General features: G+C 41.3%; 2 protein-coding genes across 5 annotated transcripts in view; both read left to right on the forward strand.

The window, feature by feature from the left end:
- Positions 1-10,235, forward strand: part of ATXN3 (ataxin 3) — a 20,150-nt gene extending 9,915 nt beyond the window's left edge. For 2 of the 4 annotated variants that reach the window (XM_065403635.1, XM_065403636.1), the window contains exons 6-11: positions 2,043-2,130; positions 2,420-2,552; positions 3,271-3,446; positions 4,057-4,180; positions 6,056-6,141; positions 7,019-10,235. In XM_065403635.1, the coding sequence (XP_065259707.1) occupies positions 2,043-2,130; positions 2,420-2,552; positions 3,271-3,446; positions 4,057-4,180; positions 6,056-6,141; positions 7,019-7,113 (702 nt within the window). In that variant the 3' untranslated portion in view covers positions 7,114-10,235. Of the gene's footprint in view, positions 1-2,042; positions 2,131-2,419; positions 2,553-3,270; positions 3,447-4,056; positions 4,181-6,055; positions 6,142-6,813; positions 6,836-7,018 lie in introns of all 4 variants that reach the window. The other 2 variants (XM_065403637.1, XM_065403638.1) reach the window with 2 other exon arrangements.
- A 5,003-nt stretch (positions 10,236-15,238) lies between these two features.
- Positions 15,239-89,924, forward strand: TRIP11 (thyroid hormone receptor interactor 11). Its single transcript, XM_065403090.1, has 20 exons — positions 15,239-15,377; positions 23,682-23,746; positions 24,695-24,805; positions 26,284-26,562; positions 29,616-29,684; positions 34,040-34,205; positions 36,575-36,940; positions 38,657-38,697; positions 49,803-50,009; positions 56,969-60,001; positions 61,709-61,849; positions 63,626-63,819; positions 72,027-72,190; positions 72,531-72,634; positions 72,943-73,042; positions 83,867-83,948; positions 84,773-84,887; positions 85,508-85,633; positions 87,082-87,226; positions 89,704-89,924. The coding sequence occupies exons 1-20, from the start codon at positions 15,239-15,241 to the stop codon at positions 89,922-89,924; spliced, it is 5,868 nt and encodes a 1,955-aa protein (XP_065259162.1).
- The last annotated feature ends 21,609 nt before the right edge of the window (positions 89,925-111,533 follow it).

Consider the following 111,533-nt stretch of genomic DNA (forward strand, 5'->3'; position numbering starts at 1 on the left):
TTTTCTACTGAAAAGGCTCATTGAATGCACCAAACATTCCCGATAAAGCCTCTTTGTTAAAAAATGAAAGCTCAAAGTGGTTTGGCTGCAAGTGATGCCTTATACTAGTAATGATTTTTCAGGCCAATACAAATTTCAAAAATGCACTTATATTGTGGTTTACTTCAAGTGGAAATGACATCTGGCGTAAATGGGGAAAATGGGGAATGCATTACAGACTTTACATTCGGGATTAGTTTAAAAATAATTATGTTCATTTTGTAAGCATTTTTTCATGTTTTATATTGAAGGGGCATTAGTGTTCACTTTAAAACTGTTATCTGATGGGGAGAGCATTCCAGGCTAAATGTGTATGTGTAGTTCAGATTTTTTTTGGTAAACTATTATTCTGTCACAGAGATTTTTATTTTTTTAAATTTGGGTTTAAAACTTTATTTTTTTAGATGTTACATAGTTTATAATCACAATAAAGCACTTACTGGTGTCTATTCAGAGAGTAATACAGAAGGCGGATTCATTTTATAAGTTAATAATCCATCCCTAGACAAAATAGATTAGCTCAATGAAGGAAACATTAATTTGACTCTTTCATCTCTATTATTTGTTATACTATAAAGTAAAACTATTCTTTCTAAAAGGTTTTTTCCTCACTCCTCATTTTAAAAGCCCAACACTCATGTACATATATCAATACCATACCTTTTTATCTCTACCCCACACCCTTGGCCCACACACCATTTGGGGTTGGATTTTTTTTTTTTTTTTTTAAGAGGAAATTTTGTGGCGTGAATGGGGTAGAATGTTGGCAGTATGATATGGAACTATTTGATGACTCCATTCCTGGTGAACAGTAATCAAGACCCCAATCCTGCAGACACATGCATGTTCTACTTCAAGGACACGAGGAGTCCACTGATTTCATTTAAATGTGTTTAAAATGTTGCAGGATTGGGCCCAAAAGTAATTGGTGGTTCAATAGCATCTGAAATAAGTTAATAGTCTCATTCTAGCTATCAATGGACATTAGCCTCTATCACAAAGAATATACTTATATATTAATTAGTATTCTTGTTGACAGTTTCAGTAGCTTGGCCAAGAATTGTATGGAATGGAAACTGAATTCTGTTGCCATCTGAAGTGGTTCTGGAAGGTCATGATTTTAGCACAATGGAAGGGTGTTGTGAAGAATTTTTCTTCAAGCACTTGCATTTATTCAAGATAGTGTCAAGAGATATGTCTGATAGTTTTAATGGCCCCTATAATATCCATCTCTCCCCAAATTGGATATATTTTCAGTTATTACCAGAATTACTATTAATGACTAATGGGCCTTTTGGAGTGTGTGTGCGGTGATTTATACGGACACATCTTTACATCCTGTCTCACCTCCTCCTAATATAGGCTGTCTTTGTGACATAGATAATAAAAGTGTTCCAAGTGAACTTGGTTGATATAATTATCTTTAAAATACATGTAGAGAAACCAGTTACCTATGATTAAAGCAACCTTTTTTATAGTATCCGCAATTAAAGGCAGCACTGTTATGCATATTCTTAACAGAAAATACTCAACTATTTCTTCAGCCATCTCTTTAAATAGGGATTCTGTCCACTCTCCACTAAAAATATGAATCTATGGTGAAGTGACAGAAGGAAAAAAAACCTCAGTGTATCGAATGACAATCTCCAAGAACAAATATTGCAAACCAGAATAAACAGTATCATAAAGTAACAGCAGAAACCATGACATAAAAATTGTTCAAATTTCTCCCCTTTAAACTCTCCTGATATTAGTAGGGAGGGAGCCTGAAGTTACATAAATTTCCCTGTAAAGTTTCAGAGTTTGTGTTAGCTGAGGACTGTTTGAAGGGTGGCAGGTAGCAATACTTATGTTGTTGTGCTCTTGTACTTGAAAGGAATTTGATATTTCACATGATTAGTTTACAAATCCGATATTTCATCATGGAAATTGACCAGATTGCCCAAAAATAAATTCCATGCTAATTTTTTTCTCTCAAATCTTTTTTTGTTTTCAAATTACAGTGGTTTAACTTGAACTCCCTCCTGATGGGTCCAGAACTAATATCAGATACATACCTTGCACTTTTCTTGGCTCAGTTACAACAGGAAGGTAATACTAGTTTGCAAATGTTAAACCTCATTGCTTGAAAGCACATGATTAAAATCAGATAATTAACCTTTATTTATAAGAGTGTTTGTATCCAGTCTATCAGTTTTGTGACTGAATCGGTGAAATAACTATACAATCCTTGTAATGAGAAGCAAAGCCTAATATTGAATGTCTGTATTATATTGCTGGTAATAAATTACATCTTTTTTTATTTCATGGCATATTTAGTTGAGGGTATTTAATAATCCACACACCTTATACTTAGTATTTCTGCTTTTATTATTCCCAGGTTATTCTATATTTGTTGTAAAGGGTGACCTGCCAGATTGTGAGGCTGACCAACTACTGCAAATGATTCAGGTACAGCAGATGCAGCGACCAAAACTGATTGGGGAAGAGACTGCACAATCAAGAGATGAAAGGTAAGGTAAATAAAGATTTATTTTTAATAGTGTTGAACATGATTTTTTTTAGCGACTGATGCCTACAACCAAGGCACTTATTTCTAAGTAAACTTACAAAGTAGTATTAGGTACCGCTAATTCATTATATATACTATTATAATTTCACTGAGTTGTAAAGCTGCTATTTTCTGATTTATCCTACAACTACAACATTAATCCTTAAATGTTTCCAAATCTTAAAACATTTTAAAATACTCTAGTCAGCCTGGTATAGTTTTGTTGCATTTTATCATGATTAAATTTTATTGCTTTTAAAGAGATTTAAGAGAGCTTTAAATTTTCAAAGGAATTACTTCATAAATGTTCCTTTCTCTTGGTATACAGGTTAACTTCCATGGCTCTGCAATAGGTAAAAACAGAGATCTTGTGTGGCAATATAGCCTAGTTGATAGAGCATGGGACTGGGAACCACAAACTTCTGAGTTCTGCCCTTCACTGTGACACTGACTAGCACTGTGATTATGGACAAATCACTTAATTTCTTTTTACTTCTGTTTTTCATTTGTAAAATGGGGAAAATATTTAACTACCTCAGATGATGTGTTGTGAAGATAAGAATGTTTTTACAGTACCCTGAAAATGCAGAGCTAAATCAATGCAAAGTATTATTCTTTATTATGAGATTCAAATAACAATGTTATCTATGGCTGATTGCAATGAGATATCTATTCTGCAGGGTGCAAAAAACTGACCTGGAACAAGCTTTAGACGTTAACCATCCCTTTGATGGAACAGGCATGTTAGATGAAGATGAGGAGAATTTCCAAAGAGCCCTTGCTCTAAGTAAACAGGAAATTGATATGGAAGATGAAGAAGCTGATCTTCGTAGAGCCATTCAACTTAGTATGCAAGGTAAAAGACTTACTTAAAAAGAAGCTACAATTTGTATCCAGTGATCACTTTGACTAGTTGAGTTCTTGTGAAAAGTGAAATCTGACAGCTGAAATCTGTTCATAGGGTCAAGTACAGTAGCTATTTTCCCTGCGAATGTGTCTCAGGCCCACTGGTCAGGCCCTCTGGAAAGTCTGCCTCCTAAGCATGAAGGGATACTTAAGTGTGAACTTTGGTCCTTTCCTTGTGACTCTTAAAAATGTTGTCAGTTATGATGTGAATAGTTGATCACTAGGAAGTATAGTGAAAGTTCATCTTATTCACATAGACAGCTAAATAGCCATTAGATAATATTGATTTTTAGGTTGGCTACTGCAGTGGGTAGATTTGAACCATTGATCTTCAGGTGAAGTTCTCTGTTCCCCAATTCCCTGAGCCATTCACTCCTTGCCAGATCTATTGTTTCAAGACCTTTGTCTGTAGTAATAGAGATTAGATAATTGTATATGATGATCATGTTATAAACAATTTTTTCTTCATCGAGATTTGGATAGGTAATTTTAGCTACGTTACATTTGTTAGTTTAAAATTTCCCATCTTGATGTAATGAAATGCCATGTTCTAACTTTAGGAGGCCATCAAAGTGAGTTTTCAGACTCTGTATCGCAGAATATACCACATTCGTCTGGTACAAGTCAGTTTGAATCACTTTCTTCAGAAGAGCTGCGAAGGAGAAGACAGACATATTTTGAAAAGTAAAGTATCTGGTGGAAAACTGAATTTGCTTGTTGAAGTAATTATATTTTAGGATAGTAGAATATTTTTTCACACATTGAGGTCAGATTTAGCTTTATTTATCTTTTTTTTTTTTAATGGCCTTTTTAGCACCGTATTCTGGAAATCCTGTAGCTTCTAATTAGTTACTTGAGATACTAGTTAGAAGGAGATTGTTTGTTTGCCAGTAAGGTAAATGTCCAGCTATGTGCACACATAGGTACTAAGATACTATTTTATATGAAGTCTTAGGAGTATTGTTGTAAATAACACTAATTATTTTATAGAGGGTATGTGTCCGTCATGATTTAATGAGTGCACTCTACGAAAAAAACAACACAATCAATATTTAGTGGGGGTATGTGCCTGAGAGTTGAGATATAAATGCAGGGAGTCACATAATATTCATCTATTGAGTCCTTCCCCCTCTGAACAAAAGGTTGGGCAGAGCTTGTTCTCTGCTAACCATAGAGATGAGCAAGTAGATTCTTAATACCAATTCAGCTTCTGTTTCAGAACTATAAACCAGTTGCATCTCTTCTGTTGTTACTATTGTTTTTCCTTCTCTCTATCTTGATCTTCTAGTGAGGAGGGAGAGGGGAACCAGAAGGAAAAGTGAAGTAGTAAGGGGATAAGATTGTGTATGAGTGGATGAGAATGCCAGACATTTGAATTGAAGGGATTTTGGGGTGCAAGGGCATATGATGGGCACCATCCAAATATTTCTCACTCATTGGCTTTCCATGGAATGAAAAATGACTTTTTTGCAGAGGGGAAGTGTCAGAACAGGACCTTAGAAAAAGAGACAATAAAGACAAGATGAGGAGCTTTTAAATGGAGATTGTGGATTTAAATTTGGACCTGTATGTAAATTTTGGGAGGAGGAGGGAACAGATGTAAAGCCTCAGATCCAGGGAAATGTTTCACAATTTAAAAAACAAAACAAAACAGTAAAAACAGTTGTTTTTAACAACTAAATATTTTCCTGCAATGTTTGGAACCCTAACAGTAAGGAACTGAAAGTGAATCTGATATAATTGAAAAATATCAAAGCTGATATAAATGTTAAAATTAAATGGTATAAATTGTGACATGTTCTCTGGTATTTTAAAGTTATTTGTCTTTTAATGTATGGTATAAGAGAGACAAAGTGGGTGGGTTAATATCTTTTATTGGACCAACTTCTGTTGGTGAGAGAGACAAGCTTTCGAGCTTACAGTCTGCTCGAAAGCATCTCTCTCTCACTATCAGAAGTTGGTCCAATAAAAGATATTACCCCACCTACCTTGTCTTTCTCATATCATGGGACTGACATAACTACAACAACCCTGCATATAGGGTTGCCAGCTTTGGTTGTATGAACTCCTGGAGGTTTCATCACATGGCATTATCTTTAATTCCTGGAGACTCCAGGACATCCTGGAGGGTTGGCAACGCTGCACAATGTATGGTGTTGAACATAGGTAAAGAAACTTTGTTTAGAACATAAGATTTTTAAGTTGACAGTACTACTTTAATACATTTTAAAAGTTCCCTTTTTCATAATTCTAACTACCCACCATGGGTTTCTTAAGGTTGATAGTAGGTAGCTATCTATTTTCTGCCCTTTTTTGTGTGTGTGTGGATCAAATTATTTGCAGGGATCAGAATATAGTGAAGTGAGTGCCTAATATAAAAGCCAGAGATTCTGGATTATCTCACGGTCAGTTTTGTATCTGGTAATATTTTCTTGAAGTGTAAATGTGGTAACTTGAACTCTACCAGATACTAGGAACTTAGGAGTTTGTCTAGTTTATACTATTTTTGTGCTCCTAGTTTTGTTTTTTCACTAATTTAAACTATTTTGGTAATTTCAGACAGCAGCAACAGTTGCAGCAAGGCCAGACCCCAGATATACACGATAAGCCAACTACAAGTTCAAATGCACTAGGAACAGACCCAGGTATTGTTTTATTCAACCTATGGTTTTCAACACAGATGTTAATCTAGATTTTTCCCTGGTGGGTTCTCTCTTTGCTGAAGAACAGTTCCCCAATTTTCCTTGCCTTTAACTCCCCTAACAACTGCCCTTGGGGCTGCATGACATAGCCACTATTTTTCTTGCTGGGGAGGATATAATAGGGCTCTTAGAGAGCCTGTTCTGCTGTGTTGGCCGAAAGGGTCACTCTTGAGTGATATAAGATCACCTGTCCCACAGGAGTGGACTGCATTACCTGCACACTGCTCTCAGCCCTTGTTGGCCTAAGAATCTAGAGATAGTGATTGAATGTCGATCTCTCCTTCTTGGGAGTGCACAGCACTGCTACTAGATCAAGCAGGTTCTGGTTTTACTTTCTTTCAGTTGAATATAGTATGGTAGCTCTTGGTGTAGGTGTATGCAGCACTTCTTATTACCAACAACAGGATGCATGTTGAAAAATAAATCTCTCTCTAAATGTCTATTCTCAAGTTTTATAAAAAATACATTAGGCTGGAACAGAGACATTTATTATTTTTAATTATGTGTGGAAACATGTTAACAATGTAATTCAGAGAGAAAATAAATATGTGAACATTACTAATGTTAAATATCAGACCTAAAATTAATTATACATTATTTCATATCTTTTTATAGAATGATTACAGTGCATTGAAAAGTAAGTCTGAAATGATCATTTGATAATAGAAAACAAAAAAGCAAAAGACATCTGAAAAAACATGGAATGATAAACAAATAGAAACAAGAGGCAAGAAGTGATATGAAAAATGTTTACTTCTTTATAGCTGCATTCCAGAAGTAATTAAACGTGAATATTTTGTGTATGTTTGTCTCCTGGCAGGAGGCGATATGAGTGAAGAAGACATGCTTCAAGCAGCCATGAATATGTCCTTGGAAACTGTTAGGAACTGCCTAAATACAGAAGAAAAGAAATGACAAAATAATGTTTTCTCTTTTGTTAGAACACTCAATCTCCATTATAATATTCTTGTGTGGATGCTGTACAAGCAGGGTTCATTTCAGAGACACAGGATATTGTCTTACCACAGATGAAAAGAAGGGGGTCAGAGTTAAAAGGAGATCTGAAAATAACAAAAATATTGCACCAATTTAGAAATTAGCCCTGATGCTGCAAAACACTTCAACACATGCATAACTTTGCTCAGGTGAGTAGTTTCATTGACTTCAGGAGGATTACTCAAGTGAGCAAAGTTAAGTGCCTTGTAGGCTCAGGGCCTGTGTGTTGGATACCCCAAATAAGGGGCAAGTATAATTTACCTTCCTTTCTTATTAAATGTCAGCTGCTTGGAGAATTCAGCACAAAATTACTAAATTTAGTGCAGTTTTCTTATCAGTGAATTCAGATGCCATTCAATAATAATTTAAAAATAAATACAAAAAAGTTAGGCTCTTAAATCATGAATAGAAAATATGGACAAATTTTAAAACCAGTAAGCACGTTTTAAAATGAAAAAAATTTAATTCAATCTTTTACCCTCTAGACCCTGAGTTCATGGTTCTGTGTTTCTCCTGCAAGAATTGATGGTGTTTCGCTTCCCAGAACCTAGAACAGAGCTTTCTGCTCTGCTGTTTTGTGCTTGTGATAGGATCATTTCTGCAGGAGAAACACAAAACCATGAGGTCTTGGCAGTTGAAAAGAAAAATCTTCAATATAATTGTAATTATAATGGTACCCAAGTTATCTTAATGATTTAAGATTTTACCTTTTTTGTACTTGCAGTACCTTTAGCATTATTTGAAAATCATCATTAAAGGAAGGTTCATGTCAAAGATTTCTCCAGTTCTCTTACTTTAGGTCAGATGATTTGGCTCCCTCTTCGTACTCTTTCCACTGAATGCTGAAGTTGGCTTTACTGGAGATGGTACTTTTTTCTGTGAGAGAGACATGACATGTTGGCAATTGGGCTAAACAGTTTATTCTTGTCTCTACCTCTCCTGTTTTGTCTTCTGTTTTTAATCTTTGAGTTCCTCCCCTTACCTTGGCCTCTCACCATTTCTTCCTTCACACTCCTAGTAAGAATATCTATCTCTTCCCTGGTTTGTTAGTTCACCAAGCTGTGTTGAGAGTGGGGAGAAAGGAGGGAGAAAGAGATTTAGATGCCATAACTTCAGTGCCACATTTCTAAGGTGCATTCCTGCAATCTGAAATGACCCCTGTGCAGGTAGCTTTGTTAAGACTGACTGTTTATGTTTGTATGTGTGCGCATGTTTTTTCTCAAATGCTTTTTACGAATATCTTCTATTTTGTCAGAATTTTACAGCTTTTTCAGGAATGGCCTGCATTCATGCACCTTACAGTTTGTTTATCATGTTGTTTCTGTTACTGAGAAAAATGGGGAGCAAAGTATGCAAGCTAGCTTGTTCAATCAGTTGTAAGACTTACCCTTTGATACTCAAGATGAATGTGTGACAGAGTGACCAAATTTGGCTTTCAATTTTACTGCAACAGTTTAAACACATTCCTTTTTCATAAATGGTGCTTTAACTATAAATTCTGTTTACATATAAATTATATGGAAATATGTTAGATGTATGGTGTTGAAGCTGTTTTTCACTTAGTATGTAAGCAGTTGCCACAGACATTCTAAGAATAATCTTTTGAAACTATACATTTGATTTCTTTACCAAAATATTTTAAAATTATACTATTGCACCATAGTAATGTATTTAATTATAATTAGTTAGAGTGAATCATAATTAGATGGAAATAAACATTCAGCACAGAATAGTACTGTATATAAAAGGGCCGTTAGGTTTTGGTAAAGATTTGTGTAGAATGATGGCTTCTTGATGGCTTAGAATATTACTGTAAGATAGATCCTTAGGCTAAATTCTGTTTCCTTTACTTGTATGCTTAATTTCCACTGATTTCAGTAGGACCACTTGCATGAGTAAGGCAATGTGGATTTGACCAGAAGACAAGTAATGCTTTTCAGAATTGCTTTTTACTTCCACCATTCTCATCCTTTGTAGGCAATACTGTTGTGCATTTCAGTCTACCTAATTGACTAACAGATTAACTCTTTTGCCATGCCTGCTGCACCAAGTTTTTAAAACAAAGTCACTGCTTTAAAAAACAAAACAAACAAACAAACAAATAAAAACACACACACACAACTTTGCAGTGATGAATGGCTGCACAAACCTATCAGTATAGATTTTGGCTTCAAGATTGATTGTTCCTTGTAAATGACAGTGGGAAAGGATGCATATAAAGCATGAAATACTGTTTTTGTGAGGCTGGAAATTCATCATGATTTTTCTTTTTCTCTGCCTACATTTTACCTGTCATAAACATTCTCCTTTTTGGCATGATGCAAACAACAGATGGATGATCTCATTTGACTTAATTTAAAATGCAGGGTTTTATCTTTATAAATGGATACAGATTTGTAAAGACTTCTTTTTTAAGACATGGTAATTGCTAACTTCCTCTTCAGTTATGTTATGTTATAAATTAATATTTCTTTGGCTATATACTGTAGCATTCCTATATAAAAATCTGAACTCCTATATTCTAGTGATGTTAATGATTTGATTTTATAATCACTAAAGCATGGAAGTTCATGATTAAAGCACCAAATCTATCCTCAAACCACCTCACTGCCTAAGTATTGTAGCATACAAGGAATGTAAGATCATATAATGCTTAAAAGGCACAACAGGGTGAATTAGATTTTATGGATAATCATATTCCTTTCAATAAACAGTATCATCTAAAAATTAAGTGAGCTAAATGTGCACTTGGCATTCTGAGGAATAGTAAGCTCACTCAGACTGGTTACCTGTTAGTGAATCAGTTAAGAGGTAGCCCTGGAGGCTACATACATTAATTGCACCAAAGGAAAAGGTGAATATGAACTAGTGACAATACACATATTACAGTGTAGATCCAAAGTACAGAATGTGTGGAGCTGCCAAGAAGCCATCAATAAAAACTGATCTCATTTTCTCACTGTGCATTCTTTAAGTGATAAGCACTTACTGACATGTATAAATTGTGAAACACTTTTGTAAATAAAGTTTAAACTATTTGAGTCTTTTGCTAGCAGTAGCCATCTTTCGAAGCTGAAGTTTCATCCTAATGTTGTAGCGTTAGTGGTAGAGAGCCCATTATACAGGAGAATAAATTATTTTTGTTCCAGTCTGACATTTGTAAGATCTTTAGATCCTGTCTATCCTACAAAAATTATCATCTTTATCATTATGGTCCATGTGATGTAGTATGTTCTTCTGTCCACAGAAGTCAGGGAAGAAAAAGTGATATCCATGTTGGGTAGCTACAGAATTAAAACACGGTTCTGTAAAATGATTGTAACTTTTTTTCTGTACTCCCAGGTAAGGAAATGATCATGCTATAACAGTTTCAGGCCAGGCCACAATCATGTTTAATTATGGTTAATTTTAGGCACTATAATATAAACTCTGCACTATAAATGCTGTTCCAAGCCTACCTTTCCAGTGAGCATGTTATACCCCGAAAGCCTTTTCTCTTAGCTTTCTCTCAGTAAAGCTTTCTTACCAGCCTTCTGTTACTGTCTTCTTGGCTTTCTCTCAGACAGACTCCCCTACCTCAAAACATTTCCACCAGTCAAACCCATAGGGCCAAATGATCAGCTTTTGCTCAGAATGTCCATGTGCCTATATTTTGGGTGCTAATGCTATTGTTTCAGCCACCTGGTTACAATGGCTTCTTTACATTTATCCTATATGTAAAGTGGGGCCATGCCCAACCCATAACTACAAAGTTTAACTCAACAAGTTCATTCACATTACTGAAAAGCTGGTTCCACTTTCATAGCTATTTCTGTTTCTAAGGAAAATGAATTTCCTCAGAGAGTGAAGTTCTTTAACCTCACCAAAACTATAGTACAGTCATTTTTTTTCACAGCCCTGACAGCATGCCTCAACCCAAATCAGCCACTCTGGAGTTCACTCTGTGCCTATTGAGTTATTGACCTCTCTATACAGTTAAGATTTCAGTTGTGATGTGTTTGGGAGGAGAGGGGGGGCGTTGTTTTGTTTGTCTCATTTTACAGCATCACTGAGTAATACCCTGATAACCACTAAAGTGGCTGAATTCAAACCAATCCCAATAAGCCATCCAAATCCCTGGCTAGTGTAGTAACAATATGAATATAAATCTTATACCTGCACCTTATATTGATGCATTGTCTGTAAGACTGTGACTGCTCCCCAATTATGTTGTTTCAGGAATGTCTTTTTATTGTTATGGAAAAGCTGAATGGATATACAGTTTCTTTGGGGAGAAGGGCTGTGATTAATTTGAAAAACAAGTCCAGGCTGTCTAGGAATGATTTTTTTTTAAAGCTTAATCTTAAACTTAAAAAACCCTAAATATTTCCTGAAAATACCTGTTAGAATTTGTAAATTATTTTTTCTTATACTACCTATATTTAAGGCCTAAATTTCATGACAATATACTATTAATAGGCAAGTATGAGTATCTGGGATAAGTTTCACATTAATCATAGGGTTTTATTGGCCCAGTTTATGCTTTTGGGTGACATGTCTGTCTGAATGTGGGGTAATAGCTTTGTTTGTCTGCATGCCTCTGATGCAGTGTCATTTGCTGACACATCAGTGAATGAACAAGGAGACCAATGAAGGTTGATGTCACAGTCTCATCTGTGAGCTATTCATAGAACAGTACCCAGAAGAACTCTCAGTAATTTTGCAATTACACAAAATATACTTTTTTTTGTTTGGGTACCAATTAATGGAAATGATAATGATCAGGCTAATGTATGCTTTCTGGTGAGAGAATGACTGTAATGGGACAAGGATGGCCCTTATAAACTCAGGGTATCTTGTATTAATGATCACTTAATATCCAGTAACATTTGAAAAGCTATTAAACATTTTCCTATATTAACTGTACAGAAACACCTGTTGTAATAATGACCAGAGACTGGATACAATAAAGTAAATTCAAATAGAGAAACCTTTTATAGGTATTCCCTTTAATGTGACCATTTTTAATCTGAGATTAAATTCTGACAAAGGCTGATGCATCAGCGATGAAAATAAGGACAAGTTCCATAGTTTATTGTGGTCAGATCTGCTCTACGTTCTGTATACAAAATTAACGTAGTCCATATTGAATGGATTAAAAACTGGCTAACAGATCTCAAAAAGTAATTGTGAATGGGGATTCATCAGCCAATGGAAGTGTTTCTAGAGGGGATCTGTAAGGATCTGTTCTCTGGTCCAATGCAGTTTAATATCTTTATGAATGATCTGGAAAAAACAATTAAATCAGTGCTGGTCAAATTTGCAGATGACACAAAAGTTGGTGGAACTGTAAATGATGTAGATGAGCCCAACCAAGATCACTTGATAACGAGCTGATATGAATAACACATGATTTAACACCATGAAATGAAAGGTCATCCATCTAAGAACAAAGAATGGAGGTCACATTTATAAGATGGGACTGTGTCCTGGAAAAGTGACTCTCAAAAGGACTTCTTTTAGGGGTCACAGCAGCTAACCAACTGAACGTGACCTCTCAGAGCTATGCTGTAGCTAAGAGTGTTAATTACAATCCTTGGGTGTATAAGCAGGGGAATATTAAGAGTAGAGAGGTGATATTACATAAGAACGGCCATACTAGGTCAAACCAAAGGTCCATCTAGCCCAGTATCCTGTCTACCGACAGTGGCCAATGCCAGGTGCCCCAGAGGGAGTAAACCTAACAGGTAATGATCAAGTGATATTACCTCTGTATACAGCATTATTGAGACCCTTACTGGAATATTGTGTCAGTTCTGCAGTCCAAAGGTCAAAAAGGATGTTGAAAACTGGAAAAGATTCAGAAAAGAGCTACAAGAAGTTGAGGTCTAGAAAACATGAGTTATAGTGAGAGATTTAAGAAGCCCAATCTATTTAGTTTGGGTAAGAGAAGGTTAATAGGTGACTATCATGATACGCCACACACTCTACATGGGGAAGAGATTTCTGAGAGGAGATGGCTCTTTAATCTAGCAGAAGACATGATGAGATCCAGTGGTTGGAAGCTGAAGCTCAGAAAATTCAGACTATTCAGGTGCACGTTTTTAATGGAGAGGGTAACTATTGGAACAACTAGCTAGAGAGTCTAGTTAAGAGTGGATATAATTTTAAAGGATATTCTATAGTTCAAACAGAAAATATGGGCTTGATGCAAAAATTATTGGGTGAGGTTCTTTGATTTGTGTTATGCTGTGTGTAGCTGGCGTGGTGTGAGAGGGCTCAGGAACTCCCCAGGGCCCAATGTGTGTGTGACTGGAGGGATGCCAGGTGACTCCCCAGGGGCCAGGTTTGTGTGTTGCTGGCAGGATGTGAGGGGCTTGGCTCGGGGACTCCCCGGGGGTCAGGTCTGTGTGTAGCTGGCAGGGTGCGAGGGGCTCGGGGACTCCCCGGGGGCCAGGTTTGTGTGTAGCTGGTGGGGGGGCTCAGAGACTCCCCAGGGGCCAGGTTTGTGTGTAGCTGGCGGGAGGCAGGGGGCTCGGGGACTCCCCGGGGATCAGGTGTGTGCATAGTTGCGGGGTGACTCCCCAGGGGCCAGGTTTGTGTGTAGCTGGCGGGGTGTGAGGGGACTCCCCAGGGGCCAGGTTTGTGTGTAGTTGGCAGGGTGTGAGGGGACCCCCCCTGGGGGCAGGTGTGTGCGTAGCTAGCAGGGGGCTCGGGGACTCCCCAGGGGCCCAGTGTGTGTGTAGCTAGCGGGGGCTGAGGGGGCCCCTGGGCGCAGGTTTGTGTGTAGCTGGTGGGGGGCAAGGGGACCCCCGGGGGGCAGGTTTGTGTGTAGCTGGTGGGGGGACCCCCGGGGGGCAGGTTTGTGTGTAGCTGGCAGGGTGTGAGGGGACCCCCCGGGGCCTGGTGTGTGCGTAGCTAGCGGGGGGCGAGGGGACCGTGGGGGGCAGGATTGGGTGTATCTGGCAGGGGCGAGGGGGCCCCCGGGCGCAGGTTTGTGTGCAGCTGGTGGGGTGTGAGGGGACCCCCCCGGGGCCTGGTGTGTGCGTAGCTAGCGGGGGGCTCAGGGATTCCCCAGGGGCCTGGTGTGTGCGTAGCTGGCGGGAGGCGAGGGGACCCCGGGGGGCAGGTTTGTGCGTAGCTGGCGGGGGGACTCCTGGGGGGCAGGTTTGTGCGTAGCTGGCAGGGGGCGAGGGGACCCCGGGGGGCAGGTTTGTGCGTAGCTAGCAGGGGACGAGGAGACCCCCGGGGGACAGGTTTGTGTGTAGCTGGCGGGGGGCGAGGGGACCCCCGGAGGGCAGGTTTGTGTGTAGCTGGCGGAGGGCGAGGGGACCCCCGGGGGGCAGGTTTGTGTGTAGCTGGCGGAGGGCGAGGGGACCCCCGGGGGGCAGGTTTGTGTGTAGCTGGCGGAGTCTTCGCACAAATGAGAGGAGACCAAGGGCGCCTGGTAGTGGAAGCAGCCAAGGTTGGAGACCCCGTGCGGCCAGTGCTATGCCTCGCGGTGAGAGTGGCGCTGGCGGACTGTCGATGAAGCAGACGCCCCAGCCAAGTGCCCCGGGAGCGAGCTCCGGCGGCAGCACATGCCGCTAACCTACGCCTGGACAGTATATGCTGTTCGACCGCCGCCACTATCCCGAGCGCCTTTGCTGCCGTGTACACGTCCCAGTAGTCGTGACGCCGCTCTAGCCTCAGGCAGCGATTCTCTATGGTTATGCAGGGAGTCTGTGTGGGCTCGGAGGTGTCATGGCGTCCGTCGAGGTGGCAGCGCCTGAAGCTGCCGGGAGGAGCCGCTGAAGCCGCGCTCCGAGCCGGGGAGGGAGTAATGGCCGGGGCGCTGGGACTCTTTGACTAGGCGCCAGCAGGAGCCCGGTTTTTCCTGCGCGTGCGAGCCGGCCGGGGTGGCAGGAGCCGGCTCTCCGAGCCCAGGCTGCCCAGCCCCCGGGGGAGATAGCGAGCCGGGGCTGAGCTGTTCTGGGGTCCGGCGCCAACCCTGGTGCGGGTGCTGCCTCGGGGAGGCCTCTGGCCAGCGCTGAGGACAGTTGGGATCCGTTGAGCAGCAGCGGAGATGGCCTCCTGGTTAGGGGGCCTGGGCTCGGGGCTGGGCCAGTCCCTGGGGCAGGTAGGGGGCAGCTTGTCCTCCCTTACCGGCCAGATCTCCAGCTTCACCAAAGACATCCTGCTGGATGGCACCGAGGAAGTGGGAGGTAAGAGAGGGCCTGGGGGGGAGGGGAAGAAAGTTGCTGCGGCGGCCATGGGGGTGCTAACCCTCTGCGATGAGTGTGGGGCCGGGGGGCACTGAGTGCTGGGGAAAGATTTTCATCTCTATGGGCTGTGATGCTTTATATGTGTGTTTAGTACCATGTACTCATCTGATAGCATATTAATGATAATTAATAACTAAGAGATGTAGCAATTGTTGTAAGTGGGTAACAGTTCATTTAGGACTGTGCCCAGCTAGACCACCTGAATTTAGAGAGAAACATGACTGAGATTTTAAGTGTCTTACTGGAGTATACCAGTTTAACGAGAGAATTGCTACCTTCATTTTCCTTTTTTTAACAATAATAAAGAGAAATAAAATGTTTAGTGGTAGTGGAGTTTGTTGTTACACCTGTTGGAGTTGGTGCGCGGTAGCATTAACACTGCTGATCAAAACAACCAAAATTTGCCGTGACAAATTACTTCTATGTGTTTTTTCTGGAAGGGCCATATGCTTGCGCTCTCTCTTTTCCTCCCCCCCCCCTTTTTTTTCTCTCTCAAGTTCTTATTCTGTGCACATCACACTATCAGGGCTCTGTGGAGAATGAACTTAGCAAAGCAAGCTATGTATAGTATAAACTTATTTAGAGGTATATATATTGCAAAAGTTATTGGCATGTGTCCTGTTCCTGTTCTGATTTTGTTGTCCTGAAGTGTTGGAATTGCATTAGGGTACTTTGTTGACCAGGTTTGAAAGCATATCAAACTTGTCTTTGGCTTATTATGTTTATTCAGCTTATCTACAGCTTGGCTTGATCGGTTCCATTTAGAATGGGGGAAGTTTTCTAAAACTGCAAACAAATTGCTAGTTCAGTATTTTCCACATATGTATGTGATTGTAAGTCTGACGTGTCTCCCAGGCAAGGCTTTAATATAATTGAATTTTTTCTTATTTATATTACAGTAGTGCCCAAAAAATCCAATCAAGATCGGAGCCCATTGCATTAAGTACAACAAAATAGGAAAACACAGTCCTGTCTGAAAGCACTTACAATCTAAAATGATAAAAAGAGGCAAAGGGGGAACAAAGGGATGTAATGTACAAGCAAAGTGATCAGTTCAGTGACAGTCATACACAGTGTTAATTCTGTGTCTGTTTTAGTATTGGTGTTTAATTTTTCCAAGGCATTTAAGCTTTTTAAATTAAACGTTTGACTTTGCCTGTTATAGCTACACCTCTACCTCGATATAACGCTACCGGATATAACACGAATTCGGATATAACACGGTAAAGCAGTGCTCCGGGAGGGCGGGGCTGCGCACTCCGGTGGATCAAAGCAAGTTCAATATAACCTGGTTTCACCTATAACGCGGTAAGATTTTTTGGCTCCTGAGGACAGCGTTATATTGAGGTAGAGGTGTATCTGCCTAACATGGTGAAAATATACATACATTAATATAGTTAACATAATATTACATCTGAAAATTATGGCTTTGTTAGAGAAATACTCTTGAATTGAAGCCTTTGTGATTTTAATGGTTGTGTTACTACCAATAGTAGGACCAGAATTTGGAATTAAATAACATAATTTCATAAATTTGATCTTATGAAGTAGGTAATCAGCAAAGTAGGAATTCTCTGCAGGCAGGCAGTTCCAATATTAAGTGTCTCCAATATTAAGTGGGATGAAGATATTTTGGTTACAGGACTGCCAATATAAAAATGCTCCAAAAGAGAGAGGAGTTTGCTCTGATGGCTGCAATATACTCTGAGAAAAGATTGTCTATTTCCCTCTACTCTGAAAGATCTACTTACAGTTTTAGATTTAATAATTGTTTTAACATTCCCAAGCTTATATTATAGTACAAGCTTTGTTATCTGGCATGTTGGGGGAATGGGGGGTGTCAGTAAGTCATTCAAGTTAACCAAGAGGGAGAGAGTTTGGGCGTAGGAGGGGGCTCAGAGCTAGGGGTTGGGTACGGGAGGGGGTGCCGGATCCGGGCGGCGCTCACCTCAGGTAGCTCCCCTGCTGCTCCTAGGTGGAGGTGCGGCTAGATGGCTCTGCGTGCTGCCTCTGCCTGCAGGCACCGATCCCGCAGCTCCCATTGGCCGTGGTTCCTGGACAATGGGAGCTGCGGAGCCAGCACGTGGAGCAGCGCGCAGAGCCGCCTAGCCATGCCTCTGCCTAGGAGCAGCAGGGACATGTTGTTTGCGGGGAGCTGCCCGAGGTGAGCGCCGTCCAGGTCCGGCACCCCACACTTCTTCCCGTGCCTCAACACCCTCCCCCGAGCCATCTCCCACACCCAAACTCCCTCCCCGAGCCCACGCCCTGCACCTCCTCCCACATTCCAACTCCCTCATGTCCGTTCCTCCACCTAGGAGCAGCAGGGACATGTTGTTTCCGGGAAGCCATGCAGAGCCAGGTAGGGAGCCTGCTGGCTCTGCGCCAACCGGACTATAAACTGGACTTTCAATGAGGATCAGAAATACCGGTTTATAGAGCTTTCCGGTTGGTAAAATGCCAGATAACAGCTATTACTGTAATTTGATTTGGAACCACATTTCACTTAAATGGATGCATCATCATGGACCGTTCTTCTGTTACCTGGAAGTAGTACTAAGAGATATGCAGGATTCAAACTTCTTTGAATAAAGAGTTGACAGTTCTTTTACTATGTTTGTATGCTGTCAGTGTGTGTTGCTCCTGTTCTTTTAATATGGAGATATACCTATCTCATAGAACTGGAAGGGACCTTGAAAGGTCATTGAGTCCAGTCCCCTGCCTTCACAGCAGGACCAAGTACCATCCCTGACAGATTTTTGCCTCAGATCCCCCCTAAATGGCCCCCTCAAGGATTGAATTTACAACCCTGGGTTTAGCAGGTCAATGCTCAAACCACTGAGCTATTCCTCGCACCCTTCTGCCCAATAATGCCTTTGGAAATATGATGTTTCAGCTCAGTGAGAATTCTTTCCATAAATATTTATGTAACCCTTCTGCCACGTAGAGCCGGCAGCAGCGAGGGCCAGGTTCAATATCTAGGGGTTCTTTTTCAACAATACAACACACAACTATCTCGAGCCCCCATCCAGTAACCTGGGAAAATTATACACCACCCCAGGGCACCTCTGAGAGGCAATACTTCCCCACTCGCAAGCACAGAGTCTGAGTGTAGAAAAGAAACTTTTAATGAAAAGAGGGAAGTCAACTGACAGTAATTAAGGAAAATGCCACAATCAGGATTCATAATCGTAAAATTGTGAGCAGGACACCTACCCCAGAGTGCGTGGGGCAGTGCCTTCTGCCTCGTGTTCTTGAGTTCTACAACCAGAAGTTCCTTTTCTGTGCCCCTCGCTGCTCCCTCACCATACCCCACTCACCGTGGTTGTCCTTGGTGAGTGAGGACCCCGGGTGCAGAGGTGCATCTGTCTGAGTTCTCCCACCCAGGGAAAAAGGCACCTTGCTTTCTCCGCCATCTAAGCACTTGCTCTGGCTAGCTGCCTGCCAGCTGCTCATTCCTCTCTGGTGGCCGCCTGCTTTTTCCGCTCCACTCACCAGCCACCATTCCACTTGCTGGTCACCTTCTACCGCCTGCCTCTCTTCTGTGACCTTGGCAGGTCAGTCTCTTGAGGTTTCACCCAGCTCTCGGTGATAGCTCTTAGGCCTTGGCTACGCTTGCAGCTGTACAGAGCTGTGAGTTAAACCAGTCTTCGTACAGCTGAGTAGGGAAAGCGCTGCAGTCTGTCCACATTGACAGCTGCCAGCGCACTGTCGTGGCCACATTTGCGGCAATTGCAGTGCCATTGGGAGCGGTGCATTATGGGCAGCTATCCCACAGAGCACCTCTTCCCATTCTGGCGCTGTGGGTTGTGGGAAGGGGGCGTGGGTGTGGGGGATTCTGGGTCCTGTCCCAATGCCCCGTGATGCATCGCTTCGCATCCCAGAAATCCCTTTGTTTCTGTCCACCTTTGGCGCCATCTTTCAACGGTTTCTGTGCAGCGCGATCTGTCTGCGGGAAATGGAGTCCGAACTGCTGAGGCGTGTGCTGGCGAGACTCGTCAGCATATCACGTTTGGCTGTCGAACTATTCCTTAAGATCCAAAGTGACAGTGAGAGTGAGGAGTCCGACGATGCTATCGAGCTGCGTAATGCATACGACACAAAATTGCTTGTGGCATTCACGGACATGCTCAGCACCGTAGAACGCCGCTTTTGGGCTCGGGAAACAAGCACTGAGTGGTGGGATCACATCGTCATGGAAGTCTGGGATGATGAGCAGTGGCTGAAGAACTTTCGGATGAGAAAAGCCACTTTCATGGGACTGTGTGAGGAGCTCGCCCCCACCCTGCGGCGCAAGCACACGAGATTGAGAGCTGCCCTGCCAGTGGAGAAGCAGGTGGCTATTGCAATCTGGAAGCTGGCAACTCCAGACAGCTACTGGTCGGTTGCAAACCAGTTTGGAATGGGAAAGTCGACCGTTGGAATCGTGTTGATGCAAGTTTGCAGGGCCATTAATCGCATCCTACTCAGAAGAACCGTGACTCTGGGTAACGTGCAGGACATTGTGGATGGCTTTGCACAAATGGGTTTCCCTAACTGTGGAGGGGCGATAGATGGGACGCACATTTCTATTCTGGCACCACCCCACCTAGCATCCGAGTACGTTAATCGGAAGGGGTATTTCTCTCTGATTCTCCAGGCGCTTGTGGATCACCATGGGCATTTCATTGACATTAACACAGGCTGGCCAGGAAAGGTGCATGACGCATGCATCTTTCCGAACACTTGGCTGTTCAGGAAGCTGCAGGCCGGGAGTTTTTTCCCAGAGCGGAAGATCACAGTAGGGGAAGTTGAAATGCCCATTGTGATCCTTGGAGACCCCGCTTACCCGTTCATGCCGTGGCTCATGAAATCCTACACAGGGAGCCTTGACAGCAACAAGGAACAGTTCAACTACAGGCTGAGCCGGTGCCGAATGACTGTGGAGTGTGCCTTTGGCTGTTTAAAGGGCCGCTGGCGATCTCTGTATGGGAAGCTGGACTTGGCCGAACACAGCATCCCCGCGGTTATATCCGCGTGCTGTACCCTCCATAATATTTGTGAAGGGAAGGGTGAAAGCTTCACTCAGGCATGGACCTCCGAGGTTGAACACCTGGAGGCTGAATTTGCATAGCCAGAGAGCAGGGCTATTACAGGGGCCCAGCGCAGGGCTGCAAGGATTAGGGATGCCTTGAGGGAGCAATTTGAGGCTGAAAACCAGCAGTGATATCTGGTGCCCTGCACGGGAGTGAAGTGCAGTAGTTCCAGTCTTTAGGAATCAGTGTTTGCTAAGCAGACTTGCAGTGCCTGTTTATTTCCTGGGCTAAGGAATCTTTTACTTTATGCATTAATAAAGAATGTTTTCAAAGCCAAAAAATCCATTTATTGAAAAGAAAATTTATTTATTGAAAAGAAACACAACTGCTTGGGAATCAGCAAGGGCAAGGGGGTGGAGTGGGGAACGGTACAATCACAGATTCGCGTATGTCCTGTCTGGTGTGCTGTGCAGTGAGTGCTGCACTTCAGGATACCTATACTGCATGGTGATGGGGGTTGAGTGCAGAGGGTAAGGGTCGTGGTTTTCAGGGCTGGGTGGTGAAGATACTGGTGTTGGAGGCAGCGGGTGGCGTGAAGAACCCGGAAGTTGGGGAAAGTGGGTTGGAGGTAACGGTGGGGCACAAGGGAAAGAGTTTTGGGACAAGGGGAGGGGGGGGGCACATTTGCGGTACTGCTCCTTCTGCATGGCTATGAGCTCCTGGATAGCGTCTGCTTGGCGCTCCAGGATGCTTATGAGCCGATGCGTGCTTTGCTGCCGGTGCTCCGTGCTTTGCCGCCGGTGCGCTGTGTTTTCCTGGCGGATCCTGCTTTCTCTCTCCCTCCAGTTCTGTGCTTTTTCATTCTCTTTAATAGATTGCCGCATCACTTCTTGCAGCATGGCTTCTTTGGTTTTTCGCGGTCTCTTCCTGAGTCTTTGCAGTCTCTGAGCAGGCGATAAGAGGGATGGCTGAGGTCTCAAGGTTGTTGCAGCTGTATAGGCAAAATGCAACATTTAACAGAGGCAGCATTGTTTATAGCAGACAGAGTAATGATTTTCCCCGCACTTAAGGAGGGCACACACAGGGTCTACACAATAGCATAATTTTCCCGTCCCAAACAGAGCGCACATAACCCACGGGAGCCTCAAAATGGTGAGTAAGGGGGACTGATTGTTTCAGGGCTGTACTGTCCTCTGGGTTTCAGTGACTTGGGGAGAGCCAACAGCTGCAGGGGGCACCTACACTGAACACTGTCCCAACATTTTCCACAGGAGTTCATCCTGGACGATATCTCGCTGCTGAGGGTGACCTGGGAAGCAAGGGAGGGTCTTCTACTGCAATGCGGCTTCCGCCCTGGCCTATATGTAGCTTGCCTGTGTGCAGCAATCGCCCCCCCCGCCCCTTGCGGCACAGTGGCGCGGACACGTTAGCCTGGCTGGGACAAGGACCACGGTGGCTCTCCCGATAAACCTGCGCAAGCGCATTGCACACGTTCTGGATGAGACATTCGAAGAGATTACCGAGGCCGATTACCGCGATGTGATAAACCACATCAATGCACTATTCCACATCTAGGCATGCATGCCTAACCCTCCTCTCCCAAAGAGCCCGCACTGAAAAAATTCCTTCCCGAAAAAAAAACAAAACGCTTACCGGGAACCTGCTCTTCTGTTTGTCCTCCACCAAGTATCAGCCGCTGCGACTGGCTACCTTCCTCCTGGCTCGAGAAGAGCTCCTGGCTGCATGCCTCCAGGGTCCCGGGGTGTCTCCATCCGCCCCACCACCCTCACTCCCGTTCTCCTCCTCCTCCTCCTCCCACCCCAGCTCTGAAGTGTCCATGGTGGTTCTCGGAGTGGAGGTGGGGTTAACCCCAAGTATCGCATCCAGCTCTTTGTAGAATCGGCAGGTCGTGGGGGAAGCACCTGAACAGCCGTTTGCGTCGCGGGCTTTGCGGTAGGCACTCCCCAGCTCCTTCACTTTAATCCTGCACTGCAGGGCGTCCCGGTCATGGCCCCTTTCCATCATGTCCTTTGATACCTTCCCGAAGGTATCGTAATTCCTATGGCTGGAGCGCAGCTGGGACTGGACAACTTCCTCCCCCCAAGCACTGATGAGGTCCAGCAACTCGCCATTGCTCCATGCTGGGGCTCGCTTGGCGCGTGGAGGCATGGTCACCTGGAAAGATTCGCTGATAGCACTCCACGCCACGCCTGGCTGAGCAAACAGGAAGGGGATTTTTAAAATCCCCGAGGAATTTTAAGGGAGGGTCACATGGTTTGTTACCTGAGGCCAGGGCAGTAGAGTTTGAACTGATGACCAGAGTGGCTAGAACAGGCATTGTGGGATACTGCCGAATACTTCTGGAGGCCAGTCACAACGCATTGGGCGGCCACACTGGCGCTGCAGCGGTGGCGCAATACATGCTATTCCTCTCGAGGAGGTGGAGTACATGCAGCATTACAGCCACGGAGATACAGCACTGCAAATGCCTTGCCAGTGTGGACGGGGAGTGAGTTACAGCGCTGGGGGCGGCTTTACAGCGCTGTAACTTGCAAGTGTAACCAAGGCCTTAGGCTGGGCAGAAATGCTGTTCCACCACAAGTGATTGTAAGCTCTTTTGAGCACTTAAAATAACAAAAGGTTCCTAACGTACCTTCATCTATAGTACTGTGCTTTTTCTAATTTTGGTTGTCTCCCTTCAGGAAAGGTATAGCAAATTGAAAAAAGCTCAAAGAAGTGGGACAAAAATTTAGAGGAAACTTGAGATTTATATGTTTTGTGTTGCAAAAATATGATAAGAGGAATTTCATTGAGGTGTTTAAAATTATAAAGGGTACAGTAAAATAGAACATTTAAATATTTTCAGATTAGAATAGTAGTTTTAGATGCAACAGGAATAAATTTACAGTTTGTTACAGTTTGCCATTGGTTCCAAGAAGTTTCTTTAAAAAAAGCCTAGATAACAGAAAATATTCCAAAATCCTGAATTGAAGAGGTTTTTTGCACTGTAGTCCATAAAATGTTTTTAAAAGATAGAAAGGAAAATAACTAATACATTTATGGAGTAATAATATGTAACTAAGCCAAATAAAGACTTTAAAATATTCTCTTTAGCTGAGAATGCTATTTTGTGTCTCTTCCTGGGGAATTGTCACAGCCAATTCAGATGAGCACAATGTGAGTGATTTTTTTTTTTTTTTTTTTTTTTTAAATCTTTCAGATGCACCAACAGAACTCCAAGTATCCAGTTCTAGGCTAAGAGAAATAGAAAGTACTCATGCATCACAGAGATTGGAGGTAAGCAATTCTGGAATGCAGGTAATTAGGAGAAATAAAGGGATGCTGATCAGGGCGATTTTGATTGTTTCTACACATATTAGAAATATGATTTAAAAAAAAAAGCTCACTCTAGAAATGAGGGTGACAATGATGTTTAAATCCCAATTTTTCAGCCTGGTGACCATCCGTCATCACATTCAGAGGGCCAGATTTGTTTAGTGGGCATGGACATATGTGTGTTGTAGATTTATCACCTCTTACATTGATTGCCTTCTCCACTCTGATATTGTTCATGTCAGACAGTGGGACCTTGAAATGTAACAGTAGCTCCTGGCTCTGAGATGGTCTCAAGTCCAGGTTTCTTTTAAGTTTCAGCATTTTTCTGGCTGATAAGGAGATGCTTTATGAATAGCTGGGTTTGCATTTCAGACTTGGCCGCGAATCATAGAATATCAGGGTTGGAAGGGACCTCAGGAGGTCATCTAGTCCAACCCCCTGTTCAAAGCAGGACCAATTCCCAACTAAATCATCCCAGCCAGGGCTCTGTCAAGCCTGACCTTAAAAACCTCTAAGGAAGGCGATTCCACCACCTCCCTAGGTAACCCATTCCAGTGCTTCACCCACCCTCCTAGTGAAAAAGTTTTTCCTAATATCTAACCTAAACCTCCCCCACTGCAACTTGAGACCACTACTCCTTGTTCTGTTATCTGGTACCACTGAGAACAGTCTAGATCCATCCTCAAAACTAATCTAGAAGGTGTAATTTCCAGCCTATAACCCTCAATCCAGATTTTTATATGCGGTATTTTAAATTTCAAAGAGGTGTTTAAGTTTGAAAGAGTAAAGTAGGACAACATGGGAAGTCTGCAACATAGCTATTTTAATTTTTTCTACCATTAGCAAATTCCTTAGGAACATAAGCTTTAGTTTTTTACATTTATTAATAGTCACTTTGCACTTTTCTAGAATGAGAGACTGAAGAAGGTTTGCAGTGATCTAGAAGAAAAGCATGAAGCAGCAGAGCTTCAAATAAAGCAGTTGTCCATAGAGTACCGAAATCAGCTGCAGCAAAGAGAGGTACAGTGCAGCATAAATAATTTCAGGCAATATATGTCTGTATTCGTTAACAAAAATGTACTACATTAAGTTTGTTTGTATACTTATTGAAGAGATAAAGATATCTATTATACAATCTCTAAAGGTCAGAGGCAAGCAGACCGTTCATCATGGTACAAAGTACCCTATTGCTCATCCTTTCATTTATGCTGTTGCTCATTTATAAATGTACAGATTGTCTCAATCACTCACAAAATGCTTCCAAATCATGTGACATCAGTTTACACTTACACCTGCCAGATGACTTAATATAATGTAGCTATTGATCTAAATAGCCTCAGAAATATCTTGTCTGATGTCACAGTTTCTCCCTATTTTATTACCATTAAGGAACAACAGAGTAGATTAACCACCACATATTATTATAAATTATTTTATAGTCCTAAATCACGCTTTTTGGAAGGATAGGTAAAAAAGAGAAAATTCTCTTGAAAAGTGTTTATTTCTATTGTTCTTTCAGATGTTCATTTGGTTTAAGTGTAGACTTAAAAATGGGACAGGATCAGCATTCGCAGCTCTGGAAAGTGGATTTTTGGGCATAAAGTAATCCTCTATGCATGCAACTGTATAATGTGAGATTTTAGAGTCTTCTAAACAAGGAAAACTATCAACGCATTTATAAAAATTGCTTTTACTGAATGGGTTTTTAGCAGAAAGAATATCTTTGAGACGTGTGTTGCACCCATTGAAGTCAATATCAGATCTCCCATTGACTTCAGTGAGAGCAGGATCAGACCCTTGATTTGTACATGCATAGGAAAGGACATATTGAAGTTGGAAAAGCAACATCTGGATATTTGTAGTATTTTGTCCATTCTGTATCTTAGTGTAAACAATTTTCTTTTGCTCTAAGAGTGACTTCTTTAATATAGTGTGATGTGAATGCAAAACCAGCAATACATTGAAAAGGTGGAGTATAAAATAACCTCAATTTTAATATCAAAATAAATAACCTGAGGAACCCTGTACTGCTTGCTTTTATTTTAATATTTAATTAAAAAATCTACCACTTTTATATTTAACTGTGTTGTGGGACTTGGCACTCAGAAGCCTTGCTGTAGAATTTAGGAACATTTGCCTGCTAAATACCCCCAAAACCTTTATTTACAAGGGAAGCATTCTTTTTAAGGGGCAGTGCGGATACTTTGCTTATATGGTGCCTTTAGCTGACTAGTGTTTAAATGGTAAAGGAATAATTTTTAGAAGCAGTTTTTACAAGAGTCCTTGCTTTATAAGAGGCCAGTCAAGAACATTCCTTTCCATTGAGTTGGAGAGAAAACTCTTTTTTTTTTCCTAGTGAAAGAACAAGGAGACCTTGTTTTATGTCAGATGAGAATACAAATAGCAGGTTTAAATTTCATCTATTTACAAGAGATAAAGTGAATATACTTTGAGATTTTCTTCTTACTAAAATCATGCACTGTATTCTATATATTTAGGTTGAAATCAGCCATCTAAAAGCTAGACAGAATGCACTACAGGAACAATTGCAGAAGTTGCAGACAGCTGCTCAGTCAGCACAGTTAGGAGCTGGTGTTTTGCCACCAACCACTACATCAGCTTCCTTTGTTCCAGTGGTTAGACATCATTCTTCAGGTTTTCAAGGGGATGACATGGACTTTGGAGATGTAATCTGGTCCCAGCAAGAAATAAACAGATTGTCCAATGAAGTTTCTAGACTTGAATCTGAGGTTGACCACTGGATGCTGATAGCACAGGTGGGTGATTTTTCCCTATATTTAGTACATTGAGTGAATTGGTCACTCTTGAAGCCAGTCATGTTCAAGTTCATGTTCAGCAATTATATGTAGAGAAGTAGCATTTAGGTTGACATAGCTGCTGTGCTCAAGGGTGTTACAAATCCACATCCCTGAATACCACATAGCTATGCTGACCTAATCCCCAATGTAGACACAGCTAGGATGATGGAAGAGTGCTTCCAGCGACCTAACTACTGTTGCTCAGGGAGGTGGTGTTCCTACAGCAATGGAAAAACCCCTTCTGTTGGTGCAGGCTATGTCTACACTGCAGGGTTATGCTGGCATAGCTGTGGCGCCATAGTTGCGCTGCATTAATCATCACAGGCACTAATACATTCTAATTCTGGTTTTGCTGGTTGGTGACCCTTGGTACCTTTCAGTCACTGTTGTCCATTTGTAAAAAATTGGTAATACATAAAGACCTGCCTTGCAGAAGTGATGTAAAGATTAACTAACCTGTAGATGGTGATCTGAAAAATATATAGCACTATATAAATTCTAAATATTATTTTTACTTTCTGAGAAAAGGAGCCATAGTAAGACTTAGTTACGGAGACTGAATTTCTTTTCTCTTCGCATTATATTAATAATACAGCCGCTCCCACCCCCTTAAAATCTGTAAAAATGTTTTATAAGTAGGGCTGTCAAGCCATTAAAAAAATTAATCACGATTAATCATGCCATTAAAAAAATTAATTGCATGATTAAACAATAATAGAATACTGTACCATTTATTTCAATATTATTGGATGTTTTCTACATTTTCAAATATATTGATTTCAATTATAACACAGAATACAAAGTGTACAGTGTTCACTTTATATTTATTTTTCTTGCAAATATTTGCACTGTAAAAAAGAAATAGTATTTTTCAGTTCACCTAATACAATACTATAGTGCAATCTCTTTATCATGAAAGTTGAACTTACAAATGTAGAATTATGTACAAAAAATAACTGCATTCAAAAGTAAAACAATGTAAAACTTTAGAGCCTACAAGTCCACTTGGTCCTACTTCAGCCAATCGCTCAGACAAACAAGTTTGTTTACATTTTCAGGAGATAATGCTGCCCGCTTCTTGTTCACAATACCACTGGAAACGGAGAACAGGTGTTTGTTCTGACGGCACTGTTGTAGCTGGCCTCGCAAGATATTTACATGCCAGACATGCTAAAGATTCATATGTCCCTTCATGCTTTAACCAACATTCCAGAGGACATGCGTCCATGCTGATGAAGGGTTCTGCTCGATAACCATCCAAAGCAGTGCGGGCCGATGCATGTTCATTTTCATTATCTGAGTCAGATGCCACCAGCAGAAGGTTGATTTTCTTTTTTGGTGGTTTGGGTTCTGTAGTTTCTGCATTGTAATGTTGCTCTTTTAAGACTTCTGAAAGCATGCTCCACACCTCATCCCTCTCAGATTTTGGAAGAGATTCTTAAATTTTGGGTTGAGTGCTGTAGCTATCTTTAGAAATCTCACATTGGTACCTTCTTTGCGTTTAGTCAAATCTGCAGCAAAAGTGTTCTTAAAATGAACATGTGCTGGGTCATCATCCGAGACTACTATAACATGAAATATATGGCGCAATGTGGGTAAAATAGAACCGGAGACATAAAATTTTCCCCCAAGGAGTTCAGTCACAAATTTAATTAACGCATTCTTTTTTTAACAAGCCTCATCAGCATGGAAGCATATCTTCTGGAATGGCAGCCGAATCATGAAAGGGCCTACAGATGTTTAGCAGATCTGGCACGTAAATACCTTGCAATGCCGGCTACAAAAGTCCCATGTTAACGCCTGTTCTCACTTTATGGTGACATTGTAAATAAGAAGTGGGCAGCATTATCTCCTGTAAATGTAAACAAACTTGTTTGTGTTAGCAATTGGCTGAATGAGAAGTAAGATGGAGTGGACTTGTAGGCTCTAAAGTGTTGCATTGTTTTGTTTTTGAGTGCAGTTATGTAACCAAAAAAAATCTACATATGCAGTTTCATGATAAAGAGATTGCACCACTACAGTACTTGTAAGAGGTGAATTGAAAAATACTATTTCTTTTGTTTATCATTTTTACAGTGAAAATATTTTTAATCAAAAATAATTCTATAAAGTGAGCAGTGTACACTTTGTATTCTGTGTTGTAATTGATATCAATATATTTGAAAATGTAGAAAAACATCCAAATATTTTAAATAAATTTCAATTGGTATTCTATTGTTTAACAATGTGATTAATCACAATTAATTTTTTTGAGTTAATCGCGTGAGTTAACTGCAATTAATCAAGAGCCCTATTTGGCAAAGAGTTTCTTAAGCATTTACAAGGGTTCAACCCAAAATATTATAACTTCTTTGGGGATTTTCATATGTAGGCTTCTAAAAAGTACTTTTTCTCTTGTCGTTTGTGCTATTGATTGTAAATTACTACTCTGCCAATGCACAAAGTGATACTGTAGTTGCAAATTTTTATTATAAATTTTACCATCTGTAATTTTCCCTTACCACTTACCTTCATTTTCTGTCAGTTATAAAAATTCTCATTGCTGTGATCAAGTAGAGCCCAATCCTGCAAACTCTTACTCATGTGACTGATCTTTACTCAAGCAACTAGTGCGTTCGATTTCAGTGATATTACTTGTGTCCATAGCATCTACAGTTATGTATACTGGAATTAAAATACAGTGAATATGTAGGTTTTCTTTAAATGCAAGAAACTGTTAAATATGCTAGCATGTCATAAATGCAATCAATATACTGTGAAATTTGTGCACAAAGAAATCCAATAGCTGTTCTTATGTTTCAATAGAGAAATGCTATTTTATATTTTTTTTCTTTACCTATATTTGAATGTTGTGATAGAGGCTTACTAAAAGTAAGTAAGTACTTTTAGTGTCCTTGCATTTTCTATTTTATTAAGAATTATTTGCTGTTGAAGTGCTCAAAGGAAAATAAACCATTGTTTATCTCAATTTATTTCCCAAACTAAAGTATTATTTTTCTTTTTTTATCTAGTCTTCCAGAGTACAAGGAACAAATAATGCTGATCAAAGTGAAATCTGCAAGCTGCAAAACATTATCAAAGTAAGGTGACAGTTTTCACAAATCAACCCACACACATACATTTTTTTATAATTTTCAGCTAAGCCCCCAGTCCTGCAAACATTTACATGTGTAGTCCCAATGCCTGCAGTCACGTTTCATATGAATCAAGTTAAGTGTATGCATAAGTGTTTGCACGATCAGGACCTAAGTCCTTTGTACTAAACAAAGTATATTGGCATATAATATACACATTTACCCCCATATAATGCGGTCCTCGGGAGCCAAAAATCCCTACCCTGTTATTGGTGAAACCCCATTATATCGGGGTAGCGGTGGCAGGGCTCCAGCGGTGATTTAAAGAACCCGGGGCTCCGGCTGCTGCGGGGAGCCCCGGACCCTTTAAATCACCACCCAGGCCCCGCTGCCAGAGCCCTGGGGTAGCGGCAGCAGGGCTCCAACGGTGATTTAAAGGGCCCGGGGCTCCCCACAGCGGCCAGAGCTACGAGCCCTTTAAATTGCCTGCCAAGCCCCGCTGCCGCAGCTCCGGGGTAGCGGTGACAGGGCTCCAGCGGTGATTTAAAGGGTCCTGGGCTACGGCCGCTGTGGGGAGCCCGGGTCCTTCAAATCGCCGGCTGAGCCCCGCTGCCGGAGCCCTGGGGTTACCACGCTATATGCAAACCCGTGTTATAGCGGGTTGTGTTATATCGGGGTAGAGGTGTAATTGTGTTTATAACCGAAATGTTGCCACACCGCCTATATTTAAAAAAAAATTCTGATTGATTAGATGAACGAGTGTCTCTCAGGTTGGTCATAGAACTGGCTTGTTACAATAGTATAGGCTTGAAAATATAAAGTTTGTCAGATTAAGGCCAACACTTCAAAAGTAGCCAGTGATTTGTAGTGCCTCAATTTTTGGATGCCCATCATGGGATACCTTGAGGTTGCTTTCCCTCCCCAACCCCTTTCCCCAGTCTCTCTAACTCCAAGTGAAGTCAGTGGGAACTATAGGTGTTAAGCACTTCTGAATTTCAGACCCTTGATGGCTAACTTAGACACCATAAAAATTTTGGTCTTAATTTGTAAGGTACATATTTTGTACAGGGGCATACCTGGATGTAATTTTGTTCTGAGTCCTGTTTTTTAAGTTAACTTATTAATGTACTATATAGGTGTGAAGGCATATACTGGTAATGTTACATGGTATACATATATAAATACATATGTAAATGGTGAAATAAGACAAATAATTTTTTATACTTACAATGAAGCTGGAAAATCAAATCAATTTTATTTTCAATACATGGTAAGGTGAGAGTAAGTGTATTATCTAGTATAACTTATATTTTTCTAGTTTGTTTTTCTCCCATATTTGTGTGTTTTAACGTAAGTCATAATGAATGATGGAGAGGAGACTTCCTGGTAATTAATACTTACCTGGAGAAGTTCAGGGAATGACAAGAAAACTCCTCCTGATCACGCATTTCTGCTATTAAATGTTAGTTATTACATCCTTATTATTTATCCTATGTAAGTAAATAGTGCTCACCTTTTTTCTGTATTGAAAAGTGAAAAACCTAATTGCACCTTGCCGGGGATGCAGAATTCTAGTTATACTACTAGAAACAGCTATTTTTTCTAGAGTTCCAATAAGCTTATAATATTGAATTTATAAATATGATTAGAAGGAAGGTATATTGTTGCAGTTGTCTCTTCCCCACAGTCTTGGATACTTAAGGCAACTTTCAAATTAGGAAAAGCTCTAAATCAGTAACTCTCAACCTTTCCAGACTACTGTATCTATCCCTTTCAGGAGTCTGATTTATCTTGTGTATCCCAAGTTTCACCAGACTTGCTTACAAAATCAGACATAAAAATACAAAAGTGCAACAGCACAATATTACTGAAAAATTGCTTATTTTCTCATTTTTACCATATTATAAAATAAATTAATTTGAATATAAATACTGCACTTACATTTCAGTGTACAGTATATAGAGTAGTATGAACAAGTAATTGTATGAAATTTTAGTTTCTGCTGACTTCGCTAGTGCTTTTTATGTAGCCTTGTAAAACTAGGCAAATATCTAGATGAATTGATGTACCCCCTGGCAGACCTCTGCGTATCCCAGGAGTACGCATACCCATGGTTGAGAACCAGTGCTCTAAATAAGTATAACAGAAGTCTGAGTGAGCTCTGCAGCCCTTTTTATGTACTTTTCATTGTGGACCAGTCTTTTCCACAAATGATGTGACACTTTGCTCTCTGGCTGGTTCAGAAAGTTAGTCTTTCTTTTGCCTTCTATGATGTACTGTAATGTTGCATTTGTCTACTAAGGTGTAAATAATCCACACACTGTAACTTTTCCCAAAACAAGTGCCAGCCTCTAGTCCTATGACCTGCTCCTGCTCCAAAAGAAGTCTGTTGCAGCGCTCTCATTGACTTCTTTGGGAGCAAGTTTAAGCCCTCTGTGAGAATCTCAAGGTTGTGGAATCTCTTCCAAAATGAGTCCAGGTTACAGAATTGAGCCCGCTTTCTGTCAAAGTAGAAGCAATCCAATATTTTAATTTTTTTAGCCATTTGTGGCAAAAGTTATTTTTTTCACCAGTACAAATGAATTGACCATGATTCTTCTTTCAAGAATAGTCCCAGCTACTCTCCCTAGTGAGGCTGAATTTTCTTGTTGCTTAAAGAGGAGTAAGTTGAGGCTAAGGTTGTGGGCTACATTCTGGCTGTTAGTAAATTCCTGTGTTTGCATAAGGTAAGGGCTTGTCTACGTGGAAAGTTAGTACCCAGCAAGCCAGGATGTGAATCTACAGGGCATCAGCTTGCCACACACTAACTCACTATGTGGACACTGCTACCACACAGTAAAAGTCCCGGAGTGTAGAATAGTACTTTGGCACTTTCACTGCACTGTAGTAATGTCCACGGGGCAAGTTAATGCATGGCAAGCTTGTGCCCTGTAGTTTCACATTCTGGCTTTCCAGGCACTAACTTGGCATGTGCACAAGCCCTAAGTTACTTTTTTGGTGAAAGAACACTGCCAACTATCCCTATAGTTGATAAATGTTTTTGTTTTCAGTTTTGCATTACAGTCAAGCTCCAAGACAACATTTTTTCCTTTCAGTATTTGTAAAGTTCTTAGAAGTTGTGACATGCTTTATAAGTGCTAAGTACTTTTGTTATTTAAGCGATAATGTTCAGAGTGGGCACTTCCAGGGACTTGAGGATCTGAAGAAAAGCTAAGGGGATTTAACATAGCTGGTTATTAACTGCTGCTATGGATTGCTTTACCTAGGAGTGTAGGGGGGTTGTGGTGTATGTGTCACTATTGCTATACTTTTCTCTGTGCTGAAAAGATCAGAGTAGAAATGCACATCCATGGGACACAGCGTCGTGTTATACAAAAGTGGTCAGACAACATGTACAGTTACAAATAGGAAAATAGCATTTTGTGCTCATGATTCCATTAAAAATGCGCACACACAGATTTTTGTTGTCATTACTTTCTTGTTCAAGAAACTTGTTCACCTGTTTACTTGGCAGCCCTGACGTATCAATGGTTGGAGTTTCCTAATTAACATGAGTTCTCCATCCAAACAAAAATATTATCTGAATTTTCATTCATAGAGGTCAGGGATTTTTTGTCTGTCATTGCAACAAGGTGGTAGATCTGGAAATACAAGTTATTTGACATTTGAGACAATATTAACCTGATTATAATTTAACTGTGTGAGTGGGAGTGTGTGTATGTAAGAGGTGAGGTGGTGGTGAAGGAGAAAAAATCCAGTCATCTACCATCTGGATGTCCTAATGCAGGGATCGGCAGCCTTTGGCACGCGGCCCGTCAGGGGAAATCCGCTGGCGGGCCGGGACGGTTTGTTTACCTGCAGCATCCACAGGTTTGGCCGATCGCAGCTCCCACAGTTCGCCGTTCCAGGCCAATGGGGGCTGCGGGAAGCGGCGGCCAGCACATCCCTCGGCCCACGCTGCTTCCCGCAGCCCCCATTGGCCTGGAATGGCGAACCGTGGCCAGTGGGAGCTGCGATCGGCTGAACCTGCGGACGCTGCAGGTAAACAAACCGTCTCGGCCCGCCAGTGGACTTCCTTGATGGGCCGCATGCCAAAGGTTGCCGATCCCTGTCCTAGTGTATACATTCTCCTATGTGTCTGAGATTACAAGTTCTTTGAGGTGGGGCTCTTTTTATTTTTGTAGTTTGTACCATGCCAACCACATTGATTGTATAAATAAATAATTTTTAAACAGGCATGTTTTATTTTTGGCGTAAAATATTTGGCAGTATCTTTGCAGGTGCAGAAAAATATTCTTTTAAAATGTATACATACTGTGTGTCTGCATTCTAAATATTTTTTTTTCAATTACACTTTTTAGGAGCTGAAACAGAATTTAAGTCAAGATATAGATGAACATCAGCATGAGCTTTCAGTATTACAGGATGCACATCGACAGAAACTAGCAGAGATAAGTCGTCGGCACCGGGAGGAATTAAGTGAATATGAGGAGCGAATTGAAGAACTTGAAAATCAGTTACAGCAAGGTATTTATTACCCTGCGATCATTCTATTTTATTGGCTGTTACCCTCAGCTTTTATATGGAATGAACTTTATTCAGAAATCAAATGCACATACAAATGAGCAGTATAATCTACGTCCAATACATTCATATGGATTTAGCAAATCTTTAGTTTGGTTATAATTGACTTGAGCACATTTAATTGCATTGTTAATGGCTGCTCTTCAGAAGAAAACGCACATGTGACTTTTAGCTGTCCACCAACAGATTCTGGTCTAGATACTGAGTGAGAAACTCTTCAAGTCTGTTAAATTAATTTTTCAGAGCTATGGGGTTACTACCTGTGGAAGGCTTCTCTCCTGCTATTACCAATCTACTAGAGTTGAAAACTATCTGAGAAACAGATATATCTGTTTCTTCACTTGTACTCACTGCGGGATATTTTTTTAAACTCCTGGACATTAATTTGTCCCCTAATAATCTACTTACATCCATATCCTCAGGCAGGTGGTATGCACTAAATCCATAAAGCCAACACATGTTTGATTCCAATCCAATATTGATTTGGAAAGAGACTGCAGAATAGAGTGAAAACTTTTCAACACAAAAAATAATTCTGGAGGCAAGTAGTAGATACTAAATGGGTCACTCACTGAATGATATGAAGTCAGAGTTGATGGTGATGAGGGCTGTATAAGTTCCTGGTTGGATGGGTTGGTAGATAAAACACTTTCTAGCAACAAGTGCCTTTATCTGTTTTTCTTGTACTGGGATAACTTTGGATGCATAGAAGTGAAAGTTTGTATGTCTTATTAATTGGGTCTCTTTTTGAAGGGGGCCTCATTTACAAGTTCATATCTAAACTTAGTAAGTTTCGTTTGTAATTGAGTCATCAAAACTATGCCACCCAAAGAGTGTGTGTTACCCTTTGGGAAAGAGACGTACTTCCAATGACAACTGTCCCTTCCCAGAATGAAAGAGAAACTCCATAACCGACAGTGTCTCCTTAGATATAGAGTTAGGCAGAAGCACCATGTAAGAACCTTTTGAGGTCTCAACCAGAGGTGGTAGGGAACTGACTCATGGTATCTTAATGCCTGTTAAAATTGTTCTCTGTCTTCTGACTTCTTTCAAAACAATCCTTTTAAAGAGTCTTGGGTGAAATCAAAGGCATGAGCCACGCATCTCTTGCCTAATGACTCAGCTGTAAGACAAAATACTTCTCACACTTCTTAGTATGATATTACTCACCTATTACCATATCCTTGCTAAATTGCGTTTTCACCCATCTGGTATCGTCTGGATGCAGATCCTAGAAATGCTTGTTTTCAGAATCTACGTAGTCATGAATGGACAAGCAACGTGTCTTCTTTTAGCAGCTTCTATCTAAATTTTGGTTTTCTGCCTTCTTGAACTCTGTAACTTGTATAAATGATTTGCATTATAAGTTACGCTGGCTATACAGAGGCTCCTAAAGTTTTAGGGACATTATATCTGGTACCTATAAAAACCCAACTTCTCTTGAACGTGACCTTTAGGTTGAAAGTCTGAGAGTTTTATTGCAGAATAATGTGTCTTTGCTTCTATGCTTGGCAATTTACATTTTTAATTTAAACCTTTAGAGGAAAAGTCAATACTGTTTACTGGATATTATAAATTTAAGGATTTATGTATAAAATGACCAAACCAAATGTAATGAGAATTTAAATGTTGTGTTTGTCTATAGAACATATGATTGTCATCAAAACATTCTTTAATTCTTGCGGGAACTTAAAATAAATCTAATATGTTTGTACTGATTACCAGTTTTCAGCCACAATCCTGAGAATTTAAAATTGACTAAAATGAATACATGTGAAATATACAAATTATTATAACCCGTGACAACCAGTCATTAACTCTGTTACATTAAAACAACAAACCACAAAACCTAGTGTCCTTTGATCTGGAATGAACCTGGTAGCTAACAGTATTCTGGTCAAATAGTTTTAGGAACGTATGAAGGACTGACTAGACAACTTTATTTTTTGATACTTGTTATGACTTTTGATTATTTTTCCCTTTAAGTCAGTTTTTTAACTATTGGTGATTAGAACCATATCTGCCTCACTTCACTTGTTTCAAAATTGCCATTTTATAGTTATCAATGTAAGCAGCTGTGAGGTATATCTCTTCTAAAGAAAACCACGTATCTTTATATACTTCAAACATTTGTTCTTCTAAATGTCTCTCTTTCTGTACATGAAGTGAGTGCCTCCATTTCACGAAAGTTATTGTTTAACATTGCCAACCTTTCAAGAATAAAAATTCTTAGTTGGTAGCTGTTCCAGGAGAAAATTCTATAATGCTGACTTTGGTTACTAGTCTAAACTCAATCTCTTGTGCTTTTTCAGGTGGTGCAGGCATTGAAATCACTGATCATTCTAAAATTAGCGACCTGCAAAAGAACATTCAAATCCTACAAACTGAAAAACTAGAGGACACACAGAATATGAAGGAACTGGAGGATAAAGTAAAAAATTTAAATGAGAAATTATCTTCAGTAGAAAATGAGAACAAAATCCTGCTGAACGAGAGAGAACTGGTAAAGGTGGAAAACAGCCAAATAACACAAGAATATGAAAGACTGAAATCTGAGTTTATTAAGCTTCAAAATTATGTTGCAGAACAGGAGACCCTTCTGAAAGAACAGGGGAAAAAACTCCCACTGATGACATCGTCAGAGGAAGAAGTGCTCAGACTACAACAAGCACTGTTGGGTAGGAAGCAATTGAGATTTTCAGATCCTATCCAAAATATTTTACACATTTAAAAATAGAGAGAGGCCATTTTAGGAAAAGAAGTATGAATAAATGAGATTGTGACAACTATGAATAGAGCCACTTTAGAAAAGGGTTTACCCCTGAAATGATCAAGGAAAACAAGATCTGAAAGGACTACCTTGGCACTACTCTGATAGTGAGGTAGAAGTCTCTGGATAGCTTAGTGAAGATGCCTGGTTAGAGCCTAGCAGGAATTTTTGTTCTCTGTTTTGCCGTAATATTAAAAAAAAAAAAAAAAAAAAAGCCAGTTTTATGATGATGGTTTCTAATATTGTTTGCATCAGCCTGTAAAGATACAGCTAAGATCAAAACATGTAGAGAGAGGCTGACAAATGTTAGAGATATGGCCGGTCTTAAAATGTTATTGAAAATACTAAGATTATTAACACTGGAAAGAAGAGAAGCTAAAGATGACAATTGAACAATTTAAAATTATGGCATGGCACATGAAAAATGACCTTTCCTGTTGGCTTGGGTTGCCTTCCCTTATCAACCTGGGCTTGTTTTCTTTTACTTCCGTCCTTCGGATTCATTTGCTGTCTTGCTCTGACACTTCGTCTTGTTTTACTTCTCTTGCCCCCAGCAAACCCTGGGCTAAGTATGGTATACTGTAGATATCTGAACACAGAGGCCCTCTGAATATGAATCTCCCTATCTGCAGCAGTATTTGCTTTTTCCCACAGAACCCATAGAGAGTTCTCTGCAGGTCCAGAGATCTTCTCTCAAAGTGTGAGGGGGAGGGCTGCAGCTCCGCAAAGTAGATCTGCTCAAGGGTTAATACTGTCTGAGCTCTATCCATTTTATAGAAGCTACCATTCGGGGGCTTCCAGGGCATTCAGTCTGGGAAGTCCTGGCAACATGATGGTCCAGCCAGGGAGCCTCTGCAGTAGTTTCCCAGAGAACAGCAAAGCACAGGGCCAGAAGTCCTTATTCTTTCACAGGGACAAACCCTATTCCTGACTGCAGAATCCAGAAGAGACTGAGGTGAACCTTGTAGTGTTTCTTGCCCCGTAAACTTTTTCTACATAGGGCTTTTTGGGGTTTCTTGTGAGGGAATTGCTTTCAAAACGAGACTGTTTAGCCATGAGTTTCCCACAGTAATGACCACTTTTAAGTAACAGAAGCATATGCTTTTGCTTGTAACCATTATAGAAACTCAGTAGTAGGAGTTACATTTAAATTAATATTTTCCCATTATAATTAATTGTTTTTTGATGTTCTAGAAATGTAATTCACAAAAATAAAATGCTGTCTTTGTGATTTATAGGCGGTGTCTGTGTTGTGGTAAAATATGTAATCCTTTCATTTTGAATATTTTTTTTGGTGTTTTATAAAAGTCTTAAGTACTTAGTCATTCAAAGCTAAATTTCAGTAGCTACTGATGGACTGTGTCTGTAACTTTGCTTGTGTTCTAACATTTTGGCTTGAATCTAGCTGCGAAGTGATGAAAACTGAATCATACTGTTGTGTTGTTACATTATGGGTTTTTTCCCACTGATAGGAGCATGCTGATGAAGTATACAGGTTTATTGCTTGGAGACATCAATTTGGTTTTAGTTCCCTAAGATTTTTCTACTTAATTTGTATAGCAATTTAAATGACCTAATCTTCTGGTTGTCAAAAAATAATTTGATTTTGTTGCTGTTTTTACAGATGCAGAAAAAGAAATAATGAGACTTAATACCTTAAATCAGGTAAACTGATTTCGAAATGATACCAACGCTGAAGTCATAATAGTAAGAACTAATGTGAATCATAGAATCATGCAAATGTAGGACTGGAAGGGACCTTGACAGGTCATCTAGTCCAGTCCCCTGCACTGCCATAGGTCTAAGCATTATCTAGAATATCTCTGACAGGCATTTGTCTGACCTGTTGTTAAAAACCTCCAATGATGGAGATTCCACACACTCTTTAGGTAATTTGTTCCAGTGATTAGCTACCCTTACAGTTAGACATTAGGAAAAACTTCCTAACCTAAATCTCCCTTGCTGCAACTTAAGCCCATTACTTCTTGTCCTTTCCTCAGTGGTTAAAGAGAACAAGTTATCACCCTCCTCTTCGTAACAACTTTTTATGTACTTCAAGACTGTTATGTTGCCCCTCAGTCTTCTCTTCAGACTAAACAAACCCATTTTTAAAATCTTTCCGTATAGGTCATGTTTCCTAGACCTTTAATCAATTTTGTTGCTCTCCTCTCGACTTTCTCCAATTTGTCCACCTCTTTCCCGAAGTATGGTGCCTAGAACTGGACACAGTACTCCAGTTCAGGCCTTCTCAGTGCTGAGCAGAGTGGAAGAATTACTTCTCATCTTGCTTACAACTATCATACTAATACAACCCAGAATGTTGTTCGCTTTTTTTGCAACAGTATTACATTGCTGACCCGTATTTCGTTTGTGGAACACTATAACCCCCAGATCCTTTTCTGCAGTTCTCCTTCCTAAGGTGGTCATTTCTTATTTTGTATTTGTGCTGTTGATTTGTATTTGTCCTCATTGAATTTCATCCTATTTAATTCAGATCATTTCTTCAGTGTGTCAAGAAGATTATTTTGAATTCTAATCCTGTCCTCCAAAGTGCTCACAACTCTCCCCAGCTTGTTGTCATCCGCAAACTTCAAGTGTATTCTCTGTACCCATTATCCAAATCATTTATGAAGATATTGAATAGAACCAGACCCAGAACAGATTCCTGTGGGACCCCACTCAATATGCCCTTCCAGCTTGATTGTGAATCATTGATAACTACTCTGAGTGCAGTTTTCCAGCCAATTGTGCACCCATCTTATAGTAGATTTGTGTAGGCTATAGCTCTCTGAGAATGTCATGTAAGACAGCATCAAAAGCCTTACTAAAGTTGAGATATATTACATAATCTGCTTTTCCCCCTATCCACAAGGCTTCTTACCCTGTCACAGAAGGATATTAGGTTGGTTTGACATAATTTGTTCTTGACAAATCCTTATTGACTGTTACTTATTCCTCATTTTCTTCTAGGTGCTTACAAATTGATTATTTACTCCATAATCTTTCTGGGTACCGAAGTTGAGCTGACAGATCTATAATTCCCTGGATTGTCCTGTTGACCGTCAATGATCTGACTAGAAGATAATCAGGTTCTTGTTCTGAAATCAAGCCACAGAATTAGAGAATGTAGAGAGTCCTGTACTTTGTAAGGACTCTCAGGGTCTGTGGCAAGAACATTCTTGCTGAGAACAAAGCCAAGCTTTGGAGATTTTTATTAAAATCAAGGAAAAGGTCATCAAAGCTCCAAACCATAGAATCAGAAAGAATAATATAGTTCTATGGGTACCTGTGGTAACATTCCTTACAAAAGCTACTCACACCCTTCCTTGGGGACCTGGTGATGGAAGACAAAGGACTAACCTTGTCTCTGGCATACCAAATGAGTCCGATGATCCAGATTCCTCAATGCTGAGATGGTGGAGAGAAGGGTCAAATGTAGAGTAGCTAAGCCAAGGGTGGGCAAACTACGGCCCGCGGGCTGGATCTGGCCCCTCAGGGCCTTGGATCTGGCCCGCGGCGCCACCGGCACCACATCCCTGCGGCCCCTGGGCAGGGGGGCAGAGGGTTCCATGCGTTGCTCTTGCCTCCAGGCACCGCCCCCTGCAGCTCCCATTGGCTATGAACGGGGAACCGCGGCCAATGGGAGCTTTGGGAGAGGTACCTGGAGGCGCGGCAAGGGCAGTGCACGCAGAGCCCTCCGCCCCACCTCACCCAGGGGCTGCAGCGCTTCCGGGAGCGGCGTGGGGCTGTGGACGGGGCAGATATGCAGGGAGCCAGCCTGCCCTGGCCCCGGTGCACGCCGCTGCCATCCCGGAGCCTGAATCTCTCCTGTACCCCACCCTCCCAACTCCCTGCCCTAAGCCCCCTGCCCTGAGCTCCCTGCTGCACCCTGCACCCCTATGCACCTCAACCCCGTGCCCTGAGCCCCCTGCCGCACCCCACATCCCTCCAGCACTCCAACCCCCTGCCCTGAGCCCCCTTCTGCACTCCGCATCCCTCCTGCACCCCAACCCCCTGCCCTGAGCCCCCTCATACATCCTGCGCCCCGATCCCTTGCCCTGAGCCTCTTCCTGCACCCCCTCCTACACCCCGCACTCCCTCCCACACCCCAACCCCTTGCCCTGGCCCTGCATACAATTTCCCCACCCAGATGTGTTCCTTGGCCCAAAAAGTTTGCCCACTCCTGAACTAAGCTATACTGCAAAAGCCAAGCTGGTAGCTAAACAAAAGAGGAACTAAAAGAACTAACTCCGCTTGGTGGTTTGCCCTCTTATAGGGTCCTGGCACTATCCTGAATATTCATGTCAGTGCCCAACCTTCCATGCCCAAATCTTATTCCCTCACCCACATAAATCTTTGGGTACACTTACTATATAGGCTAGCATATTTATGCATATTAATAGTACATCCATACAGACCATTTTGTATTTAAAGTCTGCCTTCTTCAAGTCCATTGTCTTTATTTTGCTGTTTTCCCTCCCACTGTTCCTTAGAATCATGAACTCTCTCATTTCATGATCATTTTCACTCAAGGTACCTTCTGTCTTCAGATTCTCAACTAGTTCCTCCCTTTTTGTCAGAACCAAATCCAGAATAGCTTCTTCCCTGGTTGTTTTCTCCACCTCCTGTAATAAAAAATTGTCTCCAGTGCATTCCAAGAACTTGTTGGATAATCTGTGTCCTGGTCTATTGTTTTCCCAACAGCTGTCTGGGTAGTTGAAGTCCCCCATTACCACCAATTCCTGTGTTTTGGATGATTTTGTTAGATGTTTAATAAAGCCTCATCCACCTCTTCTTCCTGGTTAGGTGGTCTATAGTAAATCCCTACCAGGACATCACCCTTGTTTTTTATCCCTTTTACTCCTGACCCAGAGGCTTTCAACAGGTCTTGCTCCCACTTCTATCTCAACCTCAGTGCAAGTGTAAGGAAAAGCACTCTTTTGAAATTGTATGTTTTGTATTGAACATCTTTAACGCTTTTTTATTTTCATGTAGATAGTCTTGTGGTAATCAAGGAAGTAACTTTAGGCTAATAATTTCATGACTAAATATGCTTTCCCTATCTCTTCTATAGCCAATCTGGTATGAGAAACTCCACACACTCTAGTAGTTAGAACTATTGCACTCCCTCTAACAGTTTATTGTTCAATGTAATACAGTGTGTAACTTGTTTTTAATTAAGTAAGTGGTGAAGGCATCCTAGAAATCACATGTAAACTTTTCGACAGTATTACAGTATTTGCATTGTCACTTTCTAAAAATTGTTTTTCATTCTTACATGCTCCTTTATAGAAAAATCTAAAATGTTATAGACTTCTCACAGATGCTATTGTATTGATACTTTGATACAGATTCAGAAGAAACAAAATTCTCAGATGAATTACCAACTGTGTTTTTTTTGTAGGCTGATAGTTTTATTGGTGCAGGAGAAGATGGTCTAAAGGTTAAAACAGATACACAAGTTCTAAAAGAACATCATAAACTAGGAAAAGAAAAAGTATGTTAGTTAATTGACCATCTTTGCTTTTAGTTTTGTATATACATTTACTGCAGTATAAGAAAGAGTATTAACAAGCACATTGTGTGTGCATTACTATTCTGTGTAAAGTTTTCAGACCAGCCTTAAATCTACTTAGAAAATTTGACTTTGTTTATTAAAGTATTTGTATGAAGTTGTTGAACTTGTAGTATATTTTTTTCTCAATTTTTTACAAAAAATCTCAAGAAAATAATTTAATTCCATTTCAAAATTAAAAGAAATTATTTCAGTTAAATTCCCATATTAAAATAGGTATTTGATTCTGAATTGTATTTGTTACTACTGCTTGAAAGTACACCCCATTGACATATTGTAAGGGAAAGAGACAGCCTTTTCACTTTTTGTTTACTTGATAAATATTACATCATAGAAGCTGATGTATTTTGAGTTGTAAATTAACCATTTTACAGAATTGCATTGATATGTTTCCTCAGATGTTGATTTAAAAAAAAGGAAAAGGACAAAAAGAATCTCTGAATTACTGGCTTTGTAGCTGTAGCTTTCCAGCAGCTTCTGTCAGTTTTGTTAAATATGAGTCCCCTTCATATTTGGCATTGCATTGTGGTCTCTAAATTCTGTTTGCCATTATTTTCACACTGCATCCCACCCCGCGAATGACAACGACATTTTGGTATTGCACCATAGATCCAAAGATTTCAATTTCTTTGGTAGAAAGTTGTTAACATAGAGAAATGACATAGTGCTTGAAGCATCAAGTTTAAATACCTGGTCTCCCTGGAAATTTAGGTTCTTCGAATAGTGTGCCTATTGGTGCTTCACTGTATGTGATGTGATCCCCTGTGCCTGGGATTGAAGATCTTTGGTAGCAGTGCCCATTGGGCCCCACATGCACTCCTCTCCATCTTGCGCCGAGGGTAACTTACAGCTGTGTGGTCCAGCCGCCCTCAGTTCCTTCTCGATCGCCTTTGGTATCGAATCTGGAGCAGAGCCCTTCTACCTCCTTAACCTTTAGAGAGACTCTATTTAGCTAACCTTACATTAGTAGGTGAATAGCCGTTTCTGTTAATTTTCTCCCCCTAAAAACATTTTTTTTATAGTTACTCTTCCCTCCCCATTACCTTGCGCTTCCCTGTTTTCTGCCCTCCCCAAATGGGATCTCTCCTCCTCAGGACTATGCCAGGATCTCCTGGGTTCAAGAGGTGCCTCTCTTGTTAGGAGGCCTTTCCCGTGAGTGATGGGCACTCACTGTGCATCCACTGCCTCGGTGAGGGCCACATCGCACAGAAGTGCACCCACTGCATCAACTTGACCACCGAGGCCCCAAAGGACTGTGAATTCAGATTCAAAATTCTCCTCATGGAGAGTTCTCTACGGCCAGCTTTGGATCCCAGCCTTGATACCTCTCCGGCCTGGCTCTCACCCTCATTTCGGTCAGCAGGCGATTCCCACTCGCCATGGCCATCCAAGAGGAAATCCTCTCTTTCCCACTCAGATGGGAAGAAATGGGCCACTTCTTCACCTTCCAACGAACAGCCTCAGATAAAGCCATCCCCTGCAAGGTCAGTAGCCTCAACATCATCAGGGGTGAGACTTAGCTCCCATGACCACCTGAGTACTCTGATACTGGAGCTAAACAGAAGTCCAAGGACCCTAAATGGGCAGGACCACAGGCGGACACACTGTCTCTCGGGACTGAGAGAAACGGTGCAAGAGCTTCCGAAATGGTAATGAGTGCCTCATCCAAGACAACCTTGGGTGCGTCAGCACTGACAACAGTGTCGGCATCGACCAAATCCTCGGCACTGAGCAAGCTCTCGGGATCAAGTAAGCCATCTATACCATTTACTGGCAGCTCGGGGAATGCACTCCACCCTCGGCATTGATAGTTCCTTCAATTTCTAAACAACCACTGGTGCCAATGATGCTCCTGCCTGCGCCACAGCAGTTCAGATATCCAAGGGACCTGGTCATCTGTGATACACCAGACGCTCCACTCCTCCATTGCAAGCTCCCAATAGTTCATCCTCTTTCCCCGGAATCAGAACCCTACTCCCCTTCGCCACTGAGAACTGCACCACCCTTTCCCAGCAATGACAAAGAGGAAGAGGACGAAGAGTACTCCATTCCACCCGCATATCTGGAACACAGATAATCCTGTGCTCATCTGCGTTATCCAGAACCAAACCGAGGGCCTGGTATGGACCCCCATGGATGCAACCCCACATGCCAATCTCTCCACATTGGCCCTACTGGGCCCCATGGGCTATCTGTGTGCACAGTTTCCCAAACCACCCATAGAACAGAGCCAGAAACACGAACGATCGTCATCCTCATCTGTTTCTTGACCATCTGATGTCGACCCAGTAACGATGGAGGAACAGCAGGAAGAAACAGAGGAAGAGGTTACACCACCACTCCACTTCTCCTCCTCTTCCCCGATGAGGCGATCATGCCACCACCTCCTACGTTGGCGGACTATTTCAGACATTTTCAAGAACTATTCTGCAGAATCGCTGAATCTCTCCAGATCTTGCTGGAGGAAGTCCGAAGAGCAACAACACAAGCTGCTTGGTATTCTACACGCCTCCACATGGGTGACGATAGCCCTCCCTATTCATGAGGCCCTATTAGACCCTGTCAGTATGCTCTGGCAGACCCCAACGTCCATCCTGCCAACCTACAAGCAAGAGGACAAAAAATATTATGTCCCCACTAAGGACTTGGAATTTCTTTTTTCCCATCCTACTCCAAATTCCCTGGTCGTCAATGCAGTACATGAGAAGGGATGCTAACACCACCCCAGGGCAACCTCCAACAAGAGGGACTGGATGCAACTAGACTTGTTTGGTCTCAAAGCATATTCTTCTGTGACACTCTAGTATCGTATCACCAATTACAAGGCTCTTATGGCCAAATACAATGATATGAACTATTCTAAAATACAGGAATTCTTCAACATCTGCCAGATGATAAGGAGCAAATCCAGACACTCATGTCTGAAGGACACCACCTCGCCCGCACAGCACTACAAGCTTCCCTGGATTCCGCAGACATGGCTGCTCACTCCATCGCAACAGCTGTGGTAACGAGACGAGTGACATGCCTTCACCTCTCTGGATTCCCTAAAGAGGTGCGCAATCTGTAGTCGAGGATCTACCTTTGAAGGTTCCAAACTATTTGCCGAGCACATGGATGAGTCCCTACATACTCTAAAGCACTCTCGAGCGATTCTCAGCTCTCTCGGCATATATAAACCAGCGCTGAAGAGACATCGGGGAAATACCAGCTGAGATCCTGAGTTCCACATTTCACTCATCGCTGTCAGTCTGACACACAACAAAGGCAACAGAGATCCCCTCCGAAATGCAGACAAAGGCCGTCTCATGGAGCTACCTCTTATGCACCTTCATCTAAAATATAATTTTGAAGGTTTGGTCGAGGCCCAAGAAAGCCGCCTCCCGTTAAAATTGCTGCAACCATCTTTAACAACCCCCCAGTTTGACGACCGTTTAGCCCCTTTTTATCCGTCATGCTGACAAATCACTTTGGATACATAGATCCTGGAAATAATCAACAAAGGGTACTCCATTCCATTCCTATCCGTCCCCTCCTTCCTGTCCCTCTTCAAATACCCTTCTCACAAACACCTTCTATGAGAAGAAGGAAATAACCTTCTGAGACTGGGGGCCATAGAATCGGTCTCATCCCAACACAAAGGGAAAGGTTTTTATTTCCACTATTTTCTGATCCAAAAGAAATCCGGTGTCTGGAGACAGATCCTAGACTTATGAAACCTCAACAAGTTCATTTAACTGCAACACTTCAGTCTGGTCACACTATCAACCATTATCCCAGCACTGTAGTATGGGTACTGGTTTTCAGCCCTCAACTTCCAAGAGACACATTTTCACATCACCATACACCCTGCTCACAGATGATTCCTCAGATAACATCCTGGGGACCAATCATTACCAATACAAGGTACTACCTTTTGGACTCTTTACAGCGCCTCACCCCCAAGTATTCTCCACAATCCTTGTGGTAGTGGTAGCATACCTGTGCAAATAAGGCATCGTCATAGTCCCATACTTAGACAACTTTCTCCTCAAAGCTCCATCTGAACCTGACGCAATTCACACCATATGAAAGATGATGGAGCTTTTCTTGAACCTTGGCCTTCAAATAAACATCCAAAAATCGACACTGTCACTTGTACAACATCTGGAGTTTATTGGGGCACACCTGGATGCAATATAGGCCAGAGCCTTCCTTCCAGCTCACAGATTTTCTATAATAGTCGACCTCGTATCCACTGTGAGAACCAGTCCGCAGCTCTCCACCAGGAAGTGTCTCCAGCTGCTCGGCCATATGGCAGCGGCCACATTCATGGTAAAACACGCCAGGTTGCACGTCTCCATGTGTGGCTACGCACAGTGTATGTACCTCACAGACACAAGTCTTCACAAACTCCTATCCATGTCTGGTGGACATAACACCAAAATGTCTGTATGGGGGTCCCTTTTCTCCAACCAACACTGTCCCTGATTCGAACAACCAACGCCTCCCTAATTGGTTGGGGAGCACACCTTCAGACCCACACGGTGCAGGGAAGGTGGTCTCCTGCAGAATTCTCCATGCACATCAACCTTCTAGAACTGCGAGCGGTTAACAATGCGTGCCAACATTTCCTACCACTGATCAGACATCAAACCATAAAAGTAATGACAGATAATATTGCCTGCATGTTCTACATCAAAAGACAAGGCAGAGTAAGGTCCCACTCCCTATTCTCGAAAGCACTGAAATTGTGGAACTGGTGTATCCAACAGGACATCAACATTTCAGCTGCATATCTTCCTGGACAGCAGAACACCATGGTAGACTCACTGAGCAGACAATTCTCACAAGACCATGAGTGGGAACTAGATACAAGAGTCCTTCGGCGCATATTCAGCCACTGGGGATTTCCCAACATAGACCTCTTTGCCACACCAAGAATGCCAAATTCCCTCGATTCTGCTCACAAGCAGCTCTAGGCCACTGGTCTCTGGGAAACACCTTCCTTATTACATGGGATGATCCACTACTCTCTGCCTTTCCACCTTTTCCCCTCTTGTTCAAGGTACTTCACAAAATACAGGTGTAACGAGCCTGAGTCATCCTCATATTCCCAACATGGCCATGACAAATTTGGTATCCTTACCTCCTATGCATGACCTTATGTGCTCCGATCACCCTGCAATTGATTCCACACCTCCTCTCGCAGGATGCGGGCCAAATCCTCCAACTCAGTCTGTCTCCTTCATGGTTTCGGGATTTGGAGATGTCCTGTTCAGAGGCAATAGAAGAGGTTCTCTTAAATAAGTGAGATGACTCACTGTACTTGCCTCCAGAAATGGGAAAAATTCCGATCCTGGTGCACAGCCAATCATGACTGTGATAAATGCCCCATTACCATTAATTGTAGATTATATATTAGATTTTAAAAGATCGGGCTTCTCTACAAGCTCTGTTTGGGTGCACTTGGCTGCCATCACAGCATTCCCCACCCCAAGATAGATGGCTATTCGATATTCACATACCCCGCTCATGAAGAGATTCCTTAAAGGCCTTTAGAACCTTTACCCTCACATACGACATCACAACCTCGTTTTGAACTGTCTCACCAGATCACCATTTAAGCTCATGACAACATGTTCTTACATTCATCTTTCCATGAAAACAGCAATTCTTGTAGCTATCACGTCTGCCTGACAGAGAAGAAATAAGGCTCTCATGGCATACCCCCCGTATACAGTTTTTCATAACGGCAAGGTCACATTATGCACGCATCCAAAATTCCTAGCCATGGTGCTGTTCTCCTTCCATTTGAACCAACTTATCCACCTTCCCTGCTTCTTCCCGAAATGCATACCAACCAACATGAAGCAATGCTACACACCTTGGACATTAGGTGAGCATTAGCCTTTACCTTGATAGAACTAAATCTTTCAGACAATTGTCGTGCTTATTCCTCTCAACTGCCAAATGATCAAAGGGAGTGGCTGCATCCAAACAGTGTCTTTCCAAATGGACCTCTCAGTGCATATATGCCTTTCTTATCAACTGCACAACCAGCTGCCTCCACCTGGAACTTGAGTGCATTCCACTCGCACTCTCTCCACATTGATTGCCTTTCTCAACAATGTGCCAATCACTGACATTTGCAAAGGGCCACCTGGGCATTCATGGACACTTTTGGCCAACACTATACACTATCCATGTTGCAGCATCAGATCCCCTACTAGGACACACAGTCCTCTCCTCCTTATTGGACACCACTCCAAAGCCCCAGCCTTACATCTATGGGCACTGCTCTACAGTCATCTACAGTGAAGCACCCAGAGGGACACTACTTGAAGAAGAGACGGTTACTCATCATGTGCAGTAACGGAGGTTCTTCAAGATGTGTCCCCCTATGGGTGCTCCACTACCTGCCCTCCTCCCTCCCCCCCCCCCCCCCCGCTTCAGAACTCAAAGATAAACTCTGCAGTAGAGAAGGAACTGAGGACGGTTGGATTGCACAGCACTATATATAGATGCCCCCCCCATGGCATGAGACAGGGAGAAGCGCCTGTGTGGCCCAGGTGCAAGGGGTGCTGCTACACCGCCTACAGTGGAGCATCCATAGGAACAAACATCTCAATGAATATGTTACTGCACATGGTGAGTAACCTCTAAATTTTGGCAGGGTTGACTCATTATTCTATGGTAATCAGAGTTCCATGTAGTTTACTATGTGTTTGGAAGGACTTTCAAACTGAGGTCACCTCTACTCTGCATGGACACTAAAAGTCCCATTGCATTTTTCATCAGAGGTTTACTTGGATACCCTTGGTCAAAACCCTCCCTTCCCTCTTCCATTTTGCATCATGCTGTGCTCCAAGAGCCACATCCATTATGCAGCTATGACAATTTACACCAGCTGAGGACAGATTTCACTTGTGGATGATGTGATTCTTCTTTGTGCGCAGTTATAAATTGCACTGGGATCTTTGTGATGAAAATATTTTTACATATGTATGTATATTAATGTTAGAGACACCTTCCTCACACTGAATAATGCTTAGTTGGGATAAAACTCAAGTAAACTTGTGTTTCTAGTGTCCAAAAGGCTTGCTTTTTTTGTTCAAACTTAAAATGCTCTGGTTGACAAAATATAAAGCCTGTTTTCAAACCAGTGTTTAAAAACTTGAATAATAGTATAAAATCCAATTTATGTCCAATAAAGGAAGAACTTCAGAAGAAACTGGCAAGTTTACAACATAAAAATGAGGATATTACATCTGCGTCTATTGAAGACACGAATTTGGAATTAAATCAATTACGGCAAGAGTTGGAAAGGAAGGAGAATGAACTCAAAGAAAGTATTACAGAAAGAGCAACACTAACAGCAGAATTAGAAGAATTGGACAAGCAGAATCAAGAAACTATGCAGGTAACAAATATTGCCGAGAATTAATGGACATCTTTACTTTTTAGACATTCAGTGTGTGATGTTAATCTTTGCTCACAGATATCGGGGCCTATTAGGTTCCCAATAGTCTATTCTTGCCATACTGGATAAGACCAGTGGTTTATTTATTCCAGCATCCGTCCTGACAGTGGCTGATACCAGAAGCTTCAAGGAAATGCAAAAAAATTCCTGTAATGGACAATTATAGAATAACATACCCGCTACCCACAATGGAAATTTCTTACTAATTTCTGTCAGGTAGTGGTTATCATGTGCCCTCTAGCATGAGGGTTTATTTCCCTTTTGAGGAATGTTGCAGTACCAAGGATATGTTTAGGTTTTTTTAATCCTAATAAAATCTTGACCTTCATAATAACTTGTGACAATGAGTTCATATGTTAACAGTGTGTTATGTAAAAAGCATTTCCTTTTATCAGTTTTAAATTTTATTAGTTTATAGTAGCATAACATCTTAAACTTTTTTTTAAAAAATCATCAGATTTTGACCAAAGTATGTGAAACTTAGTGGTCACAGATTATTTTTAATTAAATATTAATAGTTTTATATTTGTCACTATTTTAACTGATATTCAGGTTTTAAAAATGTATTTGAAATATATTTGTTTCACATTAACTACTTGACTTTTCAGAAAGAAAATGGTCAATACCACAACAATTAGGGCCTTACCAAATTCAAGGTCCATTTTGGTCAATTTCATGGTCATAGGATTTTTAAAATTGTAAATTTCAGCTATTTAAATCTTAAATTTCATAGTGTTGTAATTGTAGGGGTCCTGACCCAAAAAGAAGTGGTGGGGGGAGGTCACAAGGTTATTGTAGGGGGGGTTGCGGTACTGCAACCCTTACTTCTGCGCTGCTGCTGACGGCAGCACTGCCTTCAGAGCTGGGCAGCTGGAGAGCGGCAGCTGCTGGCTGCGAGCCCAGCTCTGAAGGCACAGCTGCCGCCAGCAGCAGCACAGAGGTGAGGATGGCATGGTATGGTATTGCCACCTTTACTTCTACACTGCTGCCTTCAGAGCAGGACCCTCAGTCAGCAGCCACCACTCTCTGGCCACCCAGCTTTGGATTCAGCAGTGCAGAAGTAAGGGTGGCATGGTATTATCACCCTTACTTCTGCGTGGCTGCTGCCATAGCGCTGCCTTCAGAGCTGGGTGCCCAGCCAACAGCCGCCAATCTCCGGCTGCCCAGCTCTGAAGGCAGCGAAGAAGTAGGGTGGCAATACTGTGATCCCCCTAAAATAACCTTGTGACCCCCTCTGCAACTCTCTTTTGAGTCAGGACCCCCAATTTGAGAAATGCTCAATTTATGCCTTATTTCCAGTCTGAATTTGTCTATCTTCAACTTCCAGCCCTTGGATCGTGGTATACCTTTCTCTGCTAGATTGAAGAGCCCATTATTTAATATTTGTTCCCCATGTACGTACTTATAGACTGTAATCAAGTCACCCCTTAACCTTTTCTTTGTTAAGCCAAATAGATTCAGCTCACAATAAGGCATGTTTTCTAATCCTTTACTCATTCTCTTGGCTCTTCTCTGAACCCTCTCCAGCTTATCCACATCCTTCTTGAAATGCGGGCACCAGAACTGGGCACAGTATTCCAGCAGCAGTTGTGCTAGAGCCAAATATACTGATAAAATGACTTCTCTACTAACTACTCGAGATTCCCCTGTTTATGCATCCCAGGATCGCATTAGCTCTTTTGACCACAGCATCTCACTTGGAGCTCATGTTTAGTTGAGTATCCACCACAACCTCCAAATCTTTGTAAGGGTCACTACTTCACAGGATAGAGTCCCCCATTCTGTAAATATGGCCTACATTCTTTATTCCTAGGTGTAGACAGTTACATTTAAGTTATTAAAACACACATTGTTTGCTTGCACCCAGTTTACCAAGTGATCCAGATCTTTCTGAATCAGAGACCTGTCATCTTCATTATTTACCACTTCTCCAATTTTTGTGTCATCTGCAAACTTTATCAGTGATGATTTTATGTTTTCTTCCAGGTCATTTGATAAACATGTTAAATAGCATAGGGCGAAGATAACAATCCCAGAGGGACCTCACTGGGAACAGACCTCTTTGATGACAATTCCCTGTTTGCAGTTACATTTTGAGCCCCATCAGTTAGTAGTTTTTAAATCATTTAATGGGTGCCATGTTAATTTTATATCATTCTAGTTTTTTAATCAGAATGTTGTGCGGTGCCAAATCAAATGCCTGACAGAAGTCTAAGTATATTACATCAGCACTATTATGTTTATCAAACAAATTTGTAATCTCTGTAACAGGGTGTGCTGAATCAGGAGCTGACTCAGCATCCTGTCTCTCAAATCCCCACCAATATAGATTAATTGAGAAGGGTCAATCAGCTGAGTGGATCTATAGCTGAAGGGATAATTAGAGGGGGAAGCAACCCCAGGATCTGGGAGCCTATAATTTGAGAGGAAGGAAACCGTGGAAGGGGGAGCTGAGAACCAGAAGGAAAGCAGAGATGGGCAGGGTTGACTGCTGCCAACTCTATTCCCTTCTCCAGAAGCAAGTGGGGGAGCTGGCTAGGGCTTGTAAATATAAGTAAATAGCACTACCGGTAGAGGCCTGCTGGCACAACAAAATAAAACGTGGTGGTAAAGGAGACATGAAGTGGTTTGGGCTTTACTTAAGACCTGAAAGGACTCTCAGGGGACCACCCCATAACAATTTCATCAACAACAGATATCAGGTTTGTTTGACAGGATCTGTTTTCTATAAACCCATCTTGATTTGCCTTAATTACATTACCCTTCTTTAGTTCTTTATTAATTGCATCCCAAATGAGCCGTTCCATTATCTTCCCAGAATCGATGTCAGGCTGACAGACCTATAATTAACTGGGTTATCTCATTTACCCTTTTTAAAAATTGGCAAATCAGCTTTCTTCCAGTCATCTGGAACTTCCCCAGTACTCCAAGACTAATTGAAAATCAACATTAATCGTCCAGCTAGCTCAGCAGCCAGTTCTTTTACATCTCTTGAGTACAAGGTGGCTGGACCTGCTTATTTTAAAATGTCTAACTTTAGTAGCTACTGTTTAACGTCCTCCAGAGATGTGAGTGGAGTGGAAAGTGTGTTATCACCATATGATGAGACTATATCATCTGTTTTTTCCCCAAGTACAGAACAGTAATATTTATTGAACACTTCTGCCTTTTCTGCATTATTATTGATAATTCTACCATTTCCATCTAGTAATGGGCCAATACCATTGTCAGGATTCTTTTTGTTCCTAATATATTTAAAAAACTCCATCTTATTATCCTTAATTCTCCCGGCGATAGATTTCTCCTTTTGTCCCTGGGCTTCCCTTATCAATTTTCTACAATTCCTAACTTCTGATTTATATTCACTAGTATCAACTTTCCCTTTCTTCCATTTGTCACATATTTTTTACAGCTGCCTTCACTGTCCTTCCCTCTAAACCAGGTTGGTTATTTAACCAGCCCAGTCTTCTTCCTTGATTGTGAGATTGTGCTTTTTGGGGCATCTAGTAAGGTGTTCTTAAAGGATTCCCAATTATCATTCACATTTTTTGGATTAAATTCTTCCTCCTATCTGTGATCATTGCACACACCAGCGACTCCTTGCATTCACTCCAACAAGCCTCTTGTGTGCCACCCTTCTATCCCCCTTTTACTTCAGTGACTCTCTGCACACACACAGCCCCATACCACAGAATCTTTGCTTTCTGCCCCCCATTCTCACCTCCACCAAGTGTGTGACTCCCCATTCCAGGGGCTCTGTGTGCTGTGTTTTTACCTCTTCCCCCATACCAGGGTCCCTCAATTTTCCTCCCATGCAAGAGGCTATATGCACCCCCGTACCTTCCTTCCAAACTGTATCAAGGTTCCCCATTTCCCCCCCTCATTAGGGTTTCTTTGTGACCCCTCCATTTCCCCTCATGCCAAGGGCTATGTGTGGCCCCAAATGAGGGTCTTCACTTTACCCCCTTGGTCAGGGATCTATGTGCCCCCCATTTCTCCCTCCTCCCCCTGCCACGGGTTCTGTGTGCCTCCATTTCCAGGTCACCCTTTTTCTTCTGCCAGAGATTGTGCCTGCCCCTATTCCTTCATGCCCCAATACCATGATCCCTCATTCTCCTTCTCCCTCTGTGTGCACCTCCATTCCCCACTACCACCGTTCTTACTCTCCTTTTTTTTTTTTTCCTCTCCCTTTCTTTCCCTTTCAGTGTGTCAGCAGCATTGGGAGGATTGGCAGAACTCAAATGAGGTGGTTTGTTCTGCTGGAATATGTTAATGAATGCGATAAATCAGTTCTTCAATTTATAGACAATTACAAGGGTGGTTGGAGGTGTTAGCTCTGCTAACCAGATGCCAGGGGCTTAATGTGTTCCCCATTTCCCCCTTAAGGTTTTCATATTTTTCACCAAATTGCATAGTGTTCTGCCCATTAATGCTTAGAATATTCCCTTAACTTTTGGAATTGATTGGATGTCGTGGTCAAAAGTTATTGCATTACACCCAAACAAAGAAATGCCGTCAAGCTCGACCAATAATACATCTGCACAAGGAGGTTGAATTAAGGTTGAATGGGCAACCTTATTCAGGCATTTTGTAGGCTTTTTACTTTGCAACCTCAGTGTTCTTAATTTTTAAATTAATTTAAATTTAAATTCTAGATATATTTTTTTTAATGTAATTTCTTATGTTTTTAAAAAGCTTGAGGAAAATTTTGTTTTTTCAGTTATATGGAACCATGTTGGCCCCCATGTGGGTCATCTGTAGGATTGGGATCTTTAGATCCATAGCATAGACCTCTGCCATGGATCTTTAGATTCATAACATAGACCTCTCCCACATGAGCTAACAGAGTAACTGGTAGCAATGGAAGGCTGTCACCTTCCATGTGGACCTGCCATTAGATGAGGAGTGAAGAGACACTGTCAGGTGGATTTCACAGCTGTTTGCTAAACTGCAAAAGAATATTGAGACTATAGAATAATGGTTTCAGTTCTCAGTCCTGTAGGGGAGTGTTTCCCAGCGGTTAGACCCTTCTGCCCCTGTCTTTCCGCTCCTATTCTTACCTTACTCTCACCCTTATTCTTCATTTGAGTCAGGTAGCTTCTTTCTCCTCTATTTTGCCTGCATGCCAGTAGAGAGAGCATTGAGAGTTGCTCTCAGTTCCTGTCCTTGTCACTACAGTAGCTCCTGGCAGCCAGGAGGAGCAATTGCAGTGGAAGTCTTGTTCAGTCCCTGAAGCCACAGGATGGTGCATGCTCCATCTCACTGTGGGAATGGCTCATGCGCAGTCTAGTCAGCACATAAGAGCTGTGAGAAGTGGAGCATGCTCAGTGCAAATGGAATCTTCAGAGAATTTAGCTGCAAAACTGTAGTGTGTCTCTACTGAGTATGTGCAAACACTTCCCCCCCCCCCCCCCCCCAAAGGATTAGAACTTTGCCAAATTTGGATGAATTTTCTCAGGGACAGCAAAAGCACATCACTAGCGTTAGTGGGAGAGACTCTTCCCCCCCCCCCCCCCATCCCATTCCCCCATTACAAAATTTCAAGTCCCTGCCCCAAAGTATGGAGGTGCTAGAGATGCTCACTGAAACTATTGTAAAGAGTTTTTTAATGTGGGCAAAAAGGTGTGTTTTTCACTAATCTCATTCTCAAAAATGGCTGAAGCATTTTAATTGAAACTGTCCCCAAAACATCAGCCTTGGGCACCTGGCATGGGAAATTTCAGGCCAAATGGTTTGTTCGGCAAAATTAACTGAAAACAAAGTCTTATAATGGAAAGTGTCGGGCAACTTAACTGTAAGCATCACTGTCTGTGCTGCCTATAATAAATGAGCTGTCTGTCAAATTTTCAATTGTATTTTGTTACTGCTGTGTTAAGAATTTTAAAGTTCCAAATGTTCATTTGACCTAGTTGAAAAAAGTTTTCCTTTGTCTTAACCAAATCTTATATACGCCTGGGATTTCTTTGATGTTAAGGCTTCATGGCTTAAGCTATCTTGTAGACCAAAATAGGTTCTCTTTTAAATGTAATATGCTATTTCCTTCCAGTACATCACTTGAACGCCAGTGGTTTGATAGAATTATTACGGTATATCTGAAAATCTTAGGCTGTCCGCTCTTGGGAAGCACTGACTTCTCTTAGGGGTGCTCAAGCAAGTCCATGAAAGGACAGTACGTTTTGTTAATTATTGGGTTTTTTTTTAACATAAAAATGTACTGAAACAGAGTTGTCTATTGAAAAGTGAATATTCAATAAATTTGTCTTTGCTGTTGTGTGCTAATATCATTGTGTTTTGACCATGTGTTTAAAATAGTCTGAAAATGTTCCATATTTTCTATAGGCTTTTTAATAAAGACTGGAATGGAAGAAATATTCCTATAATTTCTAACATGATTAACCTCTGTTTGAGTCCCAAATATTCTGATATGGTCTATATTAGGCAGGCATGCTATACCAATTTATCAAGTTTTTTGTGGAAGTCAAATATAAACACTACTTGCAGGTGGTACAGACTGTATGTTAATTCATATTTATGTATTCATGTGAATGAACATTAATCACATTTACTTATTTGTGACTTGCTTTAGTGCCTCACTAGCTCTAAATAATAGCTCAAAATATTTGGAAGTACACAGCTAAATGGATGTTTACTGTATGCCAATTTAATTATCCTGAGAAATCCTGGAAATTTTTGACTTTTACATTTGACTTATTCTTTTGGAGAGTGATTCTATAGGTTTGATGGAATATATTTTTAATAATTTGAAAACAACTGCTTAGTCAACTCCTTTTAAAAAATCCTTTACATTCTTTTGTTATCCAGATGATTACATGAATGAAAGCTCTGTTTTTACTGGCTCTGTTTTTATCCTGATGAATGATTGTTTCTGTTTATTTTAGCATATGATTACCCTGAAAGAGCAGCTATCAAAACAGCATACAGAAGCTGATAGTACCGTCAACCAGCTGAAACTTGACATAGATTTTGAAAGAAGGAAAGTGTCTGAAGTAGAAGCTGAGAAGATGGAGATGAGTAAGGAACTAGAAACCCAGAAATCAAAAATGAACCACTGTACATTTGCACTTAATGATTTGCATATGAGTAATCAGCAGCTTCAGCATAACATTAAGGATTTACAAGAACAACTAAAGAAATCCCAAGATTGTAACTTGAATAATAAAAAGGAAATTGCAGAATTGAAGCAAAATCTGAAACAAAAAGAGGAGGAACTTTCTGTTTCCCAGAATGAGTTAACAAAGATAATTAATCAAGAACCTAACAGTAACTCTCAAGATCTTTCACTTAAAGAAAGAGAAGCAGAAATTGCAAAACTAAATAAAGACATTTCAGAAAATAAACAACTAAATCAAAATTTGGAGAAATCAGTTTGTGATCTTAAAATGGAAAATGGAAAGCTTCTGGCAGTCTGTGAAGAACTAAAACAGCAGTTGCATGAAGCCTTTGCTGAGAAAAATAAGGTTTCCCTGGAAAAAGATACTATGTTGGAGGCTTTGAAAATGGAAAAAGGACAGTTGGAAACTGAATTAAGCCAGACCGAAAAGCGGCTGTTGGAACAAGCACAAAAATATGAACAAACCATTGAGGACCTGTCAAATGCACGTAACATGAACACCAATGCATTACAGCTTGAACATGAGCGTCTAGTGAAATGCAATCAAGAGAGGGACTTTGAGATAGCAGAACTCAAAAGAAACATTGAGCAGATGGAAGCCGACCATGAAGAAACTAAAGAGATGTTGACAACTAGCTTAGGAGGACAAAAGCAGTTGACAGAACTCATAAAAGAGAAAGAGGTGTTTGTTGAAAAATTTAAAAATAGAGCTCTAGAGTTGCAACAGGAACTTGAGGAATATGTTAAGGATTCCAAAAATCATGAGATTTTAAGACAACATTTAGAGGAAAAGGACAAAAGTCTTGCAGCCATGAAAGAAGAAAACAATCATCTGAAAGAAGAGATTGAAAGACTAAAGGACCAGCAAAGCAGATCTCCACCTGTGGCTGAGCCTAAAACACTTGATATTATTACTGAACTTGAAGCTGAGATAACACAGTTACATGTAATAAAGAATAATCTTGAAGAGGAAATAAAACTTCACAAAAAAACAATTGAAGATCAGAGTCAAAATACTGTGCAACTTCAACAGTCTTTGCAGGAGCATAAAAGGGAAATAGATGAGTCCAAATTTCAGTATGAGCAAATGAATGTCACACATGAAAAGCTTTTCTTGGAGAAAGATGAGGAAATTAAAAGTTTGCAGAAAACAATTGAACAAATTAAAACTCAGTTGCACAATGAGAGGCACGTCTTTCAGACAGACTCCTCTGATCTCTTTCAAGAAACCAAAGCCCAGACACTTAATGGAGAAAATGGTAACGAAAAACATGACTTGTCTAAGTCTGAAATTGAAAGACTAGTAAAAGGCATCAAAGAGAGAGAAAAGGAGATTAAGCTTCTGAATGAAAAGAATGTCTTCTTAACTCAACAAATTGATCACTTGTCTAAAGATCAAGTTGGTAAACTCACTCAGATCATCCAAGAGAAAGACTTTGAGTTACAAGCTCTCCATGCAAGTATTTCCTCTTCATCATATAGACAGGATGTTCTGTACCTTCGACAGCAACTGCAAGCCTATGCCATGGAAAGAGAACAGGTGCTGGCAGTTTTGAGTGAAAAAACTAGAGAAAACAGTCAGTTAAAAACAGAGTATCATAAAATCATGGATATGGTAGCAGCTAAGGAAACTGCTCTGATGAAGTTGCAAGAAGAGAACCAAAAATTATCTAATAGGTTTGAAAGTAGCAGCCAAGATATGTTTAGAGAGACTATTCAGAATTTGTCCCGTATCATTCGAGAGAAAGATATTGAAATAGATGCCTTGAGTCAAAAATGCCAAACCTTATTGACTGTCCTACAGACATCCAACATAGGTACTGACAGTGGGTCAGGAGGTGTTAACAGTAATCAGTTTGAGGAGCTTTTACAAGAGCGTGACAAATTAAAGCAACAAGTAAAGAAGATGGAAGAGTGGAAGCAACAAGTAATGACTACAGTCCAGAACATGCAGCATGAGTCAGCTCATCTCCAAGAGGAGCTACACAAGCTTCAGGCACAAATTTCAGTTGACAGTGATAGCAGTTCTAAATTACAGATGGATTATAATGGCTTGATCCAGAGTTATGAGCAGAATGAGAAAAAAATGAAAAGTTTTAGTCAGGAGTTAGCACAAGTTCAGCATCGTATAGGACAGCTTCATAATACCAAGGATCTTCTTCTGGGAAAACTTGATATGGTAACACCGCCTCTGCTGATGGCTTCTTCTGTTTCACAAGCATCAGATATTCCAAGCAGTACTCCTCCTGAAATAGTCAGTGATGCGTCGAAACTCCTTCAACAGGAATTGGAGCAGCTTAAAAAAATGTTACAAGAAAAAGATGTGACTATCAGAATTCTTAAGGAAAATAATCAAAGACTGTCTGATTCCATGGCTGCAACATCAGAGTTAGAAAGAAAGGGACAAAAGGACACTGATCCAGAGATGAAGCAGATAAAGGGAAAATGTGATGTTTTCCAGAAGTCACTTAGGGAAAAAGACCTTTTGATTAAGTCTAAAAGTGATCAGTTACTTTCTGTAAGTGAAAATCTTAGTAACAAAGAAAATGAAAATGAGCTTTTAAAACAAGCCGTCACTAATCTTAAAGAAAGAAACCTAATTTTAGAAATGGACATCTGTAAGCTGAAAGAAGAAAATGAAAAAATAGTAGCAAGATGCAGGGAGAAAGAAACCGAATTCCGGGCATTACAAGAGACTAACATGCAATTTTCAATGATGCTGAAAGAGAGAGAATTTGAATCCCACTCAATAAAAGAAAAAGCTCTTGCCTTTGAAAAACTATTGAAAGAAAAAGAACAGGTATGTGAGGAATTTTTATTTTTTCTATTTGTTATAAATATTTTAAGGGAGAAAATACAAACTTTAAATCATACATGTGACTGAATTCTCACAAATATAGTCGGGAGGTATTTGCCTAAAAGCAGCTTCTCGTCTACTATATGAAACCTTGCAGAAGTGAATGAATTTCAAAGTTTTGAGTGATCTATTGCAAGATTAGTTCAGGATCTCTTAGAAACCTATATTTGTCTTCAAAGATTATAAGTATTACTGTTAATGTTTAAATAAACCACTGCAAAGTGACCTGACATAGTTTAATTATGATGATATATTTGGCATCACTTAGAGCATTTTGTATCTACCAAGTGGAATCTAGAGCACCATTTCTCTGAAAAAAGAATATCTTCATAGATTTTAAAAATGTATTTGAATTACATAAAAAGTAACTTAATCTTTATGGCATAGTGTTAATGGCAGTTAGAATTGTGTGTGTGATATCTTCAGACACATGTGAAGTACTCTGCCAGTCCAAGTTTCTTACTCTCTACTATTCTAACTAAATACTATGAAATTGCAGTGATAAGGCACTTCAGTGATTTAAAATATAGTTTGGTTATGTAAAAACTATAAAATGTCATTGTGGGGTTTAATGTTTACTCTTGATCTTGTATCAAATACAGTTACAAATAAAAAGATGTTTTTTTTAATGGCTGGCCCTGCAAACTCAGCCTGGGCTCTTGAGAGTCAAACTTGTTTCTCTCCCATCTCTTGCATAATCCTCAGTAATAAAAGTCCTGCAGACTAAATTAGGCCTCTTGGTGTCACCAGTGCAGCCCAAATGCTTTCAGTGGGGTTTCACAAATATAACTGACTGGAACTTAGTAAACAACTCATTTGATGTTGCACGAGATAGTATAGCGTTCTCTCAGCTATGTTGGCTGTGCAGAGCTAATAAGAGTAGTAACTAAATAAAAAGAAGTTTCTAGTGTTTTTGTTAAAGTCCACTCATATGATTTTGAATACATGCAGAGAGCAGATCTCTGTAGATGGAAGATGCCATTTTTTACGTAATCATTTTATTTTTATTACTGATAGTTCATAGTGAGCCTAAAAACATTAGTAGCCACTGTTTGTTTGTGTATTATTTCATTTCTACTCATCTTGACTTTATACCTTCTGGAATGTATTTATTTTTATATAGCTATCATAAACAACTAACATAAATAATAACATAAACCACATGCCCAAAGAAGATTCAAATCAAGTTACTTAGAAATAGCTATCTTAACAGGAAGTATAGCTTCAGAAATTGTGTTTAGGGGAATTGCAATTTTGAAGTATGCATGTCTGAAATGGAAGGGTGCTAGATATCTATTTTACTGCAGTTAGTGAATACATTATATTTGTGTATGACTTTAGAAACAGTTTTTAATCTATCAGACAATATGCCAATAAAATCATTACAAAATAGACAACTGTTTCTTCAAAGGATCTTCTGTCCAGTAAGCACTCTCTTCTTCTATCCATGTCTGTCTATTTCATCTTTTTTTGGAGTTCAAGTTCTTTGGGACAGAAACTGGGCCTCCTTTTATACAGTGTCTTGCATGTTTGTGCAGAAATGCCTAATAAATAGTTATAATAGATTCGTTTAGTGTTTTAAGCATATATTCCTCAAAGTTGTTTTATACATTTCCAACCTTTCTTTAATTGTATGTCCTCCTTCCAAAGGGCAAGATGGGGGAGTTGAATCATCTGTTAAATGAAGTTAAGTCAATGCAAGAAAAGGCTGTTTCTTTTCAGCAAGAAAGAGACCAAGTCATGTTAGCACTCAAACAGAAACAAATGGACAGCAGTGCCCTACAGAATGAGGTATGACATTAAACAAGACTAAAGCACAAAAAGGGTGAGTGAATAAGAAAAATTAGAGAATTTACCTTGCCTTAAGAATTATCTTAGATAAGTACCAAAAAAGGCATCTAAAATGTATATCTATGCAATATAATTAGGGCTGTCCATTAATTGCAGTTAACTCAAATGATTAACACAAAACAAATTAATTAGATTAAAAAAATAGTCGTGATTAATAGCAGTTTTAATCATACTGTTAAACAATAATAGAATACCAATTTAAATTTATTATAAATATTTTGGAAGTATTTCAGCATTTTCAAATATATTGATTTCAATTACAACACAACACAAAGTGTACAGTGCTCACTTTATATTATTTTTATTACAAATATTTGCACTGTAAAAAAAACCCAAAAGATAGTATTTTTCAGTTTACCTCATTCGAATACTGTAGGACAATCTCTTTATCATGAAAGTGCAATATACAAATGTAGAATTTTTTTTTACATAATTGCACTCAAAAACAAAACAATGTAAAACTTTAGAGCCTATAAATCCACTCAGTCCTACTTCTTGTTCAGCTAATTGCTAAGACAGACAAGTTTGTTTACATTTACGGGAGATAATTCTGCCCGCTTCTTATTTACAGTGTCACCTGAAAATGAGAACGCATTCGCATGGCACTGTTTTAGCCGACTTGCAAGGTATTTATGCGCCAGATATGCTAAACATTCGTGTGCTCCTTTGTGCTTCAACCACCATCCGAGAGGCCATGCTTCCATGCTGATGGCGCTTATTAAAAAAATAATGCGTTAGTTAAATTTATGACTGAACTCCTTGGGGGAGAATTTTATGTCTCCTGCTCCGTGGTATCGCATTCTGCCATATATTTCACGTTCTGGCAGTTTTGGATGACAACCCAGCATAGGTTGTTCGATTTAAGAACACTTTCACTGCAGATTTGACAAAACGCAAAGAAGGTACCAATATGAGATTTCTAAAGATAGCTCCAGCACTCGACCCAAGGTTTAAGAATCTGAAGTGCCTTCCAAATCTGAAAGGGACGAGGTGGGGAACATACTGTCAGAAGTCTTAAAAGAGTAACGCTCCAATGCGGAAACTACAGTACCTGAATCACCAAAAATGAAAATCAACCTTCTGTTGGTGGCATCTGACTGATGATGAAAATGAAGGTGCATTGGTCTGCATGCTTTGGCTCATTATGAAGCAGAACCTGCCTATTCTCACTTTCAGGTGACATTATAAATAAGAAGCAGGCAGCACTATTTAAATGTAAACAAACTTGTTTGTCGTAGCTATTGGCTAAGGGGACTTGTGGGCTCTAAAGTTTTACATTGTTTTGTTTTTGAGTGCAGTTATGTTAAAAAAAAAATCTACATTTGTACATTGCTCTTTCACAATAGAGATTGCACTACAGGTGAATTGAATTCTATTTCTTTTGTTTTTTACAGTGCAAATATTTGTAATAAAAAATAATATAAAGTGAGCACTGTACACTTTGTATTCTATATTGTAATTCAAAACAATATATTTGAAAATATAGAAAAATATCCAAACATATTTATAAAAAATTTAAATTGTTATTCTCTTGTTTAACAGTGTGATCAAAACTGCGATTAATCATGACTATTTTTTTAATCTCACCATTAATTACGATTATTTTTTTTAATAATTTGACAGCCCTAAATATAAATCAAAGGAAATAATTAGATTTGCTTATAGTATCATGCACAAAGAAGTATGTGTCATCGAACGTACAATATATTTACCCAGGTGCAGCATTTACGTGATAAGGAGCAGCGTCTAAACCAGGAACTGGAGAGGTTGCGCAATCACCTCTTAGAAATGGAGGACTCCTATACACAGGAAGCTTTAGCTGCAGAGGACCGAGAGACCAAGCTAAGAAAGAAGGTCATGGTTTTGGAGGAAAAACTAGTATCCTCTTCTACTGCAGTGGAAAATGCCAGGTAATATTTGCCTCCATCCAGCATTAGCATTTCTTTGAATAGTTCAAGTATTCTAGAGTGATGGTGATGTGATTTTTTATTAGCTTTAAAGAGCGTAGATGTGTAAGCACTGAGTAAAATGAAGGCATGGAATATCGATATTCTTCTTTGAGTGCTTGTTCATGTCAGTTCCAATCAGGTGTGTGTGCGCCGCGTGCACAACAGCCAGAAGATTTTTCCCCTACTAGCATCCGTAGGGTTGGTCTGGGCGCCTCCTGGAGTCGTGCCCTCATGGCGCCCAATATAGGGCCCTGCTGACCCGCCACCCCCTCATTTCCTTCTTACCACCTGCGATGGCTAGCTGGAATTTCCCTCGCTCTTGCTTCTGTAAGCGCCTTTAACAGTGTCCCATTGTACTTTGTATGTAGTTAATAGTTTTTGTCTTAAGTTAATAGCCAACTAATGCTACTCCCGCATTTCTCCTCTTCCGCCGCCGGGGCATGCCTTGGTCGCTGGGGTTCAAACCATGTGGTGAAGTCTGCAGAAGATTGATGCGAAAAAGTGACCCACACACTTCTTGTTTGAAGTGCCTTGGCGAGAGTCACCAAAAGGACAAGTGCTTCATTTGTAAAGGGTTTGATCCTTAAGGATCGCGAGCAGAGACTCAGACTTATCCTCATGGAGGCAGCCCTCCACCTGCAATCCAACCCTGGGTTGGTGGAGCCCATGCCGAGCGCCGCCACCATGTGCAGCGCAACAGCGCCGATGGTGCATGAGTCGGCTCCTAGAAAGGAGACTAAGGACTCCTGAATCATAGACTATCAGGGTTGGAAGGGACCTCAGGAGGTCATCTATTCCAACCCCCTGCTCAAAGCAGGACCAATTCCCAACTAAATCATCCCAGCCAGGGCTTTGTCAAGCCTGACCTTAAAAACCTCTAAGGAAGGAGATTCCACCACCTCCCTAGGTAACCCATTCCAGTGCTTCATCACCCTCCTAGTGAAAAAGTTTTTCCTAATATCCAACCTAAACCTTCCCCACTGCAACTTGAGACCCATTACTCCTTGTTCTGTCATCTGCTACCACTGAGAACAGTCTAGATCCATCCTCTTTGGCACCCCCTTTCAGGTAGTTGAAAGCAGCTATCAAATCCCCCCTCATTCTTCTCTTCTGCAGACTAAACAATCCCAGTTCCCTCAGCCTCTCCTCATAAGTCATGTGCTCCAGCCTACTAATCATTTTTGTTGCCCTCCGCTGGACTCTTTCCAACTTTTCCACATCCTTCTTGTAGTGTGGGGCCCAAAACTAGACACAGTACTCCAAATGAGGCCTCACCAATGTTGAATGGAGGGGAACAATCACATCCCTCGATCTGCTGGCAATGCTCCTACTTATACAGCCCAAAATGCCGTTAGCCTTCTTGGCAACAAGGGCACACTGTTGGCTCATATCCAGCTTCTCGTCCACGGTAACCCCTAGGTCCTTTTCTGCAGAACTGCTGCCTAGCCATTCGGTCCCTAGTCTGTAGCAGTGCATGGGATTCTTCCGTCCTAAGTGCAGGACTCTGCACTTGTCCTTGTTGAACCTCATCAGGTTTCTTTTGGCCCAATCCTCTAATTTGTCTAGGTCCCTCTGTATCCTATCCCTACCCTCCAGCATATCTACCACTCTTCCCAGTTTAGTGTCATCTGCAAACTTGCTGAGAGGGCAGTCCACACCATCCTCCAGATGATTAATTAAGATACTGAACAAAACCGGCCCCAGGACCGACCCTTGGGGCACTCCGCTTGATACCGGCTGCCATCTAGACATGGAACCATTGATCACTACCTGTTGAACCCGACGATCTAGCCAGCTTTCTATCCACCTTATAGTCCATTCATCCAGCCCATACTACTTTAACTTGCCAGCAAGAATACTGTGGGAGACCGTATCAAAAGCTTTGCTAAAGTCAAGGAATAACACATCCACTGCTTTCCCCTCATCCACAGACCCACAGTGGTACCCACAGATTCCTGGCACCAACACGTCGCCGAACATAAGACTTCTGGTAGGCGCCGATCTGTGTCCCCGGTGTCCCAGAAGAAAAAGGCAGGAGAGTGGTCACTGTCCCCCTCCTAAGCCTAAGGAGACACCAGCAGGGAGACCTCAGTCCACCCAGCCTACTTCGGGCCTGGCAGCTCCCAGGGGCTGATCGACTCCTGCCCTGCAAGGGGTCCAGTTGAGTCCGGCCCACTCCCATTCTCTGGACCGTCCTAGCCGGGACATTCAACTCTCCTCCACTCCAGAGACTTTTGAGGTGGCGCAGGACCTTATTCGCCTGATGGGTCCGCCTCCTCCAAGGAGGGACGAGGCACTGGCGATAGCCAGTCCGCCTATTCCATCTAGGGGAAAGTCAGCAATGATGTCACGCCACTCCCCATCTCCGGCATGCCACTTCCTGGTGCCAGCCGCCCATGGGGGGGAACCGCATCCGTCCCCAGAGGGTCGGCACCGCTCTTCAGCATCCACCACCACCAAATGTCTCTTACATTTGAGTTCTTTCAGAACTCTTGGGTGAATGCCATCTGGTCCCGGTGACTTGTTAATGTTAAGTTTATCAATTAATTCCAAAACCTCCTCTAGTGACACTTCAGTCTGTGACAGTTCCTCAGATTTGTCACCTACAAAAGCCGGCTCAGGTTTGGGAATCTCCCTAACATCCTCAGCCGTGAAGACTGAAGCAAAGAATCCATTTAGTTTCTCTGCAATGACTGTATCGTCTTTAAGCGCTCCTTTTGTATCTTGATCATGAAGGGGCCCCACTGGTTGTTTAGCAGGCTTCTTGCTTCTGATATACTTAAACAACATTTTGTTATTACCTTTGGAGTTTTTGGCTAGCCGTTCTTCAAACTCCTCTTTGGCTTTTCTTATTACATTCTTTTACTTAATCTGGCAGCGTTTATGCTCCTTTCTATTTGCCTCACTAGGATTTGACTTCCACTTTTTAAAGGAAGTCTTTTTATCTCTCACTGCTTCTTTTACATGGTTGTTAAGCCACGGTGGCTCTTTTTTAGTTCTTTTTCTGTGTTTCTTAATTTGGGGTATACATTAAAGTTGGGCCTCTATTATGGTGTCTTAAAAAGCGCCCACGCAGCTTGCAGGGATTTCACTTTAGTCACTGTACTTTTTAACTTCTGTTTAACTAACCCCCTCATTTTTGCATAGTTCCCCCTTTTCAAATTAAATGCCACAGTGTTGGGCTGTTGAGATGTTCTTCCCACCACAGGGATGTTGAATGCTATTGTATTATGGTCACTATTTCCAAGCGGTCCTGTTATAGTTACCTCTTGGACCAGCTCCTGCACTCCACTCAGGACTAAATCTAGAGTTGCCTCTCCCCTTGTGGGTTCCCGTACCAGCTGCTCCATGAAGCAGTCATTTAAAGTATCGAGAAATTTTATCTCTGCATTTCGTCCTGAAGTGAAATGTTACCAGTCAATATGGGGATAATTGAAATCCCCCACTATTATTGGGTTCTTAATTTTGATAGCCTCTCTAATTTCCCTTAGCATTTCATCATCACTATCACTGTCCTGGTCAGGTGGTCTATAATAGATCCCTAATGTTATATTCTTATTAGAGCATGAAATTTCTATCCATAGAGATTCTATGGAACATGTGGATTCACTTAAGATTTTTACTTCATTTGATTCTACATTTTCTTTCACATATAGTGCCACTCCCCCCCCCCCGCACGACCTGTTCTGTCCTTCCGATATATTTTGTACCCCGGAATAATTGTGTCCCATTGATTGCTCTCAGTTCACCAGGTTTCTGTGATGCCTATTATATCAATATCCTCCTTTATCACGAGGCACTTTAGTTCACTCATCTTATTATTTAGACTTCTAGCATTTGTGTACAAGCACTTTAAAAACTTGTCACTGTTTATTTGTCTGCCCTTTTCTGATGTGTCAGATTCTTTTTTATGTGAATGTTTATCATCTGATCTGGCCCCTACTTTATCCTCTTCCATCCTCTGCTCCTGACTATAACCTGGAGATTCTCTATCATTAGACTCTCCCCTAAGAGAAGTCTCTGTCCGATCCACATGCTCCTCTGCAGCAGTCGGCTTTCCCCCATCTCCTAGTTTAAAAACTGCTCTACAACCTTTTTAATGTTTAGTGCCAGCAGTCTGCTTCCACTTTGGTTTAGGTGGAGCCCATCTCTCCTGTATAGGCTCCCCCCATCCCAAAAGTTTCCCCAGTTCCTAATGAATGTAAACCCCTCCTCTCTACACCATCGTCTCATCCACGCATTGAGACTCTGAAGCTCTGCCTGCCTACCTGGCCCTGCGCGTGGAACTGGGAGCATTTCTGAGAACGCCACCATAGAGGTCCTGGATTTCAGTCTCTTCCCTAGCAGCCTAAATTTGGCCTCCAGGACATCTCTCCTACCCTTCCCTATGTCATTGGTACCTACATGTACCACGACCACCGGCTCCTCCCCAGCACTACACATAAGTCTGTCTAGATGCCTCGAGAGATCCGCAACCTTCGCACCAGGCAGGCAAGTCACCATGCGGTTCTCCCGGCCATCACAAACCCAGCTATCTACGTTTCTAATGATCGAATCTCCCATTACTAACACCTGCCTTTTCCTAGCAACTGTAGTTCCCTCCCCCGATGCAACAGGAAGTGTCAGCAGTTTTCTACCCTAAGCCGCACTTGAGCGGCAGGGAGCAAAGGCTTCACTCACTGGATGTCTGCAGAGCACTAGCCTTCTACATTGAGAGAACGAAAGTCCGTCCAGGTATTCATTGCAGTGGCAGACAGAATGAAAGGTCTTCCTGTCTCTTCTCAATGGATTTCGTCGTGGATCGCGTCCTGCATCTCTGAGTGCTACAGCCTGGCAGGGGTGCCTGCTCCTTCGATCACTGAGCACTCCACCAGGGCTCAGGCCTCTTCAACGGCATTCCTGGTGCAGGTTCCCACCCAGGAAATCTGCAGAGCGGTGACGTGGTCCTCCATACACACTTTCACCACGCATGACACAATCACCCAGCATGCCAAGAGACGATGCGGCCTTTGGAAGAGCAGTGCTCCAATCAGTGGACGACTCCGACCCCACCTCTTGAACTTGGGCTTGTGAGTCACCTGATTGGAATTGACATGAAAAGCACTCGAAGAAGAGAGAACGGTTACTCACCTTCTCGTAACTGTTGTTCTTCAAGATGTGGTGGTCTTGTTCATGTCCATTGCATTACTCACCCTCCTACCCCTCTGTCGGAGTAGCCGGCAAGAAGGAACTGAGGGGATGGCGGATCGGCAGGGCCCTATATTGGGCACCATGAAGACAACAGGACTCCAGGGTGCTCCCAGGCGGATCCTACAGATGCTGCTATGGGGAAAATCTTCCAGCTGTCGTGCATGCATAAAGGGGGGGAGGGATAGCTCAGTGGTTTGAGCACTGGCCTGCTAAACCCAGGGTTGTGAGTTCAATCCTTGAGGGGGCCACTTAGGGATCTGGGGCAAAAATCAGTACTTGGTCCTGCTAGTGAAGGCAGGGGGCTGGACTCGATGACCTTTCAAGGTCCCTTCCAGTTCTAGGAGATAGGATATCTCCATTAATTTAAAAAAATTTATTTAAAATTTAAAAATGTATTTAAATTTTAATTTAAAGGTGACCTGGAATTGTTATGGCTTAAAATAAAAACAAAACAAAAAACCCCGCCATCAGTTTACAAGGTATGGAATGCACTGAATAGTGAGAGTAAAAGGCACTCAAGACTTAAATTAATTTTAAAGGTACTTTCTTTTCTAGATCCTGATGTGCAGATTTGCCTGTTTCTGCTCTGTATGAGGGTTTCAAATCCATTAAATAGCTGTACATTATATCCCATAATGTATAAATATTTTTTTAAGCTATAGAAACACTTATATCTGTAGGTTGGTTTTCCATAGGTATCTCTGGCAGGTGTGGCATCAGCAGGATGCATGAGAATCATCACGGGGAGCTGATGTGGTTAGGTCCTATGATGGTGTCCCTTGAATAGATATGTGGACAGAGTTGGCACCAGGGTTTGTAGCAGGGTTTGGTTCCTGGGTTGGTGTTTTTGTTGTGTGGTGTGTAGTTGCTGGTGAGTATTTCTTTCAGGTTGGGGGGCTGTTTGTAGGCGAGGACTAGCCTGTCCCCAAGGTCTGTGAGAGTGAGGGATCATCCTTCAGGATAGGTTGTAGATCCTTGATGATGCACTGGAGAGGTTTTAGTTGGGGGCTGTAGGTGATGGCTAGTGGCGTTCTGTTACTTTCTTTGTTGGGCCTGTCTTGTAGTAGGTGACATTTCGGAACCCTTCTGGCTCTCAATTTGTTTCTTCACTTCACCAGGTGAGTATTTCAGTTTTAAGAACACTTGATAGAGATTCTGTAGGTGTTTGTCTGAGGGATCAGAGCAAATGCGGTTGTATCTTAGAGCTTGGCTGTAGACAATGGATCATGTGATGTGGTCTGGATGAAAGCTGGAGGCATGTAGATAAGTATAGCGGTCAGTAGGTTTCCGGTATAGGGTGGTGTTTGTGACCATCGCTTATTAGCACTGTAGTGTCTAGGAAGTGGACCTCTTGAGTGGACTGGTCCAGGCTGAGGTTGATGGTAGGGTGGAAATAGTTGAAATCTTGGTGGAATTCCTCAAGGGCCTCCTTCCCATGGGTTCAGATGATGAAGATGTCATCAGTGTAGTGCAAGTAGAGTAGGGGCGTAAGGGGACAAGAGCTGAGGAAGCATTGTTCTAAGTCAGCCATTAAAATGTTGGCATACTGAGGGGCCATGCGGGTACCCATAGCAGTGCCGCTGACTTGAAGGTATAAATTGTCCCCAAATCTGAAATAGTTGTAGGTGAGGACAAAGTCACAAAGTTCAGCCACCAGGTTTGCCGTGATAGTATCAGGGATGCTATTCCTGATGGCTTGTAGTCCATCTTTGTGTGGAATGTTGGTGTAAAGGGCTTCTACATCCATAGTGGCAAGGATGGTGTTTTCTGGAAGATCGCCAAAGGATTGTAGTTTCCTTGGGAAGTCACTGGTGTCTCGAAGATAGCTGAGAGTGCTGATAGCGTAGGGCCTGAGGAGAGAGTCTACATAGCCAGATAATCCTGCTGTCAGGGTGCCAATGCCTGAGATGATGGGGTGTCCAGGATTCCCAGGTTTATGGATTTTGGGTAGCAGCTAGAATACCCCTGGTTGGGCTCTAGGGGTGGGGCTCTAGGAGTGTGTCAGTGTAGATTTGTTCCTGTGCTTCTTTAGGGAGTTTCTTGAGCCACACCATCTAGGACTCGTTCACCTGCACATCTACCAATGTGATATATGCCATCATGTGCCAGCAATGCCCCTCTGCCATGTACATTGGCCAAATCGGACAGTCTCTACGCAAAAGAATAAATGGACATCAGGAATCATAACAATCAAAAATCAGTAGGAGAACACTTCAGTCTCTCTGGTCACTCAATAACAGACCTAAAAGTGGCAATTCTTCAACAAAAAACCTTCAAAAACAGACTCCAACGTGAAGCTGCAGAACTGGAATTAATTTGCAAACTGGATACCATCAGATTAGGCCTGAATAAAGACTGGGAGTAGTTGGGTCATTACAAAACCTAAACTTAATTTCCCCAATACTAATTTCTCCCTACTGTTACTCATACCTTCTTGTCAACTGTCTGTAATGGGCCACTCTCTTACCACTTCAAAAGTTATTTTTCTGCTGTTAATTGATTTATCTCGTTAGACTGACCTCACACTTGGTAAAGCAACCCCCATCCTTCCATGTACTTATACCTGCTCTTGTATTTTTTTCAATTCATGCTTATGATGAAATGGGCTCTAGCCCACAAAAGCTTATGCCCAAATAAATTTATTAGTCTCTAAGGTGCCACAAGGACTCCTCGTTGTTTTTATTTTGTTCAGAGTTATGAACAACCTGGTGTTCCCGAGGTGTTTGTAACTCTGAGGTTCTACTGTATTCAACAAGCAGTTTACACACTATACTACACTACATTCCCGTTTAGCCGAATGACCTGGGGGACATTCCCAACTTTTGGATAAATGGAAGTGCTATTAATTAACATGGGGAATGCACTCTGGATTCAGATAACTATCGGCTTATCAGATAGAGGGAATTCAGAGAACTGGAATTATATGGGTGTGTGTGTATGTATGTATGTATATAAAAAAATATTTTCTTTTGATGAAGCCATCAGGCTAGTCTGCAGGTGGAATCCTTGCAAGAGCAGCTGAACCTAGTGTCCAGGCAGAGAGATGAAACTTTGCTACAGCTTACCATGTCACAGGATCAGGTGAAACAGTATGCACTGTCACTGGCCAACCTGCAGATGGTACTAGAGCAATTCCAGCAGGGTAAGTTGCATCAAAAATCTTAAAGAAAAGATGAAAATTTTCAGTCAGTATAATAGTTGTGATTTGGTGCATTGTTTTTAATTTTGGCAATCACCAATTGCATTCAAGTAGATTTTAATTTCAAAATCTCAATTTTACCTTTAATACACTTAGGGTGAAATTCTGGCCACATTGAAGTCAATGGTGAAAATTCCATTGACTTCAGTGGGTCCAGAATTTCACTGTTAGCAGTGCTGTATTTGGATTTCCATACCTAAGGTTGTACTGCTATACATCACAAAACCTAGAGGATTAGAAAGTGTGAACTAATTGTGTGATTTTTATTTTTTTTTCCTTTTAGAGGAGAAAGCCATGTATTCAGCAGAACTAGAAAAACACCAAAAACAGACTGCAGAATGGAAAAAAAAAGCTGAAAAGCTAGAAGGGAGGGTTGAGACTTTACAGGTGGGCTGAGAAGATTTTTAAATTACTGTATTAAATAATCCCGATTGTTGGGTTTTAAATACGTTATTACACAAGAATATATTAGATAACACTGTTTATAAGTCATTAGTAAAATTTTTGACTGGTGGAAGGGAGGAGAAAAGGAGGGCAAGCTAGCCAATAAGATGAAATGTGCTGATTATCCATTTTCCTCAGATGTTTACAGTCCAAGTATTTAAAATAACAGTGATTAAATTCTTTGAGTCTGAAATACTTTATTTTTGTCATCACAATAGATTATTGTGATAGTGACTTTCCTCTCCTTACAGGAAAGTTTAGAGGAAGCAAATGCTGCCTTGGATGCAGCATCAAGGCTGACTGAGCAGTTGGATCTCAAAGAGGAGCAAATTGAGGACCTTAGGAAACAAGGTAAAAAAGTTGGTTTTTTTGCTAAAAGTGTGCAAGAAATTGAGGAGACGGTGTGGTACTCTGGAAAAGTTAGCAAAGGTGTGAACTAGTAACTTCTTTGAGTGTTGGTCCCTATGTGTATTTCACTCTGGGATACAAACATTCTCCATGCATCTGGGACTGGAAGAATCTTGTCCATTGGTCCATACCTGCTCCCTTGCTCTCCTTGTGATTCAAATCACAGGCATAAGGGGCAGTGCAGACCAACCATCTTTCCATTTCCTCCTTACTGCCATATGATCTGTGATGGACCCTCCAGTGTCAAGAGCTGATCCTTCTCTTCATTCTGTAAATATTCAAAATAACATAAAGTTTTGTGGGGTTTTATAGACTTTCTGCTGGCTAGTATTAGTTTTATTAGTATAGTTAGCTGTTAGTTAGAATCCCATCCCAACCCCTCCAGTACGCTCCTAAATCCCATACTGGGAAGGCTGGATTATGCCCAGGATACCAGGCTTCAAAAACTGTGTTTCCTTTTCAGTCAGTGACAACCAGCTAACGATGCCTTTATTGCCTCAAGGAAGCATATCTCCACTAAGTTCAGTATCTGCCACTCAGATAGTCCCAGACTAGGGGGACTCCTTGTACATCAGCCTTTTTAATGAAAAGATGGATGATTCCTTGCACTTGTTAAAAGAATCCCAAGGCAGCCCTCAGCTCCCAGTATGCACACCAATCCGGTAAAGATGATTTCATAAGCAGCCATGCAAACATATGCCCTTTCCACACCCTTTTATTATTAGTGTTTGTATGAGCCACCTTGCAAACGGCAAAAGGTGCAATGATCTAGATTCGCTGCTCCTTCTACATCAGCTGCATCTACTCAACCTCGCCCCCTGCTCAAAAAATATTTTTGACAGGACACTCAGGAGCTGTGAACTGATGTTGATGCCATATCCACCCGATTCCAAGGTTCACTTTGGTGGTCACCTAGCCCAGTTTTCCCACAATTGGAAAATAACAACAGACAGATGGGTGCTGGATATTATTAAATTTATCTCTCCATCCCATTCAAAACCCTGTTTCCTATCCCTCTTCAGGGATCACTATCACAAGGGGACTGTCCTATGACAGGAAACTATCGAGAGGATGCCACCTCAGCATCAGAGAAAAGGATTCCATTTGAAATATTTTGTGGTCCCCAAGAAGAAGACTCTGGCAAATGGCATCACTTCATAGAATCATAGAATATCAGGGTTGGAAGGGACCTCAGGAGGTCATCTAGTCCAACCCCCTGCTCAAAGCAGGACCAATCCCCAACTAAATCATCCCAGCCAGGGCTTTGTCAAGCCTGACCTTAAAAACCTCTAAGGAAGGAGATTCCACCACCTCCTTAGGTAACCCATTCCAGTGCTTCACCACCCTCCTGAGGTCCCTTCCAACCCTGATATTCTATGATTCTATGAAGTGATGTCATTTGCAAGGTCCAGATTCCTGAGAAAATAATACAAAAATAATAACAATAATGATAAGTAAATAAAAAGATTTTGTGTTCCATTCAAAAGCATCTAGTGGTCTGGATTTGGCCCATGGTCTACCTATTGACTACCCCTGGACTAGGCCATTTGAGCTGTTAGCCATGTCCCACTTGTCCATAAAAGTTGCCTTCCTGGTTGCCCATCACCTCTGCCAGAAGAGTAGGTGAACTCAGGGCCCTGATGGCTGATCCACCATATGCAGTAGTTCACAAAGACAGTCTCGTTATGGCTGCACATAAAATTCACCCCTAAAGTAGTTTCAGACTTCTGCATAAATCAGGTGATACACTTACCTGTGGGTTTTTTCTGAAGCCTCATATCACCAATGAAGAGAGCAGACTTCATTCCCTCGATGTGAGACGTGCATTAGCATTTTACCTGCAAAGAATAAAAATGATCAGAATGCCATCTAGATTATTTGTTTCTATAGCAGAATGAACGAGAGGGCAAGCTTTATTCTCTCAAAGAATCCCTAAGTGCATCTTGAGTTGTATCTCCCTTCCTACAAAAGCAGCCTCAGTAGTAATTTCATGAGGTGTCCTTACTTACATTTGCAAAGCAGCAATGTGGAGCTCTAGCCATACTTTCATGATGTACCACACCCTCTTCAAGCCTCCACAGGTGATTAATCCTTTGGGGTGGCAATCCTACAATCCTAAACTGCTTGCAGCTTTGCACCCTCTTCCTACCTCGGTATTGCTTTTGAATCATACACAGCGGAATACAAACAGGGATGAGCACTCGAAGAAGAAAAGGAAGTTATCTTATTGTCACTGGAGTTCTTTGAGATCTGTGGTCCCTGTCTATGTTGCACAACCCGCCTTCCTTTCCCTCTGCTTCAGATCTTTAAACAATTTGCAGTAGAGAGAGAACCAGAGGTGGTTGGTCTGCACCATCCTTTATGGGGTTGACAAAATTCATTGCACCGCGACCCACTTCTGATAACAAAAATTACTACATGACCCCAGGAGGAGGCCAAAGCTTGAGCCCCACCGCCCTGGGTGGGGGGGTGGCAAAGCCAAAGCCCTACTGCTCCACGCAAAAGGGCCAAAGTCCAAGGGCTTCAGCCCCAGGCGAGGGGCCTGTAACCTGAGACCCACCACCCAGGGCTGAATCCCTCGGGCTTCGGCTCTGGGCAGCAGGGCTCGGGCTTTGGCTTCAGCCCCAGACCCCAGCAAGTCTAACACCAGCTTTGGTGACCCCATTAAAACAGGGTCGCGACCCACTTTGGGGTCCTGACCCACAGTTTGAGAACCACTGCCTTATATCGTTGTTACAAAGCACAAGGAGAGCAAAGACGTAGGCATAGACCAATGAACACTGCTTGCAAATTCTTCCAGTCCCAGGTGTGTAGCGTGTATGCATATCCCACAGTAGAATACAGGTAGCAGCCATGCATATTGAGTTACAATAAGGTAACTTCTCTTTTTTCCTCTTGTGAAGTAAAAGAACAGATTTGTGCCATCCTTGAAGATCTTTAATTTTTTCTTATAAACTGATGATTTGAAGGAAGTTTATAGTTCTTTTATTCGTGATCTCCTATCAGGAGAAGCCGTTTGTATTCAGACTTCTTTCTAAGATACCTGTGCCCTTGAGTGAGTTTTGTCACCTTCTTTAAAAGCATGTTTCTAAGGTGCTCAGATATGATAGTGATGAGTGCCATAAAAATATCTTAACTATAAATAGTTTCCATAATAAAATATGGGTATGCAAATAGAACTTGACTTATTTCCTCTCTCCTGGAGCTTCAGCTTTTTCTTGAACGTTCACTGTTTTTCTGTTGTGTTTATAATCCCGGGTCTGTGTTTTTATCCTGTTTAAAAAATACTGTGTCTTTGATATAAATTATATTTGGAAGTTTTGATCTGAATTAAATAGTTACAAAGTTAATAATAGCAGAAGAAAAACGAAAGGTAAATATAGAGACAAGAGAGAAAGATGTGCTCAGTTGAGATTTGAAATGAGATGAAGAGGCAGTGAGGCAGAGAAGTAGAAGATGTTCCAGGTAGCAGAAGTTGCACCAGCAGAGGTGAGATTGGATGGAGGGGCATTCAGAAAGGTAGTGATGGATATTAGAGTAGAAAAAGGATCTGATGTGTTTATGGTTTGACATCTGTGTGGCAATAGGCAAAAAGCAATTTATATTCATACTTTCTGCTTGGTTTTTTTAATCTTCATAATAAAGCGTCAGATCACCTCACATACACCTATCTCCCACTGACATCAATGGGAGTTATGTGCCTATATCAGAGACTATATTTTCGGATCGGATTTCACCTGTTTTGGAATGCAAGATTCTTGATTGCCCTATTATTTAGAAAGATGTCTTGGACATATTCTTAGATTAAGTACTCTAAATGTTGATAAATGTTGTTATACTGTACTTTATTTTTAAGACAAAACTTGGCCAGACAGTGAAGGAGTTTGCCAGGAGAAACAATTTTGAAAAAGATAAATGGCTTTTGCTTTATGACTGCACTTAGACATGAATCGTATAAAGAAGAGTTGTGTGGCTTTTTCTTTCATAAACAAGCTGGAGATTAATGATTCATAGTCATAAAGTTTTAACATTAAAACAATGTTAGGAAATCTTAAAAGGCACAGTAACATTTTAGTGAAAATGATCAATTCTAATTCTGCTTTTTCATATCTGTATCAGCACATTGTATGATACGGTCTCAAGTTCACAAAGTGAAAACTTAGTTGTGAAAATTTAGGTACACTTCTACCCCGATATAACGCGACCCGATATAACACGAATTTGGATATAACGCGGTAAAGCAGTGCTCCGGGGGGGCGGGGCTGCGCACTCCAGTGGATCAAAGCAAGTTCGATATAACGCGGTTTCACCTATAACGCGGTAAGATTTTTTGGCTCCCGAGGACAGCGTTATATTGGGGTAGAGGTGTATTTAGATATGGCAAACAAACATCAGTAAGGTTAGATTGTGAGAATATTAGTTTTAAAATAGATGCCTCTGATGCAATTCAAATAATGGCTATATGAAGAACTTTGGGTTCATTTTGTTTTTATTTTCTTGTTGAATTAATTGTTGTTGCCATCAGAGTGGTCTGATAGCATCAAACGTGCTAGCTCTCCTACACAGCTCTGTCAGTATAACCCAGTCCTGACCTGTTATCCCTTCTACATTAGTCATGTTCCTTTCTTGAGGCAAGATTTACAGTTATGCCATTGCCTCAAGTTTTATGGTGGTTTTGTGGTCTGAACAAATACCCACAAATAATTAAGAGTACTGAGCTTGTTAAATAATCCAGCCCAGTTTTAAACCTTTTTTTCCAGGCATGAGGGGATGTTCTGTACCTGTCTTGTTACCTTTTCCTTCTCTTCTCCCTTGCTCTCCTGACCATCCCTCCTTCTGCCCCTCTATCCAGGTGCCCTAGTCCAACCTGCTTTTCCATTACTGTACTTGCATGCCCTGCTTTCAACCTACCCAATCCACGGCATGGATTCAGGCTTGATATGAGAGTCTGGGGGTAGGAAGAGAGCCAGAAGGTGTCCATGTTAATTAGTGTCTGAAGATGAGGGGATGGCAAAGGGTCACTTGTGCCCTGCAGTCACTAGCAGTTCTTGGTTTTTGCTCATTCTCTTCCCCCTGTCAAAGGGAAATTATTGGAAGATCCTTCTTCTTTTGAAGTATCAGAGGGGTAGCCGTGTTAGTCTGAATCTGTAAAAAGCAACAGCGGGTCCTGTGGCACCTTTAAGACTAACAGAAGTTACTTCTGTTAGTCTTAAAGGTGCCACAGGACCCTCTGTTGTTTCTTCTTTTGAGTTTCCCTGGGGGAAGGAGCCCAGAGTGTCTCATCGCCCCCTGTAATGGTAGCTTCTGCTGTTGAGCAGTGAACATATTCATCTGATTCCTACGGCTCATTTTAAAACTTTGTTGGTGTTTTTATTTTTTTGTTCCTCATCTGCATTGACCAACTCATTCTTGTCCCTTAAAACAAACTTTTCATTTTAAAGCAAACAGATAGGAAAGCTTGGGGTCAGAGAGGAAGTAGGGGTGCAAAGTAATTTGCCAACTCTCAGCTATTTCAGCAACAATTCTCCAGAAAAGCTGTGACTCTTACTAGTTGATTGAATGATTGTTTACTCAAATTGCAGTTGTGTGTATGCAAAACTTGGCCTCCTGTGGGCAAAGTTAGGGGTATTTCCCCAAGTCCACATATGACTTCTACAACGTAAATTAAACGTCAAGCTGCAACATGAACGTGCAGCTAGTAACCTTTTTTGGTTTGAGTTGAACCATCTGTATAGCTAGATTTCAGTATAGTCGTTCCCTGTGAAACTCTCCCTGACCCCAAGGACCAAATTGAACCTTGGCGTAAGCAGACAAAACTCCCCCCCTTGTGAGAGGGTGTGCTCATGCCTGCGTGAACTTAGTCCCATAGTTTTGCATTTGGTGATTGTGGTGGTGGGAAGGTTGGTAGGTCTCAGTAGGTTTGAGCTTACAGGCAAGGTTGGGTCTTAGTATGGTTTCAAACGATAATGTGATATTTGCAGTGGTGTTTTAGCCATGTTGGTCCCAGGATATGAGAGAGACAAGGTGAATGAGGAAATATTCAAATCTCAGGAAGAGCTCTGTGTAACTCAAAAGCTTGTCTCTTCCACCAACAGAAGTTGCTCCAATTAAAGATACTACCTCACCCACCTTGTCTCGCTCAATGTGATATAAGCAGTTTAGTTTAAAAACTTAATGCATAAGGGAAACAACATTTTACTTGGTTAGAAGTATCTATCAAATAGTAGATTTTTTTTTTTTTTTTTTTTTTCAGAAAAGGCTCTCTGTTTTTTAACATGTTATTTATTCAAGAAAACATATGATGTCCTGTTGAAAATGGGCCAAATACATTCCCAGACACAGCTTTGTTGGCCAAATCTTTTGAAGAATTTCTTTATGGATTTTTTTGGCAGGAGAACTGATATTTAATGGGAAAATATAAGACATACCAGATGCAGTTTTTTGAATTGCCATAAATGGTTAACAAATTATTGGAGACTGTCAGAAATGTCTCGTTTACAGCAATCCATACTGAATTTTGGCTCAGGTCTCTTCTGCTGTGCACTCTTTTCATACCCATGAAATAAATGATTAAATTGTATTCAACTGTGAAATTATACTTGTGATGTCACAATACTTTAGAAGGAAATATATTTCTGAGATGTGGACTGATTATAAAACAGTTTATTCACTCTACAAATGAGTGCAGATATGTAATAGCCATTAAATTGACCCTTATTAAACTTATGATGGAATATAGCTATTAAAGTGACCCTTAGTGAGCTCATGATAGAGTAAATGTTTTGGCAAAAGTAGAATAATATATTTAGCAATAATATTTTCACTTTAAAAATGTATTGGTAATGTTTGTATTGACTATGAGGAATAAGTTTTGAGATGGACAGTTGAAAAATAGTGTAGTCTAAAGCAACACCATTAAGTTGAAATCTGGTCAATTTAAAAAAAAGGGGGAGGGGAGCTGTTAAAAGGTAATTTCAGATACTACATCTGCTCCTGAGTTTCCTTGTCAATTTTTTGGTTTTGTAATCACATTTTCCAATTTTTTTAAATGATTTTCTCTTCCCTGTTGCTCTTTGAAAGACCTACACAACATACCATGTCAGCTAACTCATATGGCCCCCAGAGCTGTCAGCTTTTCTTAAAATTTCTTTCTTTAAACTTTGGTCTTGTGGAAACCCACATATTAAGTTATTTTATATAAATTATGCTTCTTTATATCTTTAAAACCTTGATTTTAAAAGCAATGTAATTTTTCTCTCCCCCCACACCCTTTAATGTCTAGCATTTGCAAAAATTTGGAATTTGCAAGTGTGTTTGTATTTAAGCAGCCATTCTCTGGCACTTTATGCATTACGATGGTTCTCTGATCTCATCACATCCTCAAAGTTTGTTAATGCTAATATGTGGGATTTCTCAATATACCCTTGTATTCAGAGTGTAATTGATACTGATGTACAATAATAAATCTGATTATTAGAGGGGTGTGTGTGTGTGTGTGTGTTTGATTGATCTCTCTTCGCAATTAATCTATAAATAGTGTATAGAAAAGTTTTTACTTTGTTTTGAATAAAAAGACTAATCCTTATGCCTCTGGAGTAAGATTTTTCCAGCATTACACTAGTTACTTTCTTTCCGCTCTGCACTCTATAAAATTCAGTTTGTGACACACAACTATTACAGTTATACTTGGAGTCCTCAAACAGGATACATTAGAACATATCAGTTTCACAGCTAAGCTCTTTGATGTATATAGAAAGTCCTGCTGAGGGTGGCATGGGAGTTATTACTGTTAATTGAGAAAACCCCACTGTGCCAACATGATTGTGGGGTGAATTTTAGAAAGGATTACAAGCCATGTGGAAATTAGAGTGAAGTGTTTTTCCATGTATGTCAGATGATTTGTAACAAAAAAAAGTTGATAAAGTTACCCCCCAAATATATATTTACTTATTGATAGTTCTTCATAGGAATTTTACTTACATATTTTAGTGATTGGGGCTTGTAGATGTCCATATCTTATGGTCAGCTTCTTAATACAGAAAATATTGGATTTAAATTTAAAAAGTTTACTTAAAATTTACAAGTATAATTTGAAATTCTCTGAAATATACAAACACATGAGCAAGGGGAACCTCCTGCAAGGGTAGATAAACCTGATGGACATTTCCTACAAGATTGAAGATGATAGCCTCTCAACTCTGCAGAGGAAGGGAAGGAAAAGCTCCTGGTCTCTGTTAATGTTACTTGAGAGTGAAATCCATCTTATCACAGAGGCTCTGCATGAAACTCCTATGCCCCAGTTAAGCCTTTATATATGGTACATAGAGATTTGTACCTGCCCTTTGCATTAGGTTGAATGTAACCCTGAGGGAATATGTCTTGCAAAATCCAAACTTGGCAATCATTTTAACCCTAGTCGGGAGAAGACCTCTCCAGGGTCGTTCGTGTCGTTAGGGTGTTTGTCAAGGTGGTCAGCTTCAATATAATCTAGTCAATTGTCCATGTAGCTGAAGTGGCTAAGAGATTCTCTGCCACTGAGGTGAAACTGACCAATGAAACCTTGCGGAAGGGGCATTCTGGTATCCTGCGTGTTGGTGACAAATGTAAACTAGTCAAAGATTGATCCAAGTGCTGCTCGATCTGCAAAGAGACCATTTTCCTTTGGGATTTGCCATGATGATGATAGGAGAAGAAACCACCAGAGTTCAGCATCTAACACTACCGTTTAGCATCTAATACTACCCTGGAAATATCTTTTAGTTCCTAAGCAGTTGTCAACTTTGTCTTAAATCCCAATACATTTTGAAAGTGAAGACGTTGTCTAGCAATTACTTTACTATTTCATTGTGCAAAAAATCTTTAATTATCTAATATCAGCTATTTTGGATTCCATATTTTAATATAATTTTATGAGTAGGAATCTTGGCATGTTTTCTCACAACATTAATGTTGAATAAAATGGCTTTGTTGTCTGAATTTCCTTAGGGATTTATTTTTCTCTCATAACAATATTTTAGGAATTCATAAGCTATTTTTATCAGCTTGTTGGGTGATGGAAGGTCAAACAAAGTCCAGGATTCAGTTCCATAGGGTGGTTAAGTGATTGTTTGTGTATAAGAAAAGGCAAGTGGTTGAGTTATATGTAATATTAGATGCATAGAGAAATGGATGCCATTAAACTGTTTGGGAAGAATGATGATCATAGCAACAAAAGGACTAAATCTGATGCCTGTTTGGTCTGTATGAAATGAATCATTGTTCTCGGTAACTTCCATACTGGACATATCAGTCACAAAACCACACTGTAGTTGACCATTCTGCATATGATTTCCACTCAGCTGTGATCCAGCAGATCAGGGTATTGCATCACAACAACCAATTGGAACATGGAGCTGGCAAGTAGGAATTCAGGATAGTGGTTAAAGGTCCATTTTTGAAACTTTTTTATTTAACTCCATAAGTATTGGTATTTATTTAATTTGCAAATCATACCATATACCTAACAGCTTTTGGCCCTCTCACTTGTCCCTCAGCTGCGTGTCTCAGGGAAATTTCATGGTATCTGTGATGTTCCAGTCCAACCATTTTAAACTGAATTTTCATACTTCCAAAAAGCCATTTCAGTCTCTCCTATAACTCCTTTTCATCATAAGGGTTATTGGCATAATGGACTATGTAAGTGTGCTGGTTCTGGAGTGCATGCACATGTTTCAGCACCCTGTTTCGCAGCTTGGGACAGTGGCTGAGTTAGGTGCTGGCAGCCCAGGGTTGCTAAAGAGAAAAAGAAGAAAGACTCAGGGCCAGAGGAAGGATGCTGGTGGGGGGCTTCTGTGCCAAACAGATGGGACTGCCTGGTGAGAGATACCTACAGAAAGCAAAGATAGAAGCTTTACTGATGAGAGGCTTTAGGTCCAGACAGTTGGATCTGGTTTTCGGGAAGGAATGCTGGAGTCCGTGAAAGTTTGTTTTGCATTGAGACGATGTTGAACTGCAAAGTTACTTTAATAAACCAAACCCCGAGAAGGGATGGAACTTGTCTCATGAGAGTCTGGGTGCACTGGGAAGCTAAAAAGGCAGCACACACATGACCAGATGGCATACACTGACCCTGTTACAGACCAGAACACACCATAAGAGTCATTGCAGTCTTATGTCAAACTGGCAGTCTGCAAAATTATACCTGGAAAATGGGATAAAGTAAAATGCAAATAAATGTTTCTGTTTCCCAACATGAGAAAATGCCTCTAAAAGTGCTAACATTTTCAAGCCTGTTGGGGTGTCAATAGCAATTTATGGCTAATTCAGGAGACCCAGTGGGGTAGGTTTGGGTAGTATGGTGACCGAAGTGGTTTCTAAGTTCATAGTCTACACTGTATAAGATTTCAGATAGGACTGAAATCATACCTAGAATGTACTGAAGCAGCTCATGAACGGTTGCATAAGATCTTATTTTCCATCTTTAGTTAATTTAACTGCAGCTGAACAATTTACCAAGCCTCATGCAGTGGATTTATATCCTGCTGTCTGTGCTTTGGCTCACTTTGCACTGAATGTGCTGGGTATTTTAGCGCATATTAAAATATTAAATACCTTATTAAGTGAACACTTTCCAAATACATTATCTTTATTAAAAAAAAAAAGCTTATTTTAATAATAATGATGCATTTTATTTGAAAACATAAATGTGTATATGACTTTGAAGTGTATATTATCTTAAAATCTTCTATTTTAGTTATTTTACAGTGAAATTACATATTAATTCTCTAGGTGAGATCAAACAAGAAATGTTAGAAGATGCACAAAACAAACTAATGAACCTTATAAACAGCACAGAAGGGAAAGTGGACAAGTAAGTGACTTTTTTTAATTGGTGTATTTATAATTTCTTTGCTCTTCATCCTATACATCCCTTCTTAAAACTACACTAACCGAATAAGAATAGTAGTCATGGTGTAGATTTAGGTTTCTGCATAAAATCTTTCAAAAAATAGTGAATACTTGCATATTTTCCATTGTACAGTCATTTTAAAGATTAGTTTTGAAAATTGAAATAAAAATGTTTGTCTAAACACAATTAAAATGTCTTCTAAACAAAATTTGTATTATTGATTGTTGCTTATTTATAATTCTAATTTGACTCTAATTTCTTGACTTTCTATCTGTAGTTCAATGCTAGTCCATTGTAATCAGTCTAGGGCACAAAAAGTAAGCCTTCTCACATAGCTGGCATCATCTGGATATCAGATTCTCATTTGGTTCCCCCCACTTAGAATTGATATTAAAACTATAGCCACTCTCCTGTTTCCTCCCTTAGGACTGGTTCAAGACAGTACTTAGCTTCTTGCTTCTTGCTCCATCTCAGTGAAATATATCACTTCCTCTGCATGTGTATCATTGTTCCCTCAGTCTCCGTAGATAATAAGGCCATTTGCAAGCTTCTCCAAATTATAACCCACAGTATAGGAAGTGTTTTGGGAGCTTAAAGGAAATTGGTGAGGTTGCCATTTATTTCTTGCATCATACATTTTGACTTTGGTTTATTATGATGATGATAAATTAGAAAAGGGTATGTGAAATCGTTTCAAGAATAAGGATTAATATGTTAATATTTTGGCGCCATGAGTTCTGTAAAAGCTGAATGGATTAATTAGCTCTTTCTCTTCATTTTTGTAGGGTCTTGATGAGAAATCTCTTCATTGGGCATTTTCATACTCCAAAGAATAAGCGTCATGAGGTCTTAAGGTTAATGGGAAGTATTTTGGGGATCAAAAAGGAAGAGCTAGATCAGGTAAATACCGCATTAAAAACTAGAGTTCCTCTTTCATTTAACATATATTTGTGATGTTAGTAAAACAGAATGTTGTTTTCTGCTGCTACGTTAAATGCCAAGGCCAAGCAATGTTTATGGAAAATAAAAAATGTGGCCTTTCATCTGTGTTCATTCTTAAAAAGGGACATGCTGATCCTACTGGATCTTACGATGATTTTAATAGAATAATAGATGCAGGATGTCATTTTGTCTGATGGATGCTGATGTAGTGGAAGGGAAGAGCTTCACTTGGTTGCTAGTACAGTAGCTGTAATATGACAGTCTGAGAATGTTTACTTCAGTTAGTCAAACTAGTTTAACTCATGTATACAGGCTTATTTAAACAGTGGTTTTATGCATTTTAGACCAGCGGGATATTTCAGAGGGGTGGAGAACAGTTTTAAAGCTTTTGTCAGTAAATAAGGGTTCGCTGTTTGTCAAATAAGATAATCTGGAACAGTTCCCTTTGCCATTTGTGAGCAAATGTAAGGGAGCCAGCCCATAAGCTGATTTTTTTGTTTGTTTGTTTGCTTTTTGTTGGTTGGTTTTGCTGTTTTTTCTTTGTTTCAGCATTTCTCTTTTTTTTTAATTCTCTCTAGTTATTGTCTGAAGACCAAAAAGGTGTTACCAGATGGATGACTGGTTGGCTTGGTGGAGGAGGAGCTGGATCAAAGAGTGTCCCGAGCACACCTATAAGACCAACTAATCAATCTGTTTTCAATAGTGTAAGGATTAATTATACAATTCTCTACATTTGAATGCAAAAGCTATGACAGTTACATATCAATGCTAAAATTTTTAGTTTTGGTATTTTGGTCTTGATTTAATGTTGGTTTTATTGATAATAGATCTTGAATTACTTGTGTGCTTAGTGCAACTAGTTTGTTTTCCAACATTTTTTTAAACCAGTAATAAACAGGAGGTTAAAAGTCATACTGGCCTGAGGTTCATGCTAAGTGCTGGGCTACTACCAAAATATTACAGCTCTTCTAGGGACCGATGACCTCATTGTCCACCAGGGACCTTTAATTGTGTGAACCTTCAGAGCTAGAGGTTAAATACATTATTTGAAAGCTGGGAGTCTTCAGCAGGCTGCAGGATTTAAGACCATGAAATCATACTTTGATTACAATTTTGACCTTCCCTTTCCCCAAGCGCCCCCCCACCCTCCTTTCAATTTTAACTTGAAAGCTGGAATTCCTAGCTTTTCTGTGCTGTACATCGTTGGTCTTAGGTTCAGAAGTTCTTGAGAGAGAGCCACTTTTCAAGTTTTATAAAGTGGTGATTCTGACACTGTAGTCAGTAGACTGGAGCCTTTCTTGGTGGTCAGCAGAATGGAACATATTTGAGAATCAAGCAGTGAGCAATAAGAGGGTTTGGAAGTGGGATGTTTTGGGGGTTGTTTTTTGTTCACCGTGCCACAGAATAAAAATGTTGGAGAATTGATGTAAAGCGTTAATCTCTAACTGTAAGCTTATGGGAGGATATTGGCTACTAAAATGACGCAAGCAATGAAGTGGAGTAATAAAGTAAGCCACCAGCCAGAGTTGTGATTTTTAAGGTGTAGATGTTTGCTAATAATGTAAATTGTCTTAGTAGTTTCACAGGCATAAAGAGGAAGATTAATAATTTTGTATCTGCAGTGCTTATTCTCCTAGCAAAGTCTGAGTCCTATGCTTTTGCTGACATCATAAGCAGTTCCTGTTCCCATATTCATGGCATAGTGTGTCGGATAAACAAAGTGGAGAAAGTAATGGCCTTTTAAAAAAAAAAAAAAAATCTGACATTTTCTCCTCTTTATTAAGCTGTTGTAACTTAGGTGACAATGTTCCTGTGTCCATGTTCTACTGCTTATGATGTCAATAGCAGCATGGGATTCAAGAACCAATCAGACTTTGATGGTGGAGGTACAAATGTTTATCTTTGAAATTATTAAAGTTTTAAATTATATTTTTGCTGTGTCACTGAAGGTTAACTGATATTTTTTAAATAAATTCCTTGATCACCGCATGTTAAGGTCTGATTTCTTGTGACCTTAGGGCTAGAAAAATTCTAGCAGCCCAGTACATATCTTTTCAGGACCAGTCATACTTTCTAAATTCTGGCCCAGAAGCAGTTACTAATTAAAGAAAATTATTGAAAATGTTCTAATTAGTGGGCATGTTCTTTCTAGTCTTTTTCAGAACTGTTTGTGAAGTTCCTTGAAACAGAATCACGTCCAAACCTTCCCCTACCCACGCTCTCTGTTCATGATATGAAACCTTTAGGAGCAGCAGGAATTTGTAATCCTAGTAGTACCAGATCCAGCAGCCATACAGGTAACACCATGTCTTGGTGGAAAATTTGAAGTTCTGTATTAAACCTAAAGGGAGAGAGAAACTGTGTGTGTGTGTCCGTCCATCCGTCCGTCCTTTCTTTCGTTCTGATGGGATTTTCTAAAGGGCATACGGGAGTTAAGCTCCTAGCTCCCTTAGACCACTTTGAAATTCTGTTTCTCCCTTCCCCCATCCCCCAAAAAGTCCCCTTAATCTCTGAGTGAATATATTACTTTTGATGGTGAGAGCCAGCACTAGAGCCAGACAGATGGTGGTTAATCTTCCCTGCATGTGATTATGTCTGTGCTCTCTAGTCCTGATCTGCAGCATCCCTGCTGTTCAGCCTGGGTCTCATAGAGCTAACAATGCCAAGCTTGTGGTGGTTTGTGATGTGTAACACCAGTTCACTTCCTAAGTATTAGGCTAAAACTAGCAGATTGTTTAAAAAGTGAGCTAATCTGAGATTCATTTTTGATCTGAGAAAGGATCTCTAATTTGTTCTCCATGTTGGTAAAGTCAGAATACTTTAACAATTATGCCTGTGCTTGAAATACTTCCTAGCAGGTATGTGCAAAAATATCAATTGACTTTCCTTTAGATTCTGATCCTGTAAGACACTGAGCACATGCTGCTGAATAATATATGTTTAGGATGCTCGGCACCTTGTAGGATCAAGTCCTTAATTTAATTAATCAGCGTTCTGCATATGGAATGATTTTTTTTAATATGCTTTTTAGGACTTCATCTTTAGATGCCAACTGTTGCTGATCATAGAGTCTTTTTAAATTAAAATTTCAACAATTGTAAGTTGCAATATTAAGTTTTAAATAACTTTTTCAAACCACAAGTAAATTGGAGAAACATAAAGAAAGAATTTCCAATTTGCCGTATCAGCTTATCTCTGAAAGTAATATTTTCAATAAACTTAAATTAGGTTTCATATTTCTTTGTACTCTTGTCATTTATAATATAATAGGCAGGGTGTACCCTATTTTATTTGGCAAAAGCCCATTTTCCTAGTCTGGAAAAACTAAGTTCTGAGGTCCTTTATTCATTCAGGAACCATATTGTTCCCTTATAAAACCAGACACCCATCCTATATCCCTTAATTGTTTTGGTTTTGGTATCTAAGTTTTCAGTTGCTAGAGATATACCATATGGAAGAAGCATAAAATAAGGATGTAAATCCCATACCAAAAGGATTTGAGTAGCCTTGCTATATTTATAGGAGTTTGTCAGTTGTGTGATAAAAGATCTTTTAAAAAAAAAATCTATTGAATTATTATGGAGTGGCAGTAGCAACTTAGTTTCCACTATAAACCTGATTTTTTTTTTTTTTTTTTTTTTTTTTTGCCTGCTTCCCCCTCTGATATCTGCACACAAAGGAAAAACATAGGTTATATCTAGGGCCCTACCAAATTCACAGTCCATTTTGGTCAATTTCAGGGTCATTGGATTTTAAAAATCATAAATGTCACCGTTTCAGCTATTTAAATCTGAAATGTCAATGTTGTAACCCCGGGAATCCTGACACAAAAGCGGATCATGAGTGGGGTCACAAGGCTATTTATTGTTGGCGGGCTCGCGGTATTGCCACCCTTACTTCTGCACTACTAGTGGTGGCACTGCCTTCAGAGCTGGGCAGCCAGAGAGCAGTGGCTGCTGGCCAGGCACCCAGCTCTAAAGGCAGCGCCGCCACCAGCAGCAGCACAGAAGTAAGGGTGGCATGGTATGGTATGCTATTGTAGGAGGTGTCACGGTATTGCCACCTTCACTTCTGTACTGCTACTGGTGGGGGCGCAGAAGAAAGGGTGGCAATTCCATACCTTGCCACCCTCACTTCTGCGCTGCTGCTGGTGATGGTGCTGCTTTCAGAGCTGGGCTCCCAGGAGCTTCCTGCTACTGGGAGAGGTTCCCGGAGGTGGGTCTGACCCAGCCCCAGGAATGGCCCCTGCTGGGGAAGAGGAAGTCCCATCCCTCCCCAGCCCAGCCGGGACTAGCAGCTGGAGCATGGTGCACAGTAGGAGCCCCCAGCCCTGCCCCTCCCTTACACTAGAAAGATTTCACAGGGGAGATCAGATTTCACAGTCCGTGATGCATTTTTCATGGCCATGAATTTGGTACGGCCCTAGTTTTATCTGGGACTGAGAGAATTTTTATACTGAATTTGAAATGCCTTGGACATAAACTAGTATGGGCAGGAGTTTTGTATAAAAGGGGCAGATTGTGAGAAGTTGATACATGGGCAATCAAAGCTGGTATAATTTTACCAGTGGGATGTAATAATAAAGTAGATAAGTAGAGAGGATGCAGAGTTGTGAAAGACCTTGTAGTGTAGGGCAAGAAGACTGAATTTGATGCAATGGAGAAGGAGGAGCCAGTTGAAGGATAATCTGCTTTCTACACAAATGCATTGAAAATTGGTGGATTGTAAATGTTTTCTAATGTGTGGGTTTTTGTTTGTTTGTTTTAAATCTCAGAAACTACAGGCTCAGGAACCAGTAGAAGACCAGATGCGAATCCATTCTTGGCACCCCGATCTGCAGCAGTGCCCCTAATCACCCCCACTTCTCTTGGAGCTGGTGGATCGGGGCATCTGCTTATGAAATCTATTTCTGATGCCTTGCCTACTTTTACACCACTGCCAGTGTTGCCTGATGCCAGTGCTGGTGCTGTACTAAAAGACCTCTTGAAACAATAGATGATTCTGAATCAATATTGACGATGATAGCACTTTAAGGAAAATGAGAACTCTATATTTTATATAATTGATCACAAAGAGGCCTTTTGTAAAAAGCTGTGTATTTGTTTGCAGATGTACTTGGTTTTTCTTTTAAATTTAATTATGAACTAAATAGTGCTTTGGAAATTGTAGGAGTCACAGGAATAACTGCCCTCTTTGTTCATATTGGTTCTGAGGTAGGTTTTAAGCTGGAGAAAAATTATTCTATCTCAGTTGTAGAATTGCAAAACAAACTGTAGGACTCATAAACACTAGCTGTACTCTGAGTTGTTTCAGGAGTGCAACAGCAATATTAACTCTTTGGTATTGGGGTCAGTTTGTCAAAGAGCACAATCTGTTATTGACAATGGGCACGTGAGGAACCACCACTGCAAATTAATTAATCCAAAATTAATATAGAATTATATTTGGGGTGTCCATTCATGACACAAATTCCAAAGAAGGAGGTCGGGAAGCATGTAGGAGCTTGATTATTGGAGACAACAAAAATACTTGCAGTTACCCAACTATATTTACGTAAAAACATATCCCTCTCTTAATAAGAGGATAAGTTGCACCCCAAATTTTGGGCCACTTTGAGGCACATCAATCCTTTTTGTACCTGGAGCTATATTTTTCCCAGTCTAATAGCTGCTTATGGCAATCCAAAACCATCGGCACCAAGGTGTTAATTCTGGAAACAAAGGAGTTAGAGAATATCTTTGATTTTTTTTCTAAAAACTTCCATGTGGTGAATAGCTATCAATGGAGAATTTAAACAGATCCATGGGAATATTAATATATATATACATGCTGCAGTACTGTAATGGTTTAAGATGTATATTTAAAAGACTTTTATCTTGCAGGATTTGATTTGAAACAGGTTTAAGGTTTGAACATATGTATAGAACTTAGGTAAATAGATGTTTACTTATCCCAGATTTGTAAATAGGTCTATATAAGACCAGAGCCAAAGCCAATTATTATGTAAATGTTGCTGTGATGATTTGTACACTTTATACTACATGTTGCAGATAAAGTATTGAATTGCATACTGAAAATTAAAACTAACCTTCTTAGAAAAACAATTAAAATCTGCAACAAAGCTTCTTCGTTTAAAAATGTCTAGTTTCTAATCCTGTTTATGCCATTCCTTGTTTAGTCGGTGTTAAAGGTGATTATTGTGCAAGTTCTATATTAGAACTGTCAGCCTTTAATCCTCTCCATTTTCATTACGTACCCTTAGTTTAAATCATTGCGAGAGTTATGTTTAAATAAAATTAATCACAGAATCTTGTATAGAATCTGCCAAAATAATGAATGCAACAAAACTTTTCTTTATTTATATATAGGTAAAATGGTAAAATCCCTTCATTTCCCTTAAATTGTTCTCTAGAAAAGTTTCTCAATTTGTTACTCCAGTCTTCATGAAGAATTCAACTTCGGAATCACTTTCATACGATAATGACATTCCCCAATGTAGCAGAGTTTTATGGATTTGAAATGGAAGGTTAAGGCAAATTTAGAAGCAGATCAATCATGTTGAATTTTTGTTTCAGATCACTAGTATCTGTTATAAAATCTCTATTATGGATAAATTAATGAATGCATTGAAGTCCTTTGAAATTTGATTTCTGAAAGGTCAGTAGGCTTATTGGATGTATGAAAGCAAGTATTATGTTGTATAAGAACTAAATTTTAAATTCCTATTAAATTTTTGGATACCTTTGTTGAGAATATTCAGGTAGGTTACTTAAAATGTGTATTGCCATTGAAAAACCACCATCATGGAACGGTTATTTTTTTTGTCCAAAAGACTCTAAAGAAAGTTTAAACCATGTGGTGTATCTGTGCAATCTCTTATATACGTGTAATTATATTTATTTCAGGGTGAGCAATCACTTCAAATAAAATCCTTTTGATGAGCTGATATATACAGAAATGTTTACCTTTTAAAAATAATGTATTTTACAGATTATTAATACAAGTGGACACATGCTGGCAGCTGTCTCCCGAATTTAGTGGTTGACAGCCACATTTTGGCTGATTACTATTTTTCACAAAAAAATCATCTTGATTTTTAAAAATTATATAGAACTTAAAATGCACAGAAGTGAAACAAGTTAGCTTCATAGCTAGCAGGAAATAATGCATATTGGGACCATTGACTTCATTGGGCTTTAGATCAGGTCTGTTATGCAATAGCTTGGTAACTGCCACCTAAATCTTCCCATCCTCTGGAAAACTTGGGCAGGGGGCAAAAATAGTCAGGAAATGTCAGAGTCTCTAATTCATGTTTCTCTTGGAGAAAGGAAAATGTATCAAATTCTAAGAAGCCCATGGAATTGCAGAGATTGCTTCTGTAGGCTTGGGGGTATCTGTTTAGAGGGACTGTGGTTCCTCCACTGCATTCCTCCTTGGGAAATAATACTGTTCAGTCCATTATTTAGCCACTAGAGAGTAAAGAAAGGACTGAGTTGACTTAATCACACTTCCTGCTGCTATTGTAAGTAATGCCCAAGATTGCTATTACTGAAAGATTAGTGAAAATATCTTTTCTTTCTCTTTATTGACTTTATGCATTTAATGATTCTTTGTACATAGTCTGTTTCCCATATTTACAGGCAATTAGTTAATCAGTTTTTCCTGTTATTTGTGTGGGTCTTTCCCACAGTAGTGGCAAGGGAGAAACATTTTACATAGCAAAAAGGTGAGTATAAAATCACAAATTGTCTGTGGGGCTTAGGAGCAGGTGCAGTCCTTGAAACTTCTTTTCACTTTTTCTTAATGGACTAGATTTTAGGTTTTTAATTTGACTGTGTCCCCCAAACCTCCTTTCCCACAGGAAGAGCTGCATAGTGAGTGCTCCCCAGGCTTGATCTTATAGGCCCTTCTATTATCTGCAGTGGGAGAACTACATGATGTTAATGTGAAGAAGCTTTTGGCAGGCTCAATATAAAGGGAAAATCAGAAATTGCACCATTTTGGATTCTTTGCTCAACTCCATGCTACACAAATGAAGGGAAGTATCTGGCACTTCCTAGTAGTTCTGTTGGAAACCAGGGGCATTATGCAATAACTTACATCTTGCATTAAAGCTCTTCTGTGCAACTGTATCTGCAACTGGCTTATATCACTGGTGTTCAATAAAAATGAACACGACTCGTTTATCACAGTGTAAACAAACTGTTGGCAGCAACCTAGGTAGACACAACTAAGTCAAATGGCAATTCATAATCTGCATCTCATTTACCTTCCTGATAATTTATGCACTTGACAATGATTTTTCACTAATAATTTGTAACAAGGCAGGCTACTTGAAAGAAGAATTTATAAAGCAATGGTTGACTGATACAGTTGCATTATTCGTACAAAACAAAATGTCATTTAACTCATAAATGTTTCTTTCACTTATAAGTAGGCTTGGAAGAAGGATTAGTTTATCGGTAAATGTTGGTAAATGTTTATTTCACTGTTTACACACAAATCAGATGAAAATAAAATGTCTTGTCAATGATAATTGAAATTTACAGTTAGGCAAAGTAAGAAAAACACTGCTTGAGAACTTATTGGACTCAAAACCCAGTGATTTAGACTTCTGAATTAGGCTGATTACAAATGGACTAGCAATTGATTAGTAAAAATAAGTATATGTTGATATTTTAAAATTAGTAAAAATAAGTTTATGTTGATATAAAAATATTTAATTTGTATATTTTCACATATGTTGACAAGTTATAACTCTTTGAATCTCAGCATCTACAGTCATTAAATAATTCTGACTCCCCCATCCCCATAATTTCCCACAACTGTGAAAATTTTAAATGTTTAAAAATGGGGAAAATGCTTAAACCCATAATTTCATGCAACTGAGAAAATTTAAATCAATACAAATCTAAAACAGTGCTTAAAAAGAAACATCAATATTATGCACTGAAATTATTTTTTTTAAAATGGAATCCTGCCAAGCCTAGTTATAAGCTTCTTGGAAGTTTTGTAGTTAAGTTCTGACACTGTTGCTGCCACAGTTTTCCAGGTACCTCAGTTGCTATTTTACCACTGTCTTAAAGTTCAAGACTTATATTTTCAGTCAGTTTCAATAAATCATTTAATATGTTTAATACACATTTGTTTAATTATGTATTGTGGCTCTGTAGGTATCTTGACAGTCCCAGTTCGAGAGAAGATTTAGCTATAACAAAATGTAATTAAACTTTTATTTAAAAAAAAAATGTGAATTTTTAATTTACTGTGGAGAAAAAAAACTTTGCTATGGAAACAGAAATGACAGCTTAAAGAATCGGTTGCACAAATTCAAGCAGGGCCTAAATTTGGAAGGACAAGAAGTATTTATAAAAAGAATTTTGAAAGCCGAGCTCAACTTAGGTTTATGTTTATCAGAATGTAACTCTTAGTTTTATTTGTATGTTCAAAGTCTTCCTTTCATCAAAGTGCACTTTTTGGAAATGCCTAAATATCAAATGCAAATTGAGAAATTTAATTCTGTACCTATAAATGAGAGAGCACACCAGCAAGATGTCTTTAAACATTTTAAAAAATTCTGGCATATTTTGATATGTCTTTACAGCATGAGATTTCTTATTTTGCCACACCTGATACACCTCTACCCCGATATAACAGGTGGGCTAAGATGATTTTTAAATTACTGTATTAAATAATCCCGATTGTTGGGTTTTAAATATGTTATTACACAGGAATGTATTAGATAACACTGTTTATAAGTCATTAGTAAAATTTTTGACTGGTGGAAGGGAGGAGAAAAGGAGGGCAAGCTAGCCAATAAAATGAAATTGTGCTGATTATCCACTTTCCTCGGATGTTTACAGTCCAAGTACACCTCTACCCCGATATAACGCTGGCCTCGGGAGCCAAAAAATCTTACCGCGTTATAGGTGAAACAGCGTTATATCGAACTTGCTTTGATCCACCGGAGTGTGCAGCCCCGCCCCCTTGGAGCTCTGCTTTACCGCGTTATATCCGAATTTGTGTTCTATCGGATCGCGTTATATCAGGGTAGAGGTGTAGTTACTAAAATCCTTATTAACTGTTAGATAAGTGAGTATCTCTAAGGTGAAAATCTACAGATTGTGGCATTTGTTTTGTGCTGCATTGTGCTGTATAAATTTATATAATTTTCCATTTTTTTGCAGCATTGCAAAGCTTTATAGCTAACAACAAAAATGAGACATGTAAGTTGGCAATGTATGATGCACAATGAAAAAAAATTAGCAAAACAGCTGCTGGCTTTTATTTAAAAAAAATAACTTGCACATGTTGTTTACAGCAGCACAAATGTCATATGTTGGGTGAACTATTACATGCAATTGCCACAAACTTACACTTAAGTACAGGGTTGGGGTTTTGGGGTTTTTTTTTTTTTTGCAGTTAAGATTTAGAAACCTTAAATGTGTATGATCAGTGGAATACTTTTTGTATCAAATAATTTAGTGCCCCAGAGAACTGATATATTAATAATAGCTAGGGATAAAAGAGGAAGTAAGATCAGAGAAAATATTTCTCTTCTATGCTGGCTGTATTAGTTGATCTTTTAGAATGGTAATTTGACCAAATTACTAACACTTGCAGATTTGATCAAACAAAAGAGAAGTAAAAGCAATTGATCAAAGAAATGAATGTGCTTGCTGAAATAAAGGTAAATATCAATTAGACATAAATACAAGAGGACATTTATCATCCAGTAAGTGCCCACATTGCGTGATTTGGTATTGTTCTGTGCTTCCTTAACTGGCGCATGTGACATAGACTCTTAATTTTTATTTCTTTTTTTTAAGGATTTACATCTGTTGTTTGTGTCAACTTTGAGCGCACTCTTTTAATGAATTCGTTCGCAGCCAGTGTAAGATTCTTATTGAATGGCTTCTCACAGTCTTGATGGGATTTAATGTCATTTTTACTCAGAATTTTCTGGCAACCCATGTTTTACTGGCTTTGAGAGGTGACCCTCTCTTGGTCTTTGATGGACAACCCATTAATATTATTGTGAATTTCACAGTAACACTTATAATGTTTCCTCAATTTTCAGACCTCTGTAAACAAGCAAAATGGATACTTCTTTGTAAACTTCCCTCTCTGCCAGCAGACATTTTGATTTGACTGTTTTATACCCATTTCCCCCCCCTACTTGCTCCTATAGAGAGCTGCACCATAAAGTTTATCTGCTTGATGGTATTTTATTTCCTCTAGGAAAAGACAGTGAATCCACTGATGATATTTTAAGCTTACACTCAAATGGAGTGTTTACATGATGGGTAGAAATTAGGCCTATTTTTTTTTTTTTAATGGGAGATTCCCTTTGAAGAAAGACATTCATCCTTTGACTCCAACTTGCTGCTATATGTGTCTGTAACAACTGTGTAAACAAAGGGTTACTATTGTGACTGCATAATTTCCTTGGCCACCTCCCTCTTTTTCTGAAAAGACGCTGTCTACTATTTTCCCCAATCCTGTCTTTCTCCTACCACAGTTCTAGCTTTTTCCATCTGGCTTTGAAAATACACCCTTCACAGTGCTCCCTGCACCAGTAGAAGATGAGGACATATCCTGCTGCCACAGTCGGCATGACTTTCCTGGTTGCAGATGCGGAAGATATAGATCCTGCCAAGCAGCCACCATAATCATAGAGACTGAAGAGATCCTCTTGGTGCCTTCATGCAACTGGAATATGTGGAGTGGTGAAAGGATAATAATTGGTTTTTCTTGTGGCCAAAGAAGAAAAGATGCATCCTTACCAGAGGATGGAAGTGAAGAAAAGCCATCTTGTACACCACTAGTCCTGACAAGAAATCACAAGTGCATCTCTGCGGGCACATATTGGGACTAAAACAGTTTTGGCAATATTAAGTGTCAGCAGCAGTCCTTGCTGTGAACTATCCAGTCCCTTGTGGTATAAAATATATGTAATCAGTGGCATGGTCCCTGAAGGTCTGCCTTCATGATTTGTAAAAGACAGATGTATCAGGAAAAATAAATTGTTCTGTATGTCTCATTTTCATCAACCCTGAAATCCAGCTACAGGCTATTTACATATGAGCCAACTTGGCACTCATCACCTTGCTAGATTTAAAACTATATTCGTGTTTGCTGATGATAAACATAATAAAATATTCAACTTTATAGCCACCAAATCTGCTGCTTGGGGAAAAACCCCTGACTGAAACATTGATACTTGGGAAAATGCCTGTATAAACTGATGAACCTTACCTCCTGTTCTCAAATTGCAAAAGTTGGGCTGACAGACTGCAACATGGAACAAATTCCACAGCTAGGGATCTGTCTTTTAAGACTGCCCAGCTACAAGCCTTCAAGAGAAGAACCCTGGGAATTGAAGACCGAAGTACCCCCAAGCTGACTTCTGCAGTTGCAACAGGCAACTTCTAAATTAAGTCCCCGCATCATATAGCACCATCAAGAAGTTCTTCAGTAGTCTTAAAGGATAGTCCAAAGTAAAGCACATTGCCATAGTCTAATCTGGAGTGATAGAGGCTTGAGAGAGATAGAAGGCGTCCGAGGAAGAAATGAACTCCAGGCCACAACTTTTATCTAAGATCCTAGCAACAGTGATGGATCCAACAGGGCATCAAGATTGCCATCAGTTGACAAAAGGAGGACAAAACCTCTGCCACCTACTCTCACAACCTGCCAACATCCTCTCATCTTTTCTGGATTGTGCCCCAGACAGTTTGTTCTCATCCAAGCCTCAATCTCCTGCCAGGTATTAGGAAAGCAAAAAGACTACAGAGTATATAGATCATGTAGAACAGAGTGCCATCTACATAAAGATTTCACTACAACCCTAAATACCTCAAAATCTCCTTTAGTGACCTCAAATACACATTGAACAGGAAGGGTCCCAAGAAGAAACAGTGTGACCCTGCACAAGAGAGCCCTCAAACATATATTTCTAATGTCCTTTTTCTACTGAACAGTTGCTCTGAAGAAATCCAACCTGCAATTGGAACTTAAACCCCTGTTTTGAAGAAATGTTTAGTGCTGACCTTCAGCTGATTGCATTTTTCTTTGTGTTTTCTTAGATCCTATTTTTATGGCATTGGTAAAAGTTACAAGCAAGGTGCAGTAGAACACAACAGAACAGACAGTGAATGTTTTGGAGTACTAATAGTTACAGAGAAACATTTTAAGGCGTCCAAGCCACAAATTGGCAAGGATGTGACTTAGCGAGGTTGAGAATGTTGATCAACAACAATCAGAGCCAGCTATTTTGTATGTGGAGGGGGCAGGGGTGATGAAACTGCATGGTTTTCTAAAAGGACTCTTATCTTTTCTGGCCTATGTGATTCTTGAGTCTGCTAAACTAATCTAGCGATACTAAACAAAAGTATTTATTTGGGGAGAATTCATGTGCTTTCTACAAATGAAAAAAAAAGCACTTTAATATATACACATTTAAAAATACATCTTATCGCATCTGGTACACTCCTTTTTTCTATCCAGCTAATGATTTCAGATCTGACTTCAAAATAGTACAGAAGATGGGTAGCTTCCTTAAAAAAAATCTCTTTTGCCAGTTGTTATTACAAGACCAAAAAGTCACGTTTTTAGGATATGCATCACTGTTTAAGAGAGTGGTTAGAAAAGACAGATGTATCTGTAATATAATACAATGCATACAACCTGTGAGTAGTCTTTCCATGAAAAAAATAATCATTTTCTCCAAGTGAGTATTTTGCAACCCATCAGAATGCTTTCACATTCATGCAGCTGTAGACTCAAGCTATATTTCTAATTTCAAAACCTTAGAGGAAGGAACTTACTAGAGAAAGATGGACCTCGTCATGGGTCTGTTTAGCAGAATATTTGCTTTTATAGTACAGCCAATGAAAACTTCATCCAGATAATTAGGAACACTTGAAAACAGCCCTTTTCCATGCTCTGCCTGTTTCTACAATATTTGAAGTCTGACAGTTCTGTAAACTAGATATAACAAGTGAAGTGCAACTGAGATACTGGTACTAGATTTGTGAGACTCAGAACTCATTATGTCTGTTTATTAAATGCTTGTTAAAGGTGCCAGATTGAAACTGTAAAGAGTGACATCCTGAGCCTATCCACTGAACAAGAACAGCATTGACTTCATGGTATTCCCTCAGTGCCTTGCCAATTTGCCTCAGTCCTGGAGAGGTCCACTTTTATGGGTGAGAGGGTGCTGTGATTCAGTCTCTATAGTCAATCAGTGCTTGGCCTGACTGCTGAGCTTTCCAGCAGTGGTTAGTTTTGCATGTGTGTCCACTGGGAAATGAAATTAAACACATTTGTGTAGCGTGTACCTCTGTACATATGGTAGTTTTTTGAGAGGGAATGGATGATAAAATCAGTGTCTCCAAAACCCTAGTTTTAAATGCTTTGATTTAAACATATTTGTCTTCATGAGAAAAATGCCTCATTTTTAAACATTGTTTGGAAAAGAAGCAAGAAGGCTTCTAAGATTTGAGTCAGGGCAGGAGTTGTTAGGGGAGTGTCCTGTGTCTGTATTCACAGACAAAAACTTAGTTAATGCAGAGTTGAGGTTGCCTAGAGGTATTTCATCTTTCCAAAATTTCAAGTTTAGTTAAACTTAGACCTCTGAAAACCAGGAAACCTTAATTTTGCCCTTCTGGAGCTGGCAATAGCCACTGGGAATAGTTCAGTAAGGGTGATGCAAAGGTTAACAAACTACCATGGGACGTCAAAGATGAGAATGGTCTGTGGGTTCAATGATGGGTTACTGAAAGTATAGTGTTAGATGAAATCTTGTAGGTAAAGGTGAAGAATTGTAAAAGGGGATGAAGAGGTTATACAATTTAACAAGTGTGAGCTTTTCTGTTGAGTAGACTCACTGAGTGTAGTGTAGGGGTAAGTGGCTTCTGTTGAGTACACCTGACCTAAACACAAGTTTTGCCTTACAAATTAAAGGTGTTAGATTCTGTCCTACGGTGCTCATGTGCCCTATTTCTTGAATGTTCTGTAGTATCTGCAAGAACATAGTGATAGTATGTGTGTCATGAGTGTGTTGGGGCCTGCTCAAAGAGGGCAGCATTGCACAGTTGTGTAGCTTAACTCTGTATTGCCTAGTTTTCAGGAGTTGAGGAACAATTAGAGCCATAGTTCCAACCCCAGGTATGTGCCAAAAAAAAAAAAGTGTGAAAGAATGAGGTAGTTTTTGTAAAGTGCTGTTTTTAGGAGAGTGTATCTTGGAAATACCTTGCTCAAATAACCCCAGATTTGTACTAATAACCCTCCTCCAGGAGGCACAGCAAATTTCAAGACATTCCAAGTAAGTGTGCAGATTTTAGAGAACTTAGACTAGTCAACCTTTAAACAGAAAGCAATACCTCAACCTTAACATGAGCAGAGTTGCTGCTCTGCTGTAAGATATGTAAATAGGTAATGTGTCAGTAGATGGTGCTCAAGAATATTCTGAATTGTCCACAATTTTTTTTAGATGAATAAAAGTAGTTGTGTACTGCAAATGGTTTCCTTTGTGCAGCTCTTTACATCAGATTTTAACCAGAGTGGTGAGTGTGAAGGGCAGATTGAAAAGGCGGTGGAAAGTGGTATTGCAGAAATTCCACTAGGGAATACACCCATTCCTTTTTTCTGGAAATAGGTTTCTTGACTGTACTCAAGACCAGGCCAGACAGTGGGTGTTATACACTCCTGTCAGCACATGGAAACAGGAAAAATAAAAACTTCTGTTATGTAATTCCCTCTCTAAAGGGAGCTGGTTAGCTGGAAAGTGCTCAGTTCTATTGTCCTCAGCAGATAGACCCTCTTCATATTAGAATCACAGAAACATAGGGCTTGAAGGGACCTCAAGAGGTCATCTAGTCCATCCTCTGCCGAGGCAGGACCCAAATCAACCTAGATCATCCCTGACAAATGTTTGTCTAGCCTGTTCTTAAAAATCTCCAATGATGGGGATTCCATACTGGCTGATGAACCAAAGCTCTTAGCCTGAGGTGTTTCTTTGTCAGTGGCCTTGCTCTGCCTCCTTTTCTTGGCGCACACAGTGTGAAATGTGATAGTGACCAAAATCAACTGAGCCAGAAGGCTGACCACCAGTCATATGAAGTGAGCCTCTCCACTACAAACGTGGGTACTCATGAGCACAACTTAACTGTGGAGAAGTTCATCTTGTGTCTTGACTCACCTAAATAACTTGTCAGAAACCCCCAGTGGAGAGGGAGTTCAGTAATCAAAAAGACCAAAAACACTATATATATATATATATATATATATATATATATATTTAGATCTCATAACTTGGGGGCCAATCTCATGATTTTTGGGGTCTGATCTATGATTTTTGGACCCTTATTGGAAATACTGTAACTTGGGGAAATCTGCAAGTTTAGCTACCTCAGTGCTCACCCCCTTTCCATATCATTAATATATTAAACAACATGGTACCTAGCATACAACAATGATGCACTGCTGTTAACCTTTTGCCATGATGATATCATTTAATCCTACTTGCTTTCTGTCTCCTAGCCAGATTTTGATCCATGACAATATTATGCCCCTCACCCCTTGCCTGCTAAATTCCTTTAGCAGCCTGTTTTGTGGGAGCTTGTTAAAGGCTTTTTGGAAGTCTGAATAAATTGTCAACTGGTTTTCCTTCATCCAATGCATTGACATGCTCAAAGAATTCTAAGAGATTAGTGAGACACAATTTCCTTTGCCTTGTGACATCAGCAAGTCACTAAGAGACAAACTTTCAAAAGTGGCCACTAGTGTTGGGTGTCACAAATTGGGAGCCCAGCTGTAGATGACTAGGGCCTGATTTTTCAGAGGTTCAAAGCACAGGCAGTTCCCATTGACTTCAGTTGTGTTGAGCACCTCTGAAAATCCTAGCCTTTGTGGCTAAAGCAGAGCACCCAAAATTAGAGACTGCTTTGGAAAGTGGTGGTCTTAACCTCTCTGTCCCTCAGTTTCCTCACCTGTAAAATAGAGACAGCTTCTAAACTGTCTGGGAAGATGATAGCATTAAAGTTTGTAAAACACTTTAGCACCTCAGATGGAAGACTCCATAGAAGTATAACACATGATATTATATCCGTATTTAATTTCTATGTGCATTTCTGCAGCCAGCATAAACTTCCCTGCATCTGTCTAGTAACCTATCTCTGTAATGTCTGTGCTGATAAATTCTTGATTCAGTCCTAAGTGGAGTACAGGATCTGATCCAAGAGGTGAATATAGTTGAACAGCTCAGTAATAGCGACCATAATGTAATTAAATATAACATCCTTGAAGGGGAGTGGGGAGGGAATGCATAGAAATCTTGCCACAGTAGGGTTGAACTTCAAAAAAGGGAAATACAGAAAAATGAGGAAGCTAGTTAAAAGGAAATTAAAAGGAACAGTGAGTGAAATGTCTCAAAGCTGCATGAAAACATTTTAAAAACACCATAATAGATGCTCAAACTATATGTATACCCCAGATTTAAAAAAAAAGGGGGGGGGGCATAAGAGGACCAAAAAATGTCACCATGGCTAACCAGCAAAATAAAAGAAGTGATTAGAGTCAAAAAGGCATCCTTTAAAAAATGGAAGTCAAATCCTACTGAGGGAAATAAGAGCATAACTCTGGCAAGTCTAGTGCAAAAGTATAATTAGGCAGGCCAAAAAAGAATTTGAAGAGCAACTAGCAAAAGACACAAAAACTAACAGCAATTTTTTTAAAGTACATCAGAACCAGGAAGACTGCTAAACAATCAGTTGGACCACTGGGTGATCAAGCTGCTAAAGGAACACTCAAGGAAAACAAGCCCATTGCAGAAAAGCTAAATGAATTCTTTGCTTTGGTCTTCGCTTCAAGGGATGTGAGGGAGATTCCCACACCTGAGCCATTCTTTTTACGTGACAACTCTCAGGAACTCTCTCAGATTGAGGTGTCAGTAGAGGAGGTCTTGGAACAGCCTAATAAAGAGTAATAAGACATCAGGACGAAATGGTATTCACCCAAGAGTTCTGAAGGAACTCAGATATGAAATAGCTTATATGCCACAGTTAATAGTTCTGCAATTGCTTAAATCAGCCTCTGTACCAGATGACTGGAGGATAGCTAATGTAATGCCGATTTTTAAAAAAAAGGATCCAGAGGTGATCCTGGCAATTACAGACCAGTAAGCCAAAATTCAGTACCAGGCAGATTGGTTGAACTAATAGTAAAGAAGCGAATTATCAGACACATAGATGAACACAATATGTTGGGGAAGAGTCAACACAGCTTTTGTAAAGGGAAATCATGCCTCACCAATCTATTATATTTTTTTGAGGATGTCAACAAGCATGTGGACCAGGGTGATCCAATTGCTATAGTATACTTGGACTTTCAGAAACCCTTGGACAAGGTCCCACACGAAAGGCTTGTAAGCAAAGTAGCCAGCCATGGGATAGGAGGGAAGGTCCTCTCATGGATCAGTAAGTGGTTAAAAGATAGGAAATAAAGGGTAGGAATAAAAGGTTAGTTCTTCGAATGATTGCTTATGTCTATTCCATATTAGGGGTGTGTGCTCGCCACATGCACCAGTGCCAGAAGATTTTCCCTCAGCAGTATCCGTAGGGGACCAGCTCTGGGGGCCCCTGGAGCGGCGCCCGCATGGCACAATATAAGGGACGCCACCGGCTCCCCCCACCCTCAGTTCCTTCTTGCCGCCAGTGATGGTTCTGGAACATCTGCTGCTTTGGCTAGCGTTGTTTTGTTTTCTGTTCTTGTGAACTTTGAAAACCTGTAATATAGTTGTATATAGTTAGTAGTTTCTTAGTTACCCTTAGTAGTAGTTCTCAACTTTTCATTAGTCCCAAACGGGTCTCAGCTGGGGAACGGGGCATGCCCTGGTCCCCAGACTTTAAGCCCTGCGATCGCTGCAAACAGCCTATGCCCGTCAGCGATCCACATACCAGCTGCCTAAGGTGCTTAGGCATAGGGCACATAAGTGACAAGTGCCATATCTGCAAGTCCTTCAAATCTAGGATGAAGAAGGAGCGGGATATCCGTCTGAAAGTGCTCCTAATGGAGTTGGCACTCCAGCACCGGAACAGCGGTCCAACTCCGCACTGAGCACCACGGCCTCCATGCACAGTGCTCCGCCAGTTCCATCCACGAGCCGGCACCGGTCCCCCTCCATGGCTCCAGGGAAGAAGACTGGGAAGGGAAGATCTCCTACCTCCTGTAAGGGACAGGAGAGGGCTGGGGGTGAGCCATGACCCATGCCAGGCAGCTCAACACCCCATTCGGGAAGTCAGGCCCCAGCTCAAGTCAGGTGCAGCCCATCCCATGCTTCGCCTGAGACCCTGGATAGTGGTGCAGGCCCTAGCCAGCTTCAGGTGCTGTCAATGCTCAAAGCTCTTCGAGCAGCTCAAGAGATCCTGACGCTCCTGGTGCCGCTCACACCAGCTCCCGTGGTATCCCGGTCTTGGGGAAAACCCGAGTTGGGACCTATGTGTGTGTGTTTCCACCTTAGCGGTACCGATCCTTATTGAGAGGGACGTCCCGCCAGCATTCGCCCACCCGAAGCCGTCATGCCTCAGGACTAGAGAGGCAGGCTCAGTGGAGCCCTCTTTGGTCCCAACACCGGGAGCACTGATCGAGGGACTCGAGGCGTACCTTGCCGGTAGACCCCCGAGGCACGCGCCACCCGGCAAGAACTCCCAGGACCGATCGGACACCAGAGACTGCCGATTGCTGGGCCGTCATCACCTGTCTCCAAGAAGGGGGTCGCCCTACTCAGGACGATCCTCCCAGCAACTGGCCCATAGTATCTTCAGGTCCCATTCGACATCCCGGTACCGGTTGTGTAGCGTGAGGCATGGATTGCCGGGTATCCAACGCAGATCTGCCGAACGCCGTCAGTCCCCAAGAGCCCAACCAAGACAGTCTCAGACAGGTCAATTTTGGGACACAGAGTCCGTCACTGGTTGGACAAGAGCCACCGCTCAGCCCGATCTTGATCACCCGGTACCGATCACTCCACTGGTAGCTCTGGCTTGGAGCGAGGTTCCCTGCCTGTGGGACAAGCCCCGGTACCGGCAGTGCCATCTACATTATCGGCAACAAAACCTGTCCCATGGCCCCAAGCGCAGTGGCTGACGCCATGGTATCAGTGGAACCTTTGGGGGTTCACTCAACCTTCCCAGGCTGCCTGATCGGTGTCGGGCACCTCGGAGAGGCCAACAGCTGAAGACTTAGGGGGGTAAGACCCCACAGCTCCAGGAGAACTAGGGTGACCAGATGTCCTGTTTTTATAGGGACAGTCCCAATTTTGGGGTCTCTTTCATATATAGGCTCCTATTACCCCCCACCCCCTGTCCCAATTTTTCACACTTGCTGTCTGGTCACCCTAAGGAGGACCCAGGGGAGTAAGCTTCTGGACCACCAATGGACGTGGAGGTTCCTGCGGCACCGGCATTGTCCTCATCGTTGCCAGATGAGGCTATCACGGGGCCCCCTACCCAGTTCCTCAGGATGACGACAAAGCGCACCAGGAACTTTTGAAGAGGGTCGCTTCTAACCTGGGGCTTCAGGCAGAGGAACTGGAAGAGCCTTCAGACTCTCTGTTTGATGTCCTCTGTTCCTCTGCTCTTGCCAGGGTGGCTCTAACCCTTTGTGAAGGGGTTTCCAGAATCACTAATGCCCTGTGGCAGACCCCCTCTTCCCTGGGCCCTATCTGTAAAAGGGCCGGACACAAGTACTTCATGCCGACCAAAGGGCACAAGTACTTATACTCCCAGCCAGCCCCTAATTCCCTTGTGGTTGAGGCGGTTAACCACAAGGAGAGGCAAGGACAACCCGGGGCCACCCCCATAAATAAAGACTCGAGGAGGCTAGATCTCTTTGGACTAAGGTTTATTCGTCTTCCAGCCTTCAGCTGAGAGTGGCTAACCACCAACCCCTCCTTGGCCGATATGACTTTAATATGTGGTAAGCCATGGCCAAGTTCGAAGGGTCGCTCCCCGAGGCTTCCAAGAAGGAGTTCCAAGCGATCCTCGATGAAGGCACGACTGCGGCCAGGGCGGCCCTCCAGGCGGCGGCGGATGCTGCTGATGCTGCTGCCCGCACCAGGGCTTCTGCTATCTCTATGCAGCTAGTCTCTTGGCTGCTCCTCTCTTGGCTGTCAACTGAGGCCCAGCAGTCATTGCAGGACCTGCCCTTCGATGGTGGGGCCATATTTGCAGAGCAAACAGACAGCAAGTTGCATGGCCTCAAGGACTCCCACACCACCCTGAAAACCCTGGGTCTCTACATCCCACCCCCAGCATGTAAACTGTTCAAACCGCAGTAGCCTCAGGGCCAGCCCCATAAACGAGCCAAGGGTTACAAGCACCACCTGAGCCACCCACCTCCATCCTCAGCCCAGTCGGGCTCGACCTGTAATAAGCAAGGGGCCAAACGGTCATTTTAAGGGTGCGCCCGAGGGTGACCTACCAGACTATTCCCCGGATCCATCTTTCACAGTGTTCTCTGACAGCCTTTCCTCTTTCCTCCTGGCATGGACCGCTATAACTTCGGACCGCTGGGTCCTCAGCATAGTGGAACGGGGTTATACCCTCCAGTTCCTTTCTACCCCCCCTTCCCACCCGCCTTCCCTGTCCCTCTTCAGGGACCCCTCTCACGAGAGTCTCCTGATGCAGGAGGTAAAGGGGTTACTACAGCTGGGTGTGGTGGAAGAAGTTCCTCTCGAGTACAGGAACAAGGGGTTCTATTCCCGGTACTTTTTAATCCCAAAGGCCAAGGGTGATTTACAGCCCATCCTGGACCTGCGAGACCTCAACAAGTACCTACAGCTGCTAAAGTTCCGCATGGTCTCTCTGGCTTCTGTTATCCCCTCCCTGGATCCAGGAGACTGGTATGCCGCCCTCGACTTGAAGGATGCATATATCCACATAGCAATCTTTCGTGGACACAGATGCTTCCTCCGGTTTACGGTGGGGTCCCACCACTACCAGTTTACAGTCCTCTTGTTCAGCCTGGTGACAGCACCGAGAGTATTTACCAAGTGCATGTCGGTGGTGGTGGCTTACCTCAGGCGCCGGGGTATCCAGATCTATCCGTACCTCGATGACTGGCTCATCAAGGGTGGTTCCAGGTCTCAAGTCTGAAGGGATGTTGCGGTACTTCAAGCCACGTGCCACTCTCTGGGCCTACTGGTGAACGACAAAAAGTCGACGTTAGTGCCAGTGCAGAGGATAGAGTTCATCGGCGCAGTCCTCGACTCTACCTGCGCCAGAGCGTTCCTGCCGCTGGAAAGGTTCCACACGATGGCAAGCCTCATTGTGGAAGTCTCCGCGTTCCCTCTGATTACAGCCAGGGTCTGACTGCGCCTTCTGGGCCACATGGCAGCGTGCACTTATGTGGTCCACCATGCCAGGCTTCAGATGCGGCCCCTGCAACAATGGCTGGCGATGGTCTATTCCCAGTCCTGAGACCCCCGGAGAAGATCGTTACCATTCCTTTGGCAATATTTACCTCACTGAGATGGTGGACCGACCACAGGACAGTCCTAGAAGGGGTTCCGTTCGACAGCCCTCCTCACTCCATCGAGTTGGTGTTGGACGCCTCAGACCTCGGCTGGGGCGCACATCTCAGCAACCTCCAGACACCAGGGATGTGGTCCCCAGAGGAGGCGTGGTTACACATAAACATAAAAGAGTTCCAAACAGTCCGACTGGCGTGTGGAGTCTTCTTGCCCCACCTGTCGGGCAGGGTGGTACAAGTCCTGATGGACAACATGGCCTCGATGTTCTACATCGACAGGCAAGGGGGAGCGAGCTCGTTGGCTCTCTGTCAGGAGGCGCTCCATCTGTGGGACTTCTGCATCAACCACAAAATCCACCAGGAAGCTTGTCACCTTCCCGGCATCAGCAATACGTAACAGACCAGCTCAGCAGTGACTTCTCCTCTCACCATGAGTGGTTGCTCCATACAGTGGTAGCCTGCATGATCTTCCAAAGGTGGGGAACTCCCCAAGTGGACCTGTTTGCTACCAGTCAGAACAGGAAATGCCTCCGGTTTTGTTCTCAACATGGTCTGAGCAAGGACTCCTGCCTGATGCCTTCCTTCTGTGGTGATCAGGGAGCCTGATGTACGCGTTCCCTCCGATTGCACTCAGCAGCAGGGCCCTGGCAAAGATCAAGAGAGACCAGGCGTGGGCTATCATGATCGCCCGTGCGTGGCATTGCCAGCATTGGTTCGGCACGCTCATGAGCCTGTCAGTGGCCCCTCCCTGGCCCCTGCCCAACCGACTGGACCTGCTGTTGCAAGACCATGGTCGGCTCTTACACCCCAACCTCGGGTCCCTCCATCTCTCGGCATGGATGCTGCATGGCTGAACCCAGAGGAGTGGACCTGTTCGGAAGGAGTCCAACCAGGTCCTCCTGGAAAGTAGGAAGCCCTCAACTTGACTGACTTACCTGGCCAAGTGGACGAGGTTTTCCCGCTTGGCGTCCGAATGGGGCATCTCTCCCTCCGTATAGGCTGTCCTGAACTACCTGCTCCATTTGAGGAACCAGGGCCTGGCACACTCTTCCATTAGAGTGCATCTCCGCTTTTCACCCGCCAATCCAAGGACAGACGGTGTTCTCCCATGACACGATGGTCAGATTCTTGAGAGGGCTGGGGAAACTCTTCCCACACGTGTGGGTTCCCATTCTGCAGTGGGTTCTTAATTTGGTCCTCTCTAGGCTCACTGGCCCGCCCTTTGAACCGCTGGGGTCCTGCTCCCTTTCCTATGTGTCACGGAAGGTCACGTTCCTGGTGGTGGTGACGTCGGTGAGACGGGTCTCAGAAATTGACCTCAGACCCGCCATACATGGTGTCCTACAAAGATAAGGTTCAGTTGCGGCCCCACCCGGCCTTCCTGCCAAAGGTGGTCTCCACCTTCCATATGAGCCAGGACATCTTCCTCCCGGTGTTCTGTCCCAAACCGCAGAAGACCAGTGAAGAGAGGCTTCTTCACGCCCTGGACATCCAGAGGGCCTTCGCTTTTTATTTAGAACATACCAAGCCTTTCCATAAATCGACTCAACTCTTCATCGCTACAGCGGATAGGATGAAGGGTCACCTGGTGTCCTCGCAGAAGATTTCCAATTGGATCACCTCATGCATAAGGACCTGTTACGACCTGGCGGGGATTCCGCCGCCGCCGATTGTCAGAGCCCTCTCAACGAGAGCTCAGGCATCTTCGACGGCCTTCCTGGCGCACATCCCTATCCAGGATATCTGTAGAGCCGCAACGTGGTCCTCAGTCCACACGTTTACTGCTCATTATGCCATCACTCAGCAGGCCAGGGATGACGCTGGGTTTGGCAGAGCTGTGTTGCAATCTACACGTCCATGAACTCCTACCCACCTCCAGGGGTACAGCTTTGGAGTCACCTAAAATGGAATGGACATGAGCAAGCACTCAAAGAAGAAAAGACAGTTCCTTTTTCATAACTGGTGTTCTTCGAGATGTGTTGCTCATGTCCATTCCATGACCTGCTCTCCTTCCCCACTGTCCGAGTTTCCGGCAAGAAGGAACTGAGGGTGGGGGGAGCCAGCAGGGCCCCTTATACTATGCCATGCATGCACCACTCCAGAGGGTGCCAGAGCCGGTTCCCTACGGATACTGCTGAGGGGAAAACTTCTGGCACTGGTGCATGTGGCAAGCGCACACACCTAATATGGAATGGACATGAGCAACACATGTCAAAGAACACCAGTTACGGAAAAGGTAATTGTCTTTTTTCAGTGGAGAGAGGTAAATGAACAGCATAGGTCCCAATACAGATCCTTGGGGATGCTAACGTATTCATAAATGATCTGGAAAAGGGGGTAAAGAGTGAGGTGGCAAAGTTTTGTAGATGATACTAAATTACTCAAGATAGTTAAGTCCAAAGCTGATTTAAAGAATTACAAAGGGTTCTCACAAAATGGCAGATGAAATTCAGTGTTGATAAATGCAAAGTAATGCATATTGGAAAAAATTATCACTTCTATATAGGCAAAATGATGGGTTCTAAATTAGCTGTTACCACTCAAGAAAGAGATCTTGGAGTTGTGGATAGTTCTCTGAAAACATCTGCTTGTGTGCAGCAGCAGGCAAAAAAGCTAACAATGTTAGGAACCATTAGGAAAGGGACAGATAATAAGACAGAAAATATCACAATGCCACTATATACATCCATGGTACACCCACACCTTGAATACTGTGTGCAGTTCTGGTCATCCAAGCTCTAAAAAGATGTATTAGAATTGGAAAGGTGCAGAGAAGGGAACAAAAATTATTAGGGGTATGGAACAGCTTCCATATAAGGAGAGATTAAAAAGACTGGGACTCTTCAGTTTAGAAAAAAGATGACTGGGTACATAATAGAGGTCTATAAAATCATGAATTGTATGGAGAAAGTGAATAGGGAAGTGTTATTTACTCCTTCACATAACACAAGAATCAAGTGTTGCCCAATGAAATTAACAGGCAACAAGTTTAAAACAAAAAAAAGGAGGTACTTCACACAACACACAGTCAATATGTGGAATTCGTTGCCAGGGGATGTGAAGGCCAAAAGAATAACTGGGTTCAAGAAAGAATTAGAATTCATGGAGGATAAATCCATCAATGGCTATTTGCCAAGATGGTCAGGGATGTAAACTCATGCTCTGGATGTGGCTAAACCTTTGACTGCCAGAAGCTGGGACTGGATGACAGAGGACTGGTCACTCGATATTGCCCTATTCGCTTCATTCCGTCTGAATCATCTGGCACTGGCCACTGTCAGAAGACAGGACACTGGGCTAGATGGATCATTGATCTGACCCAGTATGACCATTCTTACATTCTTATACAGGCGAGTCTCATCTTACGCGGGAGTTCCGTTCCGCAGTTAGCGCGTAAAGCGAAAACCGCGTATAGTCAAAATTACATTGTGTTGAATGGTGGGCGGAATCGCCCGCACTACAGGTACAGTATTAAAATTATTTTTCTCTTTTTTTTTTTGGTTTTTGTTTTTGCCGACCGTGTAAAGCTGAAATCACGCATGTTAAATGCGCATAAGATGCGACAGACCTGTATACGTTCTGCTTGACCTACTAAAGGTCTGTGGCAAAGTCTCACAACACCTGAAAAAGTATTTCTCCTCCTCCCTCTTCAATCAACGCTTCAGCCTTAAAGCAGACAGAAGGAAAGTGCTTTGGGTTTCCTGAGAAATCTTCCATTTTACAAACTGAAGCCTTAAGTTTGACGTCACCTTGAAAATGGCCAAAATTTCAGACAATGCAGTTACTTCCCCTTGAATGTCTAATTTGTTTTCTCTTGTTTTGAAATAAATCAAAATTATATAGTCCCTGTAATTGCAATTGCCATGAATTCAAGTCATTCATCTCCTGGAGGGCCAGAGCTTTCATCAGTACGCCATTGGCATGAAGTATTGCAGTGCTGCATATTCATCATTCAAGCTGAGACACCAGCTACAGGGCCCCAGTTTTTTGCTCTGAACGAAAGGAAAACAGTTCCTTTTCCAGCCCCTTGATCAGGGATTCTATCCAATAACAATGCTGCCTCTGCACAAG

Source organism: Emys orbicularis, chromosome 4 (genome assembly GCF_028017835.1).
Source record: "Emys orbicularis isolate rEmyOrb1 chromosome 4, rEmyOrb1.hap1, whole genome shotgun sequence".
Lineage (NCBI taxonomy): Eukaryota > Metazoa > Chordata > Testudines > Emydidae > Emys > Emys orbicularis.

Excerpts from the sequence above, each read along its gene's own strand:
- TRIP11 (XM_065403090.1), top strand. The coding sequence starts at position 15,239 with ATGGCCTCCTGGTTAGGGGGCCTGGGCTCGGGGCTGGGCCAGTCCCTG. Across the intron at positions 15,378-23,681 it reads TGGCACCGAGGAAGTGGGAG|AACTCCAAGTATCCAGTTCT; the intron begins GTAAGAGAGGGC and ends ATGCACCAACAG. Across the intron at positions 73,043-83,866 it reads TGAGGACCTTAGGAAACAAG|GTGAGATCAAACAAGAAATG; the intron begins GTAAAAAAGTTG and ends TTAATTCTCTAG.